General features: G+C 36.5%; 11 protein-coding genes, 1 long non-coding RNA gene and 3 pseudogenes across 16 annotated transcripts; 4 read left to right on the top strand and 11 right to left on the bottom strand.

Moving 5' to 3' along the window:
• Positions 1 to 749: 749 nt before the first annotated feature.
• LOC121792825 (subtilisin-like protease SBT3) lies at positions 750 to 3,170 on the bottom strand. Of its 2 annotated transcripts, XM_042190937.1 has the most exons (2): positions 2,427 to 3,170; positions 750 to 2,276 (listed from the first exon to the last, which is right to left on the bottom strand). In XM_042190937.1, exons 1-2 carry the CDS (start codon positions 3,127 to 3,129, stop codon positions 799 to 801), a joined length of 2,181 nt encoding a protein of 726 aa, XP_042046871.1. In that variant the 5' UTR covers positions 3,130 to 3,170; the 3' UTR covers positions 750 to 798. The 2 variants fall into 2 exon arrangements, with proteins under 2 accessions (XP_042046871.1, XP_042046870.1); XM_042190936.1 differs by having other exon boundaries at positions 750 to 3,169.
• Positions 3,171 to 4,112: 942 nt separating this feature from the next.
• On the bottom strand, positions 4,113 to 6,961 carry LOC121792826 (annotated as a pseudogene).
• Positions 6,949 to 9,488, bottom strand: LOC121779890 (subtilisin-like protease SBT3). Its single transcript, XM_042177347.1, has one exon. It carries the CDS (start codon positions 9,241 to 9,243, stop codon positions 6,949 to 6,951), a length of 2,295 nt encoding a protein of 764 aa, XP_042033281.1. The 5' UTR covers positions 9,244 to 9,488.
• Positions 9,489 to 10,936: 1,448 nt separating this feature from the next.
• Positions 10,937 to 13,522, bottom strand: LOC121792823 (probable serine/threonine-protein kinase At1g01540). The gene is made up of 7 exons (XM_042190934.1): positions 12,851 to 13,522; positions 12,647 to 12,751; positions 12,293 to 12,415; positions 12,034 to 12,204; positions 11,823 to 11,952; positions 11,505 to 11,714; positions 10,937 to 11,406 (listed from the first exon to the last, which is right to left on the bottom strand). Exons 1-7 carry the CDS (start codon positions 13,345 to 13,347, stop codon positions 11,245 to 11,247), a joined length of 1,398 nt encoding a protein of 465 aa, XP_042046868.1. The 5' UTR covers positions 13,348 to 13,522; the 3' UTR covers positions 10,937 to 11,244.
• Positions 13,523 to 21,803: 8,281 nt separating this feature from the next.
• LOC121792824 (transcription factor SPATULA-like) lies at positions 21,804 to 24,105 on the bottom strand. The gene is made up of 6 exons (XM_042190935.1): positions 23,505 to 24,105; positions 23,161 to 23,253; positions 23,022 to 23,087; positions 22,859 to 22,924; positions 22,118 to 22,423; positions 21,804 to 22,052 (listed from the first exon to the last, which is right to left on the bottom strand). Exons 1-6 carry the CDS (start codon positions 23,718 to 23,720, stop codon positions 21,963 to 21,965), a joined length of 837 nt encoding a protein of 278 aa, XP_042046869.1. The 5' UTR covers positions 23,721 to 24,105; the 3' UTR covers positions 21,804 to 21,962.
• A 3,642-nt stretch (positions 24,106 to 27,747) lies between these two features.
• On the bottom strand, positions 27,748 to 32,599 carry LOC121792822 (probable E3 ubiquitin-protein ligase RHG1A). Of its 3 annotated transcripts, XM_042190933.1 has the most exons (7): positions 32,163 to 32,599; positions 32,009 to 32,053; positions 29,634 to 31,485; positions 28,794 to 28,847; positions 28,528 to 28,626; positions 28,285 to 28,428; positions 27,748 to 28,196 (listed from the first exon to the last, which is right to left on the bottom strand). In XM_042190933.1, the coding sequence occupies exons 3-7, from the start codon at positions 31,398 to 31,400 to the stop codon at positions 28,065 to 28,067; spliced, it is 2,196 nt and encodes a 731-aa protein (XP_042046867.1). In that variant the 5' UTR covers positions 31,401 to 31,485; positions 32,009 to 32,053; positions 32,163 to 32,599; the 3' UTR covers positions 27,748 to 28,064. The 3 variants fall into 3 exon arrangements, with proteins under 3 accessions (XP_042046867.1, XP_042046865.1, XP_042046866.1); XM_042190931.1 differs by lacking the exons at positions 32,009 to 32,053; positions 32,163 to 32,599 and having other exon boundaries at positions 29,634 to 31,999; XM_042190932.1 differs by lacking the exons at positions 32,009 to 32,053; positions 32,163 to 32,599 and having other exon boundaries at positions 28,794 to 28,844; positions 29,634 to 31,999.
• A 9,295-nt stretch (positions 32,600 to 41,894) lies between these two features.
• Positions 41,895 to 46,309, bottom strand: LOC121766549 (50S ribosomal protein L4-like). Of its 2 annotated transcripts, none has more exons than XM_042162819.1 (9): positions 46,178 to 46,309; positions 45,881 to 46,013; positions 45,526 to 45,587; positions 45,251 to 45,377; positions 44,555 to 44,703; positions 44,067 to 44,174; positions 43,865 to 43,984; positions 42,712 to 42,885; positions 41,895 to 42,349 (listed from the first exon to the last, which is right to left on the bottom strand). In XM_042162819.1, the coding sequence occupies exons 2-9, from the start codon at positions 45,960 to 45,962 to the stop codon at positions 42,248 to 42,250; spliced, it is 924 nt and encodes a 307-aa protein (XP_042018753.1). In that variant the 5' UTR covers positions 45,963 to 46,013; positions 46,178 to 46,309; the 3' UTR covers positions 41,895 to 42,247. The 2 variants fall into 2 exon arrangements, with proteins under 2 accessions (XP_042018753.1, XP_042018745.1); XM_042162811.1 differs by having other exon boundaries at positions 46,107 to 46,279.
• Positions 46,310 to 48,500: 2,191 nt separating this feature from the next.
• On the top strand, positions 48,501 to 52,315 carry LOC121779882 (annotated as a pseudogene).
• A 1,253-nt stretch (positions 52,316 to 53,568) lies between these two features.
• Positions 53,569 to 54,947, bottom strand: LOC121768353 (WUSCHEL-related homeobox 4-like). The gene is made up of 3 exons (XM_042164831.1): positions 54,624 to 54,947; positions 53,929 to 54,237; positions 53,569 to 53,856 (listed from the first exon to the last, which is right to left on the bottom strand). The coding sequence occupies exons 1-3, from the start codon at positions 54,858 to 54,860 to the stop codon at positions 53,716 to 53,718; spliced, it is 687 nt and encodes a 228-aa protein (XP_042020765.1). The 5' UTR covers positions 54,861 to 54,947; the 3' UTR covers positions 53,569 to 53,715.
• Positions 54,948 to 65,520: 10,573 nt separating this feature from the next.
• Positions 65,521 to 69,402, bottom strand: LOC121770270. Its single transcript, XR_006043754.1, has 3 exons — positions 69,293 to 69,402; positions 68,130 to 69,188; positions 65,521 to 67,617 (listed from the first exon to the last, which is right to left on the bottom strand). It is a non-coding gene; the product is annotated as an uncharacterized LOC121770270 (long non-coding RNA).
• Positions 69,403 to 72,192: 2,790 nt separating this feature from the next.
• LOC121770184 (ethylene-responsive transcription factor ERF011-like) lies at positions 72,193 to 72,808 on the bottom strand. Its single transcript, XM_042166968.1, has one exon. It carries the CDS (start codon positions 72,720 to 72,722, stop codon positions 72,309 to 72,311), a length of 414 nt encoding a protein of 137 aa, XP_042022902.1. The 5' UTR covers positions 72,723 to 72,808; the 3' UTR covers positions 72,193 to 72,308.
• An 8,692-nt stretch (positions 72,809 to 81,500) lies between these two features.
• Positions 81,501 to 84,276, bottom strand: LOC121766523. The gene is made up of 2 exons (XM_042162783.1): positions 82,967 to 84,276; positions 81,501 to 82,172 (listed from the first exon to the last, which is right to left on the bottom strand). Exons 1-2 carry the CDS (start codon positions 83,841 to 83,843, stop codon positions 81,688 to 81,690), a joined length of 1,362 nt encoding a protein of 453 aa, XP_042018717.1. The 5' UTR covers positions 83,844 to 84,276; the 3' UTR covers positions 81,501 to 81,687.
• A 441-nt stretch (positions 84,277 to 84,717) lies between these two features.
• Positions 84,718 to 86,184, top strand: LOC121766515 (30S ribosomal protein S20, chloroplastic-like). Its single transcript, XM_042162773.1, has 3 exons — positions 84,718 to 84,915; positions 85,010 to 85,176; positions 85,818 to 86,184. The coding sequence occupies exons 1-3, from the start codon at positions 84,768 to 84,770 to the stop codon at positions 86,052 to 86,054; spliced, it is 552 nt and encodes a 183-aa protein (XP_042018707.1). The 5' UTR covers positions 84,718 to 84,767; the 3' UTR covers positions 86,055 to 86,184.
• A 13,222-nt stretch (positions 86,185 to 99,406) lies between these two features.
• On the top strand, positions 99,407 to 106,442 carry LOC121792821 (kinesin-like protein KIN-4A). The gene is made up of 26 exons (XM_042190929.1): positions 99,407 to 99,815; positions 100,377 to 100,523; positions 100,646 to 100,795; positions 100,891 to 101,144; positions 101,343 to 101,530; positions 101,608 to 101,732; positions 101,841 to 101,877; positions 101,962 to 102,053; positions 102,176 to 102,286; positions 102,402 to 102,515; positions 102,610 to 102,697; positions 102,803 to 102,915; positions 102,989 to 103,087; positions 103,182 to 103,295; positions 103,413 to 103,529; positions 103,611 to 103,691; positions 103,826 to 103,897; positions 104,123 to 104,216; positions 104,307 to 104,338; positions 104,425 to 104,522; positions 104,644 to 104,742; positions 104,817 to 105,038; positions 105,127 to 105,289; positions 105,367 to 105,513; positions 105,594 to 105,904; positions 105,989 to 106,442. The coding sequence occupies exons 1-25, from the start codon at positions 99,690 to 99,692 to the stop codon at positions 105,819 to 105,821; spliced, it is 3,111 nt and encodes a 1,036-aa protein (XP_042046863.1). The 5' UTR covers positions 99,407 to 99,689; the 3' UTR covers positions 105,822 to 105,904; positions 105,989 to 106,442.
• A 6,079-nt stretch (positions 106,443 to 112,521) lies between these two features.
• Positions 112,522 to 113,709, top strand: LOC121779873 (annotated as a pseudogene).
• Positions 113,710 to 119,383: the final 5,674 nt, after the last annotated feature.

Here is a 119,383-nt window from a genome sequence, read left to right as displayed (position 1 = left end):
CATACTCTTCGTCAAGGCAATGGATGATCGATGCAACATGTATGTATTTTTAATTTAAAATCTAATTTAAATGATATGTTAAAATCGTAAGCTTTTCCAACATGTCTGATAGTGAGTAGAAAATGAGTTGTGTTCTATCAATCTCCAACATGTCTAATTTACATAGTTTGACTATTTTAAATTTTATGAAAGTTCATTTATTTTGTATTTTTAAAATTGAAGCCCAAAAGGCCCAAAACCATTACTAGCGAGAAGCCCAATCCGAAAATTGAAAAGTTTAATTAACCTCATCCGGTTAATTGATTAGAGTGAATTGATTGAAATAAATGGTGAGTTGTAGCAGCATATGCAAAATTAGGCCATGAACATTGAAAATCTCTAATTTTGGAATCACAACCTCAGCTAGCTCGTATGAATGGTGAATGAATGAGAGTGAAGGCGCCATGCGATGCTTAATCGAACGCTCCGCCATCAGAACTTCTAGAATCTAGAGTAAGAAACTATGTTCTGTTGTGTCTGTCAGCTGCTTGAAGAAATGCCTGAATGACTGAATTGGATAATTTGTGTACAATTGTTTGCAGAGTATTTCAACTCCATGGACGAACATATTTTTTCCATATACTCAAATTGCAACTGCTCTTCAAATTAATATACAGTATGTACATTAGTTTTTTCTGAATGAGTTGATTTTTTTTTTGAAACTGTCAATCTGATTATTCAAAGTGTTAAATTATTCGAATAGTGCACAATGAACAAAAGCATGGAATGCATTTTTCAATTAAAACATGATTGCAGAAACTAATCATCATTGTCGAGCCTAGGATAGACCACAATGGGGCTTCTGACTGTGTGCTTGCCATTCACTTCAATCCAAGTGAGTGAGCCATCTGCTGTCTCGAGCTCGATCTCGCTGATACTCGTGTAACGAATAGTCATGGAATAGCTTCGCTTGTCATATTTCTTCCTGAAAACTAATGTCTCTGGTGATATTATGACTGTGGCATTCTTTGGTTCTTCTACCTTGACTTTGTATGTAGCTGCTCTGTTCCCTACGTTTGTGAGCGTTCTCTTGAACTGAGCTGTGGTTGTTCTGTTTTCTTCAGTTTCGTACTGAAACATAAAAGACGGGTAGTTCAAGTCCGAGGATGGGTTTGAGCAGTTGTAACTTGATCTGATGATGGTGCGTGTTTGTTCGGAGGTGAAATTCATGGAACAGACAAGATTGACGTGATCTTGCACTGTTGCATCATAAACGAGACCTGGGTCAAGTGCACGGTTTGGATCAACTTGCCCTGCTCCCATGCCTAAAGGGGTAGCAAGACGATAGTTGAATGCCATGTCCTTGATCGGTTGGTTGGTGTTATCCCGTGGATTTGCCGTGGTCATCATTGCAGACTGGATAGCTGCAGGGCTCCACTCGGGATGTGCTGCTTTGAGGAGTGCAGCAATGCCAGATATATGAGGGCAAGCCATTGAAGTTCCAGACAGAAGGGTGTAGTCGCTTGCAAGAAATATGTTTCTTCCAATACTAGCTTCAGACGAATAAGGATTATATGCTGCTAAGATGAGGACTCCCGGAGCCATTATATCGGGCTTCAAGATTGGTCGATAGTTTCGGCCAGGGCCTCTCGACGAGGAAGCTGAAAGGGCCGGAGCAGCTCTCGGCTCGGTTCCAAGAATGGTCTGTTGGAAATCAATACTCGCAGTGGGCGTATTATCTGATGATGCATAACTGACCACAGCCTCTGCTTCCGAGGGCGTGATCACAACTCCAAGAAAAGGAAAATCTGTGGATCTTAGTATGCTTGTATCTTCTGAAATGATGATTGCTGCTCGAACATTCGACTGGGACAGATAACTCATCACAGAAGAAAAATCAATGCTTTCGAAAGTGATATTGCATATGATGATGCTCTGCTCAGGAGCCTCCGCTAGTAACTCACTCGAGCTGCAGGCAGACAGAGTCTCGTTATATACCACAGGCAAGTTTCTGACCACGGCTCTCGCCGGAAACATAGTCCACCCGGTGATGGTTATGCCATTTCCGAGAGTCAGTGTTCCGGCGAACCATCGGTCAACTGTCCCTGACGCAACTATCACTGCCCATGGGATACCTTCGAGAAGCGTTGCAGCATTCGGTCCTCGGTTTCCTGCTGAGACAGAGACAAGGATGCCCTTCTCCCTTGCACCAAATCCTGCTATTGCAATCGGATTCTCATACAGATTCGTACGGCGATAGCTCAGAGAAATCGACAGTATGTCAACTCCATCAGCCACTGCTTGATCAATGCCGGCAAGCACGTCAGATTCGACACTCCCCGTCTCCCAACCAGTTACCTTATATGCAGCCAGACGAGCGCGGGGAGCTACTCCTCGCGCTCTTCCACCTGCATAACCGAAAAAGGAAACGTTATCGACGTAGTTACCTGCTGCCGTGGATGCCACATGAGTGCCATGACCAGACTCATCCCTCGCCGAGTTCATAGTGATGTTGACATCAGGATTGCTAGCTCGAGATCCTTCGTTGAAGTATCTTGCTCCAATGAGTTTCTTGTTGCAGTGCGACGAATTGAATTGGTCGCCTGCCTGGCATATCCCCTTCCACCTCGCCGGGATCTCAGTCATCCCGTCATCGTTGAAACTCGGGCTCTCCGGCCAAATCCCCGTGTCCACGACCCCAATGATCACGTCCTTTCCATACTGGGACCCTGGCCACAGCCCCGTTGCAGTGTTCAGAGACAAGAACTTGTACGTATGAGTAGTGTCAAGCGTCACAACATCATCGGGATAAGCTGAGAGGAAGCCCGGCGACTTCTTCAGAGCTGAAACTTCAGATTCCGACATTACTGCCGAGAAACCGTGGAAGGCATTGTCGTAAGTGTGGACGAGCCTTGGCTCGGATCCATCGCCGTGGAGCCGAGCTGCGGATTTAAGAAGGTAAGAATACCAGTAATGGTGAGTGGAGAATGCCTTAGGCATGAAAGATTTATCCATGTGTACAATGTATGTTGATCTCTCTGCTGAAACAAGCAAAGACCAACATACCAGAATCAATAAAACTGCCTGAAACAGCTCCATTTTCTTGTTTGGAGCTTGAGAAATGCAGTTCAGATTTCTTGATTCTAACATAAAAGGCCTTTCTTGTTATTTATTTAAAAATCTGCTGAATTATTGCACCTTATCTAATTAAGTTCGTGCTGAGTCATTGGCCATTAAAGAATTCCTTAAGCAGTACTCGAGATTGGTGATGTGGCTTTGTTAAGTCAAAGTCTGCTGTTTTGCATTAAGTGCAAGAAACAACAATTGGAAAATATTGCTGTTTTTCAAACTTTTTATTTAATATTACCACCACGCATTATAAGATTCTTCTTTTTGCTGATCATAATTGGATTACATTTTAGATTTTGCTAGAGATAGATACGTTTGGGTGAGTATTCTATTTGTTTCCCACGCAGATGTGAAACGTATCCAAAATGACTTTCCAAAATGTTCTTTTTGTAAATGACAACTTACGAAATAAAAATTGGGGTATGTGTAATGGACAAATGTTATGATAGTATATAGAAAAAACTTTTGTACTCTGACTATTCTCCTCTATATTGATCAATGATAAATGGGGTAGCATGTCATAGTCACTGAATTAATGCATGGTCTCTACTTCAAAAGTGGAGGTCAGTGTTCGATCTTTATAAATCTGTCAAAGACTTTACAAAAATTAAGAAGGCAAACACGAACTTAGGCAATAAATATGAAATTACTCTCAAGCTTGTTTGGTTGATTGAAATGTAAACTAATATTCCCCACGCAAAAACTGTCTCATTTGTGTATAGTATCTTGTGTTATCTTGCGTATAATCTTTTCTCCATTTCTTCAATTTATGAATGATTTGGCCACAATCTTTAGGAGTTGAAAAGGAGAAAACAGGAATGAGGTTCCTAACCTAGCGTACTCAATACATGCTTTTTGAAAATATTTATTCATAGCAAGGACTGAACACATAAAATGCTCCAGCATTTGTTGAAAACTTCATTTTACATTCTCAAAACTCTGAGTTGAGGTGTGAATGAGACTGCAACAATACGACTGATTTCACCTCGGTTGTCCTTGCAGCTTTCTCTTCAACCCGATGGCTCTGCTGGCATCACCACAACAGGGCTCCTCACAGTGTGGTTGCCATTTTGCTCGATCCAAGTGATTGATCCATGGTTGATGACAAACTCCTCATAAGTCTGGTATCGAATAGTCAAAGAGTAGCTACGCTTCTCATTTTTCTTGTGAAAGACTAATCGCTCCGGAGATACAGTAATCACTGAGTCCTTTGGCCTTTTCACCTTAACTTTGTATGTAGCTCCGCCTTCTCCTACATTTGTGACAGTCCTCCGGAACCTATGAGTTTTAATTGTCCTCGTTTCCTGTGGGTCGTACAGCGCCACAAAGGCGGGATAGTTAAGATCAGTGGACGGGGATGAGCAGTTGTAGCTCGACCTTAGGATGGTCTGAGTTTGCTCACGCGTGTAATTCAAGGCGCAGACAAGGTTCACGTAGTCTTGTGGAGTGGCGTCATATATGAGGCCTGGATCAAGTGCACGGTTCGGATCAACTTGGCCTGCTCCCATGCCTAGAGGTGTGGCAGCATCGTAGTCATTACCCATATCTTTAATGGGCTTCCCAGTGTTGTCGAGTGGGTTTGCAGTTGTCATCATGGCTGATCTGATAGCTGCTGGGCTCCATTTCGGATGTATGCTTTTCAAAAGGGCAGCGACTCCAGAAATGTGTGGACATTCCATTGATGTACCCGACTCCAAATTGTTATCACTCGACAATGCTATGTTGGTGCCAATGCTAGCCGAGGGTGTGTTAGGATTGTAGGCTGCTAATATCAACACCCCTGGTGCCATTATGTTAGGCTTCAGAATCCCTGGATAGCTTCGTGCTGGACCTCTCGCTGAAGATGTGGACACGGCCTGAGCAGGCCGTGGCTTAGGTCCCAGAATCGTGTGCTGGAATTGGATGGTGGCAGTAGCTTGTGAGCCTCTTGAGGCGTATCTGATCACATCTTTTCCTTCTTTTGGTGTAATGACTACACCGGGGAGAGGAAAAGACGTGGATCGGAGCACACCGGTATCATCAGAAACGAAAATAACGGCATGGGTGTTCGATTCTGTCACATATGTAATCTGATCTGCGAGCTCTGGAGTTTCAAAAGATTCAACACAGATGATGATGCTATCAGATGATGATGTTTGATAAGGTTTCATTGTAGACGAGAGGCGAGTTTCTAACCGTTGCACGTGCAGGAAACATCGTCCACCCTGTTATGCTCACTCCATTCCCTAATGTCAGCTCCCCGGAAAACCAACGATCAACGGTTCCTGATGCCACGATGACAGCCCAAGGGATCCCTTCGAGCACAGTTCCAAAGCCTGGACCTCGATTCCCTGCTGAAACAGAAACGAGGATGCCCTTCTCCATCGCTCCAAAGGTAGCGATGGCGATTGGATTCTCGTAGAGATCAATGGTAATGTAACTCAAGGAGATGGACAGGACATCGACACCATCTGCAACAGCCTGGTCGATACCTGCAAGAGCATCAGACTCGTAGGCCCCTTCATCCCAAAGGACCTTGTATTTCTCCAGTCTAGCCCGGGGTGCCACCCCTCTTGCTATCCCAGGAGCATAGCCGAAGAACGAAGCTCCCTCTACATGACTCCCAGCTGCTATGGACATGCGTGCCATGGCTGAAAATATCCCTCGTGGAGTTCATGCTCATCGTGACATCAGGTCTGGATGCCAAAACCCCTAGATTAAAAAATCTTGCTCCAATGATCTTTTTATTACAATGTGATGAGTTAAAATCCTGACCGGCCTCACAGGTTCCCTTCCACCGTGCAGGGATTTGAGGGAGGCCCTCGTCTCTGAAACTCGGGCTCTCTGGCCAGATTCCAGTGTCTACCACACCAATGATCACGTCCTCCCCATACTTGGATTCCGGCCATATGCCGGAGCCGGAGGCAGTGTTCAATCCAAGAAACTTGTGCGTGTGTGTCGTGTCAGGTACAATAGGCTTATCCTAGTGAGCTGAAATGAAGCCAGGTGAGTTCCTTAAGGACTCTAGCTCATTCTCAGACAACACTGCTGTGAATCCATGGAACGCGTTGTCGTATGTGTGGACAAGCTTCGCCTCTCGATGGTGGTGGATTTCTGATGCTTCGACATTCATTGCTCTCATGGAGTTTATGGTAGTGGAGTACCAATGGTGGCAACTAGAGTAGGCCTTGGGCATGGAGGATTTGTCCATGTGGATAATGTAAGTGGATCTTTGTGATGAGGCATGATGGATCAAGAAAAGCCATGAGAGGAAAACTAGAGGTAATTTCTGAATTTGAAACCTCATTTTTTGTCTGAATATTTTCTTGTGTTGTTTGCTGGTTTTGTAGATTAGGATTTGTAGTGGAACTGGTTGTTACACAGAGTGTTTAGATTTTTTTAGTATTACCTAGTCATCTTCATGTGTGTTTCTCATTATTCAAATAATATTTTGATTGTGGAGAATTAAGTCACATGACCTTTGCCAAAAGAGGATAAAAAAGAAGCATCTTCACAGACAGAAGAATTAAACAAATCATTGGCTGAAATAGAATCATAAATCTAATGCTTAATGGGATGCAAGTGGTACTTTGTTAATGAAAAGATTTTATAAATGTACAAGTGGTCGTTTAAGTTTAGATTTTCAAGAAATAAATATATTGTGCTTATGTGGAATTAAAAAAATATAATCTTATAATTTGTGCTGTGCCACATCAACTTCCCAACAATCTACTTTGCTCTTAAGTTTTAGCATCAATTTTTTTTAACTTTTTCAAATACTGCTTTTTATTTCCTTATTATAAGGTTTACATTATTCAAAATTTCCCATAAATTATAGCATGAAATGCATTTCCTCTACAATCATTCATCGTCACTGTCAGATTTAGGATGGACCACAATGGGACTTCTGACTGTATGCTTGCCATTCACTTCAATCCAAGTGAGCGAACCATCTATGCTCTCGAGCTCGCCTCTACTCGTATATTGAATAGTCACACTATAGCTTATCTTATCATAATTCTTTCTGAAAAATAATGCATCTGGTGATACTTTGACTATGGAATTCTTTGGTGCTTTTACCTTGACTGCATATGTGGCTGCTGCACGAGCCCCTACGTTTGTGAGCGTCCTCTTGAACCGTGTTACAGTAGTTCTATTTCTTTCAGCTTCATACAGGGCGATAAAGGACGGGTAGTTCAAGTCCGAGGATGGATTCGAGCAATTGTAACTTGATCTAATGATGGTGCGTGTGTGTTCCGGGGTTAAGTTCATGGAACAAACAAGATTGGCGTAATCTTGCAGTGTTGCATCGTAGATGAGGCCTGGATCGAGGGCCCGGTTTGGATTGACATGCCCTGCCCCCATGCCTAAAGGGGTGGCCACTGGCTTGTTGAAGCCCGTCTCCTTGATTGGTTGGTTGGTATTATCAGTTGAGATTGCAGTGGTCATCATGGCAGACTGGATAGCTGCAGGGCTCCACTCGGGATGTGCAGCTTTGAGAAGCGCAGCAATGCCAGAAATATGAGGGCAAGCCATTGAAGTTGCAGATGGAAGAGTGTAGTCGCTTGGGAGGAATATGTTGTTCCCAATACTTGCTTCAGAGCCATAAGGATTGTTTGCTGCTAGGATTAGAACTCCGGGAGCCATTATGTCGGGCTTCAAGATCTTCCGGTAGTTCCTGCCAGGGCCTCTCGACGAGGAAGCTGACAGGGCCGGAGCAGCTTCCGCCTCCGTTCCAACGAGGGTCTTTTGGAAATCGATACTTGCTGTTGGGGTGCAACATTTGGATAACGCGTAGCTGATCACGTCCTCTGCTTCCGAGGGTGTGATCACGACTCCGGGGAAAGGGAACGAAGGGGATCTTCGTATGCCCGTTTCTTTGGAAACGATGATGGCTGCCCGGACATTCGACCGGGAGAGATCTTTCATCAAGGTAGAAAAACTTGTGCTTTTATCAATGTTATTGCATATGATGATGCTGTGCTCAGGAGCCTCTGCTAGTAAACTCGAGCTGCAGGGAGATAATGTCTTGTTGTAAATAAGAGGCAAGTCTCTGACTATGGCTCTGGCTGGAAACATAGTCCATCCGGTGATGGTTTTTCCGTTGCCGAGAGCCAATGTGCCACCAAACCACCGATCAATCGTCCCCGATGCCACGGTCACCCCCCACGGGATCCCTCCGAGCAGCGTTTCAGCACCTGGGCCTCGGTTTCCTGCTGAGACAGAGACAAAGATGCCCTTCTCCCTCGCGCCGAATCCTGCTATTGCGATCGGATGCTCATACAGATGAGTCCGGCGAGAGCTTAGCGAAATCGACAGTATGTCGACTCCATCCGCCACTGCTTGATCAATGCCAGCAAGCGCATCAGACTCGTAGCTCCCACCTTCCCAACCAGCCACCTTGTATACAGCCAGTCGGGCGTGAGGGGCAACTCCTCTCGCCTGTCCACCCGCGTAACCGAAAAAGGAAACGCCGTCAACATAGTTCCCTGCTGCCGTGGACGCCACGTGAGTGCCGTGACCGGACTCATCCCTCGCGGAGTTCATCGTAATCCGGACATCAGGATTGGCAGCTCGAGCCCCCTGATTGAAATATCTTGCTCCGATGAGTTTCTTGTTGCAATGCGACGAATTGAATCTGTCGCCTGCCTGGCATATCCCCTTCCACCCCACCGGAACCTTGGTCATCCCGTGATCGTTGAAACTCGGGCTCTCCGGCCAAATCCCCGAGTCCACGACCCCTATGACAACGTCCTTTCCGAACTGAGATGCCGGCCATATCCCCGTTGCAGTGTTGAGAGACAAGAACTTGTAGGAGTGGGTCGTGTCGAGCGTCACCACGTCATCGGGATAAGCCGAGAGGAAGCCTGGTGACTTCTTCAGGGCCGCAACTTCGGATTCCGACACCAATGCGGAGAAGCCGTGGAATGCGTTGTCGTATGTGTGAACGAGCTTCGGGTTGGATTTGTCATCGTTGAGCGATGTCCGATCCTCGGATTTTGTGGATCGGAGAAGGGAAGAATACCAATGGTGGTGAGTAGAGAATGCCTTAGGCATGAAAGATTTGTCCATGTGTACAATGTAGGTCGATCTGTCTGCTGAAACAAGCAGAAACAAAGAAGACAGAATCAAAGAAACTGTCTGAAACAGATTCATTTTGTTGTCTGAAGATTCACAGAATGATTAGAGAAACTGTCTGAAACACCTCTATAAGATGATCTCTTTGCTTCAAACAGAATCTGCCTTCTTCTCATTTTTCCTTTTCAAACTTGATCAAAATTGAAGCTTATCTTCTTCAGTCGTTATCAAAATTAATGAATCATATTTGTAGCTTTAACTGAGATTGGTGATAATTTTGTTTAATCAAGTTTAAGTTGTTTCATTTGGTGCAACAAATAACAATTGATGCGAACAACTGGAATTTTTTGATGGTTTCTTTTGTTTTGGTTTGTTTTCTTTGGTTACTAAAACTACGTTTATCTCTCATTGAAATAGTTTAAAATCAGTATTGGTAGAATTACTCAGAGTTTCGTAGATCAAGAAAATTTTCAGGATAGGGACACAATGGTTTTGATAATTGTCTTCCGGAATTATTTAGCTTTTATCTTATACTCCCCTTTGTCCCGCCATAAGCAGCGAGACACTTCATTTTTGCATTCGTTTGGAAAAATTGATAAGTACTTAAAGTTGAGAGAATATAAAGTAAAAGAGAATAATAATGGGAAGACTCTTCTCTACATTATTCTCACTTAATTTATATTCTCTCTATTTTAACTATTTTATATTATTTTTTCAAAATGAGTATAAACATAAGCGCTTCGATTATGGTGGAATAGAAGTAGTAGTAGTAGTAGTAGTATTTTTCAGTTACATAGCATTGCTTAATAAATTTAAATGCCGTGTTGATGGATTTCAAAAGCAAGTTCTCGATCTATTTAAATTTCAACATTGGTTGTTAGTCTAAATCTGAGCTATCAATTTATAAAAGTTATGTTTTCTTCACAAACATACTAAAAGGTCATATTTAAATGCAATAATTCTATTATGCGTGTATTGCAATACCGTTTTTTTTGTCAATGGTTTTTTGAGCTTTACTTGTGTCCATTTGTTGCAAGAAATAACCATAGATTCTGAAAATTAGACAAATATTTTGGTTGTTTTTGTAAAAAGGAAATATCGTTGGTTATTCTATTTTATGTTTCTTTTCTTTGGTTGCTAAAAGTACATTTTTCTTTCATTGAATTAGTTAAAGTGAGTATTGGTAAATTTACAAATGTTTTCATGAAACAGGAAAATTTGCAAGATTATATTCTGAAGAGCCAATGTTACTTTTAGACACAATCATGTTTGTCACTATTGACTCATTTTCTCATGTTATCACTCTTGACTCTAGTCAGGACTTTCAATTAAAGTATCAATATTATCAGTCCAAACATTCACTCTATAAATCTCACATTACTTACTACTATACATTATCGATATGGTACATTAGAGTCCTTATATATTTGGACAATAGTAGACAAAACAGAAGGATGTCAAATATTGTAATACTAAAACAAATTGTGTTATTCCGAAAATGATACTGAAATTAAGTAGATGGGCCATAATTACCAATATTAAATAAAGGGCCCCAGAAAAAAATGATTTTCTTTAACAAATTAGCTGTCTTCACCAATTGTCAGTTTCCTTAATTTCATATGTTGGATTCTTTATGAGTGATGGGCCCAACCCAACCCAACCCAAACTGTCCCCACTTAACAAAATTCATTAATCAGTAGATATCAACAATTATGAAAAATACCAACTAAATTGCGTTTCTTCGTCATATATTGAATATATAAAGTACATGTGAACAAATTAGATTGTCATCATATATTGAATAATAAAGTACATGCAATGTGAACAAATTTGATTGCTTTGTGTGGAAGCATATCCTCATAAACAGAGAGATTGGGCTATAACTAAATTCAATCAAACATCACAAATGAATCATATTGAAGCACTAGTATATCTTTATTAACACTATAAATCAATTGCTATATAACATGCAATGAGCTATGATCACCATTCATATCAAAAGCTGAGGCCAAAATCACAGAATTTACATAGAGGCTGGCTAGCAGTGTACCGGTAGTTGGAGACGAGACGTCGGTCTTTCTATTGCCCGTCGTCTCTTTCCTCCTTTCTCAACAATGTCCTATCCGTTTGAACACTGCTCTCGTACCCACTGCTGTCACCCGGTTCACCCAACCGCCTCTCCATTGACATACCTCTATCGCGATTTGATCTCCCGTGCTCCTTCCCTCCACTTCTCCGTTCCTGTGGTTTTGAACATGATGCAAAAGTGAGACACAGCAGCCACATTATGGTGTATCAATATGCAATACACCAAGAAAATGAGATTTATCTAAACATACTTCACGAAAAGGGAAATCATCCGCTTCGAGCATGTGAACCACATGCCCCATCTTCGGCCTTTTTTGGGAGTTCGGGTCGACACATCTCAACGCAACCAAAAGGGTGCGCTTCAATTCTCGTGAAGATGGCTTATCGGGTAGTTTTGGATCCAACACGCCCTCAGAGTTGCGGTTCGAAACCATTGTTTTAAGCCATTCGACCAAGTTTACCTGAGGAAACGAGAATTGGTTATCAGTTCTTCTCTACAACATAAACACCCTTAATATCAAAGTTGAGGCTATAAGTTGATGATAACTCGAAAACATAAAGTCGTATACCTCCCCCTCAGGGCGACTGTAGTCCACCGGGTTCCTCCCCGTGATGATCTCCATTATGAGGATGCCAAAGCTGTAGACGTCGCTCCTCTCATTCAACATCCCGGTGCTGGCATACTCAGGGGCGACATAGCTGGAGACAAAGACGAGCGAACATGAATGCCATTGCCACAAAGCAAAACAAGGTGATGACCAAAGAGCGAACAAGACTCACCCGAACGTCCCCATAACCCGCGTGGTGATGTAGCTCTTCTCCGAGCCTATGAGCTTCGCAAGGCCGAAATCAGACACCTTGGCGTGCCAGTCCCGGTCCAACAAGATGTTGCTCGACTTTATGTCACGGTGGACCACCTTAGGTTCGAGACACTCGTGCAGATACGTCAATCTGGTAGAAACCAAACAAGAGATTCAACAATCTTGATGGAATTTGGAATCTTGAAGTTGGTTTTTGTAGAACAAAATAAATTAGTTACCCTTTTGCAGTTCCAAGAATGATGTTCATTCGAATCTCCCATGTTAGAGGGCTGCAAGGCCCTACATCTCCATGAAGCCATTGCTCTAAATTCCCATTGTTCACATACTCATAAACAAGCATCCTAATGTACAAACAACATTTCCCAAATTTCAATGCAAGTCAATCATTATAAAGTCTCACCAACTAAGTTGCATTTCATGGTCCTAACTCAACTCAAGCTTAACATCACAAGTCACAACAGAACCAAACCACCATAAGTGTACAAGCCATCACAACTCAACTCAAGCTTGGCATCAAAAGTCACAACATAATCAAGCCACCATAGGTGTACATTGTGCAAGAAATGAAGTACCTGTGAGTTCCTTCTGCGCAATATCCAAGCAACCTCACTAAATTCTTGTGTCTCACGCGCCCAATTGCTTCCACTTCAACCTTAAACTCTCTCTCTGCTTGCCCCCTTCGAACAACACATCACAAATCTTGAAAATCAGCAAAACAGAGTAAAAATTCAATCTTTATCAAATTGGGAGAAGTGAGAAAAAGGAAGAAAAAAAACCTGTTGTTGAGCAGATTCTTGACAGCAACCTTATGATTACCCTCCAAAACACCCTTGTAAACAATCCCATATCCACCTTCACCAATCACATTCTCATCAGCAAATTCATTGGTGGATGCCTCAAGCTCTCTGAGAGTGTACCAGTGGCCCCACCCGAGATGAGAAACCTCGGGCCCACCGCCGTCGCAATTGGGGTTCTTGATATCGGTATCGGGAGCCGGGTCGGGCTTGGGATCGGAGTGGGGCTTGCGGGGCGGGTCGATCCGGATTTCTTGGATTTCTCTGGAGACGGTGGGGGAATTCTTCTTGTTGTTGTTGATGTAAAGGTGGGAGCTTTTTCTGGATTTTCGGGAGGTGAACCAGAGGGAGATGAGGAAGAGGAGGAGGACGACGGCGGCGCCGACGCAGATTCCGAGGACCACCCAGAGGCGGAGGCCGAAAATTGGGGTTCGTTTGGAGAGCTCTTGGTTGAGGAAGGCGGGCTTCCCATTCGACATTTGAGAATTGAGATTTGTGAGAGTATTATTGGTCAAATTTGAGACATTGGAGTTTGGTGGGAGAAGAAGAAGAAGAAGAGAAGAGGAGAGTGGCAAAGCTGTAATGATGGGAACAACTACGGAAGGGGAAAGGGCCCATTGTCCATTGATGATGTGTGTGTGAATCCATGAATATTACACTTCTTAATAGTGGGGTTAATTAAGTTTTAAGAGTAAAATTTGGATAGTGGTGCGTGATTAGTGAAAGATGTGGAATTAGATTTGCTGCTTTTTCTATTCGATTTGGTGTTTGACTTTGTGGTTTAAGAGCATCCACCACCGTGCTCTTGTCAGAGGTACGGTTGTGGGCCCGCCTCACTTTTTCTGCCTGCTCTCTGGCAAGAGCACAACACCCACAGTTGTGCTCTTCCGCAAAGACGGGCACAATTAATTTAAAATTCAATTAAACAAAAATATTTCCATAATACTAAAATTCATTAAAAAACCACAATAAATATTACAAATTACAAATAAAATAAAAAAGACATAATTAAAATCCTGAAAATTAAAAATTACATAATTAAAATACTAAAAATTAAAAATTACATAATTAAACTCCTAAAAATTAAAAATTACATAATTATTGGCTAATATTATTACCCGAGGAAGACTACTCATCCGGCGGCACTAACCCCAATTGTTTTTGGAGACCCAATATCATGGTCTCGTGCGTTTGAAGTTGCGTGGGGGTCATAGTTGACCTATCGGTCTTATTGAGTTGGTGTAAGAGCATCCACAGCGAGTTATCCGGGGGTGGAGGTGGCACATAGGGAGCGGTTTCGGGAGCGGAGGCAGATGGAGTCGCGACGCGACGGCGGTCGGCCGCCGCCTTCTTCCTTCCTTGTGGTCGGCGTCGGGAACCGCTTGGTTCGACGTCGGGGCTACCCAAGTTAGCTCCGGCGAGTTGGCTAGCCACTTCTTCGGAGCCGGCGTCGGATAGGGATACCGACCTTGACCGTTTGGAGGAGCCGCTAGAGGAGGATGTTACGCCTCCCATATAATTCGGGTGGAACCGCGTTTCTTGCCAAACGTTGAGATACTTGAACGACTTGTCGTTCATGGATTGGTAGGTGCTCAGCGCGGCAGTGATGATGTCGACCTCGCTCCGGCCGCTCCCGGCATTCCGCGTCTCCTGGAGGAAATAGCCATTGAACTTGTCAATTTCTTCGTTGGCTCGGCCGATGCAGTTGCGCACCATACTCTCGTTGCGCTCGATCGTTCCCGGTGGCCGGTTTGCATTGTACCAGCGAGAGACGCGCCACCAAAAGTGATCGCCGGATTGGTTCGTGCCAACCGCCGCATCTTCGGAGATTTCGAAGTACGCCTTGAACAATTTATCCATCTCCGCCGGAGAGTGTATGGTGTCCGGACACCGCTACGAGTAGGAGCCGGCGGAGTTTGGGAGGGGGCAGTCGGCCTAGGCTCCGGTGTCCACCCGTATCGCCCTTGGGAGACACCTTGGTCGTCGATATGGTATGGCCGGTAGCCACCCGGAACGGCCGAATCTTGGGTTTGAGGAGGGGCCGAATATTCCGTTTCCGGACTAGGAAACGGTTGTCCACCAAACCATTCGGGGTTCCAACCGTGAGAGGGAGGGTGGTCATCGCCTTGACCGGACATTTTTATGTTGTAGGGTATGAGAGAATGAAGATGAAAATGGATATGGGAGAATGAAGATGAGAATGGATATTGGAGAATGAAGATGAGAATTGTGTAGTTTGATGTGAATTTTTTGGTGTGAAAGTGGAGGTATTTATAGATGAAAGTGTGTATTTTTGGGGGAAAAAAACTAAAAAAAAATTTAAAAAGGTGTAAAAAACGGGAATAAACGGATATATTTTTTTGAGGAAGTGAATTTTTTTTAAATTTTTATCGGTTTTTTAATTAAAAACCGATTTTAAATAAAAAAACATTTAAGCCAACGGCTATGCCGTTGCCCAATCGCCCAAAGCCACGTGTCCTGCTCGCTGGCGCGGCGCGAGCGCAGCGGCGGCGAGACACCACCGTGCCAGCGGCGCGGACGGACGCCGGCTTTTCCGCCACCGTTGTGGATGCTCTAAGTCCAATCGGAGTGTACTTAGCTGTTATGTCATTATAAGATGTGTGTAGGCATGCAAATTTAATCTGCGGGTTTCGGGTATACCCGACCCCGGCCCAATATCCGACGGGTTTTGGGTACCCAAAACCCGAAATTATGGGTTCGGTACGGGTTTGGGTAGTTAATGTTAGAATTTTTCGGGTTTAGGGTATCCGAAACCCGTATTAGGGTACCCGATTAATTATGTATTTGAGATAAATATTTTTATTTAGTATAGGGCCATATGCCCGTAGGTAAGTATAGGTTAAATTTATTTAATCTCTTTTATGTTTCAATTTATGCCAAAAATTTCTTTATTTTAAAATTAAGTAGTGTCTATTTGACTACTTGTCTAATGTCTATTTTATATATATTAGAAATTTAGAGAAAGCTAAAACATTAGAAATTTAGAATTGAAGTTTAGACTTTTAATAATAGTCAATAAATAGTTATTGTGTTATTTTTAATAATTTATATTCTCAGCACAATATAATTTAGAGTAAATGTCAATTTTGGTCCTAAACATATGACCAAAATACGAATTTGGTCCAAAACATTCACTTTTTGAAAAACAGGTCCATAACAGATGAAATCGTTGTCGGAGTGGTCCTTTTTTAATGGATCCGTAAAAAAACTAACGGCCATACCATTGTGCAATTAGTGTTGACCGTTAGTTTTTTTACGGAACTGTAAAAAAAGGACTACTTCGTCGATATTTTTATTTGTTATGGACCTGTTTTTCAAAAGGTGAATGTTTTGGATCAAATTCGTATTTTTGTCGTATGTTTAGGACTTAAAATGATATTTACTCTATAATTTATATAAAATAATAAATTTAAAATATAATAATTTCGGGTTTATGGGTACCCGATTAGTTGGGTTTGGGTACCCGCATCGGGTATTAGGGTACCCGAATTCACATACGGGTTGGTTATTGGGTATGATATTTTTTAGATTTCGGGTTCGGGTACTCGAATTTTTGGGTTTGGGTAGCCACGGGTACCCGAAATTACAGGCCTAGATGTGTGGGAATGTACAGATCAAAATACGTTTCTTTTATACACGAAAAAAGTGATATCTAAAATTAAGGGAAAATGTTTCAAATCACTAATTTTTAGTTAATCACAATACTTTCAAGAGAAGTAGGAGTAAATCTTTAAATTATTATCCAAAATAATTTAATGAAATTTGTATAATTTTTGTACAATTTGTAGAGCCATATCAAAAATTAACTAGAAGTCAATCAAAAAGTTATAGTACTGTAATAATTTATTTGAGAGATTTAATCCAAATTTTAATTATATGAGACAATCGTGAAAGGTAAGCGAGATTAAAAAGATTAATTTTGGTGAACAGATAAAATGCACCCCTCTATATTAGTAATATTAATTATTAATGTTAGATATTTCTTTTAGGCACATAAATTAATAAAGATAGGCACTATATTATAAAAAGTAATACGACTCAACATTAATGGGACATATAGGTATCATATACAACTTCATTTTTGTTACCCATAAAATTAGTCTACTTTCAGTGAAAATTCATAGCATTTAAAAATATCTATTTTTAAAGGATAATGATAGATTGATAATATTTAAAGTGGGTTAATAAGAAACGTGGATCACTTATCTTTTAGAACAAATTATGGAGTACCTTATGTTAGGAAAATTTACTGAAACGTGAACAAATGGATATCCTGAAAGACGTGAACAACACTTTTAGATCAAATCAATTTGGTGGTTCTACCAATATTTGATCGGATATAATTCAGGCTTTAGAAGTTTCGTATGTTAATTCTCGATGAGTCCTTGAACCGAAAAGAAAAAAAATCAATAAGAAGAGGCCTGAAACGAAGCATTGCGTCTCTTCGTTTTTCTCATTTTTCTTAACTAATTTTAACAGTTTTTAAGGAGTTTCAAAAATTGCAAATCAGTCCTTCGACTATCAGAAATTATATTTCCTGGTGAATTTTCTACACAACAACTTTAATCAGCTCGACCCCAGCCAAGGGCTCTACCCCTTGGAACCTACTACTCGGGGTCGCTGCCCCCGAACCCCCGTTTAATCATAATGAATTCAAACAAACGTACACTCCGCACTTCCAAATTTATATGATGTCTCATTATGATAATATTGATCAATCAAGTTAATCCAATTACACTAAAATAATCAAACCTTATTGTGAATTTTTTTCAAAAAAAATTGTGTACATATAGTTTTTTATAAATTTGTGTCCATATTTTTCAGCTAATGTGCTGACTAAGGACAACTACTAACCAAACCTTATTGTGAATTTAAAAAAAAAATTGTGTACATATAGTTTTTTTATAAATTTGTGTCCATATTTTATCAGCTAATGTGCTGACTAAGGGCATCAGCAGTGGGGCGCCCTAAGGCGCGCCCTATGGCGCGCCACGTCATCAGTTTTATCCTCCTTCCCCCCACCTGCAGTGGGGCGCCCTATGGCGCGCCACATCATCATTTTATTGTTTTGTTTAATTAATTTAAATTTTTTCAAATAACAAGTAACGAGTAAATAAAAAACGTCTAAATAACAAATGACGACGCATTAATAAAAAAAAGTTACACCATTCAACTTACAAAAAACAACTAAGTCGGTGCAATTCCCAACTTCCGACGCAGCTCATCGATTAACGCCCGGAGATATTCGGCTTCGTCGGGGTCGGTACACTTCTTGAGGGCCTTGTGCGTCTGCAATAACGTCCTCGCCATCGACGCTGTTGCCAACGACTCAAACGCGGTGGCCGTCTGGGTCGGGAGCGTTTCCGGGAACGGAGATGGGTTTGCAGCGGTCGAGGATGAGGTCGCGGCCGCCTACCCCTTGGCCTTCGCAGCCTTGACGCTGCGAGGACACCGGTGTGCCGGAACTCCCTTGATCCACGTACGTCCGGTTGAGGTCAACTGGGTGATTGCCGCTGCCGCTGCTCGTGTAATCACCAGCTTCGGTGGTCTTCGTCCTCTTCGGCGCACCAGTGTGCAGAATTCCACCTTGGAACTTCTGCTTGTCCCTCAAGAGCGCCCAGATGGCCTCGTGCTTGAAGTCGCCGTACATCGACCGGTATGACAACAGCGCTTTAGCGCGCACGTCGCTCAAGCTCTCGCCACTTCCATGTGCCCGCGTGAACTTCTCGAACTCCGCCGCGTACAAGTTCACTTGCTTCTTCACTTGATCCCAGTGCTTGCGGAGTTGCTCACGTTTGCGCTTGTACGCGGTCGGCGGCTTGGCCTCATTGTAGAGGCCGGCGATGCGCTCCCAGTACGCGACCTGCCTCTGGTTGTTCGCGAAAATCGGGTTTTCCGATATATCTACCCAACACCGGGCCAAAATGAGGGTTTCGTCGTCGGTGTAGTTCGTACGGTCGGGGACGTACTCATCGCAATTTTCGGGAGGCGGCAACTTCTGCACCCGCTGCCGGTTCCGCTTCTTTTTGGCTGGGGCGGAAGCGGTCGCGGCGGGTTCGGGATCAGCCGCTGCGGCGTCTCGGTGGGAGGGAGCGCTTCGTCGGTTTGGAGACGGCTCCATGTCAGACAACCCGTACGATTCCGTACTGAAATCGGGATCGTACTGGGTGTCGGCGTCGAACGAACGATATTCGCAGGGGTTCTGTACCCGGCCAACGCGCCTCTCCGCTAAACATAGGACTATTGGGACTTGAATCCATTTCGTAGTAATTATGTAAATGTAATAAGTTTCGAAAGTGAAATCATGAAATGAAATTACAAATGAACTCTATTTATAAAAAAACGAAACCGCTTGCCATCGTCCGCGTCGATCGTCCGCGTAGCCCACAGTGGGCCGGACGATGGCGTGGACGATGGTCTATCGTCCTCGGCCATCGTCCGCGTAGGCCGCAATGGGGTGGACGATGGCGCGGACGATGGGCATCGTCCACGCTATACTCCGCGCCCTTAGTATAGGGCGCGACGATCGTCCGCAGCCTATGTCACGTACCCGCAATGGGGCGGACGATGGCGGGCGCGGACAATGCGCGCCATCGTCCGCCCCATTGTGGATGGCCTAAGGACAACTACTAAAATCGGACACTTAAAATATCAGTATGATTAGTACTAATATAGTTCGAGGGAGAAAAAGTATAAATCTATAAGAAACATGTAGTACTCCTAGTATTTCATTATTTAATTAGATTATGGGGTGAAAGATTCTCTTCTTTTGTATGCTAACCTAATTATTGGATTTGTTTGTACAGATATGGAGTGGTAATGATGATTGCATATGATGATTGGTGTGGGTTCTTTTTATTTTATTTTATTTTATTTTATTTTATTTTATTTTATTTTATTTTATTTTATTTTATTTTATTTTATTTAAAATTATATTGGGATAATTTAATTAAAAGTTGGTAATTGGAAGATTTATGTGGGGATACAGATACTACTATTTCTATAGATAGTGACTATTGCAATAGAACAGGACAAACTTGTGTGATCTAGGCTCTAGGGTAGTTGAATAGCTTAATATGCTCTGTCCACTACTCGAATTTTTTGTTTACAGCTATTTTATGTACCTTTTTTTTCGATGAGAAATGCATTGCCCCACTATCAAAGTTATATTTTTCAATAACATTAAAGAGAATTAGTTTATTTTAGACTAAAGTCTCATTTTGATCCTTAACATATAACGTTTTTTTTATTTTGGTCTAAAACATTATTTTTTGAATTATTCGGTCCCTTACAAATAAAAACGGGTCACATTTGGTCCATTTTGGACGATTCCGTCAAATTTATGACGGTTTAATTATTGGGTCACAAATCCGTAACTAACACAAACCAAGCTCAACACCATCCCTTTATGCCATTTCAAGCAACAAGCAACGAAGAAATCCATCTCTTCATCGTCGCTGTCGCCGTCTCTCCTCTCCCAAACCAGAATCACTCTGCCGCCGCCGCCGGAGGCCAACCCCGCCCCATCCGGCGTCAGCGCGAGAGCATTCACGCTCGAATCGTGCTTCGATAGCGTCGTCTTCAAGCTCCGTTTTCTCCTGTCGCCGTCGGTGGAGGCTCTCAACACATTAATCTTCCCGTCGGCGGAGCCGGTGTAGACGGTTCTGCCGGAGGAGGCGACGGCGTTCACGGTGTCGGAATGCGCTGAACCGACGGAGTCGATGCAAGCCATATCAGAAGATGTTTTCCACGTTTTGAAGCTCTTATCCCATGAGATTGTGTAGAGCTCGCCGCGATCGCCGTCGACGGCTAGTCCGGAGACGGCGTCGTTGTGCTGGATCCATAAATTCTGCTTGTGGCGGCGGATTTTGACGTAGTTTTTGACGGATGGGCAATTGAAATCAATTGGTGATTTTTCAATTTGGGGGAAATTGGAGCTGTCCAAACCCTAATTTTGCAATTCTGGTGCGCAGTGAAGATTTTTTCCGCCGGTGAAGGCGATTGATTTGGCCCAGCCCGAGCCCGACCCGAACGGTGTTCAGCTCGTCGTTGATTTGGCAGCGATGGTGTTCAGCTCGTCGGCGGACATGCGGCCGGTGGAGGAGGCGTTGAGGGCGGCGTTAGTGACGGATTAATGACGGATTTGTGACCCGATAATTAAAACCGTCAAAAATTTGACGGAACCGTCCAAAATAGACCTAATGTGACCCGTTTTTATTTGTGAGGGACCGAATAATTCAAAAGATAATGTTTTGGACCAAAATAAAAAAATCGCTATATATTAAGGATCAAAATGAGACTTTAGTCTCGTTCCTTGAGTTCAAGAATTCGATATAAATAAAGTAAATTATTTGGTCAATTTATACAAACTGTGAAGAGAAATAATTTTTTTTACATAATTAACATAAAATCTAAATCATTATGAATTTGGAAAATGACATCAGATACAAACAATCCTAAAATTAATTAACACAAAAACATATCCACTAGCAATCCAAATTGATTTCTTAATACATCATTTTCAAAATCTGTTATACACAATTTCGTCCCACTAGCTTAGTCAATCACTCCTATTTCTGTTTGGAATTACCCAATATAGTCCACTTTTTTTAATTAGTAATTATATTAACAAAATATCAAAAGGCCCTTGCTCATAATTTATGAAAATGATGCCTATAATAGTATATAAGGGCAATTCCTATAAAAATTCAATGTATTTTCCGAATCTATAGGGGGACATATTCCGACACAATAATACACCATATCTCAATTATACAATAAATCTACTCCCTACAATATTAATTTTTAACCCAATAAATACCATGTCAAACACATTACATGGGACCATAATTAGCATATTTAGCTCTTAAAACATCACATCATCCTATTTTTTCTAAAGCAATCTAGACATCAATAATATTAACCCAAAAACTTCAATTATGTGTAAAAAAGAGAGGTTTAAATAATAAGAAGAAACACAACAATGATCTTTAACTTGACATCATTTCACTAGACACAACATCACCTCTCTCAAATTGGTATTCTTATTTCCTGTGTTCATTATAACTTACAACTACTGTGATGACACCTTGGCCGACGAATTGTTGCCCGAGCAGCTTATATCGAGCTGCAACCGGGACAGCGTGTCGTCCCTGCAGATATCCTGCAGCGGAGGATAAGAACCGTTAGTCATGCCACTGGCTGAATCAAGAAATCGAGCAGTAGTACCTTTGTGGAGGCCACCAGTCCATAGCGGCTCTGCTGCAACGGGGGTGCATAGCTCGGGAGCATTGCAGAGTTAGCAGCGTTTGTTGTGGAGGGCACGAGCGTTGGCAGGGCTGAGGGACCGTGGTTCGTGAGTGTCTGCATAAAGACGTCGTTTTGGTCCCTAGAGAACTCCAATCCTCTGTTTGTGTGTAGCAATGGAATGCCTTCGTCTATGTCAAGACCGACTGAGGGTGGTGCTAGCATCGACTGCAGTGACCCTAGGGAGTATCCGGGGTGTAGACTCAACCCGTTTCTCATTGTCAACATCTGCAAACGAGAAGCGCGTCTCAGCTACTACAACTTCAACATACATTATTCTACAAGATTGTGAAGTTGAAGTTCAAATCTGCCACTCCTTTTAACATGAGAAATCTTGAAAGGGTCTTAACATATATTGATGCTTATATGAATGCTGCATAAGAAATTTTACACAGAAATGCATACCTAAATTCAATAATTATTATGCTACATAGAAACTGAACACGAAAGGAATTGACAGTACGCGAATCATTAAGGTGACTTCTCTATAATAAGAAACAAACTCAACAACGAAAAAGGTTGCATACGAAGCTAAAGAACTGGATTTCAGGGACAGGGAATGGAATAGCAACTGAAAGAAAGGCCACAGTTGGATCAGACAAGTATGAAATGACTTTGAAACCGAGCAAGCATATGTATACAGAGAGAGGAGAAGGCGAAAACCTGAACTTGCAGTTGAAGCTGTTTGAGATATTCAATGGCTTCATCCAACATCGATGCCTTGTCAGTCTAGCATTAGGAAAACACACACAAAATCTTCACATTTTGGATCCAAAACTCAATGCAGAACATTCTAGATAAAGAGAACCAAGTAGTGCTAAAAGACCTTGTTAGAATTTGGAATCAGATTCTGAAGTGCTTTCAGCTTCTCGTTGATCCGGCTTCGCCTCCTCTGTCCCAAAACAGCTAATGGTTTGAGACAAATTTGCAAAATCTTGACAAACTAAACTAAGATCATCACACACCTTTTCTGATAAATTGTGGACTTCAGCAGCTCTACTTCTCTTCGAAGAACGAGGTGCCACCGGATTCACCATTGTATCATAAGCTTCACCACCCTATCATTCATCAATTCCCAAAGCCAAGAACCAATTTTTTTTCAAAGGGATCATTGATCACAACAAAGATCATAGCCAAAGTTGAAATTGCAATCACAACTCTCAAGTGAGATTTAGGTGCAACATTATAACTACTACACAAGCTTAATAAGCTACCAAAAAAATGTAATAAATGAGCAAGAAAATTCACATAAATTTGTATTTAATCTATCAAGATTTTGGGGAAAAGTGAGAAGGAATTCGTTGTTTACCTCAAAAGTGGAAGAGAGATTCTTGCATCTGGGCCCACCAGCGAAGAAGCAGCTGGGATCAGAGAAACTTATGCTGGTGGAGGACTCCGCCACCGCTCCTCCGCCGCCGCCGAACAAGCCTCCGGCCGCCGCAGCGGAAGAAGAAGAGTTTTGTAGAAGAATTTGAAGGAAAGACGACATGTCTTCAGATTCATTGCTTCCGTAAATTTCCGACATATTTCACACACCAAAATGCATAAAATTAATCAGATATCAAGATTCAAACTTTCTATTTCTATCTCTCTCTGTGTGACTTGAAGATTTTGAAAATGAGAAAAGAACAAGTATTGAAGCTAGATAAAGTTTTACTTCTATATTCATTCTTCCATTGACGAAAAAAAGTGGGAGAGGTTTTGACAAATTTGAAGCGATTCAGACGGAAATAAGCAGACATTGAAGTCAATAAACCAAAGGAGTTTCGATTATTGGGTTATTTTCGCTGCATAGTAGAAAAGCCATTTCAAAGATTGCAGCTTTTTCATATTCCAATCAACTAATATTGCTGAAATCGATAGTTTTAAATTTCTAAATTCGGAAAGAGAACGGTTTCCTCACTTTCCTGTATTTCTCCTCTTCTGGAAAATGATTTATGGCTGGCTCGAGTTTTTTAGAGACATATAAAAATTTGATTTATTTAATTATAGTACTCTTTTAAATTATAAATATTTAAGTATTTCTGTTATGAATGATAATCTCTGTAGAGTGTAGTGTATCTGTTTCATCCCGCCTTAATTCTCCTAATCATTTGTTTATTAAAAGAGAGGGGTCTCATCTTTTCTAGATTTTCCAAGAGATCCTTCAGTTAACAAGGTATTATCACTTTGATTAGAAGGCTAAAAGCTACACAACAAATTTTGTTTTTACATACAAAACCAATAAAAATAGTACTCCTCAATCCGTCCCTAAAAATTTGTCACATAATTATATTTCGTTTATCCTACAAATTTGTCATATTTTATTTCTTACTATTTTCGGTAGTGGACTCTAAAATCCACTTACGCATGATCACTTATATTTTATTATAAAACTAATATTTAAAATAGCATCCACATTCCACTAATTTTTTCAACTCATTTTTTATTACATTTCTTAAAATTTGTACCCGATCAAAATATGACTAAATTAAGGGGACTGGGGTAGTGTTGCCCACGGTTCGAAAACCGGCGGTTCCGAACTTCCGGTTTTGGCGGAGGCGGAACCGGAACCGGACCGTGAGGCTATTTCACGGTTCCGGTTCCGGTTCCGGTTCGGAACCGCCGGTTTTCCGGCGGTTTTGGTGGTTCCGGTTTTGGAACCGGCGGTTTCGCGGTTCAATTATTATTATTTTTTTTTAATTTGAAATTTGGCTTTATACAACAAATCGGAACAAGACAATGCATAATTCAAGCACAAATAAGACGAATAAGGAGAAAATGAAATAAATTTTATTGATTTTGAGTTGTAACGGACAACGATACATTAAATATAAAGCGTATAACAATGCTTAATAAGAGTATCACTTGAGTAATTAAATGGAAGCACAATAGCACAAATGAGAAATTGGAGACAAAGAGAGAGAATTGGGAGATTGAAGAGAGAAACTCTTATTAACACAAGAGTGGGGTAAATGTAAATGAGGATAGAGGGGGGTATTTATAGATAAAAATGAGGGGGAAAATGGAAGAATTCGAATTTGAAATTTGAAAAAAAAAAAATTGAAATTTCACAAAACCGGCGGTTTTGGCGGAAAACCGCCGGAACCGCCGGTTTCCGGGACAAAACCGCCGGTTTTCGGGATAAAACCGCCGGTTCGGTCAACGAACCGTCTGCAAAAGCTGCGCCATTGTCGCCTCGTGTTCCGCGCCGCCTCGAAAGCCACTGAACCGACGGTTAACCGGCGGTTCCGGTCGGTTTTGCTGCTGAAAAGCTGCCGCCGCCGGCCCCATCCCCCATGCCTCGATATACGCACCCGAACCGGCGGTTCCGCGGTTAACCGCCGGTTCCGAACCGTCCCGAACCGCCGGTTCGGTGACGGTTCTGGTTCAAAATATCTAGAACCTGAACCGGATCGCGACCCGAATTGCGACGGTTCCGGTTCGGGAATATTGCCACGGTTCCGGTTCGGAACCGGAACCGGCGGTTCCGGTTCGACGGTTAACCTCCGGAACCGGAACCGGTGGGCATCTCTAGACTGGGGGAGTAGGGCAGTACTAGTAAATGTTTTGCATTTCAATCTTAGTAACACGAATTTAGGCTTTTTAATTATACAAATTTATCATATTTTTATGGAGTACTATAGATGATGAAAATATTGAAATTAAATTTTTTTTTCTAAATGCAAAGAAAGAAATCCACACTTAATTGTCTCCAATGAGTTTCAACTTAAAAAATAAAACCAATAAAAACAGTAACACATTTTCAATTTTTATTTTGTGTTGACGGGTTTATCATCATCACATAGCTAAAAAAATCATGATATTTGAAATCATTACATACCCGAAAATATATCAATAATACTGCAGCTGCAGTGTCATACATATAAATATTATAATATGAGACTAAAATAAAGTTTTTATTATTGCATGACATTGTCATATAAATGATAAATTTGTTGATAACTTAGTTGTCATCTGTTATTTTCATTCTATTTTCTATCTTCTGACCAAACTGTCCAAATTTAGTTTCACTTAAAGACAAATATTTATAGAAATATTTAATAAAATGAAGAAGTTGGCACAAATATTTATTACTGGAAATATTAAAATAATAAATGTTAGAAATTATAGAAATAATGTGATTGGTTACCTCATCCAACTGGAGCCATCATACCCTAAAACAGAGCTTGAGATTAGATTATAGTGTACATTTTTCAAGGCACCATTCCCTATATTACTCATTCCAATTTTTCAAGTTGCGTGTGAGAAATTTGAAACCATCCTATTTTATTTATATGTAAGACTATGAGTATTACTATATAAAATTGATAAAGTAAAAAAGAGAATTATTTATATGTAAGACTACGAGTATTAGTATATAAAATTAATAAAGTAAAAAAGAGAAAAAGAAAGAGAAAGAGAAAGAGAAAGAGAGAAAAAGAGAAAGAGAAAGACTACGAGTATTCCTATATAAAATTAATAAAGTAAAAGAGAAAGAATACTGAAGGTATTGTTATAGCATACATATCATTAGCGGCATAATGTTGGTAAAAAAATTCAAAATCATAAATGATTTAATTTTGATTGACTGATCAAAATGATAACAAAAAACAAAAAAAAACTGTTTTTTAATAAATGAAGTATTTTATCTGATTTTTATTTTTCTCTAAAAGTATCTTTTTTTACAACAATGAAATAATATCGAATAGATCATGCTATTAAGAATGTAATGACATAGACAAAATAATTAGGATGAATGGTGACACATTTTGTGAGAACCTCTTAATTTTCTTTGGTTGAATCTGTTTATAACTAATACTCCCTCCGTTCACGAAAAATAGGGCTATTATATTTTTATCCTTCGTTTTGGAAAAATGATAATAAATAGTTAAAGTGGAGAGAAAGAAAAGTAAGAGAGAATAATATATAGGTAAGAGAGAGAATAATATAGAGAAGAATTATTCTCTCTCTTACTTTTCTTTCTATCCACTTTAACTATTTATTATCATTTTTTCAAAACGACGGATAAAAATGGAATAACCTTGTGGGCGGATGGAGTTTAAACTCCATTCAGTTTGCGATGAGCTTAGTATAACTAATTAATAGGAGTATATAGGTACTACTATGTCAATCCACAGCTTTTGTGTGTTTAAAATGTCTATTAGTAGCCTAGTAAGTGCAATTTGCATGGCAACGAAATTAAACTAAATAGGTAGTGTAGTACCTAAAATTAATATTTAATGCAATTAAAAATGGTTCATTTAGTTTTAAGTGGCCTCCCCTATAATTTTCAGGTACTAGGCATCAAATTGGGTCAAACATCAAAGGGCCAATGATGATTATGATTACCCACCTTATGCTAAGGAAATCGAAAAAAATGGACCACTTTTTATTACTTATAGTATACATAAAATGGTTCATACTTCATACTCATATAGATGTATCATGTATTGTCGAATGAGAAATAATGGATTATTTAAAATACATTGAGCATATATTTCATCAAAACTAGTATCATTGAGCATATGTACAGGCATGAAACATTAAAAATAAGGATGAAAATATGGGCATACTCAAATAAAAGCCAATAAAATATCATAAAACTATTGTCAAATGTAACAAGGTAGATGAATGTAAATAGTTGAATATTCAAAAATCCTGTCAATTGCTGACTAAAATATGTAGTTGAACAAGGTTCTCTAATTTCATTTTCTTTTCAAGAATCAGTGTATTTTCCACAGAAGAGCAAAGATAATTTAGGGTGGCCGGAGGCGAAAATACGAATGGGAAGACGGCGAGCTTCTTAGCAACGATGCCTTTAAGGACTCACGTTGCCAACACAAGTCTCCGCTAGAACGACGAGCCAAGAACTGCTGGCCCCCGTCTCTCATGTGGTCAGCCCCGTCGTTTTACAAATGGGGCACAAGTTCTTATGCATCAGCCATTCCTTGATGCAGTCGGCATGGAAATTATGCCCGCATTCCAACGCTCCGAGCTCTTCACCTTTGTTATACTCCTCCTGCAATGCAACGACGACATGAATACCTAAAACAAACTTGAAAAGATCGGTTTTGCATAATCCGTGTGGAAGAATGTTGTGGCCTTACCCGACATATACTGCAAGGCTCCATCTCAGCCGCATTCTTGGCTTTACCGCTTAGGTATTTCCGTCGCTTCAAACGGCTCGTCACGCTTTCTTCACTCAGCCCGGTGCACACATTTCCGATGCGCTCCTCTAGGGCCAATAGTTCCTGGAAACGAATAAAACAGTGGAAATATCAAGCTGCTGCATATCAATTATCATAAAGCATTGATGAGTTGTGAAAATACAAACGGTGCTGCATCCTCACCTCGTACGACATGTTATCAACGTCTAGTCGCATATCCCGGTGCCGATCATGGGTGTCAGCCATCCCAAAGAGGACCGAGTGATCGAGGATCATCACATCCTACCATACAAGAAAACAATAGCAAGATAATTAGTTCAAATACATATCGACTTTACAACAAGTGCATTTCCACTACAGCACAACTGCATATTGTCAAGAAGTTGGGACGGTTTTAAGCCAAGTGAGTCATGGTAGGTAAAAAACCGAAAAAGGAAAAGAACACAGACCTCAAATCTCAGGCCTTCCCCTCTCCTCATGAGGTCCAGGACGTGGCGAATCTGCTAAAAACGGAAACAAACTTTAATCAGTCGCAAGTTATACAAGGATCAACAAATAGAATGGGTGAAAAATCTTCGGTTTAACTAGACATCATGTTTGAACAAACAGACACTGTGAATGAGTATAATCCAGCAATATTTTTTAATACAAGTGCTTCAAAACATCGTTAGAGAGAAAACAAGACATGATATTGATCATCACTAAACTTTAAGGTACTTATTACATTTACGGTCCAGTTCTAGTTCTTTCAATTTGTAACACTTCTGAACAGTGAAATCTCAAGGCAAGTCTCGTAGTGCCATGGTTGGCTCGATTTCATTCATACAAATAACAAAAGTTTATTTCTTTTACTAAACATTGATTTCTTTTAGAGAAGTGGTATGTTTGGTCTTGCTTAAAGGGCCAAAATCAATAAGGTTGTATCATATATGTCAAGTCAATTTCATCAGCGTCGCTGATACATACCAAACTAGTGCCTAATTATAAAACCAGAAAAATTATTAATCTATATGCAGTTTAATCTCAATGTTAATTAGCCAATTCCATTTTTTTGATACAATGCTGATTTCTAAGCAATAAAACAAACTTTTTTTAACGCAGGAAAACATAACCTATAGACCTTATATACACATGAACAAGTGATCAACAGCCAACGATTCATGTTTAAGTCACAACATAACTTACAAAACATTCACTAACCCGAGTTATAAATACAAACAAAAAGCATACAACATCAGCAAAGATAGAAGCTAATGGATCGATTGAAATGAAAGAAGGATGTGGAATACCTCGGACATTACACCGCCTCTTCCTTCACCTGCAGCGGCCAAAGCCCTCATCGAATGCGGTACCCCAAAAGCACCATCGATGTGCCTTTCCAGATATGCTGATCTCGAGCTCAGCCCACGATGACCATGACCATCAGATACCGATGGAAGCACCATCTCCTGAGGTAGTGTGGCGGAACCCAATCTTGCAGCATGATTGCTGCTCTGACCTGCAGCCTCGGCTCTTGCACTTGACAACAGAGATCTCCTCACAATCTCTGATAATCTCTGAGGATACTGGGGATGGCTCCGATGGGACCAACTCGGAGCAGCAGCATTGAGGCCAGTGCTGGACCCGGCCAGAGAACCAGACGCGGAATTTCCAGCCACACTGTTGCTCCCGCCAGAAAAGTTCCAGTTCGTAGGATTTTGAGATGAGTTTCCCATCTCACTGGCTGGAACGAACATAGGATGCTCGGAAATATTTTGTGGAATATGCCTTGTAGAAGGCTCTCCGAAAGGCATCCTCCTGTCTTCAGAAGCTGCTGATGCTGCAGCAATAGCAGCAGCCCACCTGCTAGTTCTCGACTGCCACCTAGGATGATTATTACGGCGCACAAGAGGATCAGACAGAACTGGCCTGCTGCTTAGGTTTGCATTTTCCACCGAGTTAGCCGGGGCCATATCAAATAAATGGTTTCGGAGTAATCTAGAAGAGTGCCTAGAAGATGAAAGGCCTGCATTTCCAACATCAGTCTCAGTCAAAAGAGAGTTGTTGGGAAATGTATCCTGTTGGTGTAGGCCATTCATTCGCAAACGGAAATTTCTACGGGAACTTTCTGCATTCCCTGAAGAGGTCAGCAAGAAAGGAGTCGCAGAACGAGCTGCTGCTGTTGCACCTAGCCTGAGCCTCGGATTTGCTGGCTCCAAACCATTATTAACGATGGCATCATTGTGTGTTGAAACCGGTACACTAGAGTTGCTGATAGGAACATGAGCGGTTGGCGTGGTATGCAACTGGTTTCTTTCATCATGTTGAAAACTTGAGCTACCTACTCCCGAAGACTGTCCTGTTTGCACTTCAAGTGCTTTTCGCTTGCATGACATATGTCGGCCATCGATTGAAAGACCCGGCCTGTCTTCCCTCTCGTCCATCACATAGCCACCGCGCCTTGGAGGCATGGAAAACAGATCAGAGGAGGTGCGGGGAGCTTGCATCTGTTCATTAGTCACTCCAATAGATATGTAGGAGCTGGGACGCTCGACTACCTGGCAGTCATCATCATCACCGTCATCATCATCCGAATCAACAAACCCCGAGATCATATTAAGATCCTGAGGAAGGGCACTGGAGCTAGAAGTGCGCAAACCAAAGGCTGCGTGTGCGGCCTGACTGCCTTGTGAGTTCACATTGATGTTATCCGATGAAAGAATATCAGATTGTTCGTATTGCCTCTCTTCTAAGGCGAGGTTAGTTCTCAGGCCAAAGGTCCAACTATTCTCCATTTTCCTCTCATTTTGATCGCTTATGCGCTGCGACGAACTGGAACTAGTTTCACCTACACTCCACTCCACATTCGGCCCCTCACGCCTCACATGTTGCAAGTACTGATTATTGGCCTCACTTGGCAGCATTCTGTAATCTGGTAGCCGGTTTTGCACGGTGGCCTGCATACTAGTCCATGGAAGTTGGGAATGGGGCTCTATGGCGGCGTCACCCGACCCAGAGCCATGATCAAATCCTATATTCTCAGGTAAAGTACTCACAGAGCTACTTGGCCCTTGCATTAAGGCTAAGCCGAATTTTATTCCAATAATTACGAAACAAAACAAATTAATGGTAGAAAAATAGCAAGACTGTTCTTCAGGAAATCTGCAACCATAGAATTCATCAGTAAATTCCATGTGCCCATTACTTACCAAAAGCAGATTCAAGAACACTATGAAAAACAAGAGGAAAACTAAAATTCAAAGGCATCATTCATCACTACAACATTAAAGATCACTTTTTTAGCATATGTTCAAGAAAATGCTGTAGTCACCAAGTACTATAATTTTTGCCAAAGTTGATTTTTTTTTTTTTGTGAAAAAGAAACAGCAATTTAATCTGCAAATCACATACAAAAATATGAAACCATCAGAAAAAGCGTAACAGATTTAAACCCAACCAAATTGTTCTTCCAAAAACCAAATAAACAAAAGTGAAATCCTAAACCAACACCTTAAAATGCATGAGTTTCAAAGCATAATCGAAGGGTGAAACATAAGGTGACAAATGATAGCTCGTAATCCAAAAAGGAAAAAAGCAAGAAAACATCAAATTCCCAAACAGAACCCAAAAAAAAGGGGAATCAAAAATCAAACACAGAAACATGTAAGAATCTGAGAAAATTTACCAGCCCAAAGAGCAGCAGATACAGCAATAGATCCAAAGTCAAGACCTGAAAATTGAAAACAAAAATCAGATAAAAATCGAATCTTTGAAGGAAAAAAATCGGTTGTAAGCTACATAAAGCTTTGAAACCCAATCAGAAACTCCTCCACACCCACCTCTGCTTTCCCCCTTTCAGAGAAGCGTAAATCAGAGAGATGCGAAACCCAAACCTTCCCAGACAGCAAGGAAAATTTAGAGAGAGAAAACAGAGTCTTCAAAAATGGGGTGGGAGAAAGAGAGAAAGAAAGAAAGAAAGAAAGAAAGAAGGATGATGGAAATGAAATTGGTGGGTGGTGAGGTATGAAATATTAGAGAAAGGGTGGGGTGATTAATGAGGACAGTATTCTTTAACTTACTCAAAACACCTCACTAGCATACACATAATGCCACCACATTCATACCCTCTCTCACATTTCAAACCAATACACAAAAATGAAAAGTAACAAATCTCATTCAATTCCCACAACTACACCTACCAAAAGTCAATCAAATAGGCATCTCTGGCCAGAGTAATTTTTCTTTCTTTTGGTAGTTGAAAAAGAAATGCACCGAAAAAAAGAAAGAAATTGGGATAATCTTGGCTCACCAAATTATCTCCTTTTCTTATCAGATTTCCCAGATTTAACTCTGTCTCCAAGAATTGAGAATCTTATAAGAAAACCAATAGATGAGAAAATGAATATGAAAATTAAAGAATCCCTTTTTATGATTTTCTTTTAGGTATTTTCCTCTTATGGATTTCAAAAACCCCAGACCAACCACCTGTCCTTGCTTGTGTGTATATGCAAACATGCAGTGCATCAAATGGATTATTATATATCGTACTTTTATTTAGTCTAAAATAATTTTATCAATATCTTTACCCTTTTTGTGTGAGGCTGGGGACATTCATGTTATTCTTTGCCTATTTGGCCTTGATTTTATTCAATGTTGTGGTACATATACTTAGCATAATCCGATTGACACTTTTGCATTTCAAACATTGGAAGGAGAATCAGATTTTGAATTCACATATTGAGGATTAGGGTAGTCGTTATTTGGAAGGAGAATCAGATTTTGAATTCACATATTGAGGATTAGGGTAGTCGTTATTAAGTTACGAAAGAATGTCGGTGTCTGGGTTGTCATTACTATGTTATGAAATAATGTCGGTAGGGTTGTCGTTATTAAGTTACGAAAGAATGTCGGTGTCTGGGTTGTCGTTACTATGTTATGAAATAATGTCGGTAAAGCACGTGACAATTACAATTTGATTGTCAAGTAGTTCTCTTTAAATGAGAGAAAATGGATAATATTTAAAAATTGATAATGTGGGATAAAATTATATCCGTTGTTATTGATTTTCTAAAAACAAAAAAAAAGGAAATTGACATTAATTTTATGAGTATGAATATTATATATAATCCAAATATTTAACGGTCTTTCACTGAAATTCAAATTAACTTACTCTTCGTCCAGTGTGCAATCATTATTGCATTTGAGTTATGAATAAAAACACGTGACAATTATAATTTTATTTAATGTGAATATGGTGTATGGGGCGGGTGTAGTTATATATGATTGTCAGTTGATTCTCCTTGGTTGAGAAAGAATGAAGAATATCTAAAAATTATTTATCAATGACAAAATTTTCGTCGTAAGTGATTCCCTAAAAACTAAAAGAAAATTGATATATTAATTGTATAAGCATACACATTATATACAATCCAATATTTAACGGTGAAATTTAGATTAACCTACTTTGTCATTCAATGTGCATCCAACGTGCAATCATTATTACATTTAAGTTAGAATGAAAGCACGCGAGGATTATAATTTTAGTTAACAAGAATATGGTGTGTGACATGTATAGTTATAAATGACTGATGGGTAAATCTCGTTGTTGGAGAAAGAATGAAGAATGTTTAAATTATTTACGAGCAACAAAATTATATTCGCCGTTAGTAATTCCCAAAAATGAAAAAAGGAAATGGATACATTAAATATGACATTATATACAATCCAAATAATTAATTGTCTTTCACTAAAATCAGATTGACCTAATTTGTCATCCAACGTGCGGCCAACGTGCAATCATTATTACATTTAAGTTACGAATTAAAGCACATGACAATTATAATTTTAGTTAACAAGTATACGGTGTTTATGACACACATAGTTATATGTGTGATTTTTGAGTATTCTCGTTGTTGAGAAAAAAATAAAGAGTATTTGAAAATTACGTATTAGTGACAAAATTATACTGTCGTTAGTGACTTTTTAATAACAAAAAAGGAAATGGATACTATATCTGTATGAACATCCATATTACAATCCAAATATAATGATGATTAGGGTTGTCGTTATTAAGTTATGAAAGAATGTCGATGCATGGGTTGTCGTTTTTAAGTTACAAAAGAATGTCAGTACTTGGTTGTCGTTATTATGTTACAAAAGAATGTCAGTGCTTGGGTTGTCGTTATTATGTTACAAAAGAATTTCGGTAAAGCACACGACAATTACAATTTTAGTTTGACGAGAATATGGTGTTTGTGACACATGTACCTATTTGATTGTCGGATAATTCTCGTTGATTGAGAAAAAATGGAGAATATTTTAAAACCACTTATCAGCGACAAAAATATATCTGATATTCTAAAATCAAAAAAGGAAATGGATACATTAATTGTATGAGTGTGAAGTAAGTATTATATATAATCTATATATTTAACGGTTTTTCACTGAAATTCAAATTAACTTACTATGTCGTCGTCCAGATCAATCATTATTACATTTAAGTTACCAATGAAAGCACGCAGCAATTATAATTTTAGTTAACATGAATGTGGTGTATGTGACCCGTGTAGTTATATATGATTGTCGGGTGATTCTCATAGGTTGAGAAAGAATGAAGAATACTTAAAAATTATTTATCAACGACAAAATTATTTCGTCATTAAGGATTCCCTAAAAACAAAAAAGGAAATTGATACGTTAATTTTATGAGAATGCACATTATACACAATCCAAATATTTAACTTCACTAAGATTTAGATTAACCTACAACGTGCGTCCAACGTGCAATCATTATTACATTTAAGTTACGAATGAAAGTGCGATGATTATAATTTTAGTCTACAAGAATATGGTGTGTGTGACGCGAATAGTTATATATGATTGATGGGTAGTTTTTGTTCTTTGAGAAATAATGAAGAATATATATATATATATATAGAGGAATATATATATATATATATATATATATATATATATATATATATAGGATTGTGATCAAGATAGAACCATTCTTAAACGTAGAACCATTCTTAAACGTAGAACAAATGCCAAACGGAGGTCGTTAGATCTTTTAATCCAATGGTGTTGATTTGCACAACAACTTCCCATTACAACCAAAACTATTATTAATGGGTGAATGCAGATAAGTAAAAAAATAAAGCATGCATGGACTCTTCTTCGTTTCATTCATTCTTCCATCAACATGTGAGTTTTTTCACATGTTGAGTCCGGAATGTCGTGAAAACATAGTCTAATATGTATGATTTTTAATCTTGACCGTCATTTTTTCCTCATCCAATGAATAAAATATGTAGAGTTCTTTATATTCATAGTAAGTGATTTCCAAAAAATAAAATAAAAAAGTAAATGGATACATTAATTGTATGAGTGTGCACATTATATATAATCCAAATATTTAATTGTCTTTTCAATAAAATTTAGAGGAACTAATTTTTCATCCAACATGAGCCCAACGCGCAATAATTATTACATTTAAGTTACGAATAAAAGAACGCAACGATAGTTAACAAGATTATGGTGTTGTGACATGTGTATTTATATATGATTGTTGACAATTCTCGTTGTTGAGAAAGAATAAAGAGTTTTTGAAAATTACTTATTAGTAACAAAATTATATGTGTCGTTGGTGATTTATTTAAAAACAAAAAAGGAAAATCGATACAATATATGTATAAATATGCATGCTATATACAATCCAAAGATTTAACAGTCTTTCACCAAAAATTAAATTAACTTACTTTGTCGTCCAAAATGCAATCACTATTACATTTAAATTACGAATGAAAGTGTATAAAACACGTGGAATTTTACTAAAATTTAGAAACTTACTTCTTAAATCGATATATAATTTTATTTTTTTTAGCTAATGTACGAAAACGAAAATTGGTTCCCTAACAAAATTCATTTGAATTGTTGAATACTTGAATAATGTTATTAACTAATCCATTGTGCATTGGAAAATATTTTTAATTCAATTGAATTACAAATCTGATATAAGAAACTGACAAAATAAAGTGTAAAATCCCTTTCTATCTCAAAATTAAATAGATATTGACTTCTCATGTAGCTTTGGCAAACAATAGTTATTGCCATTAAGGATAACAATTGAATATTTTATTTTTTTCTGAAATGTGCGATTCAAATTCAAAATCCAAGAGTTGATAATTGAGTCACTAATTTTAGTGTCAAGAAGATTATGCCAAGTACTACCAGTATACCTCAACAAAGAATCAAATCATTTTTGTTTCTATCTCTGTCTCATGCATATATATACTCTAACATTAGTGACTTATTATCAACTCTTGAATTATGAATTTGCGAAGACAAAATAGTCGAGAAAAAATTTACTATTACTAGTCAAAGAAAAATACGTCATCGAAATTAAAAAACAAATGAGGAGCCAAAAGTCTATTTTTTAAGAAGTAAGTTAATCTCAATTTTAGTAAAATTCGTTAATATAACGTCACAATTTTTTCACGAAAAATGTATCATATTCTCGTCATAATGTATACATTTCTTAAACATACATAGAATTTTAGAAGGTGCATAGATGCACGAATTACGGTACATGTATTCAGGATTTTTATATTTTCGTGAGATTTCATTAAATGTTACACCAAAATAATCTTATGTAGCCAATCATTATTCAACATTAAATTCTTTCAATTATATACCAACAATAAGATTTCTTCACAATAATATCTGGTTTGTACAATTTTGACCATCTTTCAACTGACTCACTCACGCTTGTTTCGCAATTTGTAAAATAAATAATTTCACTTTCTATTTAAGGAAACAAATGTAGTTAGTTTGGTCTCATAAAACGTGCTTAACTCGAAACTACGACTTACGACCAAGTTTTTATTGAGTATTAGACCAAGTATGTGTATTCGGACCTAACCTATATTTGTATAATTTATATAAAATGTCTTTAGAGTGTCCACAATGGTGGCCCTTGCGGGCCACCAAAGTTGGCCCGGCCACCAAATGTGGCTCTCCATGGCCCTCCACAATGGTTAAAACCCAAAAATAACTAGGGCCACGAAATGTGGCCCTCTTCAAAATAAAAATTAATTTGTTTGCTTTTTTTAATGATATTTTTTAATTTAACTACATAAATTTTATTAGATTATAATTTATGATATTTATAATTTTAATTAAAATAAAATAATTTAGATTGTAAATAAAAAAAATTCACAACCTAACCAAAAAAAAGTTTAACAAGAACTTCGTTGTATTATATTAAAATGGGAAAATTATACAACGAAATTTTTCTAGTTTAAAAACAACAACCCGAAAACTCATATCACTCTCTGGCGAATAACGGACGTTCTCGCTGAAGTAGTCTCCATCAACCGGCGGTCAGCCCTGTCACGGTCGATATACCGCCGATGATAGAATGGCCGAGGGACTGCCACCGCCGCCTCCGCCTCATCAGCTTCATGTTGCACCACTGCAACAAGGTTTTGGAACTCCAGATCTACCGCTTCTTGGTACCGTTCATCGTCGGAATCCATATTTCAGAAGTTGAATTAAAATAGATTGGAAAGAGTGGTGTTTGAATTGGGGTAGAAAAATGGAGGAAAAATGGTGTGTATTTATAAAAAAAAAGAAGCAAAAAAAAAAATCGGTGGCTGGGCCACAAAATGCGGCCCGCTGCAGTGGTGGGCCGCGGAATACACGGCTCAGCCGCGTGAAGGCCGCGGCCGCGGCTTCCTCTCGGGTCTCGGCTCCCAGCCACCGTTCGTGGCTCTCTACAGTGGGGGCCGCGCACCAGAGCCACGGGCCGCGGCTCTCCCACTGTGGACACTCTTATCGGTTGATAGAGATTGAAATAAGGATAACTTCTTAAAGAGTTGAGCCAATTGTATAGGCTAAGAGTGTCCACTATAAGGCGGACACGCCCAATAGCTCCGCCCCAGTTTTTGTCCATAGCCCCAGTTTTGTTGTCCATAGCCCCAAAATTTTGTGTCCGCCACTATAGTGAACACCTCCAATAGCCCCCAAATTTTATAATCAACTTTCATTTTATAATGTTTCAAGTAATTATGAACAAATTTATCGGGCTATACGTAATTAGAAGAACACGACTATACGAAGTAGAATTAAAATTACACACTAAATTAAAATTAAAACTAGTAAATTTTTATAGATGTAGAGTTGGAATGGTGTGAAAATAATGAATGGAGTGGGGTGTATTTATAGGTGAATTGAAATGTAAAAAAAAATTTAAAAATCGGCTATAGCCGCGGCTGTCGGTGCCGCCACTATAGGCGCCGCGCCTATAGCCGCGTCCTCGCCCCGGAGTCGGTTGAAGCCCGTCCGTCCCCCTACCGCCCCCATTTCGGTGTCCGCCCTCGCTCTCCACTATAGCCGCCCGCCCTCCGCCCCAACCCGCGGCTATAGGCTCTCCATAGTGGATACCCTAAAGCGATGGGAAAGTGGTGTGAAAAAATAGTACTCTACTATAAAAACACGTAGGCCGAATTAGAAGAATAAAAAAAATGAGGTTTATATTCTATAAATTTTTTCTATCACATTTTTTTAACGAGTGCCAAGGAAGAGGACTCATAATCGTGAATGGATGGAGTGTTATATTTCAGTTCAAGTCATATTCTAGAGAAAAGAGAAGAAGGATAAAATAATAAATATAAATAATGTAAGTGTTTAAGATTAAGTCCTATTACATACATATGAGTTTGGATAGTGGAGATAAGTACTTAAATTGTATAAGTGTTTAATATTTAAGTATTAATTTTATGCATTTGGAATGTCATTGTTCTTACATAACATGTGGATGTGGATGTGGATGTGGATGTGGATGTGATGATCCGGGAAAAGAATGATAAGGTGGACTAGGAAGGGATGTAAGCAAAGCAAACTATTGTTATTATAAATTTTGTGACAAAAATTCCAAACTTTATGAATCAAAATTGGGCAGCAAATTGAAGAGATGATATATACTTGGCGTGACGTTGACATGATTTTCATATGCCGACACCACAAACAATGCACCTGTGTTATTAGATATAGAGTATTAGTGTTACCGCCTAACTAATTTATTAGTATTATTTCACCCCATATATAGTGGAATCTACTCGGCATCATTTGTTTGTTTTTAGATATAAAAGTAATGTTAAAACAAAAATTGCTGATCATCAGAGTACCTGTAAAAATAATAAAATCCAGAGATATTGGCACCTAATATTATGAAATTTTTCATAAATTTATTTTTTCTCATGAACTTTAAACTTGACATATAATATCACGAATTTAAATAGTTGTTGAATTTTTCACACCAGTAATGAAATCTGACTACTTTTTAAATTAGATGAATAATTGTATTTGTCTTCTAGAGGCTCTGAATTCACATAACTACTCGTTTTTCAGTGGTAACCATATCTAATGTGATGTGATGGTAAATAAGAAGCAATCGGATTATTTCGTTTATTAAAAAAAAAGTAAGATGCAACCGGATTTCGTGGCAAAAATTAACTACTACAACTTAAGTTCGTGATATTATATACCAAGTTTAAAGTTCGTGAGAAAAATAAATTTTTAAAAAGTTTCGTGATATTATACGCTAATATCCCAAAATCTATATATAACTTACTATCTAAAATTATTATAAAAAATACGAATATAAGAAACTAGAACAAATAAGCGACACAATCTAACATTATTCGCCAGCACAATCCACTATAAAATATTGTAAACTTCAAATAATTATAATAATTAAAGGGGTAATTGCATGTAATACACAACTTTAATTAGCTTACTGGTTTCTTGCACAATTATGTGATATATACAATATTGGCCTATTTTGGCAAAATTACAGATGTCATGGTTGTCGGAAAAATAAACGTTAGAATGAGTTTAAAATGTGCTATAATAATTCAAAACAACACTATTCTTTTAACAAACAAATTATCTAATTTCAAAGGGTATCATAACTACAAATAGCAAAGGACTATGCTAAATTAACATTCCTCCCGGTCCATAGTAATTGAGACATTTCTTTTCGGCACGGAGATTAAGAAAAATTGTGTTAGGTGAGTTAAGTAAATGGAGAATGAAGTGGAAAACGAAAAGGGTAGAGAAATGAAAAGAGAAAAAAATAAAAGATAGTAAAGTAGGTGTGGAAAAATGTGTTGACTTTTACTAAAAAAAGAAATGACTCTATTACTATGGAACGTACCAAAATGGCAAAATGACTCTATTACTATGGAACGGAGAGAGCAGTAGATATTAATGTTTCTCTACATGTAACTTTAGAAGCTGGGCAAAAATTGTTTGGTGGAATCTTTATTTCTTGTTAGATGCCACTAGCATGCTCTAATTCATGTAGGGGGAATAAGGCTGATATCTTTACTTCCAAGACACTCATCAGGGTTTAAAAAGGTATAATACTCCCTCCGTCTCGGACTACTCGCACATTTCCTTTTCGGCACGGAGATTAAGGAATGAGTATATAACAAAGTCAACAATTACAACTGCAGGTGATAATTTTTACTAAAAATGGAAAGAGTGCAACTAACTTGGGACGCCCAGAAAGGAAATAAGTGCAAGTAGTCCGGGACGGAGGGAGTAGTATTTTGTTTTATCATCGAGACAGATCCAGGCAGAGTTGGGTCAGATTGACTGACTCGATGCCTGCCCATGAGAACCCCACAAGCATAATAAGAGCATCTGCAATAGCGGACGTCCCGGAGAACGAGAGGTCGTCCGTCGTATTTGGCGGACGTCCGTCCCCTTGTCCGTCCTCTCGTCCGCTATTGTGGTCAGACGACGGACAAGAGCACTAACGTCCCGATATTTTTATTTATACTCAATATTTACAACTCATTGCACTTTTGTATATTGATAAACACCAACAATTAAAATGAATTAATCGTAATTTTCAATTTGTTTTATTGGCTAGGGCGTCGGCTAGTCCTAGTGCTAGGCTATTATTGTGCAGTAGGATGTCCTTATGACGTGGCAGTGCAGTGGAATGTCCTTATGACGTGACATGAGGTGTTTTTTGGATGTCTATGTGCTAGGGTATTGGAACATCCGCCCTACTGTGGATGCTCTAAGATAGTATATTATATACTCTACATGCGTCAATGAAACGAAACATGATATCAGAATAGTACAATTGATGTGGTGAATTTTCGGTTAATTCAATCACAAATTTTGGAATTCCTTACCACTTGTTTGTTGTTTGCTTTGATAAGTAAGACTCAAATATTCTAAGAAATATGCATATGTTATGCAACAATGACATCCAAACTTTAATATTACCCTACATTGAAGAATTTCAATGTTTTGGTTCATAGATTATAAGTTGTCAACTATGACTAATTTTTGTTAGGTTTAAAAAAATAAATTGACACAGTAGTATGTTTACTTCTTCTAACTTTTTCGAGGATCGTTTCAGACACTAAAATTTACTGGTCATATAAAAAACTTGTGTTGGTAAAGATAATTTACTGCTAAAACTCACCCTAAAATTCAAAAATAAATCGTCTTTCTTTTATTTGATACTAATAAATAAAAACTAGAACACATAAAAAACATGGTTTAAGCTAAATTTAATTCCAATTTGACAACGCCAACCAAAAGTATTCAAAGCTAAATTATGATATGATCCCTCTTTTTCATGTAAAGGATTAGCAGCAGAAAGGAAAATTAGATCAGAGTAGCCAAAACTTAGCTACAATCTAGTGAAAAATCTAAGCTCTAAAAATGCGAGTTCTCTCCCAAGCAATAAACAGAGTGAAATCCCAGTTCAAAAACAAGTCGACTGAAGGTGCTTTCCTGGGATGAGAAATACCTTAAGACGACATGTTCAATATAGACTTCAGTCGAGGTAGACAAAAACTCCCATTATCCGTTCTGATGTCAGCAAGCACGATCTCTATCAGCGATTGATTGGAGTTCTCATCCTTTCAACTATTCGGTTCACAGCATCACGTGACATTACTAGTGTATCGTGCAGAAGGATGCTGTAAACATTCAGACCCTGAAATTGTTGGCACAGTAAGAGCAACATATAGTTGGCAATTATCATTATAATAATAATAATAATAATAATAATAATCTGCTATTAAGCAACTAAGAACCTTTATGCTTCAATGAACGAGGGTCGCTAGTAGTATTGAACTTCTGAGTTAAGAGAAATTAAAATATTTGATGCAGGTGATTTTGACACAGAAAACACACAAAATTTGTTTGGACACCAAAAACAGGGGTCGCATATTTTTGGAAATTGAGTGATCACTTGAAGATTTTTTTTTATATTCTGAGTTGTACATATAGTTGTTACACAGATGCTGAAGCATTCATTTTCATACTAGGAAATGACAACCAAAATTCAAAACTTACGATGGATGGCAATACGTTGACATAATGTAAATTCTGAGTGGCCAACTTCAGCTTCTCGTTAATAGGACCACCATCAACCACCAGAATTTTCTTAGCATTCTCCATTTGACTCACAAAGTGCACAATGTTCTTTGTCTTGTGTGAAGGAACTTCTAAATCCTCAAAAACCATAAGCTGTAGAAGGAATTAACATATACAGAATAACATAAGGAATAGAATAGTTATACAAATCGAGAGCCACAACTTTCATTGTGAGAGGATGTAAAGATGACCAGAAAGGTATACGAAAAGATATATTAAGAGGAAGACCCAAGGAATTATGCTTGCTCAATAGGCAGAAAACATGAAAATTATTGCACTGGCACAAAAAGATCGATAGAGAATGGAGACGATGTAAAAAAACACAAATTAAAAGTAAGCAAGCAGCTTATCTCAAAACTCGCATTGCAAGTTATTCAATGTGTTTATTTAACTCCCTTGCCAAAAATTTCAGCAAAACCTAACAAAATAGGCATTACACTCCTGAGCTTACAAACAAATTATAGCAATCCTTAATAATAAGCGATCAAAGGCGGAAACCTTAGAACCTACCCTTCCCTCCCTCCCCACCCCATCCACACACATTGTGTCACATACAGGAGTTTCAGCAAGAAAATCAAACAGAAGAAAGAAAGAAAGAGAATAATTTGGTTTGAAGTTAGCAATAAAGGAAACAATCCAAATTGTGTCAAGGACAAGGCATGGCAGGTTAGTAGGAGTATCTAAGGGGAAGTGTTGACATGAATGTCAACAGATGGTTGTGGTTATTGTCTTCCAAGGCTTGAGAAAAGCTAAAGCAAAAACATGATCTGGATCTAAAGAAATGATAGCAGTATACCTTGACAAGGATGTGGGACCTTCTAATGGGCAAACTACACTGTTTTGAGAACAACTAACCATTTTAAAGTAAGGTAAAAATAATATACTAATTGCCAGTACATATAAAAGCTCTACATCACCAATGTCAGGTTTGTAAATTCGTATAAGCCATTGAAGCTTCAAAAGCTTGCATTAGGTGAATCTAAAGATTCTAAACTATAGATCTGGACACCTAGTCAAAAGCAAGCTAGAGTAATATTCTTGCAAATTATTTCTCTCAACTAACTACACTTGCCTTCCCTTCAGCAGCACGAGCTGAAAGTGCAATCTTCAGTCCTAGTCGCCGAACCTTCTTATTCAGCTTGATAGCATGACTTCGTGGCTTTGGACCATGCATGGTAGCACCACCTCTGAACTGTAGAGCATATAATATGTCAGGTATAACCTTTTTAAGACCTTGATTAGAGAAAATCCATTGGGCAAGATAAAATATTCACCTGTGCACCGCGCAGTGTTCCATGCCTTGCTCGACCAGTACCCTTCTGAGGCCAAGGCTTTCTTCCAGTCCCACTAACCTCACTTATGGTTTTAGTTGAATGTGTCCCCTAATAACACAGCAACAAAGAACTAAATCCACCAAGAGTGCGTTTATGAAAAAAAATATTACAAATGAGGAATGGAGGAAAGAAAAAAAATGTGCCCTGACACATCTTTAGTTATTTACCAACAAATAAGAAGAAATCACAAACTCAAAGAAAGCATGTTTAGGAGGCTCCGAGGCAAGACATTGAATTTCTCTGTTTAATGGGAATAAGTAAGAAGATAACTGAAATAAAAATAGAAGGTTGCTGCACCAATCAACAAAAGCAACAAGGATTTATATTTTGCTTCCATTTTGTTGTTCCCCACACCAAGAGAATTGTTGGCATCATTTTCTTTAAGACTTTAAATATTAAATTCATAAACAAGGATGAATAAGACGCACCTGCCGCCGCTTGGCTAGTTGCCACCTTACGACACGATGAATAATATCCTTTCTAATTGGGACATCAAAAACATCACCACCCAACGTCATAAAGCCTTTATCTTCATTCAGAAAATTCGTAACAGGTATAACCAGATCCTGAAAGAGACCTACAGAATCAATAATCAACAAACAAAATTAACAACACAGATCCATTGTTTTTACAGCTAACATCTGAAAATGATTAGCAATAACAAATGGAATTACTTTCAATTATATTTTTTTTCACACTCCCCAATTGTTAGACAAGGAGCTACAAGTTAAAAATAAATAACTATGGTATCAACCAGAAGAAAAAAATAAACATATTATTTGATGTAAACATGATTTTTATTAAATTTTATTCCTCTGTGAATAAGTATTTGATCATACCAGCCTGCTTCTCTGTGGGGAAGCAAGAGAGTATAGCTTCACATTTTTGCCTCACCTAAAAATTCCCATGCTACTAGACTACCAGTGATAAATAAAGATCACCCATTACTATCATTTTACTTTCCCACTAGAGCATAAGTAGTGAGACATCAGAAATAAAGGATATCCAGTATTCTCTAAGATCCTACCAATTATCACATAGAAAAATAAGCACAAGCAGATGGTAACATGAAACATAAAACTTAAGACTAGGGTAATTCATAAGCATAAAATGAGCAACTGTACCTATTTCCCGATCCGGAATGGCCAAACTTTTACTTTTAGAGGACAGCAAATGCAAGGGAAATGCACCCTCACTTGAATTCGGAGTCAAAATGGTAGTAGAGTACCTCCGGCAAACATCCAACAATGTCTAGCACAAATCAGGTGTTAGCTATGGGCCTATGGCTTTGGATCCCATTTGAGCATATGAATATAAAATCATAGCAAGAAGCACTCAAAAGAACTTAGACTATCATAAATTAATGCAACCGATATAAAACAATTTCATTAAGGCGCACCTTTCCGACGACAGAAGATCTCATTATTGACGAGCTATCACCACAATCATAACCACGAAATGCTGCATCAAATTTCATGGCAAGCAAAAAAAAGCTTAGAAACCAAAACAAAAGTTTCAAAATTCAAAATTTTTTAGGTGAAAGCAGCAATGGAGAAAATGAAGAGAGAAAAAACAGGGAGAACAGCAGCGAAATGGTCAAGACAACTGAATATTGATTATAACCTAAGAACTACGGACGAAATCAACAATGCCGTAACCTTTTTCTTCATGTAACAAACAAGAGAACTGAAAACAAACACATAATTAAACTACGTATTCGCAAGAAAAATGGAAAATTTGCGAGAAGGGGCTACCATTGTATAATGAAAATGGCAGAGAAGAAACATCGCTGGGAGCGAAGGCACGCAATACTCTTCTAGAAATCGAGAAAGCCATCTCCAAATCCAGGCAATAAAGGGCCTCGATAAGCTAGAAATATTATTTCAGCTGCAGCAAAAAATTAGGGTTACATTACACGATTTATTTCTCAAATTGAAACTAAACTGAAAAGTGATGAGGAAAATCAGATAGGAAATCGACCATATTCAATGAAGCACATTTACTCATTGAACTTATGAATTGCTATGGAGAGCAAGTACGAAGACGATTACCGGCATAGATAGCAGGCAATTGAAATGGAAGCACCGTCTTCGCGAGAGAGAGAGAGAGGAATTTACCCTTCGAAATCCATAAACCCTTCTTTCTGGGGTTTGACGAGTGCGGGCCGGGCTCGGATAACTTCGAGAGCCGGGCTATATAATTTTAAGGAGTTTTATTTCTTTGTAAATTATAAACATTAAGTTAGTTATCATTCATTCCAAAAATATTAAAAATTCTAAGCTAGTATATCAATTTATTTAATAAGTAGTATCTAACGATTCAAGTATTAATATAAAAAATCGCATTATAGTTTAGAACTTAGAAATATGATTCAATTGTATAATAATTCAAAGTTAAAAAAAAGTTTAAAGTTGTGCAACCTCCATGCAATGGATGACAAAAAATTTTAATACTACAAAATTAGTAAATCAAAAGGGAAACAGAGAAAGTGAATGGATATTGTGAATTGAGAATGAGACTTGCTCATCAAAGAGGCATTTATCAAAATTAGAAAATGATTACTACTACTTTTTATTGACAACCAAAATTAAAAAAAGAAAACTATTGATTATGAATAGAAACAATATAAAGGAATATCATGTAATCAAACTTCTACAAATAGTGCCACAAACCTTTATTCCGCACGAATGTAACGTCACAAAACAGAGCTTTTAGTTTTATCAGCTTGGTCAATTACTAGTCGCTCACGAGGCAAATGTAGAGATCAATATGGCGACACGATACTAAGAGGTGCACGAATCCTCGCAGATGTGTGGAGCATCGGACGAGACTCAAGGCATATGTTTAGACATGGAGTCGTTGAGTTTGATTGGTTTGTAAGTGCACAAATTACTGTATATGTTAATTTTCTCATAATGTCACAAGATAAACCAACAATATATCATATCATAAAACTATACTCCATTGTATTGAGTTCTACCTATAAAATATAGTATTAATATATAAATTGAAGATCATATAAATATTAAAATATTCTTTCTGTCTTCGAATAATAAGTCTCCTTATGTTCGTCCCACAAAATTAGGCCATTTTTATTTTTCAATAATATAGAGATCATTATTCTATTAATAATATTTTAATTATAAAGTACTACTCCCTCCGTCCCCCAAAATTCGTCACCATTTGACCCGGCACGGGTTTTAAGAAATACAATAGAAAGTGGGTTGAAAAAGTTTGTGTCATGTGGGTCCTACTTTTATATATTAGTTTTATAATAAAATGTGAGTGTGAATGAGTTAGTGGAATGTAGGGTCCACTACCAAATATGGTAAAAAGTGAAAGGTGACAAATTTTTAGGGACGGAAGAAAAAGGAAATAAGTGACAAATTTTCAGGGACGGAGAGAGTACTTTTTTTCTCTTTCTTCTTCATCAATTTTATAGTATTAAAACTTATACTCATTCTAAAATCCCTTTTTTAATGATGTTGCAATAAACCTATAATTTTGAAATCTTAGCTCTTACGATCGTGTGATACAGCTTTAACTAGAATGAAAGTCCAACTTGTCAGCAGATGATATAGCTACACTGGCCTATTTAATCTGATCAACAAAAAGAAAAAATTCTCGTACTCTAGACACACCAAATGGCACCTAATGGCATAATTAATTGATATGCCTTACAAATACTTATTTGATAAATAGAATTCTAAAAAAGTCATATTCCAACTCTACATAACTATTAATGGAAACTAATGTAAATCCTAAGCTTATTCATTATTGTAAAATATACAAAAATCATGTACCAAAACTGACAATGAAAGTGTAAAAATTATTGTATGCTACTATCGTTTAATCCTACGGAGTATTCCCTCTATCCCATTCAAGATGATCATATTTTTAGTGACACGGAGTTTTAGGTGAAATAGTTGTTTATGATAAAGTAGAGTGGAAAATATGATTGAATATTTTAATAAGGAGATATTATTTAATTTCAATTATAGAAAATTTAAATTATTGAGATAAATTAAAAAGAGAAAGTGGATATTTTGAATGGGATAAAAAAAGTAGTTATAATATTCTAGCATTATAGACAGAAAGATAAGTTCGGCCTGCTACCTAGAGGCCTATGTACCAAACTTCCTTGTCTATTGGGCTAAAGATACTTTTAATTATCTTCATTTAAATATATTTTTAAAAGTATTTAAATGTAGTATAAATTATTATGAAAAAATTCATAGAATTAATAATCTAAATCATCTATTACTAAAATTTAGAAAACATAGCTCGTACTAATATTATTTTGTAATATTTCCACCCCTGGAATCGCATTCCATAAATAGAAATACTCATCAAAGATAATAAATCGTCAAGTTGATGGAGTTGACATATTTTCTTCCTCTCATATTACTATGCATCACATTTTCATGCTTCAATCTCCTACGCCGGAGCCGTCGATCACCCGCGCCGGCCCGTAATCCTTTCCGATAATCGGAAACATCCACCAACTGGGCCCGAAACCCCACCAATCCCTGACCAAGCTCTCCAAAATTCACGGCCCCTTGATGCATCTCAAGCTCGGCACCATCCACGCCGTCATCATCTCCTCCCCGGAACTCACCCGAGAAATCCTCCAGCGCCACGACCAATCCTTCCCGGGGAGAATGGCCACCGCCGCCACCAAAGAACTCGACCACCACCTCTCCTCCGTCAATGCCTCCCCGCCGGCAGCCAGTGGTGCCACCTCCTCAGACTATGCCGGGAGGAGATGTTCTCGCAGCCGCCCCTCGACGCCGGCCGGCAGCTGCGGCGGCGCAGCCTGCAGAAGCTCCTCGGATACGTCGAGAAATGATGCTATTAGAAATGGGCCACTCACCCCTTAAAAGGGGTCATAAGGGGGAGGGTTATCCACACTTATATAGATTAGATGTGATCTTCACCAAGTCGATGTGGGATAGAATTTAGAGAATTTAACACGCCCCCTCACGTGTGGGCCGGAAAGGACATCGGGAATTTAGAGAATTTAACACGCCCCCTCACGTGTGGGCCGGAAAGGACATCGGTCTTCCATCACGTGGGTAGGCAATGCAAGAGAAACCATCATCGATGTGGGCCGGAAAGGACATCGGTCTTCCACTAGTGAGGTAGATAAGAGATAAAGAGAAAACCATCATCAACTTGGGCCCGCTCTGATACCATATTAGAAATGGGCCACTCACCCCTTAAAAGGCCTCATAAGGGGGAGGGTTATCCACACTTATATAGATTAGATGGGATCTTCACCAAGTCGATGTGGGATAGAATTTAGAGAATTTAACAGCTGCGCGGATCGGAAATCGGTGGATGTCAACGAGGCCGGGTTTGTGACGTCGCTTAATTTGATATCCAACACACCTTTCTCGGTCGATTTTTCGGATTACGGCGAGGGGTCGTCGCAGGAGTTGAAGGGGATTGTTCATGGGTTGATACGGGTTTTTGGGGAGTTTAAATGTGGCGGATTATTTTCCGATCGTTGGAGTGTTTGATCCGCAGGGGATTGAGAGGAATGCGGGGAGGTATATGGGGAGATTGATGGAGGTTTTTGATGGAATCATTGATGGGAGGAAGGAGTCGCCGGAGAAGAAGGATGATTTGCTGGAAGCGCTGTTGAGCCGAGAAAAGGAGTCGGAGCTGTCGCGCGACGATATAAAGCATTTGCTTCTGGTGAGTCAAATTGTCGAACACTTGGTGTGTTGTTATTTATTTATATTCTACTACTCCTATCTTACTTTGGTTTTATTTTTATTTGAAAAATAACTACTAGTAAGTAATATAATCTTGAACTTTTGGTAATTCTGGTTGTTTTGAACAACCAAATATTAATCTCAACTAGAGCTGGGTAAATATCCCGAAAAAAGGTATATCAATCGTATCGTACCGAAAAATATCAAAAAATATCGAATTTTCGGTATACTGAAATTTTCGGTACGATACAATATCGTATCGAAGTTTTTGATACGATACTGATATGAATTTTCTTATACCGCGGTATACCGTTTCATATCGAATATACGATATATATCGATATTATCGGTATACCGAAATATATCGAAAATCAATACATATCGAATTATCGGTACGTACCGTTTATACCGATTATAACAATAATATAACTTATTTTTTTAAGTATTTTGTTCGAACTTGACTTGATTATGGTATTTTTGGTGTTTTGTTGTGTTGGATTTTGATTATGGAGATGTGAACAATGTTTATTTCATTGGGTTGAAATTATATTAATTTTGGTTTTATTTTTCAGTTTTGCAATTATATTTTTTGGTATTCGAAATTGTATAAAATTTAAGTATATCGTACGAAATTTTGATATACCGTTCAAAACGGTATACCTAAGTTCGATACGATATATTAAAATTTCGATACTGTAACGATATAGTTTTTTTCCATATCGAAATTTCGGTATACCGAAATACGGTATACCGAAACTTTCGATACGATAACGCTATGAAATTCTTTCATATCGATATTTTTGATATGATAACGATACAAAGTTTTCGATACGGTATATCGTATCGACCCACCCCTAATCTCAAAATTTCAATTTACTATCTCAATTACAAAAAAATAAAGTTGTTTGATTAAAAAATTAGAAATGAAAGAAATATAAAATAAAATGAAATACATATTTAATCGATTATGACGAGCCTGTTCAGTAATTATTGGATTTAAAAAAAACTGCATACCTTAAGAATAGAATAATAAGCTCTAATAAATCATTACTATTAATTTCCAAATTCAAAAATCAGATTATAAAATTATGCAATATAATGAGATGTAATAAGAACAATGAAATTAAATGAAGTAATATTGATTTAAATTTATTATTATTATTATTATTATTACTACTATAATGGATTAATGGGATCGGAAGAAACAATTATTATAAATTAAATTTTGAAATCATTTTCAACTCTTATTAATATTATCATCTAGTATAATGTAAATTGTGTAACTTTCATGAAAATAGTTTTGTTTTCTATTTTGATCCATCTATTAAAATTAATCTAATCTATTTATGGTAAGTTTTTTTAATGTAATGAGATATGTCTATTTTTTTCCTAATAATATTTTAATAATTTTTTCTCTTTGTCCATTTCTTATGTTATTAATTTTAAATTAAAAACTATGTAATCCATTCTCATAATTATTTATTTAGATTATGAATTTACAGTAATTTTTCTCTTTAGTAGATTTCCAATTTCCCGGATAAAGTCATGGTGGTCCAAACCATCCTCGGACAAAATAAAGCACTACTCGAAGAATCTGACATCTCCAAGCTCCCATATCTACAAGCCGTCGTCAAAGAGACCTTCCGCTACCATCCTCCCGGCCCCTTCATTTCACGGATGAAGCCGAGATAGGAGGCCATGCGGTTCCTGGGAACGCTGTTGTTTTGGTCAATATATGGACAATAGGTACGGATTCGAGAATATGGGAGAATCCCGATGAGTTCGTGCCTCAGAGATTCTTGAATGGGAATATTATTATGGATGTGAAGGGGCAAGATTTCGAGCTAATTCCGTTTGGAGCGGGTGGGAGAATCTGCCCGGGGCAGGCGTTGGCGCATAGAATGGTGCATGTGATGGTGGGGATTTTGGTTCACAACTTTGAATGGAAAGTTGAGAATGATGGGATGAATGGTGAAGAAGTGGATGTGAGTGAGAAATTTGGTCTTTCATTGCAAAAGGCTTTGCCTCTCAAGGTGTTAGCCCATGTATAGAAAGCACTCAAGCTATGCACTGTGATGCAAGCTCAACTTCTCTGAATCAAGATGCGATGTATGGGAACACTATCACCACGGCTGTAACAGAAGATCAGCCAAGTCATAATGCTAGCTGGAAGGAAGTTCTCCTTGGCAATTGCCGTGCTCACACACACAAAGCGTGATCAAATCACAACAACATTCACTAGAGGATTTTGTGTGTGGCATCATTTCTAGATCCTTCTCTTGTTAGCTATATATATCAGATTAATCATGATGTAATCATCGAAAAATAAATCATAAACAGAATAGTTCATTCTCTATCATGCTTTACAATATTGCTCTGCAATCTTTCCTCTTATGGCTTTTGCTGTATTTCCTTTACAAGGCTATGCCTATCAAACTATATGATAGGGGTAGTAATTTGCTCAAATGAATTATGATGTCAAAGATTTGAATAGTTAAGTTCTTAAATTCGATATATGTTGTGTGGATTGCTAAATGTTTGACTCGGATGGTAGGATGGATGAGTAGTGTTATAAAAACTGAACTGACTGGTTAGATCGTAAATCAATGTGTTGTTATGTCTGATTTGAACATAAAAACTTTTTGGAGTAATTAGATTGGTCTTAGCATTGCCGATTCATTTATTAGTAAGATTTTTAAAAGAGTGGGACGAAGTGTAAATGAATGCACATGCGGTTAAGATTTAGTTGTATAACCAATTTTGGGTCTTAATTTAATTTAATTTGGTAGTTATAATCTAGGATTTGTTGCACTAAAAAATCTTTTCGATTTAGTTATCATTTAAGTATACTTGTATTAGTTAATCCTACTCTAAAATCTTTACTGAAAAAATCAAAATTCTTATTGTGGATAATATTTACTACAAAAAAAATAATACTCCTATCACATAACCCTTATTTTATAAATAGTCAACCTATTTATCACTTTTACCAAAAGAATGCAAACAAATTATAAATAGTATAGTAGTACTATAATAAACTCTAACCGTATCTGTGAACGTCCCTAGTTAATCGTTTCACAATTATACTAAACCAAAATATTGAAATTTAAGAGAGAAAAAGTTAAAAATTGATAATGGATTCTGAATTTGGGAATAGGGAATATCAGGCCCATTAATTTATGGGCCTTTACCACCGAAAACATATTTATAATTGTTTCTTTCCACAATATACTTTCCCATAAATTAATTTATGCATTATAAGACATCATCATTTCTTGGATAATCAAAGATAATAGAAGTGAGCATATTGGCTTTTATTACTATGTTTTGATTATTAAATAAAAATTTATATTAATGTATTTTGGAAATTATATATAAAATACTCTAGATATACTATCACGGAAGATAATTTGTATTGTATGGTTACACTTACATCTGAAGCAATTTTCAAGTGCGTATTATTTTAGACTCATTTTCTGACATATATATACAAAATGCATAGTGTGAAAATGATGATCGACTAAAAGTTCCCACAATATTATTAGTGAAAATACAAAAATCGTGCTCAATTTATAGTTAGCATAATTTAATCATGTATATGTGTTAGTAAAACGAGGTCCATTTTTTTTTATTGGGTTTAAATGTTAAAATGCTACTCCAACAACTATAGATAGACATGACAAGTACGTTGTAGGCAGATGGAAAGAAATGTGACAAATTGCTGATGGAGGAATGGAGTAATTATTCATAATTGATCAACACAAAGAGAAGATTTCCTTCATATTCAAAGAAAATCAGAGATAAAGAAGCTACAAAGATGATACCATCACCAATCGAAAGCAAAAGAAGATAAAAAAATTTAAGACTAATTAATCCGTGAATGAAGATCTCCCTTCGGGGTGCAAAGGGAAAAGCTTCAATGTCCTATCTCCTCCCTCTTCCTCTTCTCTACAATATTTGCTCACTTCATCGAAAACGCACTTCCTCTTATAACGATTATTCTCCTCTTCCTGCATTAATAATAGTATTTTCATTTAATCAGCACACGTCACTTCTAAAATAACTTTAATACTGCTTCATACCTTATTGGGCAACGAAAGGAAGAGGGAAGAAGCGTGATCGGGGAAGGGAGGCGGGGGCGGTGTTCGTGTAGAGGGAGAGAAGCCCAGGCTAGAGCGCTTTTGCTTCTGCCGCTCGCGCGCTTTATGGTTTTGAAACCAGTAAAACACGTTTTTGCCTTCGATTTTGCCGTATTTGCCGAGTTGCGCCGTGATCTGCTCGATTTGCTGGGCGTTAGGAGTTCGCATGCCTCTCCGGTATAGCATCTCGAGTATTCCGATCTGCTCCTGCGTCGGATTCCACCGCGTTCCGCCTGGCTGCGCCGCCTCTACCTATACATACACAATTTTGTAAACATATACTTATATGCCTTACTCTTCAACATGCTTTTCAAATATTATTGCTTTTTCACAATATTTTACTAAAGCAAATATTTCGTTATAGTATATTGTAATTATTTCGTCCAAGTTGGTAAATGGCAAATATAGTTTTTTTTTGGGGGGGGGGGGGGGGGGGGGGGAAGAACTATTTTAATATAGTACTCCATATTATTGAAAATCACAAAAGTTATTTGGATTTAATAATTGAATTCTTAGTTTATTTAAAGTGTTAGATACCAATCATGAGAGATTTGCCATGCACATAATTAAGTACACAATTTGATTTAATTAAGTACTCATATTTGATTTTGAAAATGCAATTTATTAGCAATTATTACCTGAGATGATTCTTTCTTGTGAATGTCTACGTTTCTTGGACTACATTGATCGGGTTTTATGAAGCTTTTGAGATCGAAGGAGGAGGAGGTGGCGGAGGAGAGCGTGTCGGCGGCGGCGGTGGAGAGTTTGGGGGCGAGGGAGCGGAAGCGTTTGCAGCCGAGGGAGAGGGAAGGGGGGTCGTGATCCCAGATGAGTCCACGTGGCAGTTGATGAACCTTCATGGCTTGAATTCCCATGGAATATTGAATTTTGAGGTATGAATTTTGATGCCAAATTGTGTTGTGGTTATATAGAAGAAGGTGATGTGAGAGAATGAGAGGGGGAGAGAAAAAAGCAAAAAAAAAACAAAGGCTAAGAAGAGAAAAGTTCAAAAGAGAAAGTGGAGTGATGGCACTAGATAGATAATTAACCAAGACCAAATGATGAGGTGAGGTTGACTTATGATTTCCATGTTTAAAAAGAGAGATAGAAAAGTTGGGCTCTAGAGATAAAAAGGGGTTGATGGAAATTAATCCTTTTTCTAAAAAGTAGACTAATTTACCACTACTATAATACTATAAAAATATAAAGATTTAATATATTTATCATAAGGACTCATGTGGTTTGGATGTACCACAGAAAAGTGCCCATTAAGTTAAAGAAAATTAACAAATTCAGATATATTTTCACCTAGCAAACCTTTATGTATGTACAATTCAAGATATATGCACATAAACATATTGATTATACTAATGAAGATTGATAATATCAGATATGTCGTACCTAGCGAATGACCTCACAATAATTGACAGACTAGACGACCATTTATGTACAACCCGAGATATAATAAACATGGGGAAAACGCCGATTATAATAAAAAAGATTAACAATATTAAATAAGTTGTACCTAGCGACATCCTCATACAAATCCACCTCCGATCAGGCTAGACGATTATGTATAACAACTCGAGATATAAACATAGAAAAGTGTTGATTATACTAAAGAATATTGGCAATATCAATGTATTAATATGATTGCATCTAGCTAGCGAACATCCGATCATACTAAACTAATGCATAGGGGTGTCGAAACGGGTACCCGCGGGTACCCGTACCCGTTTGTAGTCAAAATCTTTGTCCCGTTACCCGACCCGCACAGTGACGGGTACCCGCCTTGTCGGGTACGGGATACCCGTACCCGACAGGCGGGTACACGTACCCGACCCGTTTAAAATATATTCATCACCTTGGCTTTATATCTGAATATGGTCACATAGGTAACGTGTTATAATTCTAAAACTCATCCCCAAATACTTACCACCTAAATCTATATTTTAATGCATAAAGAGGTTGCATGAAAGAGTATGCAATATTTTGTAAACACAGAACAAAATCTTGTTTCAGTTTTAATAATTTCCAACGCAGTTTCTTAGGAATTGGGGCAGCAATCTGGAAGTTATTGACTTGAGCCATTACCTTCTTCACGGCAGGGGTCGGCGGCTGATGTGGGTGGTGGCGGGCGGTGGGTGCGGGTGGCGGCGCGGGTGTGAAGAGCAGACAATTTAGGGTAATGGACAAAAGACTTCAGAGTTAATCCTAAAACGTGTATTAATTGAAATTATGGTAATGGACAAAAGACTTAAACGGATATTAATTAAAAATTTTAATACAATATTTATATTTAAACGGGTATATAAGCGGGTATCGGGTATACCCGATACCCGCAAAAACCTGAAACTCAATACCCGTACCCGAACCCGTTCCCGCTTATGTCAGGTAGCGGGTACCCGAAACCCGATGGGTAACGGGTCGGGTGTGCGGGTACCCAATACCCGCTACCCGTTTCGACACCCCTACTAATGCATGTACAACTCAAGATATACACATTAAAAACACTATTTTCTCACACGTCTAAACTATTGATTGGTGATGGGGTTGGGTTCATTATTGAAAAGGCGTGCGTGTGGTGAATGAAAGGGGTGTATGTAATGTGCGTGTGGTTGGATAGTCCAATCCAAGTTTAATTTTCTTGCTTTCATGATGAGGTGCCTCTCCCTCTCCCCCTCTCTCTCTCCTTTTCCTTTCTCTTTTTTTTTTCAAACTTTTATCAGTGTAAAGTTGGAGGGAATGTGCAAAAGTTAATCCCACAATCCCAATAACTTGAAAATGCAAACGCCTTTGTTTTATTTCTAGTTGCCTTTTCGAGATACCAATGTGTGTGTGTTTCAACAGTTAAATGCCGTCTTTCTAGTGTTGAATTTTAAAAATTATTTAATTCAATTTTATCTCGGCTCTACAAACAAATTTTATAGGACCCAATCAATTATTATTACTCTATGAATGGTGAAGTACTTATATACTTCTACTAGTATTATTGTGTATCTACAATTATATACCTATAATTATAAATACTTATTCCAAGTGTGAACCTGCAAAGTCTATCAATCCATTAATATTTCTATTCACGTTGATCAAGAAATATATTTAATATTCCTAAAGAATATATGGGCGTTATAATTTTTTTTAATTATTCAGATTTCAAATACCAATAGCTAGGCAATATATAAGTAGAGATACGTGTTTAAAAAATATAAATTTGATAACAAAAAAAGAAGAAGAGTGGTTTGAGACACACAAATGTGACATGATTATACGATTGTTGGACAATTACTTGATTAAATAAATAAAATGTGGAAAAAAGGGACTATATAGTAGTAATATAATACTCCATGCACAAAAAACCATATAAATCCAAAAGTTGTGTATTATTTGTATCTTTCATCAGTCGGGTATTTATTGGGAACTGTTAGTTCCCCAAATAGTTTAAATCCACCAACTCACTTTCACAAGAAAAATACTAAAAAATGTTTTTCTTTTTAGTACTCTATATTAGAGAACAAGATCTTGCATGATTTCGGACACCTGGGTTCAACATTCATGTACTACAGAGTCAAAACATAAATTGTTTGGTAAAGTATTGTTAGTATAGTGGATGATAGCAAGACGCAAGTATCAAGTATATAATCTATCAACAAAGTGGTGATTATTAATTTATTATACACTATAATTAAAAAAACTGTTAGGGATATTTTTAATGTAATTAAGCATATTAATTTGTATCTCTAAATATACTTTCACACTCCAACGCTTTAAAAAACGTCTTTAATATTGATGTTCCAACTAAAATTAAAGGATAAAAATAAAAGCGTCCTAAAAAGTAGTAAAAGATTAAATTAATTTGTCCTTAATATAAAAATAATTTCTTTTACATCTTAAATTATTGTTATTATTAAAAAAAATTCAACATAAATAATTGTATCTCAACTTTTTTTTATCTTTATATCATATTAATTAGAAAGGTATTTTATCTAATAATGTGATGATAATGGTCCAGATAGTATGGTAGTTTGCATCATACATATTTTAATATACTATGTCTTAAATCATAAAATAAACCTCTACGACTTTTTATTCGTCCAATTCAAGAATAACTATAAATGCGCAAACGAACTTTTTATTTTTGGAGGTGAATGCGGAAATGAGCCTTACTCTCTTAATCATACACCTATAATGCAATTACGCTATAGCTTTTTGCCGACTACCCAAATTGTGGTGTGCATTTGTTATTTCCTTTTCATATCAATAATAAGTTTCCAACCAAAAAAAAAGGGTGATGCTAAATGGCCATAATATGGCCAGCCATAAACTTAAAATATTAATAAATATTTGTGTCATTAATGCTAATTCAACAAAATCCATACACCTCAAAAAGAGTAAACATGTTGAGACTATTGTGCCCTTTACTTGAAATATACAACTCCTAATATCTTTTATGCAAATATAAGTATAACCCATGTAGTTGAATATTTTTTTTAATTTTTTAATTTTTTAATTTATTATACTCCGTAGTTTGTAAATGCATATTAATCACAATAATTAACTATGGTTGACAACCGTCATTTATACCAATACAAATTCGACAATTCACTTCTTATAACATTTGCACCGCATGATACACAAATTATTGGAGTCAGTATTTTCAGAAAATTATCATTTGCACAATTACAAATTCATTAAATTTGCTTTATTATATATATTGAATTTAAGTAATTATAACATTGCAATAAAGAGAAAAAAGATAATTATGTAAACACAACTATATCATAGTATATAAAAATAATTAGTATGTTTATTTTTAAAATTATATTATAATGCACCCTACATTTTTAGTATAATTGAAAATTTTAAACTATAACATGATTAAATATTATAGACTATCTGATTGTGTTACAACTTAGTTATTATTGATTTCAATTTAATATGATCAATAGAAAAACATTTAGGGAACATAAAAACTTAATCTTAGACTAAAAAATTGTTTAAAAATAAATTACTGAAAATAGAAAATTAAAAAAATAAATAAATTAAAAAAGAAATGTAAATATCGGATTAAGGAAATGAAATTGGAAAACAATTACAATTAAATAAAAAGGGTAATAGTGTAAAGGTTTTGGAACATTAAATGACCTATTTGAGCTATAACATCTAAATTTTACTAAAATGTCATTTTATGGCCGGCCATAATGTGGCCACGTAGCATTTCCCAAAAAAATACACTACAGTACTAAAATTTTATAAACGAATCTAGTTTCTCTTGATCATGTGTCTTTCCAAAAGGTTACTCATCAATAAAATCATGATATTTATTTGACGTTTTCCCCTCAACAAATTAAATATCATTTGTTTTATTAAATATATATTCAAATACGGAGTATGAGTTTGTCGCATTGAAAATCTGAAATAAAAAAAATTAAAATTAAAGACTTCTGGTTGTAGTATTCCATTATTTTCTAGTACTGTATAAGTTTGATATATTCATGCCATATTTAGACTCGTAAGGGCCCTACATCCCGGTCCGATAATATTGTGAGAGGTGTTAAATGAGGGTACGCAGTGACCCCCTAAGGGGGAGAGCCTAACCCACTGTCTGCGAGAAGCCCACCTCCCAAGGCCTCACACTTGTGCCTGAGAGAGGTGTCGCAACTACACGACAATAGTGGGATTTGATCCTTGGCCATTCTTACAAATCTGCCCATTCGAAACCAACTGTACTGCCCCTGCGGACACGTGTTTCCCCTTCATATACTAAGAATCGAGGTGAAAGCAGTTAATAACCTAACTAAAGTTTATTGGTAAACAAGATAATAAAGATCGATGGAGGTTTATGAATCTTATATAGTGGTTTCAGCTTTCTCTTTACATCAACGTGGAATATTATTATATTTATTTTTTAAAAAAAATTGTCAACACCTTTCTCCAAATCCTTCGTGATTAACCTTAGAAGGGTTGTACCTTTTTTGATCGGGTAGGACCAATTCTCTGTCAAATTGGCCTAAATTTAAAACTCAAACGTCAGTAAGGTGATTCCTCTAAGGATGAAAACTCTAAAATACATAAAAGGAAGAAGATAGAAAAAAGAGGGAGAAGATTACTATTCAAAAATTAGGCATGGAAAGCCCTCAATTACTTTAGAACTTTTAAGCTCGATTGACATCTAAATTTTCCAATCTCGTACAAATTGAATATGCCTCAATAGCAAATAATGTTAAAATGTGTTTGTATTGCTGAATTGCAAAGATACCCAAAGATTCGATATTAAAAAACAATAATTTCTTTAATTATAATAAGAATTTGAAGAATGAAGCTTGATATGTAGCTACTAGTTAGTGTGAGATATGAAATAAGACACTCTAAAAACTAGGAGTGTGATTTAGAGGAATAATAATGAGTCAAAGATAAAAGTGGGGCTGTAAGTTGGATGGCATGATAAATTGCCCCACTCAGTGGAACAAACGGTGGGATTCCATCATTACAAAAACAAACACATTTTGCCATCATTTCTATCTCTCCATTTTGCTCTATTTCTATTTCTTTTTTCGTGATATTTTACATATTGAAGTTAAAGAAAAGCAGTTGAAAATATAAAGAATGATAAAAAAAAGTAATAAAATCAACATAACTTAATAAAACACATGTTCTATAAAAAATTAAAAAAATATAAAAAATAATAGCACACATCAAGATGTTATCTGTTAGTTGTAATCCATCATATAGTATTAAATACACAACAACTAAAAGTTTTACACTAAAATATTGGAGTTAAACTAGGAGTTTTTACCAATGAAGAATACTCCTGTAATAAATAAAAATATTTTTTTATAATTTTTAACTATGTTCCTTAAATGTTGTAATTATTCTTTTTTCTCAATTTGAGCATCGTTAATGAGAACAAAAGGGATTTTTGATAAAAAAAAAACAATTCAAATCATGATGTCATGATAATTAATTAAAAAATACTAGTATATTGTTATTAGGTCATATATATACAATTATTAGAAAACACAATCCATTCTTAATTTTAATAAGAAAGAGATTTTTACTTAGAAGATAATTAGTGGATGAGGATATGGAAAATCTGGTTATAAGTAGTCCTCGTGGGCACAGGGCACTTAATTATCTCCTTTTTTGAACCTAAAATTACTATTATTAGTAATCACTAATGACATTGATTCATTAACTAATTATAGGGGTGTTTTACTCCAATTGAGTGATAACCTGATCAGTTTGAATTAGGGCTGGCAATTTTCGACACGACACGATAATCTGACACGAATCCGCACGAAATTATTGGGTTGGGGTCAAGTCTTATTGGATCCATGTCCTTATCGGGTTGACCCATTAAGAACCCGATAATTCCGGGTTGGGTTCGGGTCGGATGCAGGTCGGATACGGGTAACCCATTAAGAAATAATATTATTATTTTTATTATTATTTAAATATATATATTACTTTAATTTTTTAATTTCTTATAAATTAGGTTTAAATAGTATAAAACGAATTTTAATTGTGTAAATTAGGTTAAAAATTAAGGTTTAATCGTGTAATATTAGGTTTTAATCGTGTAATATCAGGTTCGGGTTGTTATCGTGTCGTGTCAACCCATATTATATCGTGTCGATAACGGGTTCGTGTCGGGTGCGGGTCGTGTTCGGATTTGAAGGTAGCAGGTCGGGTTCGTGTTCGGATTTACAGTTTCCTTAACAGGTCGGGTTCAGGTTAGGCCTTATTGGGTTGGGTCATTATCAGGTTGACCCGATAACGACCCAATCCGCACGATTTGCCAGCCCTAGTTTGAATTGTAGAGTTTGGTTACTATATTCATGAATATAATATAACTTTCTCCGTTCCATGGTAAGTAAGAGATCTCTTTTATAAGTTTTAGGAAAATGATAATTAAATTATTAACATAGAAAGAGAGTAAAGTAAAAAAAATAAAAAATAAAGAAGACACTTCTATATTTTTATTAAATACTCCTAGTATTAGAAAATATAAATGAGACTCTCTTCACGTGTTCAATGTAAATATATAAAGAGTATATATTTAGACTTCTTCTATTAAAATTGATTTAATAAATCAAGCATAATTGTATATGCATGTATTAATAATAAAATATTATTACTACATTTGTATCACAAAGGTATACCCTTTTATTTAAACACAGGTTTTAATGCATAACTAATAAAGTAAGAGAGAAGTAGATAAAAAAGTACTTCGTAATTAAAGTATTGTTAGTGCAGACTTAAGAATAAGTTCCACCTTATTATGAGAAAATTTTCAAAATTAGATAATAGTCCCTCGGTCCCTAAAGAGTATGCACTATTTCTTTTTTTCGTCCGTCCCCAAAGAGTATGAACATTTCAGTTTTGGAAACTCATTTCTTCTCTCTAATGAGGTGAGACTTATTCTCCACTAACAATACTTAAAAATTTTTTTTCTCTCTCTCTCTCTCTCTCTCTCTTAATTTATTAATAATGCATTGAAATCCGTGCCGAACCCAATGTTCATACTCTTTGAGGATGGATGGGGTATATACTCTTGAGAAAGATTAAAAATAAAAAAGTACATACTTTTATAGAACGAAGTGAGTATATTACTGACTTAGCAAAACAAAGTGACTTAGTACTTAAAGCACTCTAACATGAAAACAAATGTCAAAACCATACCTTCTTGAATCTAGACCTAGTTTTTTCCTAGTGTTGGGGATCATTTTTAACCTTGGAAGTTGATGGCTATTTTATTTCCATTGACCCATTTCAATTATGATCAAAATAAAGTGAATCCTCTAAACAATCATTACCTTGATTGAAATTTATTCCCAATTAGATTTTTACGTACCCTTTTATTTCTCCAAACAATGTAAAGAGCCTCCTTTTTCTCTCACTCCATCTCTTGTTTTTATTTAACAGCTAAAGAAATGGAATGTTTGGTAAGAAAAAAAGAGGATAGCATGTTGCAACAAATTTGTCATGTCGTGTAAGGAAAAGTGGGTGCAAAAACTTGTTGCAGTGAAAAAAGGTGTTATGTTTTGGGTGGTGTATTTGCAAATGCATGACAGTCCAAACAAAAGGAATTTCATGAATTGATGGCACTCAAATAATTTCTAATTCTCTTTTGAATTCAATTTTGTTCTTACATTCATATTTATTTTTTTGGCTTTGCTTATTTTTGTTTGTTAATTTTTGGCGGGGATGTGAATCATGTGATGATGTATTTTGAGGTAGCTCAGTTTAGTTGGCTAGAAGTATTTAATTAGAATGATTAAGTTTATGATTATTTGATAGTATATAATGTTTGTATATATACAAAAACAAAACTTATGAGATCGAAATTGTAGAAAATGTCAGTGACGGCACAATGATCCATCGCTGGAAATGGACAGAGGCAAAGAACGGAAATGAACCCTGACCATAAACAACTGAAGCAGAGATGACACAGCAAATGCGCAATTCAATAGAATTTGCAGGTCCTCATGAGCCGACCCTGGGTTGGTTAGCCCCCAACCCACCGAGACTAGCCATAGAGTAATAGGAGTAGTATAAGTTAAAAATGAATTTTTATTGAAATTTTAATTGATCTTTTTACAAAATTCATTGTATGTAAACTTTCATCTTAAAATTGCATTTTAATTGACTTTAATAAAATTCGAAAAACCATTTGATGAGGGGATACTTCTAGGGATTTCAACCCCTTTTGTGGTGTTATGTTTCACTCACTGAAAGAGTTAAATCTTGACCTCACCAAAGTCCAAATTGTTGCTTCTTTTCTCAACCCTTTTTCCTTTCACTTCCACTAACGACATTTAGTTTTAGCATTCCAATGCCCAGCTCTCCTTCTACATTTTCTAAGTGATCGCATGTTTTCTTAATAAATTATACTACTACTATCTATTATTTGTATATACTATTTAATATCGCAATACGTACGTACGTATTAGTACATTAAAGAGGGTGAAAATAACAAAACTGAGAATATATACAGTTTGCGTGATTAAAATAGAGAGGAATAACAAAGATCGAGAAATGAATTATAGCCATAGAATTAAATCATGAGTAGTATTTTAAAATACTTCTTCCAAATTTAAATAATGTTTAGGCGCACATATGCACTATTTTTTTAACCACGAAACAACTTAGAAACCCCTTGTTTTTAATGCATAAAAAATATGTTATTCAATAAAAAGTAGTAGTAGTAGTATAAAAATACACATAATCATGTCAAAATATTTGTTATAAGGTTAAATAATTATTGAGCTAATAATTGCATGAGATGTAAACGTGAGCCATCGTATGTCATATTCATGTAATTATGTAAATTACGATAAAATATTTGTATGCATATGGAAACTAGAGAGAGAGAGAGAAAAAGAGAGGCAAATAATTGAGGTTCCTTACCGCCATGCACGGAATCACGTGCTTGATGCCAGCTTGTAGCCACGTGCACCTGTAGCTCATCATTGCCACGTCCACTAATGGTCGAATTCTATGATTGCTAAACTTTGAAAATAAATTCCAATCACTTAATTCAATAGTACTATTACTCAAAAACATCATCATTACATAATTGCATACGTCCCCCAAAATCTTTATTTTAAAAAGAATAATATAACTGGGCACAAAAACTGAATACTCAGTTATGTCGACCCAATAATTAGAATGTAACGAACTTATGAGTCTATATACTCCCTCCGTCCCGAGCTACTCGCTCATTTTCTTTTCGGCACGGAGATTAAGGAATGAGGGTATAGGAAAGTCAAAAATGACGGCTATAGGTGAAATTTTTTACTAAAAATGGAAAGAGTGCAAGTAACTTGGGACGCCCAAAAAGGAAATACGTGCGAGTTGTGCGGGACGGAGGGAGTACTAAAATACGAAGAATAATAAATATAAAAATGCAAATCAAACCCGACCCGAATCTAGCATTGTCCCGGCTACTGAGAAGGATAACATGGGTATGATTGGGAAAGTAAATACTAATGATTAGAACAAAATTATTATTTGAAATCACATTAATTAATAGTAAAAAAATTTGAGTTTGATTTATATGGTTGAAAATTATGTTATTAGGATTTGAGGTGAAATTAAAGTCTAATATCTATTCCATGAACAATTAATCAAATAAAAAAGTGAGGTTAATTTATTCAACAATTTTTCCAGTAATAATAGTTAATTTTACTTTTGATGTAGGATGCATGGAATTATCCGAGTTAGATGTTCCTAGTTCATCTTGAATCATGATTATTTACAGATTGTTGATTTAGTATAAGATCATTTTTACTTTTGATGTAGGATGCATGGAATTTCCTCATTGCTTTACATAATTCTTGAAGCTAAATGTTCATAGTTCATCTTGAATCAAGATTACTCACAAATTGTCAATTCAATACTATAAGTAACGATTGTATGTATTAATAATGCAAATGGACAACGAGATTAAAGAAAGCTGAGAAGAGACAACAAATCAATAATTAGTTCTCCATGTATTAAGGCTAAAAACTTTGGTAAAACGTCTAGTTAAAACGTGACTAGCAACAAATTTTTTGAAAAATTCCTTTTGAAGATCTAACCACTCTCATATTACCCTGTGTAGTAAACTCATTATGATTGAATTCCAATCCATGCAAAATGTATACTTGAAGAGAACAATGGTGTGGTGAAATCAATGGAAACTCATTTCAACAATAGAATGCGCAATTGTGTAATATCGAACTCCATTAGATTAAAATCATGGTATCTCGAACTCTTTCTTCAAAACCTTAAGTAATCTCACATCTTCAGTAGACAGTTCATCCTGCACGTCAGTGGAAAGGAGTGAGGAAATCAGTGTTGATGGGGCGTCGTAAAAAATTGATACGGATCACTCGAGAATGCAAGACGAGGAACCAGCTGTAGAAGTACCGGCGATAGCCACGAAGACCAGGAAGCGAATGCAGCAGAAGAGGACCGAGGGGAATGTGGAGACAAGATCGTTGAGGCCAAGGGATCGAATTAAACCCCCGCAGAAGCTGGCGAATTACGTCGCCAAGTAGCGACGTAATTAAGTAGAAGATGCTCTGTTTTGTTAGTTCTTATTCTGTTTTGTTATTTCTTATTTTAGTTTGTTTCCTTTTTCATAGCTAGTTAGTTAAGCTTTATTAATTGAATTATTGTAATCGCGTCGGGCGTGCTATAAGCCCCGTTCGGGTTTTCTTCGTTGATTCTTTCCCGGACGTCTAGGTTAGGTCGAATCAACCCTAGGGTCTTAGTATAAATAGGGCCATGTTTTCGAATATTCATTAATCAATATATCATATTCTTTCGGCCCAAGGCTTGAGCAACAAGAAACGCAAACCCTACCGCTGACGACGAGCCTCTCGCCGGAAATCGCCGACGACCCAGACCTCCTGGGCGCCAGATAATTCCCGGCCGTGTTCCTTGATCGCGTGTTAATCAACGTTAGGAGCAGCGCTCTTAACAAAAATCTAGTAAGGAGTAATATCAGATGTACAAACCTTGTAGTAAGCTTTAAGTACATCATGTGAATGTCTTGAGATCTTGCTTTTAAGCAAGTGTTCCTCCTCAAAATGTCTCCCTAACATTTTCTGGTTGCTGCCAATTATCTGCAAACACCATTCTTAACACACTACAAGAGCACCACAAAATGACACTACAATTTCAATATCTCATACCTTAATGGCCACCTTTTGCCCTTTCCTGGCATAATCAACAGGATTATCATTACTTTTAATAGATGCTACCCGACCAATTTCGAGAAATCCTCTTTTAGAGGTTAACCGACTAACCGATGACCGAACTGAATATCACATTTCTTGGTTAACCGATTACCGACAAAATAAAGGCGTCTACTCGGTTATCGGTTCGGAACCGAATTACTCATTTAATTGCAGATGGATAAGAGGGATGTTGTTTCTTGGAATTCCATGATTTCAAGCTATGCAGTTCACGGGCTTGCATTGTGGATCTTCTTGGCAGAGCTAATAGACTAAAGGAAGCGGCTCGGATCATAGCCGATATGCGAGATGAGCCAGGGGCGATGGTGTGGGGCGCTCTCCTCGGATCGTGCATGATTCATTGCAACGTGGAGCTTGCAGAGAGGGCGAGCAGGATGCTGTTGAGCTCGAGCCCACGAATGCAGGGAACTACGCGCTTCTTGCTGAGATATACGCGGAGGCGAAGATGTGGGACGAGGTGAAGAGAGTGAAGAAGGTGTTGGAAGAGAAGGGGCTGCAGAAGGTACCGGGATGCTGCTGGATTGAAGCGAAGAAAAGGGTGTACTCGATTAGGTGTGTGGACGAGGTGAATCCTCAAATCGAGCTGGTCCATGCTTTGGTGGTGAAGGTGTCGGAGGAGATGGAGCAGGGCTACGTGCCGGAGACGAAATCGGTGCTGTACGAGCTTGATACGGAGGAGAAGCGGAGGGTGCTGTTGGGGCACAGTGAGAAATAGGCTATGAACTGCATAATTTTTTTTAAAATTCGGTTCTGGTTCGGTTAACCGGAACCGAACCAAACCAGGCCAATTCGGTTTCGATTCTGGTGTTTCAATCTCGGTTACTTTTATGCTCGGTTAACCGTGTTGTCGGTTCGGTTTACCTGCCCTACATATAGGTGTTCCAATCTGTATGAGTTTGGAAAAATATTGTGTATTAGTAATAAGCAAAATTTACTTGAATGCTATGTAAATTATACTCCCTCTGTTCCATAGTAGTAGAGTCATTTTATTTTTTGCACTCGTTTTGAAAAAAAAAATGATAATAAATAGTTAAAGTAGAGAGAAAGTAAAATAAGAGTGAGAATAAGGTAGAGAAAAGTCTTATCTACATTTTTCTTTCTCTTACTTTACTTTTTCTTCACTTTAACTATTTATTACTCCCCCGTCCCATAGTAGATGTCACACTTTACTTTTTAGTTTGTCCTACAAAAGATGTCACATTTTCTCTTTTGGAAAAAAGTTTCTTCTTACATTAATTATAAAATTATATTTTCTCCCACCACTTAACACACAAAATAACATCTCCTAAAATGTCGTGCAATCTCCCAAGTGTGACATCTACTATGAGACGGAGGGGTATCATTTGCACAAAAAGAAATGACTTTACTACTGTGAATGAAGGGAGTAGTAAGTACTACCTTAACAATGCCTTCAACAACATCAACTCCCAAGATAACCCACCCGCCGCCTCGCCTTCTTGGACGTGTGTACCTCAAATACAATCAAGCAACTTCGTCTTTCCAGCATCGACATGGCCCATAATGCAACATATAGGAGACCGAAGGTTTTGTCCATTTCGAACAGGCTGATCATCAACAACTTCTGTTTTCTTCTTCTCTGCCACTGAGTTGTTTTGAACATCCGCATTCTCCAATTTTGGTAGCATCACTTTCTCATCGGTATATCCTTCTTAGGCAAGGGCTCAGATTCTGAATCAACTTCTTCATCAGCAAATACACTTTTTCCTCCTCCTCCTCCATTGTCATCGACAACATCAGTTACCTCAACATTCTCTGCTACAACAGAAGCCAACTCCAACACAACATCTTCTTGGATCTCTTTTGCATCTGTGTTATCCCCATTAGAGTGTTTTTGGAGCTTGGATTTTTTCTTCTGGTAAAGAGGCCTCCGCGCAGGCTTCCCAGTAAGAAGCCGAATGATGGTGCATTGCTTTCTTCTTCAACAATATCCTTACAATCACCACCACATTCAACAATATCAGATGGTGCATTGCTTTCTTCTTCGAGCAATGTGGAACCGAATGATGTCTTCTTCGACCCCTTTGACGACTTCTTCTTTTTAACCAGTAAAACTAATACCAACATCATCTTCATCATTATCGCCGGCCGCGCATCAAGCAATCCAAATGCAGAATCCTCATCATCTTTATCCTTACTTTCAACATCAACATCATCTTCTCCTAGCAACCCAAAAGCTGAAGCAACAAAACCACTGTTATATCCACTCTTTTTTTTTCCCATCAAATTTAATTGCAGGAGCATCATCCTCTCCCTCCTCTGCAAAGACATTATCCCCTTCTTCTCCAGCAACATCATTAAACGCCACATCATCATCCATCGCAAACCCCTCCTTATTATATGATTCAACTGCAGAGGCGCTCTTCCTCCCCATCGGATTACTTCAAATTGGTAGTTTAAATTCATGAATCGAGCCACACAGGCAGATCAACACAAATCCTGCATGCAAAAACACTATCAATTTCTGTTTTCAAACCAAAACAATTCAAAATATCAAACACAACAATTTCACAAACAATTATGAATAATCGCATACAACTCACCTCGGTTAATGATCGAGACAGAGATGAAGCCAAATACTCAAATTAAACTAGGGTTTCTTACTTACGGTGGTGGATCGGATGGGTGTTTATAGGCAGTAAATTAAGCCGCCTTTATTTGGGTACGAAATTGCTAAAAATATCAGTAAAATTTGGATTTATTCTCAATTAATTATGATTAACAGATTTTTATTAAATGTCCAAAATTGTTAATTTATTAACCACAAGAAACGTAAGATTCACTTAACATGAATTTTAAAACCTTAAGAAAAGAAGGAAGGTGAAACTGCATCTTTTATGAATTGGTGCAATTTGAACTTACCATTTTACGAAAGTTGCACTTGCACGGTAAGTATAACAGAATTTTTATGAAATTTAAAAAATTTCATAATATATATGGCAAACGCATTGATTGTAATATATCCATAGAATCCCTCTTTTAAGACCCTTTTTTATGTGCATTGAATATATTTCCAAATATGCTAAATCTACTTTTTAGCATCTTATTTTATATACTTAGAATTGTTACACGCATAATAATTATTCTTATGGTTGAATTATTATTCATATGAAATATTTAATCAACATTGATATATAATTATAATAATTTTTATGAATGAATTATTAGTCATATAAAATATTTCATTCAAAATTGATATTGTATATAAGCAAAACAAAAAATATACTCCAACACACAAGTGTAAAAGTAAAACTCATAAAGCCCAAAATTTGTTGGGAACAAGAACACTAACAGATTAGAGCTTTTTTTTAACCTCAAAATTATAATAACCCTAGTGATACCAAGTGATTTTGATTATAATAAACCATTTAATAACAAGTGATACCAAGTGATGTAGATTAACTATAATTATTTTTATCATGTAATTATACTTTTGTTAGTTATAATCCATTGTAAAATTAAAATTAGATTAGTTAATTTCTTAGCTTTAAAATTCGTTCATAATATTAACAAATTCGTGATTCGTACCCCCCCCCCCCCCCCCCCCACCCCCCTAATATTGTCGTTGAAAATTTTCCGAATTCAGATTTTCTGTTTATAAAAAGCTTTGTATGTATCCAAATATAGGTGTATCCACGTCAATTAAATCTAATTAGGATTCATCAATTTTGAACTATAATTTCAAATACGTTTTGCCTAAACTTCTTGAAACGCAATAAACCTAAAGAACTTATTTGATGATCATGTATTCATGTGATCAATATTTTGACACTGTAAATAATTTTATTTACGTTATGTAACATAAAGTGCATAAATGATTCAAGAAACCGAAAGAAGTGTTGTATTTCTTCCATATTTAATTTTACAATTTTGAAGAATAAGAGAATCTCCCAAATAAAACTTAAAGAATTTAAAGTGAAGACTGAAGAACATGATTGGAAAAATTGGAATACAATTTCGTACGTATTTTTGTAGTTGCATAAAGGAAAGCGCCGTCCAAATTTAATTACGAATAAATGGCCAACCTAATCGGTCCCCCAAAACTAATATCAACGCACAGTTTCACACATGTATTAATTTATTCATTCGGATTTATCATTATACATGACATATTGTATGTTACATTCATTACGTTATGTATAATAATAAAATAAACGGTATTCAATAATGGTAGTATTATATCTTAAGAAGATTAGTAGAAGTAACTCTTTGCTATAAACTGATTTTCAGTTCCAAGTTGCTTCAATGATGAATGTTTGACCCACTTATATTTATTTCATATATTGATGTTGAATTAATGATCATAGTGATGATTATAATGTTCCTCATAAATAAAAATAGGATAGTGATAAATTTATAAAGTACTAAGTATAATTTTAGTTAATTTAATCAAGAATATTTACTTTCCGATTTTGAAAAGTCTTTTCTCTCTGATGAGGTGTGATCCATTTTCCACTAGCAATACTTTAATTATTTTTTTTCTCTACCTCTTTCTTACTTTACTAATTTTATATTAAAACTCGTATCGAATATAAAGTGTATATTCTTTGGGGACGAGGGGAGTAGTACAGTACTCCCTCCGTTTTTTAAAAATAACAACTATTTTCATTTTGGGTCGTTGCTTAAAAATATAAATTTTAAAATCTTCCTATTTTAAGATATGAACCCCACGATCCACTAACTATATTTTCATTATTTTTTCTCTTCATCTCTCTTACTTTACTCATTTTTCTTTTCATCTCTCTTACTTTACCAATTTTTTCTCACTTACTTTATTAATTGTGTATTAAAATTCGTGTCGTTTCAAATGTTTCCTTCCAAATTGGCATAGGTTGAGTGATGTCTAATGTAACATTATTACCAAAAAAACTAATGTTATAGATTATTAATTTCCTTCCAAATTGGCATGCTCTTAAATTTGTTTTCTTCTATCTAAAATTGATGTTTCATTTACGATAAATAACATTTCCTTGATTACAATCACTCATCTCTACTCTCACCACATACCGAATTCTAAAATATTCCAAATTCTACAAAATTAATTTAAATAAAACAAACCACCGCCCACCTGCCTATCCACTCACCACCAAAACCTGGACCACTAATCTTTATTTATATCCCATTAATTTTTTTACACACTCTTTTGCATGATTTGATATATGATGTGACTAAATAAATTTATTATAGCTATGTGTATATAACTTGAAAACATGTAGTAGTAGTAGTAGTACATTATGTAGTGGAGTACATTTTAACCAAAAACAGTAAACTTAAAAATTAAAATCAACTAAATTGATTGGACCAATTTCTGCCTACCTATCTACTATCATTCTATTTATTCAATGTAACAGTTAAATCAAATGAGCCAAAAATAGTTACCAAAATCACGAGTCACTAAATTAATTTCATCAAGAAACTAAACTAAAAACTACTACTACTACTATCAAGAAAGATTTTTGTCTATAATTATTTCCATTTCCCCCACCAGATTTACATCTTTTTAATTAAATCTTCAAACTAAAAAAAAAAATCAAAACCAGATGAGTAATAGTAGTAAAATCAATCCTCCTCCGATGATTCAGGAGTCGGAAACTGATTCAAATCGGGGCGGGGCAAGGCCTGCATCGCGTCGACTCTAGCGCCGACCTCGGTGGCCTTCTTCCTGATGGCGGCGGCGGAGAGGTCCTGGTGGGCGTAGTCGGGGACGCAGTCGGGGAAGTTGAGGCGGGCGGTGGGGCCACGGAGGAGGAAGACGGCGGTGTCGTAGGCGCGGGCGGCGGCGACGGGGGAGGAGTAGGAGCCGAGCCAGATTCTGGAGCGCTTGTTGGGCTCCCTGATCTCCGCCACCCATTTCCCCCACTTGCGCATCCGAATCCCGCGGTAGGGCTTCTTCTCCGCTGTCTGCTTCCGCTTGCTCGGATTCTCAGAGCTCGACGGCGACGCGGGCGACGTCGCGCAGCATACCCCTTCCATGGATTCGGGGAATTTGGGGGAGAATTCTGATTTTTGGGGGGAAAATTGATTTAGGTTAGGGTTAGATTGTTAGTGAGAGATTTGTGTGAGAATCAGAAAATGGGTGGGGATTAATATGCTGGAGTCGTATTTATATGGAGGTGGAGAAGTTGGATTCGTGGATTACTATGTTTGATTTTTATTATACTAATATTATTAGTTAAATTTTATGCTTTTTTATTTTGTTTTATGTCAATTTACTATACATGCATGTTGTCCTTAATTATAACTTATATACAATAGATTTGATGATTATATATATACTATCCTCGAATGAGATTCAGAATTATTTCTGAATATATCAATTAAATGAAATTGGATGCCTAAGTTTTAAAAAGATACTGTATAGAACAATTAAATTATAACTATACGTACGGTTATTCTAGAAATGGTAAAGTATACTCTCTTCGTTTTCCAAATATTGTCCTACTTTGATCCAACACAGATTTTAAAAAATATAATGAAAAGTGAGTTGTAAAAATTAGTAGAATTTGGATCCTACTTTTATATATTAGTTTTATAATAAAATGTAACGATGAATGAATTAGTAGAATATGTGATAACTACTAAAAATGTTAAAAAATGAAATGAGATAAATTTGCTAGAATAAATAAAAATAGAAAAATATGACAAACTTTCTATAACAGATGAAGTATAATATTACTCCATGAGAAAGGGATAACTTAGGAGTAATTACGGCGAATGAAATGAGAGCATGTATGAAATTATAAATTGAAGGTGAGAGTAGGCGGCGCAAGATGGTGGCTGACTAGCGGCGCTGCCGCCGCCACACTATTCATTTCATTATCAAAGTTTAACGCCGACATATTCCTATCCTATCTCGCTTCTATTTAAAACTTCCGTTTTTTTATTCTTTTTAAATTTTATATAAAAATTACTACTCTTGAAAATACATAAATTAGTAAGTAGGAGTACTAATGTAAATATTTTATTTGAATTTATAATATGGTGCGTATTTTAAATAAAACAGAAACTACTTGGTTTTCACTTTTCAATACCATAACGTGGCTTTTACTTGTTTAGCCGACATGTTACATCCTCATTTGCCGCAGTCTCTCTCTGTCACAAGCAAGAAAACTAATATTGTTCTCATCAACAATAATTTATCCTTCACTCAAATGATAATTGTGGAATGATTAGATTTTCATGTAAAATTTATGTAATATAGTAAAAATTATGATAGACAGATTATCAGTTGAAAATAAATAAAAAAATAAATAGATAGATGGAGAGAGTGGAAAATACGAACATAGGACTGATATTGGTAGATAAATCGAAAATGCAAAAATATGGCTATTTGGTGAACGGAGTAGTAATTTTTTTATTGATTTATTATGAGTTCTCTATAAAATTAGTAAGATTTTACTTTTTCTCTTTGTAATGAGGTCTTTGTAATGAGGTGAATCACATTATATAGAAAAGGTATATTATGTACTCTCTCCTTCCCATGTTACTTGCACTTTTACTTTTCGGCTCGTCACAAACTCCTTACACTATTTATAGTTTAAGTTAGAATTAATACATTTAATTAATATGTTAGATTAAGTTAAGAGCTCCTTTATGAAGTGATGTCTCATTACACTTAAAATTCTAATTTAATTACACTAAAAAATCAATCCCAAATTTACGGTCTAAAATGAAAAGTGCGAGTAACATGAGACAGATGGAGTATATACCTTCTTAAAAAGTGAAAAATACCCTTTTAAAAAGTAACACATTCCAAGGGAAAATGTATATAGAAAGGTAAATTATTTTTTAAAAATAAAATAATAGTACAAAATGCATTAAAAACATAAAGTGTAATATCTTCTCAAATACCCTTCCCCTTGGAGAAGGGTTTTTCGTGAAAAGAAGACAAATATGGTAGTTATAAGATTTTATCTCTCCATTGATGGGAGGTAAAGATACATCTTCAAAATGGGAAAATGTATAATACCTTCTTAAATACCTCTCCACTTGGAGAATGATTTCTCATGAAATAAAGGTAAATATGGTAGTTATGTTAGTTTATCTCTCCATTTACCTCTCCCCTTGGAGATGCTGTAACGTATGGTTTCTTATGTTTTTCACAATTATTTTTTGAAAAAAAACATTTGCTTACTCTGTCCTGTATTAAGTGAAATGCTTTTTTTGGACATGAGAATTATGGAAATGATTTTTAGTGAGTTAGATGATAAAGAATAAAATAAGTTAACTCATTTAGGTAAAAGAATATGAATTGATTATCTTGAAACAAAAGAGTATTTTCAAAATTATTTTAAAGCATCAATAAGGCAATAAACAATAGAGATAAGAGAGAAGACTAACATATTAGTTGAAAAGATTTAAGCATGATTTAATATGCAATAAGATTGAACGTTCAAAAGAACATCAATACAGTTTTTGTGCAATTATTAGTTCCAATCATGATTAATAGAGGGTGAGATTCAGAAAATAAGGCATACTATATTTTTATACTATATTTTTGAAAGAATTAACATTGGATATTAATATATGGTTTAGAATAAAACCTCGCAAACATAGTAGAGTACATTCCTCAAATTTTAATTTAGATACACATACGTCCGATTAAACTAAAAAAATATATATTTTTAAGCAATAAGTATTTAAATATATAAAAAAGTGAAAGTTGAGAACTTTGCATGCATTGAAGCAAGTAAATGAAGATTAAACCATTTCACATCACATTGAGGAAATCGATTTTGATTTGATTTTAAACAAATCTCTACCGGCTCTCGGATTGTGTTATTGTTTTTAAAAATATATTGCCTTGTCTCGTCTAAAATCAGTTTTGTGAAGTAGGTGGATTCCCTCATAATTTCAATTACACGTCATGTTTAATTAAAATTAATAACAATAGCCATCATAAAATTTGAAATAAAATTAGAGGGTGGTCGTGTTGGAAAGAGATCTGGAATATTCTACAAGGCAGGGAAGATTGCACAAAATTAGGAGAAGATTACATAGTATCTTTATCGTGTAATTAGGGAGATTTGATTGTGATAAAGCCTTACCTTGTATAGATATCTTCTAGCCTATATATGATGTACATTATCATTGTGAATAAAATAACACATAGATTTACCCCAATTCTACATGGCATCCGAGCAGGTTAGGCTCAGAAAATTATCATCATAGTCCCCAAAATATACAATTCTCGACCGAGACGACGAGAAACCAACAAACAAAATGACCGACGACAATAAGGAAGAAATCGAACAAATTGCCAAGAAGATCATATCGAGCAAAAGCGTTACCGTAGCGTTCAAGTTGAACGGCTCAAACTACTCACTATGGGCACACCTAATGAAAGTGGCCATCGGCGGTAGAGGAGTCTACCGCCACATCACGAGAATCCCGACTCCACCGCGACTGGGAGAGAAGGGATACACCGAGTGGAAGGAGATAGACTTGATAGTCTTCTCATGGATCATCGACAACATGGAAACACACATTATAGCCGATTTCGCACATCACCAAACGGCGAAATCTCTATGGGATACACTTGCCGTGACCTTTGCTAGTTCGGCAGATTCGTATCTCATCTATGACCCGCGAGAGAAAGCAAGCAGAATCACCCAAGGGGAAACAAGTTTGGAGGCCAATTGGAGTAGGCTCCACAGATTATGGATGGATGAAGGTGCAGGTTCACGGTGTTGTGTTAAGCAATGATGTATCCTACTGATCAAGATAGAAACCCCGGCTCTGCCTGAACCTGGCATCAAAGAAATTCCTCAACCCATTTCTACTGGTTAGTATAGTGGAGGTAAGGGTCGAATCCCACAGATATGGATGCGCTTTGGGTAATTGTGGTGATAGTATGAAGGGGGGTTGGTTAGCTACCACGCTTGGGTTGAGATTCTACCTAGACAGGAATTAAAGGTGGTACTCTACTGACTGGGTGGTGTGAAAGTGAACGACATGTGGCTGTGTACGTGAGAGTGGGGGACAAGGTGTTTCAGGGACATGTGGAAAGTAGGTAGTTACTATAAAAGGCTAAACAGAATATCAGAGAAAAAAGTGGTGGTTGGGTGGCTACACTGTCAGGTCTGTAGGGTACCAACATGAAAAGCAAAGGACAAAAGCAAAAAGCAACTAAAAAGCAAAAGTGGTCACAAACTTGGATGTGGATGTTGTCTTCTTCAACAAGCACGAACAAAATCAAACAAACTCAGATTCCATAGATGAAATTACAGATTAACAACTCCACAATTCGGATCCAAAAACTAACTCACTAAAATTCGAAGATTAAACGAGCGAAATCAAGAACTATTCATACTGGACGACATGCAAGGTGGCAGAATAACGTAAACTCAGATTTCGCACTTAATCACTTCGAAAACTAAATATAAGCAACAAGTTTAACTAACAATCTCAGATCGAGCAACTCCAAATGAAATCATGCTTTCAACACTTAGAAATTACTGTAACAACTAGATCTAAGCTACCTAGGCAGAATGAAACAGATTCGCACCGAAAGAGATGCATAAAAAAACAACTTCATTGCATAAAACGTTTGGATCTAAATGAAACACTTCAAAAGATAACAAGTACTGAAAATGCAACAGATCCAACGAAAAGATAACAAGTAAGATTAACTAGGAAAGCGAGTAAAGATTGTTTTGCCACTTCGGGCGATGAAGATCTTGGATTATGCTGAAGGAACTGATCTACCGAGAGAGAATACTCTAACTAAGTGTGAATGTCGAATTTCTATCCTCCTTGTTCTCTCCAAGTGGCTTCCTTTTATAGGGAAGCCTGCCCTTGCCTTTTAGGGTAAAAGAGGAGAACTCTAGTTATATTTCTAAAATTTCTTCAAAATTATGACAGATTTTCCAGCTATAATATTTTGGTGGGAATTCCTTAAATTAAGTTTAAAAAATGTATAGTACTAGGTAATACTACTATCTACACGATGTATTCTCCTATGTAGGAGTATAATAGTATAATTTATGCATACACAATATGGACTTTGATACACATTTTTTCGGAACGTTTCTTTTCTTATAAATTATACTCTACTAATAATGCTTTGTTAAACGTAAATATATTGTTTTCGTATTTTCTTGTGAGAAGGCAAATATGTTGTTTACGTATTTGTGAGAAGAAACTAGAGAAATGTTTTATAATTGGATAGAGTAGTTATCGGGAGTATTATTTGCACAATAGTAAATACTCATGTCGGCAAAAATAAAAAAATGAGAAAGTTCACTTACTTTTCTTAATATTAAATGAGAAGCACCAATTGATCCCCACTCATGAAAAATGAAATGAAATTAAAAAAAATACTAAATGATAGCAGTAAAACAATGACATTGATGGCCCAATAATAATACAGAAGAAGCTAAGTTGCCAATTTCCTGCTCTATTTTGTGTACCATAGTCCATACATACATATTAATATGCCAAAGTGTGTATAGTAACAAATCTACTTCTAATTTCAAGTTCATGAATGTGAATTTAAGTCATATATAGGGGTATCTAAAATTAACATAACTTTTAGGATAAATTCATCACCTTATTGCATGTATAAATTTGCTGGAAATTATAATCATTTTTTGGAAACCGAATCTAGGACCAGGAATTCATTCAAAAAGGTAATGAACTAATGAATCCACCGAATATCATTAGTAGTAATTTTGTATGAAAATGGTTTAAAGTTTATCATAAGAGGAGTATAATTTTTGGTACCTGAAAAAATAATGTCGTAGGAACATTTTTGTGTAAATCTATTTTTAAAAAGGTGTAAAACATACTACTACTACTACTACTACTCTTAGTTGTGTTCGGTTTCCTAGATGTTGAATAATCAATGCAATATGAACAAACAAGAATTGGGGTTTGTAGCATAGAAGATGAACTAGAATGAATCTTGAAAGAGTAAGATCTTATTGAAGGATTCTTGAAGTGTTTACAACTATCTCAATTCTTAATAAAGTAACAAAACACTACACTATTTATGCTAGAGTTTAAGTGAAAGAGTCTTCACAAAAACCGTTACAACCGCAAGAGGAAACCGCCTTCCAACGGCTATCTTCCACAACTAACTTTCAAACTTTCTTGATCAGCTACAAGACTTCCCTCGACCTCTCCCATGCATCCTCACGTTGCTATGCTCAGTCACCATGCTATCTTAACACTAGATAAAATAGTACTACCAAAATATAATTTAGGATTGAGTTGTTAGATTATTTTAGTCAGGTGAGAATAACTATGACTAATTATCCCATGATTATCCATCTAGAATTGAGTTGTGTGGTTAAATTTCATTAATAAAACACACTACATATTTAATCTCATGATACAATCTTGCAAACCGAATACCCCTTAATATTTAAAAATGATGCTAAAAAGTCATGTCACATTCGCCCAAATAATTATAATTTCCTCACGAAAAAGATGAGTTAGAAAGTCTTTATAAAGAAAAAAGATATTGAAACGAACTAACAGATTAAATGAATCTGGTTCGTCGACAAGTTGTACAAATCCTAAATTCTAATAATTTATTTGATGACCTGAATATTATTACCAAACACATTTCAAAATTTTATATTTCAAAATTAAATACACTAAACAGATTGTTGCTGCATTTCAAAAAGGCCACAATCGTGCGAATATATCTCTTTCATTTCACGCATTTCTAAGCTAAGTGTGACCATATTTACTTATAAATGAAAACGACCATTAATTTTATCTTTTGTTTAAAATCAACAAAATGAAATATATTAAGGAGAGTGGGTTTAATGTCAACAAAATGAGATATTGTTAATCAAATCAAATGTATTTAACAATAATATAGGATCAAACTCAATAAATTTTGAACATTTGAATTTTGAAGACATGGATTTGAAGTTAAAGACAAACTCAAACGCTTAAATTTTGAAGACATATTCTCTTTTTAATTTGACTATTTCTTCAATTATTTATTTATTTTTTTTCATATTTAATTTTCTCTCTATTAAGCTCAAAAAAACTTATTTTTTAATCTTTATGCGTATATGGGATAAAATAAAATATTGGGTGGCTAAAAATAAAATTTGAAGATGACAAAAGACAAAAAAGGAGAGGACAAAAAAGAGAAGGCACCAAGGGAAGTTATGCAACTGCCGACTTGTTAAATTGAGTCAACTTGCCAACTTAAATATGATGAGTGTGCAATAATTTTTAGTCAACTCTACTATTTATTGCCATTTTTCTTCTTTTGAATGATTTCTTTATGAAATATTGGTATTGTTTTTTTTTTTTCATTTTGAATTTGGGAATGGATAGTGGATATATTATTGTTTTTTTATTAATTTTGAATTGGGGAAAGGGTAGTGGATATATTTAGACTTCCCACATTATATAATTATGCAGGTCTAATCAATAAAAAGAATGAGAAGAATAAATCGGTATCCTGATAATGTCTTATCTTGCAAAAAGGTGAATCGTAGTCCATAACATATTTTTCACTATAAAAGCATGAGATGAAAATGGAGGATCATTAAAATGGAGTCCTATGATTTTTGAAAATTTTTATCTTAGATTTTTTTAATGATAAATTTACAACCTAAAAGAACACATATTAATATAATGGAATGATAATGTCTCAAGGTATGTGCTATATTACCTATATATCCCAATCCCCACCTCTATGGTGGGGTTCAAAATACACAAAAGAATTATAGCATATATAGAAACATAGTTATCACAATATTAATTTAAGGTGTGTTAGCATAGTCAATTTTGAAAATTGAAAGTTAACTGGGATAGTTGTACACTAGTGTGGCCCACTACTGACAATTCAAAGCAGTTGTTTTAGCATGTAAGATTTGGGCCGTATTTCGGTGAAGTTGATATTTGCACTTTCAGGTTAATATTAAGAAAAGTACGTGAAAAAAAAGTAGTGGAATATTAGTCCTAATTGTATATACAGAGTATTAGTTTTAAATGATGTATGGGTGGAATGAGTTAGTGTAATGTGAAACTTTTTACCATTTATGATAATTATGAACCGAAACTCTCATTTGCGGACGGTCGTAAAAAAACGAGACTCCTATTTGCGAATAGGGGAGTAAAAGCCTTGCCAAATCTTGGTCATCATTTAAATGCATATTTGAAAACCACGCCTATTATTTAGGGCCAACATGTTTTGAATCTGGGACAGTGAACAACATAAATAGCCGAGAATCAGGTCCAAATCAAGGTATATCATGGAAGGAGTACACATCCTTAAATTAAACATATCATGGATAAATTAATCCATCCATGTTATATTGAACGCTACTATTGGCCATGGCAAACAAACAAGTCCTTAATAATTTTACTGTCGATTTAGAAATACTTGCTCACATTGTAAAATTAATCAGTCCTGACTAAAAATCATATAGGTTACTTATAAACGTAGTCACAAATGAAAAACAGAATTGCAATTGAAGACATCCTAATAATTCATCTAGCTCAACACAACAATGTGGAATTCAATCAGAAAATTCAACAAATAACTGTCAGGTGTCTTTGTAATTTACAAGATCCAAACTAGATTTACAATGACTGTATTTAAATCTACAAAAATATCAACCCAACCTTAAGCCCCCTATCAAATTTTCTCTCATTTTTTTTAAATTTTTTAAAATATGTCAAAAATTATCTCTACACCTCACCAAACTAATGGCTAACATTTTCTTGATGAGGTGAAGTTTGTGACACTGAAAAATGGCTAGTGAGTATTTGTAGAAGTATAGGGACAGGGGCGGAGCCAGGATTTTATTGGAGAAGGGGCAAAAATATAATACATAGAAAAATTTTATGTATTTGAGAAGGGGTATTTAGTGTGGTTAAAGTACATAATTAAAAATTTATGTATAAATATATAAGAGAATGAGTGGATGAGGAGGGGCAATTGCCCCATGTCCTCATAAGGTGGCTACGCCCCTGTATAGGGAGATCTTCCAGAACTTTCCAAGACAATCTCAAACAGATCACCCTCAGATTCTTGATCGTATTCTTGCAAAGATTTGATGCTACTGACTGTGTTGTTGTTGCTTCTGGCTGCACTCCTCTGCATCCACAGTGAATCAATCCTCCCCATTGAGAAAAGCTCCTTGCTATCTTCATACCCTAGTGCAGGGGATGTCCCCATGAAGCAGGGGTTGGGACTCCGTTGCAGATTCGCAGGCTCGAATCTAAAAGGGCTCTGCCCAAGGTTCACCAGAACTACAGTGTCCCCATTGGCTGCCAGGGTCGGGTAGAGGGGGGCACAGTAGTCCTCGGTCTTGCAGTGGACCTCGTGGACTACTTTTGAGTCGACCGTGAAGAAAACCTTCCTATGCCCCGGATTGTAGCCACATCCGACCACCCTGTCCTTCCTCCCCCAGTTGCCGGCCTCAGACTCTGCCACGAGTTTCGTTCCTGGATCGAGCCGAACATACATTTGAGATGACAGGTGATATTCATAATTGATCATGGTGAACTACAAATGAAAGTTTTGCATCTTCATGTTTGATTGTTACATTGGTTGGAACTCAAATTGGAGAAATATAGTCGATCGATAGCCTAAGCCAGATCCTTAGCCTATTCACAATAACCTATAATCTCAAATTGAGATATTTATCCTTGAAATCTCATTTTGTTTCACTTAGAATCGAATAAAAAAGTAAAAACCATGAAATTCGGTCAAAATTTTTCTCGCAACTTTACAAATCAATCGGACTACCATAAATTTTGGATTTGTTCGCCATCATTTCACGATGAGAAAAATCCAGTCACCTATGTGCAATAGATTGCTAATTTTTTTTCAACTAAACGACGTCGTTGTTGTCTTCGTGAATAGACGACATTGTTAAAATCATCAACAATAACGCCAATGTTTAATTTCAGTCTAGTATATCATATCATATGATATCAAATAGAGCAGTACTATAATTTCACCAAAAGAATTGGTTATAGTATAATTACAAACAAATCTAAACTTCATAATTTTATCAATTATACTTTAAGTTTGATTAAACTCAATGACTTTTGTTGCCATTATAAAAGTATAATCATTTCCCTAACGAAGTGCATGAGAGAAAGACAAAATATGATACGAATAACATGTCTCTTTCCTTTTTCTCATTTTCAGAGTCACGCATCATAGTGTTAGAAAAAAAGCACTGATTCTATGCTAAATGCTTTGAAAAAGGTAATCTAGAGAGAGATGTTACCATCTAGAGAGAGAGAGCCGGTCGAATTGAAGCCAATGGAAGTCGGAAAAGTGCCGGGAAATCTAAATGGAAGAGGATTGACCCTTGTGAGCCCCACACACAGCAAAACACCATCAATTTTCGCATCGTTTTTTCCAATTATACCCTCTTCGCCCTTCCTCCTTCTCTGGCTATGGCTGCTCGCGCTACAATTCAACGAATCCGGACTGTTTTTCGCATTGAAATCCTCATCGATCAGCTTAACCTTATCATCCCCTTCCGATCCCCCTCTCCTCTCCCTCCCAGCCTGCTGTTCCCCCGCAAGTTCGCCGCCGCACGCCACCACCGTCACCTCGAAATACGCCTCCTGCGGGAACGACGAATTCCCCAAATTCGGCCCCGGCAGCGGCAGCGCCGCCCTCACCACCGCAATCGACGATCCCGCCGGATTCAGCCGAATTTTCTGCACAAAATCAGCCGATCCCTCGCAGACCTCCCACCCGACCTCGATGCCGCGATTATCGCCGCCGTTACCGCACGCGCCGAGCAGCGACCGCGCCGATTTCACCGACGGAGACGATTTCACCACGGCGGCGAAGGCGAATCGCGACCAGCCGTTCTCGACTGCGTCGGTGACGAGAGAGGGGTGTTCCGACCAGCTGAACGCACCGCCGCGCCGGAAGAGGTAATTGTTGGCTTTCCCCGCCACGTCTAGGTGGTGGTGGTGAGGGCTGACTTGGTGAAGCCTAGCTATGCCGTTTTGCAGATTTTGACCTCTCTCAGCTTGATCGTTACGACGCTTTCTGAATCGACTCCATCGTTGAATTATTAAGAATAACACGAGCGCTACGAATGCTGTAGAGACTGCTATGAGAGCTATGTGTAGCCATCCGATCATCTCGAATTTCTTCACAGAAAATGAACTTAATTGAATTGATTCGATTCTTCTGTTGCAGATGAGTTTGTTTTGGTTTCGATTGAACGCTAGAGCGCGGACTAGGAACCGTTCAACTCAATTCAACAATGGCAGCAGATGAGTCTAGAGAGGGAAAGGAGAAGTAGGAGTAATAAATTATGGAAATATGCAAAGGTGGAAATCTCTGTTGTTATGGTGGAAATGCATTTTAGATTTAAGGCTATGTTTGTTTGCCTCTCAGAAATTAAATTAATTCTAATAATATTTTTGATGTTTGGTTAAAAATAAGAAAATAAAAAGAGTAATCTTATTCTTAAAAAGAGATAAATCGGCAATATTCGATGCTTAAATCACCTTATTTTCGTAATATTGAATAAAATACATCAATTTTCATATCTGTGTCAGTCAGACACGACCTAGAGATTTCTTTATTGACCATCCTACTTAATTAATGTCATAATCTGCGTACAACACATGTACCACAGACATTTATTATATACTTAATTAAAAGATAAGTTAAATTTGAAAGTTAAATTTTATTTTTCAAATATTAAAAATGGAATATAATGTGAGAATGTGAATACTAGGAGGAGTACTACTATTTGCTTTGCTGATATGTATGTGGCTGATTATGGTTGGATAATTTTGTACAGTTGGAAGGTATTGATTTTGTCAACCGAGTCCATTATTTGTAACCAGCACATCTTTAACAATTTATTTATTTATTTATTAATTATTACTGTAATATAAGTATAAGCCCAACATCAATAATTAAGCGAATTGGTTGGGCCGAGCCCAATAGCCTTAGAATCAGATCAGAAACCTCATCTTCTTCTTCACGAAATTTATCTTCTTCTCTTTTTATCTAATCCACAAACATCTTCACACGCACAGTCTCACCTTGGAATGGCTGCAGCGATGGCGCATTGCGTCGTTTCCTGTTACGGACTAACCGCCAAGCTGAATACGCTCTCCCTCTGCACCTCCCCAAATGCTGCATTCAAGCCGCTCAGCTTCTCGTCCAACACTTCTACCCTCAGTCTTTTCTCAAGAGGTGAGAAGTGAAATACAACAATGTTCGAATTCCTGTTTCCTCTCAATATTTAATCGAGTTGTCTTTAATTTCATTTTTCCTTTCATTAAATTAGGTTTGGTGTCGGTCTGCCCGGTGCAATTGAGCCCTAACCGGCGCTCGATTGTGTGCGAAGTGGGGACGAAGAAGGCGGATTCTGCGGCAAAGAGGGCTCGCCAAGCGGAGAAGAGGCGAATTTACCACAAGGCCAAGAAATCCGAAGTTAGGACCAGGATGAAGAAGGTTAGGTTACTTACACTATCTCAATTCACCCCATCAATATCTGCTAATTGCTGTCTTACCATATCTATGATGTGATTCTATTTGTATGGTGGATTTTATGGAACTGCTGAGTTTTTCAACTCATTTCGACTAAATTAGGATACACTCCTCATTTAGCATTGAGGGGGAAATTTTGTGATACCATGTTAATTTTTATGTTCATAATAACCTTGAGATGGCTGAAAATTTCTATATTAGCTCAATTAGAATGCAATGTAGAGCACAGCCACATCTATGCTTCAGAACTATTTATTGAAATTGAAACTGAAAGTGGAGGGATTGGTTTTGGGGAATATGTTTGGATGTGGTATCATGAGTATTGGTGGGTTGATTATAAGAACTCGTAAGCCTACGCATTCAAACTGGTTTCTGAATTTGTTATGTGACTCTCGACCACTCTAACCGTCATTCAGCTGAAGAACCTTTTCAGGGTATTGTTTTCGCAGTTTTGATGGTTATTATCATATCACTTAGATATAAAGAACTATCCCTAAATGTTTGCTGATTTCATGCCCCCCTTATTTCTGCAATAAATTGCATTAGTTAAGTCAACTTAAATGAGGTTGTGATGTTGCTGATGCAAATCCTATTACTTGGTGTAGGTTCTTGAAGCACTTGAAGTTCTGGTGAAGAAGCAAGGGGTTGAGGCCGAGGAAATTCTCCCAATCGAGAAGATGATCGCTGAAGCATACTCCGCAATTGATAAAGCTGTGAAAGCAGGAACCCTCCACCGGAATACTGGGGCAAGGAGAAAGTCCCGGCTTGCTAGAAGGAAGAAGGCTGTTGAGATCCACCATGGCTGGTACAAGCCTTCTCCTTCTGAAGCCACGACGGTGTAATGTCCATTCCTGTTTAGTTATTTGTTGTATATCTCCAGCACGAAACAGTAGGTGAACTTTTCTCTGTTCTGCACTGCCTGTGTCTGATATGTGATTTAATATTAATTCCACCATTGTCACTCACGAGAAATGAAAGGTTTGTACTAATAATCTTTCCAAGGATAAAAAAGATCAGCTAAATTTAACCATGTCTGTGTTAATTATTATACATGAATAAAATGAAATATAGTACTAGTACTATATCATTAATAAAACTTAGGCAGGCTTTTTGGCTCGTAAACCCCATACTTTTGAGCTCCAGTGCCCGGTCAGCCTGACCGGAGGGCCTTTAGCCCGTTGTTTATGTTCTTGGCCTATTGTTTTAAGCTGAACCCAGTCCTAACTTGGGTAGGCTGACCTGCCCATTGGATCATGCTCTATTTTAAATTTTTACTTGCTCTATTTTATATGTAGGCAAATTTGATAGCTCAAACTAATGTTCATAAATATAACAAGAATCATTCGATCTTCAATTTAATGTTAATAATTTTAAGGCTTGGCCCGATAACCGGCTACAATTTATCGACGGATTTACTGACAGATATTTGTTCGTTACAGATTACCGATGGAATTTAGAAGGATTTATATTAACCAAAGAACCTCTGCTTGAAACATATACAACTAATTTATTTATCGATGGACTTGTCCGCCCCAAAACAATTGGGCTTGTATAAATATGGAAACTCAATATTATTGAGAAAGATAAGGAAAGAATATTGCAAAAGCAATGGATTCTTTTCTTGATTAAAACTCAATAAGAAAGGAGTGGTGAGGTGAATAACTGGAAAAGGAGAACTGGGCAGAAGTCAAAGAAAATACACATATTTTAATAAATTAATTGCGACCGACCAAGAATATCCTAGTTGCCTACCCACATGATAGATGAGTTGTAAAATATTCCTCGGATTATTTTTCATTAATTAGCACTCTTTGCAGATAATCTTGTTTTAATTCTTCGCATTTGGATCTATATAGTGGAGTATTTGTTTTCTATGTTATTTTTTTGAAGTTTGTTTTAGTATGAAGTCAAACTCATAAAGATAAATTTAAATATTAATAAAAAAAGGAAAAACCATAGTTGAGTGACGTTTGATTGATTTAATTTAAGTTGTTGAGTTATTCTTTTGTACTACTACTAGCTAGCCTTTTGACACGTTCAACCGAAAGCACAATTCACATTTACATAGTATAATAAAATAAAAGAAAAATTGGAAAATGCTGCATATGCAAAAAAGAATATACATTGCAATATTGAATGAAGCAAGCATGCAAGAAAATCTCGTCATATAATGTTGTACATGCATATATATTTGTTCGTGAACATGTGCTTGACGAATAGAATTGAAGTGAGATGCTAAGGCATGCCTAAAACAGAAATCTTTAGATATGCACATGATATGTCCACAGTGTGTGTGTGACTGTGTGTGTGTGAGAGAGAGAAAAATTAAATTAATTAAAGTACCAAAATCAGATTTTCGCATAAGTGGAGGACCACGTGGACATCATTGCAAGATCTTAATTCCTAAATTCTTTTTATTTGGGCACATTAGCTTTGAGATTGAGGGTCCAAGATTTCTTATTTAGATAATAGTAATAATAATAACAATAATAATAATAATTCACACAATTTAATGATTTATATACTAACTTATATACTAGTGGTTAATTATCTTAAAAATAAAGAAACGAGTTATCTTTTAATAATACACTAAAATAATCGAACTGGAATATGAAAATATAAAACAAAATAATACTAATATTCACCACAACATTTCCAAGTAAAATATGTAAGAGCACTCCACAATCCAAGAATTGCATGATGCACTGATTAGCGTAACTACGGTATTGATCGATGCAAACAAAAAGTATAATTAACTAAGAATAGATCGATCTCATAATCCCAGCTAATTATGATAGTAAGAATGATTTAATTTAGTTTAGTACTATAAGATAATGGATGTGGGGTTGATAGAGTAAAAGTAGACAGAAAGAGAGATAAGAATAATGTTAGTAGAGAAAGAAATGTGGGAGCATGTGATCCAAAGGAAATAAGGAAAAAGATGGATTTAGGAACAAAGTAGTGACCAAATACAAACTTAGATGATGAAAGAAAAAAATATAAAGCAAATTGCATTGGATAGTGAAGAATTTTTAGTCCCACAACCATGTGATTTTGTCCTCATCATTCTCTAGTTTCATGGATATTAATTATACTCCCTCTGTAGCATTCAAGATAACCACCTTTCATTTTTTGTTTGTTCCAATCAAGATGACCACTTTCCAATTTTGGAAATAATCTCCTCTCTCCTCTCTTCTCATTAAAATATTCAACTACATTTTTTCCTATCTACTTTGTTCCACCTAACAACACTTCCTAAAATCTCATACCACTCAAGAATGTGGTCATCTTGAGTGGGACGAGGGAGTATTTCTTACTTAACAATTCGATTTAATCATACAAGGTTATTAATTGACATGCATATATAGCTTTTGGTTTCCTAATAAGTTGTTTTCCTTAGACTAAGTGTCTTAGAGTATGAATTTTAGTTGTCTTCAGTTTGCATCTTTTCGTTATAAAAAAATTACGTGTTAATTTTCTTATAACAATTAAAGTAGCACATGTAAAATTAATAATGATATTATGCAAATTAATAACAACATATGGGGAGCTAAGTTCATTGTCCAATAATATAAGAAAAGTATCCAAGTAAGGAGTCAACATCAAATGAGATGAAATGAAAATGAGATCAACTCCAGAAACTCGGCTTTCACACAAAACCTTAAGCTTTACGCATTTAATGAATAAGATATAAAACTTAGAGAAATTAAATCACCAACTTTCAACAGCAATTAAATTCTTAAATGGCATTCATCATCTAACTAAATTCAGTCATATCCCATCTAATTCTAACCAACAAAATCAGACTTTTGCCCAACCTCTCAAAAAAAGCCAAGTAATGATACTATTATAATTCATTGATTCTTGATAGGCATAAACCACCAAAAATTATTTGTCTTTCTAACCACAATTTAGATAGCTAAGTTGTAACCTGCAAATTAATTTCGAGAAAGCTAATACTCATGGATTTGGGGTTAATTCTTGATTGGGTTCATTTTTTTGCTTTTCCAAATATGGTGCTTATATTGATGAGGGACCAATAATAATCTAAAATAATTAATTAGCTAGGGTTGGAGTAGGCAATGGAGTTGTCATTTTTTGGCTATTGTCTATTATGTTTAGAGTGTTCCCCAATTACCCTAATATCTATAGACTAAAAGTTATAATTGCATAGTACTTAGCCCTAGTCATACAATTGACATTACACACCTTCTTTTATGCAATGCCCTTCTAATTTTCGAATATAAAAATGGAGACTATTAAATAAAAAAATCTTCCTCTATAAGAACTATGAATGAATCTAGATATTTACTTATATATTTGATACTAAGTCTTTTTGGTCACTTGGACTAGACCTCATTAATCTAAACAATTGATCTTGTATGAACTGTATTGTCATAAATAGATGCATTACCGTACTATATAAAATGCATTATTAAGCGTAAAAATCAATCTCGACCGTCCATTTAGTTTTGATCTATACACCGGATTGGTATAATTCGTACATGAAGAGTGGGACATACATGAATTCGATCATTCATATATGTATATGTTGTATAAGAAACATTTATGTGAAGCAAACTAAAAGTATAACTTAACTACCAATGATTGACAAACTATGATCTTGAAGACATGTAACTAATCAACGAAGTGAAGTGGGGACTCATGAAGTTTGTGGTGAGATTTTATTTACCACACCAAATTAAACTAATTAACAATGGGATTAATGGAAACTACAAAGGATTATAAGTTAGGTCAAGAAATGTGAATTTGAGAAAACTGTGTGAGCTTTCTCACAATTCTATTCCTTATGAGTGAAGTAGTTCAAGAATTAGTGCAAAAGAATTCTGGTGTGGGTTGTAACAGTTTTCTTAACTTGTAGTCCAATGTTGCAATCGTAAAAACAATAAAATATTGATTCATAAATTGACATTTATGGAAGATTTCTTTTTGATTTGGGTTCAAGTCATGAATTTCATCTTCTTTTTTTGAGTTCAAAGCAATGTCATTGATTTAGTGGTTCTAGTTTCAGTTCACACTAGTATCTAGCTCCATTATGTTGCTTCCATGACTGTCTATGTTTCTTTGGTTCTTTGACACTAAATAAATAATGAAATCTCGAAGGTACATGCAATTTTAATCTGGAAAAAGATATAGCTAGCTCCTTGGGTATAATTTAGATTTTCCTTTTTTAGGGAATAGTTGAACAGAATCAAAGAAGTATAGGAAGATGAAAATTATTACTATTAGAAAACAAATAACACTGTGATTAAGTTGAACAAAATCAAAGAAGTATATAATTCGTAAAATTCATACTATTAGAATTAAAACAAATGTATAAAACAAACACAAATAATGCTAGCATGGAGTAAACAAGAACATTGTTTATGAGTGATGCTTGGCATAGGTATATAATAACATTTTCATATGATGAGAAATGATACCCTTTGTCCACAAAAAATAACCTCATTTGTGGTTGACATGAGTTTTAAGAAAAAAATTATAAAGTAAGAGAGAGAACGGGGAAAAAGTGTGTAAAGTAATAGAAGTAGGGAGAAAAAATTGGGTAAAGTATGAGATGGAGGAGAAAAGTGGGGAAAGTATGAGAGATAAATTTTCCATTTTTAGAAATGAGACTAATTTTCATGAACGGAGGGAGCATGTTACATACCTTATGTAAGCACCACTCGTTCGATGTTTAACGCTGATTCTAAATATATAAAACGAACGGCGCTAAAAGTGCATCGAAAGATAGTGTTGCTCACATTAGATATGTAGGCTACATCATATAATTTCCTTCTATAGGATAAATCCATAAATAAAAACAAAAACAATTATAATTAATTGTTACCTTTAGTACCAGGACTCCACGAGTTTTTTAGAATATTGCTCCCAAACACTAGGTCGGTCAAGACTGGATATAAATGGAGACAATTTATAGGAAGAAAATCGCAATAAATTATTGTTTGATTTCAATTAAAATGTAGGAAGAACGAAAATAAAATAGTATTAGTATGAATTATGAGCAATATATTTATATCATAATTACGCAATGGACCAGTGTTTCTAATCGTTTAACATAAAATAGAACAAATTCAGTGGACCACTCTATTATTGCAAATTTGCAATACTCTTCATATTCACTTATTTGTAGCTAATCGATTTTTATTGAATTTTGCACTTTATGAAATAGACATTATACATGTAAGGCTGAAAATGGATCTGAATCATGAATTAGTTACCTGTTCTTTCTTTCTTTTTGATTAGTTTTGGCTCTCATCGATCCAGTGTGAGTGTGATAAATTGATAATTCAATAAGTTCAAATTTGTAAGTTCATATACAAACGATGACCGAAGTCTGAAAACATCAAGGTCGCGGGGTAGCAAGACAATAAGACTTCCCACTTAGAGCATCCACATTGGGACGCCCTAAAACCCGCCCTATGCACCGCCACGTCAACATTTTATCCTCCTGCCCTTCCACATGCAGTGGGGCGCCCTAAGCATTTTCTTCTATTTGAATATTTAAATAACTACAAAAATTGGGTCTTGCACGGCTCCTCGCGTTGCATTATGGCTAAGCATTCCGCCATTGCGTCTTGCACGACTGCATTTAAGGCTCGAGTCAAGGTCGGACTACCGTCCTCCGAGGAACTCCGGTCGTCGTCGTGGTTCATTTTGGTTTGTGAGAGATGGAGAAATGTGAGAGATGAGAGAAATGTGAGAGATGAGAGAAATGTTCGTATGAAAAATAGAATGACAATCGAGGTTTAAATAGACAAATTTTGAAAAAAAAAACAAAAACGCGTTGCATCGTCCGCGTCGCCCACAGTGGGCGGACGATGCATCGTCCGTCGTCCCCGCACCCACAGTGGCGGACGATGACGCGCCCGAGGCATCGGGCGGCCTATCGTCCGCTCCACTATGGATGCCCTTAGGGGAATATATTCATAAGACCAACCGGGCAAGAATCTTAAGCTAATACTCCCCCCGTCCCCGATTAATTGTCACTCTTTTCCATTTCGATCTGTCCCTCAATAATTGTCACACTTCATTTTTACCATAAATGGTAAGTAGGTCACACATTCCACTAACTCACTCCAGTCACATTTTATTATAAAACCAAGAGTAAAGGCCAAAATTGGTCCTGAACATATAGCCATTTTACGATTTTGGTCATAAACATTATCTTTTAGATTTTTTGGTCCTGCACATATGGACATTTGATCATTTTGGTCCTGCACATATGGAAATTTGATCATTTTGGTCCCCCGTCAACATTTTCGTTAAAAACTAACGGTCAACATTATCTTTTGGATTTTTTGGTCCTGCACATATGGATATTTGATCATTTTGGTCCTACACATATGGAATTTTGATCATTTTGGTCCTCCGTCAACATTTTCGTTAAAAACTAACGGTCAACGGCCGATTTTTGACTAAAACAATGGGTTGGGGCGGGTCGTGTTTGGGTCGGGTTTGGGTTACACGTTAAGAAAAAAAATAATTATTTTTTATTAATTAAAAAATTATAAAACTTTAATTTTTAGTTATTTTTGTTGATTAAAAATATTATAACGACTAAAACATGATGTTATTATACGATTTAAACATGATATTACACAATAAAATAAAAAATTACCAAATTAAAATAATCATTTTTTAATCAAAATAATAAAATTAAAGTATATTAATATTAAATCTATATAATAAAATTAAATAATTAAAAAATTATTTTTAATAAAATCTAAGCATAATATTTTCTACAAATTCATGAAAAAATTAATTAAAAAATACTATACTTTAATTTTATTAATTAAAAAATATTAATTAATTTTTTAAGAATATTATGCTTAGATTTTAACGAAAATATTATGCTTAGATTTTAAGAAAATATTATTTTTTTCTTAACGTATAACCCAAACCCGACCCAAACACGACCCGACCCAATCCATTGTTTTAGTCAAAAATCGGCCGTTGACCGTTAGTTTTTAACGAAAATGTTGACGGAGGACCAAAATGATCAAAATTCCATATGTGCAGGACCAAAATGATCAAATGTCTATATGTGCAGGACCAAAAAATCCAAAAGATAATGTTGACCGTTAGTTTTTAACGGAAATATTGACGGAGGACCAAAATGATCAAATGTCCATATGTGCAGGACCAAAAAATCCAAAAGATAATGTTTAGGACCAAAATCGTAAAATGGCTATATGTTCAGGACCAATTTTGGCCTTTACTCTAAAACCAATATAAAAAAGTGCGTCTCACATTTCACTAACTTTTTCAACCAACTTTTCTTTACATTTCTTAAAACTGTGCCTGGTAAAAGAGTGACAATTAATCGAGGACGAGGGAGTAACAATCAACAACCATATAAAAAAGAATATCATCAGACCTATTTTAACTAGCGCAGCCAACCCACACTTCGACAACTTAGGAGATTATGAGTGATATTTTGGTTGTTATCGATTATGTATGATTTGTTATATTAATCAAATCAAATCAAACATGTCGCAAGAGATAATATCGTTGGATTGCTATTGGCATTATGAAAGTGTTTGATGTGGTGGATTGAAATAAAGTTAGGCAATCATGTTGTAATAATACTGTATTGGATTTGAAATGCAATTTTCCAAAAATATATGGAGACTTTTTTTAAAAAAATTATAGTATTTCACAATACAGCTGATCAAATTTATATTGTATTATGTATATATCCACAAACGCTGCACCGACCAACGACTAGCCGTTGATATTTGATTAATTAAATCCAAGTTATATTCTATATATAAAAAAACATGCTTCAATCCAATAATCTCAAATATGGAGTTTAGATAGATAAATAATCATATAGTCACTAGCTAGTGAATTCCAATAATAGAATGAAAATAATATAATTATGTGGCATACAAAATGTTCCTTATGAATATTATTATTAATTATACTCCATCCGTTCTATAATAATTGTCACTCTTTTCCATTTCTATCCGTCCCATAATAATTGTCACACTTCATTTTTACCATAAATGGTAAGTAGGTCATACATTCCACTAACTCACTTTACTCACATTTTACTATAAAACCAATATAAAAAGTGGGTCCCACATTGTTCCACATTCCACTAATTTTTTCAATCAACTTTTCTTTAAATTTTTTAAAACTCGTGCTCACAATAAGAGTGATAATTATTGTGGGATGGAGGGAGTACTGTATTTCAAACAAATCTTGAAGACAATACTTGTACGGATATAGGAGATATAACCAAAAAATATAGCGTGTGACATAATTTGGAGGTGAGCTAGCATTTTGCCAATTATTTGTGTCATTATCTATTTTATTTTCTGATTTATCTTGAAAAAGAAGACGAGCATATTCACACATACATGAAAAAGAATCATCAGACTTTTAGGGTGGAAGCCACACATTTTGATAAGCCAACAAGAAGTTGGGCAAGACTTTGTAATGTACTTTCTCATACAAAATTAAACTCAGAATTTATATTTCAAATAATCAATATTTGAAAATAACATTATTTATTCGAAATTAATACAAATGATATCAAAACTAAAGTCATGGTAGATTGTCTATCTTTAGAAATTGGATGCTCTGTATGGCATTTGTACATGTACTAAAAAAATGCTACTCCTATATCCAAAACTAATGTACAAGGGAAAACAAAGTAAATATAATTAACAGATTCTAACATTAAATGCATTTCTCATCCACGAGAGGGATCCGATAACCATGAATAAAAATTTAATAGAAAATTCACGAAGATAAAGATGATTTTAAAAGTAAAGATGATATAACCAATTTACCATATCGATACCTACACTGTAGTACCAAAGGCGATCAACAACTAGCACATATCCATGACAAGAAACGGCAAACACAGACTAAAGGGAATCAAAAAAGAAAATATCATACATGCAACCAATGTTTTAAAAACCGGACCGGACCGGCCGGTTTGACCGGTCGGACCGCGAACCGGTAGGTAGTCCGGTCCGGTTCACCCCTTTAAACCACCACTACATTGAATCGCTGTGAACCGGTGGAACCGGCCGGTCGGACCATGAACCGGAAACCGGTTTTCTATTTTTTTTCAAAATTTTTAAAAATTTGTTGTTGGTAGGGATTGAACTCATGACCTCTCTTCTAGTTAAGAAGACCTCTACCACTCCACTACATGGGCTCATTGAACAATTTAAACATTAAATATTTTTATACATTAACCATTAATTTTATCTACAAAAACTAATAATTCATTTTAATTTTATTAATCTTTAATATAGTTATTAATTATAATATATGTAATTATCATCCTTTATATTTTAATGATGCTCTACTTACCACCTATATTATTATTAGTACCATATAAGATTCATTATTTACTATAAATAAATTTTTTATATTACATACTTAATTTATATACCCTAGCTATTGACATTAATGAATAATCTTATCAAAACTAATTAATAAGTACTTAATTCATATTTAATTATATATTATTTTATGAAATAAATTTTCTTAAATTAATATAAACATTATCTATTTTAATACATGAAATATTTAATTTTTTATCTAGACTAACTAATATTAAATATAAATATCTGAATATATTTACTAAATTTTAATATTATTTATATTTATACATCACTAATTATCTATAAGGTTTAATGTTTTGTGATATATTATTAATTGTAAATCATTTACTAAATATAATATATTTTTATATATATTTGTAACAGTAAAACGGTTAGACCGGTGGTTCGACCGGTTGAATCGTGAACCAGTAACGTTGCCGGTTCGCTTGCCGGTCCGGTTTTTAAAACATTGCATGCAACACACACACAAACAAGCAATAGGAAGTACACAAACAATCGGATAAGTGCTTGTAACAAGAAGTAAAAACCCACTAATGAAATGAGTTACTACTACATTTTTATGTTGAATGTTCAAAGTAAAGTGCCACGTAACTTTTTTGGGGGTGGTGGTGGGTGGGGTGGGTTAGGTGGGTCCATAGGAGGAAGCCATGTGAGGTAGGAGACCACCAAGGCTGGCTATGTGGGTCTCTGCCCCTTTACTGCACTCCAACCACTATCCCTTTCTTTCTCTCTATTTTTCTTCTTTTCTTCAGCCTTTTTGCTAAACTCCAAATGGATAAATTCTGACTCACACTAACACATATACCCATCTTTTCTCCTTTCTTACCTTGTTGAGAAAATAATTTTTTATTCAAGTGATGATTACAAATACAAGCTTTCTCATCAGAATACTTATCCCAATACTATTTTGATTAGAAAATGCCATACACATGACACTAATCACCAGAATTTAGTTAAATCAATAATTTTGACTGTTTAAGTACACATTTTGGTATACAAATAGGAGTATAATGAGCATTAACTCATGTAATTTTCTCAAAAGAAATAAATGGGTTTGTTAATGAGAGAATATTTTTACAGCAGGAACATAAAAAGCGGTGGTAAAGTGAAGGTATATATACTCCAACTCCAAGGTTATAATGATGTACGAACTAATATTACAAAACCATGTGCAATAAATTGCCAAGAAATAATGACAATCACCATAATAAAACACCAAAATAAATGTACTGCGCTTGGCATAATTATAGTTACCAAAACTTTATGTGGCCACAAAATAAGAAATAGTTAAATACTACCCTACTACTACTACTACTACTACTACTCGTGCAATTGAATTGAATCAGCATCTATTGATTTAGCTATTTAGGTGTGTGTATAAGAACCCAGATTTAACAAATGGGTCCACTAATCCATTATAAAAGTCAAATGTATATATAGAAAAAATACAAAATCATCTATTTGTTGTATTTGGCATACTATGGTTTGCAAATGATGTATAAGAATTGTTCCGATTTACATATTTGTCTTTTTTATTTTTATCGGACAAATATGCCATTTATTGGATTATTTATAATTTTTTTTTTGCATGTATTCAATTTTAAGAATAAAGTTTGTCTCTTGAAATCTTGTAATCTTGCTGCTAAAGCATTACAATAATATTGCTAGATTTCTTGGTTGATATGTAGGGGTGAGCAAAAAAACTAGAAACCGAATATCCTAACCGAAATTTTGAAATTCGGTTCGGTTCAGTTTTGAAAATACAAAAATTTCGATTTTTTGGTTCGGTTCGGGAAATTAAAAAAAACCGAAAAAATGAATTATATATATAATCTATTAATTTAATATATTATATTGTATATAATATATATATTCTACTACATAATATATATTATATGTATTATTAATTTTATATTATATATATATATTCTATTAGTATATATAAAATAAAATAAATTACACACATATATATTAATATTATATATTTTTTTCGGTTTTTCGGATTTTTCGGTTTTGTTCGGGTTTTTTTATTTTTTAAGTTCGATTTTCGGTTTTGATTTTTCGGGTTCGATTTGGTTTGGATTTTGAACTAAATTTGGTTTTTCGATTTTGGTAAAAAAAGCGAACCAAAACTCGAATGCACACCCCTATTGATACGTAGCTAAAGTGACTCATAATTTAGCTTATGTTGATAAAATTTTTATCTATAAATGACTTGGTTTTAGTTTCACAAAAATGAAAAAATCGTATAGTAACATTTATTTTCACTATGTAAAGTTAGATTAATACTCCCTTCGTCCCGCACTACTCGCACATTTCCTTTTGGGCACGGAGATTAAGGAATGAGTGATAGACAAAGTCAACAATTACGGCTGTATGTATAAATTGTTACTAAAAATGGAAAGAGTGCAAATAACTTGAGACGCCCAGAAAGGAAATAAGTGCAAGTAATGCGGGACGGAGAGAGTATTTGTCTTGGTTGTCATGTGTTGTCAGTGATTGATGCCGCACCAGGGACGACCTTCTTCATTTTGTTCTATTTCACGGGTTTCGTTTCCCGACTAAATTGTTACACTAATAGCCAAACGTACCCTCTCTAGCTCTAGTCTCTACAAGGGCACACTTGTAATTTTGTCGAGACAGCAACGGGCCAAACACAACTGTTTTGGGTGCAAAATAAAATAAAAACCGTTGGAAAACGCGCTACCTATTTTGGGAAACACACAGAGGCCCACGCACACTTACATTTTTTATGTCTTTTTTTTTTATTCAGAAAATATTTTCTCGTTTTTTGATGTGTAGGTACTATTATAATTTGCAAAATAAATTGAGAGCATATTTGTGAAACCGAAAAATAACCATATTTATTTACCCTTTTTTTCAAGTTTCGTCTATTCCATCAATATGATTAATTGGCTATGAATACAAACGTAAAAGCTTTTAAATATGTGAGTGACTTCCACCCTTCTTGATGCTAATACTTTAAGCTTTTTTGTTTGGTTAAACTAAACTTAAAATTAAGGAAAACATAATTACCCTATGAGAAAGAAAATAACGTAATATGAGAGCATTATCCTAATTATAAATAAATTTAAAAAGAGTTGTAAGATAAGATATTTAAAAATTAGTACTTATTTACAAATTAATGATTTTTTTTATCGATGTATCCTATTACTCACTCAAGTACTTATTTACATTTTTTTTCCTTTAGAACAATATTCCTAATTTTTTTGAGTTAATGAGAATAAAGAAAAGAAGTCCACCAAAACAATCAAATTTTGCATCTATTCATAAAGATTAAAGAATCTAAAAATACTAAAAAATTAGGAAGAATATGGAGTATTCAAAAGAAGGATGATTTTTTTTTCTCTTATACTAACTGAATTGTATGGTCAGCGAATAGGGATTTTTTCTGCAAGTCAGAGATAATGAAGCATTAAATTACAATAAATTATTCGGATACTGAACTCTACGTATTAAATTAAATTCACCTACAATTTAGTCTATATAGCATAGAAACATGACAAAAAATACCAATAATTTAACAGCAGCAATAAATAAATTTAGTTTGGAGTGTAATTGAAGTCCAAACTGTAGCTGTATAGCAGCAGTCAGTAATGCTACTGACCGTTATAATTAAAATAGGAAAATACTATAAATACTGAAAAAGTAAAAATAAAAACAGAAAAAGCAATTAAATGAATTAAACAAATAAACAATAATAAAAATAGAAAAAGTGAAAGTGGTTGTCATTGCAGCAGTTACACACACCACACACACACTAATTTACAGATACACACAGCTTCTCCTTCTGTTCCCTCAACTACCCTTTACTCTTTACTTCCCTCTTTCTCTCTCTCTCTCTCTCCATTGCATATAGTAACAATCTAGATGCATATTGGCTGCTCCCTAACTTCTCTCTCTAGTTGCAGCATCATTTTCTGCTGCAAGAAATTCTCTTGCTGTCTTTCACCCTTCACTTCTGTGAAAAATAATCAGCTAACTGTTTGTCAAAAATAACACATTTGGCTTTTATTTCCATTTGGGAGGGTGAGTTTAAGCTAAAAATCCAATCTTGCTGACAAAATGGAAACCAATTCATCTGGTGAAGATTGCTGTGTGAAAGTGGCGGTTCATATCAGGCCACTCATAGGAGATGAGAGGATTCAGGGATGCAAAGATTGCGTCACTGTACAACCTGGGAAGCCCCAGGTACTACCAGAAAGAACAATGTGACTGAGATGGGGAGAATGTGTTTTGGGCTTCTTGAGACGCTTTTGGATTGGTGTAGTTCTCTGATGGGATTGTTGGTTTGGGAGAAAGATCTGATCTTTGAGTCAGTTTGATTTCATACCACTGAAATTTTGGGGATTTTTGGAGGCCATGCATGTTGAAGTTTGTGTTCTTGATCTGGAGTTTGAGAAATAGAGAGTTCTGTTATTGACTTTTGGTTGGATTTTACCTTTTTTATTTTTCATTTATTTGGATTTCTGATTTTCAAGAATAAGTAAAAAGGACAAAAAATGGGCTTGATTCTAACAATCTGGATTCTTCAAATTACTAATCTGTGAGTATGAGGAAACTTTTTTTGGGTGGTAAAGTTCACTGTTTGATTTTAAAAATTACCCTCTGAATTGGTTTGTGTGAAAATTTCTTTCCTGGCTATGCTGTTGCTTTGTTCACATAGATGAATTGTGTGTTGAATATGCTGTTTTATGCATATGTATAACTTTTGTAGTATCTTGTTTAGTAATGGTTATGGCTGTGATTCAGGTGCAAATTGGGACCCATTCGTTTACCTTCGATCATGTTTATGGCAGCAGCGGCTCCCCCTCAACTGCCATGTACGAAGAGTGCGTTGCGCCTCTGGTTGATGGCTTATTCCAAGGATACAATGCCACTGTTCTCGCCTACGGGCAGGTATAGCTGAAAATAAATGTGGAAAGATAGTTGCAGAAAACAACTGTTTTGTTAGAACAATGGTAGCAAAAATTGATGTGTTAGTTACTAGCTGAATGATACGAGTTTTCAATGTGGTGCAGACGGGGTCAGGGAAAACGTACACCATGGGTACGAGTCTCAAAGATGGAGCACACACCGGGCTCATTCCCAAAGCCATGAATGCTTTGTTCAGCAAGATTGAGATGCTGAAGCATGAAATCGAGTTCCAGTTGAATGTTTCGTTCATTGAGGTTTGTTCTCGCCCCTTAGCTTGTTGGCTGTCAGGTGATACAATTTCTTACATTAGATGCAGTTATATGATGTTTTTGTATTTGAACAATTGAAGATTCATAAAGAAGAAGTGAGAGACCTGCTTGATCCAAATTCCACTCACAAACAAGATATAGCAAATGGGAACACTGCGAAAGTGACCAGCCCCGGTAAACCTCCAATACAGATTCGTGAGACATCGAATGGTGTGATCACACTTGCAGGATCTACAGAGCGCAGTGTGAAGACGATGAAAGAAATGGCCGATTGCCTTGAGCAAGGATCGCTGAGCAGGGCAACAGGGAGTACGAACATGAACAATCAGTCGAGGTTGGTGATGCAATTGCATTTAAGCTTCCTCTTTTTTTCATTTCCAAAAATGATCAACACTTGACAATACAATATGCAGTTCAAATTTTCTGACTTTACTGGAGAAACCTAGTTTTCATAATACAACCCGATGCAGAAATCATCCTCCTAAATGTGTTTCAGTTATTGATGAATATGATATTCCTTTTGTTCTTTCAGCCGCTCTCATGCCATCTTCACCATCACGGTGGAGCAGATGCGTAAACTTCACCCTGGTAATCCTAACGATAGCAATTATAACGACTGTATGACCGAAGAGTATCTTTGTGCAAAGCTGCATTTGGTGGATCTTGCTGGATCAGAGCGCGCGAAGAGGACAGGATCTGATGGTCTACGTTTTAAAGAAGGTATTACATAAGTGTTCTTGCTGTTGATTCTCCAATCCGCTTCTCGTTCCAAAGTTTTGTAACGCCTTTTTGCACAGGAGTTCACATTAATAAGGGGCTTCTTGCTCTTGGGAATGTTATAAGTGCACTTGGTGATGATAAGAAGCGGAAAGAAGGCGTTCATGTTCCATATCGTGATAGTAAACTTACTCGACTACTGCAGGTTCGACATTGACTCTTTGATGGTGACTTTGGCTTCATAATAATGCAGTAAAGTTTTACAACCACACTCGTTATATTTTCGAAGCTTAACGTTTTCGGGTGTTGACAGGATTCTCTTGGTGGAAACAGCAGAACAGCGATGATAGGTATTGTCATTAACTGGCTTCAAACATCGTTTTATGCGTATAAGATTTCAGCGTTTGTCTTATATTTGAACTCCTTTTCTCCAGCGTGCATTAGTCCGGCTGACATAAATGCTGAAGAGACTCTGAACACTCTAAAATATGCGAATCGCGCTCGGAATATCCAGAACAAGCCTGTTGTAAGTTATTCAAGTGTTTGCTCGATTTCCCTTCTGGTTCAGCATGGCATTCCCCTGTGATAAAAAGGTACTTTTGTCGTAAAATCCTTTCATTGAGATCATTTTCCTTACTTGATGACCAGGTTAATAGAGACCCCATATCGAATGAAATGCTGAAGATGCGCCAGCAATTGGAATTTCTGCAAGCTGAACTTTGCGCCCGTGGTGGAGGCGTTTCATTTGATGAAATACAGGTAAACTCGATGTTTTGTGTTGTGGACCACATTAGGGTAGTACGAAGTCTTTCCCAAATACTTTACTCCACACTCTACTTTAATAGATCCTAATTCAAAAATAATTACGATGCAGGTTCTCAAGGACAGAATTGCTTGGTTGGAGGCTACTAATGAGGATCTGTGTCGGGAACTAAATGAGTTTCGCACAAGAGGCGGTTCAGCTGAGCAATTCACGGACAACATTAAGGTAATTAACTATATGTAACAGGCCATATAATTCTCAAAGAGAAAATGTATCTGTAGTATCACATTCTAACATTAAGGGAACTACAATTTCATAGGTTGGAGCCAATGGTGCCATAAAGAGTGAAGGTCTTAAGAGGGGATTGCAAAGTATCGAATTATGCGACTACCAGATGAGTGAAAGCAGTATGTTTCTGTGCTCATACTGAAAGTGTCTCAAATCCCAAATCTTTTTGATTCACTCAAACTTACAAGTTATGACTTCATATATCCAATTATCATATTTTGTAGGTGATTCAGGAGATCTTGATGAAGATACGGCAAAGGAGTTGGAACATACATATTTGCAGAATACTATGGATAAAGAGTTGAGTGAATTAAATCGACAATTGGAAAAGAAAGAGGTACCATTTAAGTTCTCAAATGCAATCCTTATTGTTGTCAATCTTTTAGCTTAACATGAAATAAATCTTACAGTCAGAGATGAAACTATTCGGAGGATACGACACCACTGCTCTTAAGCAACATTTTGGAAAGAAATTAATGGAGCTTGAAGAGGAAAAAAGGACTGTGCAGGTGTGATACTCTAATACTATAACAATTGGATATATATATGAATATTGAATGATTCAATAGTAAAGTTCTTATCTTCATCTGTTTGTTGCTGCAGCTCGAGAGGGATCGGCTGCTGGCAGAAGTTGAAAACCTTTCTGCTAACACCGACGGGCATACACAAAAAATGCAAGATGTCCATGCACAGAAACTAAAATTTCTTGAATCTCAGGTTCCTTATTTTCCTTTTTTTCGTAGAAAGAAAAACATACTTTCAGATTAGTATTTCTTTCAATCAATCTGCTAAGATATATAGTCTTAATTTATTTTTTCATTTCTCCAACACCAGATACAAGATCTTAAGAAGAAACAAGAAAATCAGGTGCAGCTTTTAAAACAGAAACAGAAGAGTGACGAAGCAGCGAAAAAGTTGCAAGATGAAATACAATGCATGAAGGCACAGAAGGTCAGTTTTACTTTCTCTTTGTCGACGTATTTTTCACTTCACTTTCTGCACGTAGCTTCTGATGTTTCTTTGTTCTTGTAGGTTCAACTGCAAAACAAGATAAAGCAAGAAAGTGAACAGTTTCGACAATGGAAGGCGTCCCGGGAGAAAGAACTACTACAGGTGACTTTTGTTGATAATGAATCCCATAGGAAAAGCATTTCTAATCACATTAGATCACAGTTAAGTTTATTTGGGAGATGTTTATCAGGTTGCATCTAATTTACTGAGTTTTTATGTTGACTATATGTGTGCAGTTGAGGAAGGAGGGTAGAAGAAACGAGTACGAAAGACATAAACTGCAAGCACTGAACCAGCGACAAAAAATGGTGTGCTACTTTCCTATGCGCATTTATGGTTCTCACCTCCAGTTTCAAGTTTTTAAAGAAATGAGAACATTTCGAGGAAATTGTTACAAATTTATGTTGGTTGCAACCATGTCTTCGTCTTGTTGTACTCTCTCCCCTAAGCATGATTTTTGCAATAAACGGAGATATTCTCGTAAATTTTATGAGAAACTAAAATGATGTGTCCAAACAAATATTTTAATTCAGGTTCTTCAGAGGAAGACTGAGGAAGCTGCAATGGCTACTAAGAGGTTGAAAGAATTGCTAGAAGCACGCAAATCTTCAGCTCGTGAAAACTCTGGTAGGTGTTATTTGTTGGTTAACATAGTATATCACTGTCGTTTCATTTCCATAATTTTATTTGATTCTCATGTTACATCTTTTTTTCCAGTGACAAGCAATGGGAATGGAGTTCATGCGCAGGTAACGCCTTTCTCATCCTTGTAGATTGGATGTCAATCTTTTCCACCTATTTGATCAAACTAAGTAAAGCTGATTTTAATTTACAGAGCAACGAAAAGTCCTTGCAGCGATGGCTTGAGCATGAGCTTGAAGTTATGGTCAATGTTCATGAAGTTCGTTATGAGTACGAGAAGCAAAGTGAAGTGTAAGTAGCATTTAGTTTGTTTTTTATTTATCGACCTCTCATGCAGGCGAGTGCGTATCTATGTTCTCTCTCATCTAATGCTAACCTAGATCTATGTATATTCTTGTTGGATCCTGTGCAGACGAGCTGCGTTGGCAGAAGAGTTGGCAGTTTTGAGACAAGTTGATGAATTTGCTTCGAAGGGAGTAAGCCCTCCTCGAGGAAAAAATGGCCTTTCTAGGTAAGCTTATTTCAAGGACCTCTGTTCTACTTACAAATTCATCTTACTTAATTTGTTGTTTGTTCAATGTTTAGGGCATCTTCAATGTCACCAAACGCAAGAATGTCGAGAATTGCTTCCCTTGAGAGCATGTTGAGTATCACATCAAATTCACTTGTCTCAATGGCTTCACAGCTTTCAGAAGCAGAAGAACGAGAGCGTGGTGTCATTAGCCGTGGACGCTGGAATCAGCTACGTTCTATGGGAGAGGCAAAAGGCCTGCTTCAGCTTATGTTCAACCATCTTGGCAACGCAAGGTAGGCGAGATGGAACCTTTTTTAACGTATAGTTCATTGAGGCTTCAATAAACAAGCCATTAGTAAATTGACTCGATGCCATCAACAGGTGTGAACTGTGGGAAAAGGAAATGGAAATCAAAGAGATGAAAGAGCAAATGAAGGAACTTGTGGGATTACTGCGACAAAGTGAAGTCAGAAGGAAGGAGATTGAGAAAGAGTTCAAAGTGAGAGAGCAGTCTCTTGCTACTGCATTGTCGACACCACCATCTGTAAGATTTGTTTTTTTAATTCGAAACGTTCTTCGTTCTTTACATGTTCGAGTGTCTTGACTTTTCTGTCACTACAGGGAAACTCTCTCAAGCACATTGCAGACGACATGTGTGGTCCATTGTCTCCGATTCCAGTACCAGCACCGAAGCAACTTAAATATACAGCGGGGATTGCTAATGGCTCGTGTGTAGAGTCAGCAGCATTCGCAGACCAGACGAGGAAGGTTTGTTTTATCTTCCCTAGGCTTACTGATTCTGCATACTGATTTCTCGTTGCCTTATGCCGAGTTTCTGTTACGTCCAGATGGTGCCTATTGGCCAATTATCGATGAAAAAACTAGCCCTCGTTGGACATGGTGGGAAACTCTGGAGATGGAAGAGGAGTCATCATCAATGGTCTTTACAGTTCAAATGGAAGTGGCAAAAACCGTGGAAACTCTCAGAATTGATTAGACACAGCGATGAAACGATCATGAGAGCCAGGCCCCGTCCACAGCCTATTTCTGATGCTATGTACAGAAATGGTCACTAGCTTTATACATCGCTGTAATGTATATCCTTTACTCACTCCAGCTCCCAAGAGATGATCCAGGGAAATACGTCGAATAAGTGCAGGTGAGTCCGTTAAACGCACTATTTCTTTGATAGATCGAGGCCATGATATAACATACACTTATCACAAAGTATAAATGAACGCAGGTCGCGGTATAAGTGGCAGTTGGAGAAAACATTGTCTGTAGTGTAGCGAATTGGTAGAGATATATATGGTTGTTTAGGAGTGGAGTTTTGTAGCTACAACTCTCAGCAATCGCGTCTTGTTGGATCGTTCGTCTCTGTGATACTTGGAGGAGAATGCGTTTTCATCGAGGATGGGTTTATTTTAGGTCTACATTTATGTTGTATATATTTGTCCAAAGTTGATTTTAGTGCTTGTGATTTCTTCTTTGGGTTTGTTTTTGTGTTTTTGCACTCTTTTTCTTTTTAGTTTCTACTATTGCTTTGGCTAATTGACCTATTTTGTACATTGTGTGTAAGCACAATATTTGTTTTGTTTTGTTTAGGAAAGAGTCAGTGATACTTAGGCAAAGATGTATATATATCTACTAATGATTTGTTGTGGATTTTTCATTAAGATAACTCAGTGATTCTGATACACTCTTAACTATATATCCTTTTCAACATTACATGAGCATAGGCATAGCATCTCAGTGATTTTCCACATCGATGCATCGTGGCCACATACAAGTGTAGAACAAATCAATACCAACTTAGGCAATTGAAAATTTCGTATATATGATATCATTAAAGGTAGACGAAAATAGTTGCGCATTGATTCAATGGCACTTAACCATTCATGTATGCTGATGGAGTACGGACTAAACAAGCCCAATAGCAGTGACAGCCCATCAGCCCAAAGCCCAAGGAAGAGTATCAGTTCGGCATTACCAAAGAGTTCGGCCCCAGCCTACAGCTCGGTAAAAGCCGACCAATCAAGCTCTACTCTCAGATCGGCAAAAGCTGCTCGGCAATAGTTCAGCAGTTCGGTCTCAGTATTCGACCGAACTGGGAGATAGTGGACTCATGCAGGATTTCCACCTCCACTACACCCACGATCTATTTAGTGGTGTCAAGCAGTCTTTAACTCATGCAGGATAGTGGACCCATGCAAGATCGCCACGATCTCCACGACATCCACTACCTAGTAAATGGTGCTGCATGCCACGATCTTGGTTCAATGTATAAATAAGAACCTAGATCAGATAGATAAAGTTAAGCTCTAAAGAAGTTCTCGAGAGATCAAAGATCATATAGCAAGTCTGTATTGTAAGCTGTAGAAAACAGATCAAGCAATACAACTCTGCCCTCTTTTCTTCCCGTGGACGTAGATTTACCTCAGTAAATCGAACCACGTAAATCTCTGTGTCGTGATCTGTATTTTCCAGCATTCTTCACCATCAAAAATTCGCACAACCATCACTGGCGCCGTCTGTGGGAACCAGAGAACCAAATTTGTGATAAAGCGAATTTTTGACCCTTTTTCCACCCCAAAAAAATGCATACCAGATCACATAACACCCATAATACCGTTCGTGATAACCGTGAGGAAGCTAGTCCAGCTCGCAGGTCTGAAAAACGGCCTCGGGAGACATCTACCTCCGGTTCTCACGAAGAAGGAACAAGCCACTCCAGGAGAGATCGCACCGAGTCTTCCCAGCAGCCTGATTTGAATGAGGCTGTCAAGCTGTTCTTGGCTGAGAAGCAGGATGAGTTCTTAGCCTTCCTGCAAAAGAGCCAAGAGCCGAAGACGAAAAGGGTGGATTCTCCTTCCTCATCCAGACATGAAAGTCACTACCGCAGTAGTGCCGTGTCTTCCAGGAAGAAGAATCCTCAACCCCGACATGTTCCTGTTCCTCCTCGGTACCGGAATCACGGGAGAACTCCTTCTCCTCCATACCGAAGAGATGTCGGGTTCGCCATGTACGGAGCATTGAAGACTCCGTTCTCGGACGATATCACCCGAACTCCCTTGCCACAGAACTACCGAACTCCGTCAATGACTTATGACGGGAGGTTCTTTCAGAAAGCGGAAGCCCGAATCACTTCGGCTCAGCTGCTTTCTACACGTCAAGGTCGCGACGAAAAGATCAGCGACTTTATGACAAGGTTCCACAAGGAATGCCTACAAGTAGATTATCTCAATGATCTACTTGTCATTTCGGCATTCCAAAATGGAATCCTGCCCGGAGCTCTCTACAGAAAGCTCGTGGAATGCAGTCCGCAAACAGCTCAAGAGATGTGGGACATTGCGGACCAGTTTTCTCGTGCCGATGAGGCAGACCGTCGAAAACGGTCTTTAGACAGCTCATCTAGAGAAGACAAAAAGAAGCCCGGTCATAGCGATCAGAGGCATCCTCGCCGAACACCTTCCCCACTAAAGGAGGGATAGCGGTCATCCGAGGTGATCAAAAAAGAGCAAGACTGCAGATTGCGCTTAAAAGTGCCGAGCAATCAGATCGGCACCATCAAACATAGCAATCAAAACAGCCGGAGTCAGAGGCAGGCGAAATGACCGAAGTCACACCGGAGCCGAACTCGATGGTGTACGGCACTGAAGCCGTGATTCCGGTTGAGATCGGCATACCCAGTCCCCGAACTCTTAATTTCTCAGCAGAACTGAATGAGGATGGACTGAGAGCCGAACTAGATCTGGCCGAAGAAAGAAGAGAATTGGCCTGCATAAAAGCAGCCAAGTACAAGGAGCAAGTAGCCCGGTATTATAACCAAAGGGTGAAAAAGCTGCAATTTCAAGTGGGAGATCTCGTCTTGAGAAACAACGAAGTAAGCCGAGCAGAAAAGCTGGGCGAACTCGAACCCACATGGGAAGGTCCATATCGGGTGTCAGAAGTCCTCGGCAAAGGGTCTTACAAATTGACTCACGTGTCAGGAGCACAAGTACCCCGAACATGGTACGTTTCCAACCTCAAAAAGTTCCATTTGTAAGAGACAGTCCGGTCTGTCAGTCTTGTGTCTAGTTCGGTCCTAAGGCTATGTGCGTTTTTGTCTCTATGTGCTTTTTATTTGTCTATATGCGTTTTGTCTGTCTATGTGCGTGTCGTCTCTTACAAATGTTACTGAGGTATCTTGTTCTTCGAAGGCTGATCCCCTTCTTAGAACATATACAAGCCAACGATTGTGAGTCAAAGCTTCTAAAGAAGATACAAGACCACAATTCAGCTTAAACAAGCAGTTCGTCTGAAACGAGCTGCAATAAGCCAACGATTGTGAAGTCCAAGCTTCTAAAGAGGATACAAGACCACAATTCAGCTTAAACAAGCAGTTCGTCTGAAACGAACTGCAATAAGCCAACGATTGTGAAGTCAAAGCTTCTAAAGAGGATACAAGACCACAATTCAGCTTAAACAAGCAGTTCGTCTGAAACGAACTGCAATAAGCCAACGATTGTGAAGTCAAAGCTTCTAAAGAGGATACAAGACCACAATTCAGCTTAAACAAGCAGTTCGTCTGAAACGAACTGCAATAAGCCAACGATTGTGAAGTCCAAGCTTCTAAAGAGGATACAAGACCACAATTCAGCTTAAGAATCAAGCACTTCGTCTGAAACGAACTGCAACAAAAGTCTGATTCACGCGATAAAACTTGCCTGAATTAGGACAAGGGAAAGTCCGATCCACGCGATAAAACTCGCCGAATTAGGACAAGGGAAAGTCCGATCCCCAAATTAGGACAACGGAAAGTCCGATCCGAGCGATAAAACTCGCCAAATTAGGACACAAACCAAGTCCGGTCAAAGATGTTTATTTCATCAGACCAAAGACGAGTCCGGTCAAAGATGTTTATTTCATCAGACCAAAGACGAGTCCGGTCAAAGATGTTTATTTCATCAGACCAAAGACGAGTCCGGTCAAAGATGTTTATTTCATCAGACCAAAGACGAGTCCGGTCAAAGATGTTTATTTCATCAGACCAAAGACGAGTCCGGTCAAAGATGTTTATTTCATCAGACCAAAGACGAGTCCGGTCAAAGATGTTTATTTCATCAAACCAAAGACGAGTCCGGTCAAAGATGTTTATTTCATCAGACCAAAGACGAGTCCGGTCAAAGATGTTTATTTCATCAGACCAAGGACCAAGTCCGGTCAAAGAAGTTTACTTCATAAGACCAAGGACCAAGTCCGGTCAAAGAAGTTTACTTCATAAGACCGAGGACAAGTACGATGAAATTTTTTCGCTAAGCTGTAAATACACAGTGTTAGAAGCGAAAACAAAATTTCATTTTTCAAATCTTGTTCGGCATACAACTCCGCTACCCTACAAAATGGCGTTACGCTATTACAAAGGACTATTCTACTGTCCGGGGTTGCTAAAGTTGAGCCACCTATTCACAAAATCCTTGTGAAGCCGAGTTCGGGCGTTCTCGGCAGCTGAAGAATAAGCAGGTCGACGAGATGCTCTAATCGACCTACCACCTCTTCCCTGAGCCCGGGAAGCCCTAGCACCTCGGCGGCGAAGAGTCTCTTCACGAAGCATTTGCCGATCTTGCTCACTCATAACCACAGCTCCTCTGCGAACTTCAGTCCGTCCTCGACTTGACGTCTCTGGTTGTCCCTGAGTTCGTTGCTGACTTGGAGTAGGGTTTTGAGCAAGTGAATCAGAGGTTTGAGCTGGAGTACTAGCATCTGGTGGCGGGAAATGCCTGAGGAATCTCTCAATTGAGGGACGCCGGGAAAGAACTATGTCGTACCGAGAAGCCCAGCGCCGCAATGATTTCACGACTTGTTGGCAAGCCGAGCTCTCCAGCGCATTGTTCCTCCGGAGTACATGATATTCCTCCCACAGTTCGTCAACTCGTTCCTGAACTTCAGAGATGGTCATTCCCCCACGCCTGCAGATGAAATCCTCATACGCAGTCCTCTCAGCGACGGCAGTGTTCAGCTCGGCCTCCAGATCCTTCTTTTCGGACTCTAAGTCCTTATTATCGGCCTCCAGCTTCATTGAACGAACCAAGAGTTCGTCATTCTTCATCTGGTCAGCTATAGCTCTTTTCTCAGCTTCGTCTAAAGCCGAAGAGTACAGCCGCTTCCAGTGAAGTACCTCCAGCTCCTTGAGAGTTAAGAATACAAAGCAGCTACGTCAGTTCGGCATTTCAGCTTACCGAGCAGGTAGTAAACCACAACAGGAGTAAGAGAGTACGAAAAGCTATACGAAGACACAAGAGCAGAAAGAAGAATTTTTTCATTCATAAGAAAAAATTTTTTTCTACACAAGGGCTTCAAGGCCGTTTTACAAGAAGGAAGAAACTAAACTAAGAGAAGGGAGACGAAATCATACTCCGCTAGCTTCGTCTCCGCCTTCTCGGTGAGGTTCAGCTTCCTTCTCCTTGTCTGCTTCAGCTTCAGCCTCGGCCTCCCTGCTCTCCCCAGCCTGCTCGGCGCCACCGTAGCCGATCCGCTGCGCCTCCTGCTCGGCCTGCTCATCGCCGGTCTGCCGCTCATGCTGCTCGGTCTCACCCTCTCCATGGAAAATTGGAGCGGGTGAAACTGACCCTATGGAGGCAAAGATAGCCTCCATGTTCTCATCGCGGTCAGCTCGGCCACTACGAACTTGGTCTGCAGAAAGCAGGACCGAGGACGAAGCAAGCTCCTCAAGCACCGGCAGACTCTGAAGCCAAGCTTCTTGAAAGCGGAAGGAAATTTTTACGCAAAAGAGACAGAGTGCAGAAGAAGCAATAGCAAAAGTATTCAAAGGATGAAGAAATGGCGTATTTATCAGATTCGGAGAAGATTTCAAAATCATCGCACCGTTTCGAATCCCACCTTTTCAGGATTCAACGGCCGGATTTTACTGTCGCATTTAATGCAGTCACGCGCAAGGCACGTCCTCTAACGTCAGCCTCCCCCGTACCTTTCCAGAATGCCGAAGTGACTCGCTTCGCCGAAGTGATTCACTTCGCTTTTCGGGGGGGGTAGTGATGGAGTACGGACTAAACAAGCCCAATAGCAGTGACGGCCCATCAGCCCAAAGCCCAAGGAAGAGTATCAGTTCGGCATTACCAAAGAGTTCGGCCCCAGCCTACAGCTCGGTAAAAGCCGACCAATCAAGCTCTACTCTCAGATCGGCAAAAGCTGCTCGGCAATAGTTCAGCAGTTCGGTCTCAGTATTCGACCGAACTGGGAGATAGTGGACTCATGCAGGATTTCCACCTCCACTACACCCACGATCTATTTAGTGGTGTCAAGCAGTCTTTAACTCATGCAGGATAGTGGACCCATGCAAGATCGCCACGATCTCCACGACATCCACTGCCTAGTAAATAGTGCTGCATGCCACGATCTTGGTTCAATGTATAAATAAGAACCTAGATCAGATAGATAAAGTTAAGCTCTAAAGAAGTTCTCTAGAGATCAAAGATCATATAGCAAGTCTGTATTGTAAGCTGTAGAAAACAGATCAAGCAATACAACTCTGCCCTCTTTTCTTCCCGTGGACGTAGATTTACCTCAGTAAATCGAACCACGTAAATCTCTGTGTCGTGATCTGTATTTTTCAGCATTCTTCACCATCAAAAATTCGCACAACCATCATATGCGTATTCTATTTACTTTGATAGCATTTATATTAGATGTGACGAGCATTTAATGGCACTTCACCATTTATGTGGAGTATATATTTACTACATCATGTCCACATTATTCCAAGCTGATTAAGTCAAAATGCACAACACAAAAACTTCCATCAAAATTCAAATTCTCATAGCCACAATCCTACTAACTCTAGGCCACAGCAGTGGAATAGACATTCCGCTACTGGGCCCCACTCCGTTAGTGACCGATATAATAATCTTCGCCGACCAGAGGCTAGCTGTCGTATTGCCAATCATTCAAAATTTCAAGAGCATCATAACCTCGGACCCCTTCAATGTCACCGCCACGTGGACAGGCAGGGACGTGTGCGCCTACCGAGGTTTCTACTGCGAGAGCCCGCCCGACAACCAGTCCGCCACCGCAGTCGCCTCAATCGACTTCAACGGGTTCCGCCTCGCAGCCCCGACGCTCGACGGCTTCCTCGACCGGCTCCCGGACCTCGCCCTCTTCCACGCCAACTCCAACGACTTCGGCGGCGCGATCTCCGCGGGGGCCGCGTCGCTCCCATATCTCTACGAGCTCGACGTCAGCAACAACCGCCTCTCGGGTCCGTTCCCCGAGGCCGTCCTCGGCATGTCGGGCCTCGTATTCCTCGACCTCCGGTTCAACGCCCTCTCGGGGGCCGTCCCGCCTCAGCTCTTCGGCCGCGGCCTCGACGCCCTCTTCATCAACAACTACCTACTTGCCACGCGCCTCCCCGACAACCCGGGTCCCACCAGCATCGTGTACCTCACGCTCTCAAATAACCGAATCTTTGGCCCGATCCCGAGGAGCATTTCTAGAACCTTCTCGAATGTCTCCGAGATTCTTCTTCTCAACAACCTCTTGAGCGGCTGCCTCCCTTATGAGATCGGGTTTCTCACGGAGGCGGCTGTCATCGACCTCGGTGGCAACCGGCTCACGGGGCCGATGGGGTGGTCGGTGGGATGCCTGCGGAGCCTGGAGGTGCTGAACCTCGCCGGAAACCAGCTGTACGGGCAGGTGCCGGAGGTGATGTGCTGGTTGGGGAAGGAGGCGAACCTGTCGCTGTCGGACAAATAATTCACGCGCGTGGGGCCTGCGTGCTGGCGCCTGGTGATCAGCGGGGTTTTGGACGTGAGGAGGAATTGCATTCCGGGATTCCCGGAGCAGCGCTCGGTCGCGGAGTGCGTGGCGTTTTTCGGGTGGCAAAGGTTTTGCCCGTACATGTGGATGTACGGGCATATCCCGTGCCGCCTGCCGCCGCGCTATGTGGCCTCCGCCTCTGATTGGCAGTAGCGGATCCAATGTTTAACAAGGGGTACAACTGTACCCCAAATATTTTCTATTTAATTATATATGTAGACATTTTTCATACTAACATTGAATTGGTGTAGTGGTATTTGACCTCTAATGTTAGGTGAGCCATCTGGAATCAATTCTCAGAAGCTGCGATTCTATATCAATATTTTTTTATACACTTATTTTGCTCTTTTTAATTATTTTTAGATCTTTTCCTATTTATTGTATAATTGTTACTATATAGCAAAATATTAAACTAATTCATACATAACAAATAATTTATGGTAGTTATTATATTTCTCTCTGCTCAAATATTTTCTGTTCTTTCAAAGAAATTCATTTATTTTATGTAATTTTTACATTTATATTTATATACGACATTCACAACTAATAAATATATAAGACATTTACAACTCACAAACTATTGGTATAAAATATTTAAAATTAGTAGTAGAAGAAAGCTTATCTATTTTAAACTTTAAAGCCCTATGTCTCTATTGTTAAATATCGTACCCCCGAATCAAAATTTCTGGATCCGCCACTGCTGATTGGCCTCAACTTGCACAGTCGTCGTCATGATCTTCATTTGTACAAATAGTTTCTTGTTTGTAAAAAATTGTGGATATTTATCATATATGGAGTACTTAATTTGCTCGATTTCAGTTTTATATATTTATATTGTTAATATTGTGATAGCTCAATGATCAGCTAGAATAGGATTGAATTTAGTGAAGAAATCAAGCATCAAGCTCAACTCGAGCTGACAAGTTTCAGTAGCCGTTCGATCTAGAAGAGTTGGTAGCTTTAAATCTGGGCCGTCAGATTAATGTAGCCGTTGGAATAGTTAGGGGTTGTTAAGTTTGTTTTTCACTTTCCCAATTTCATTCTCTTCTTCAAGCGTGTAATGCGATTACGCAATTCTCTCCGTTAATAAGATTTCTTCCGATTCTCATATACAATTCTTTAATCCTTCAATTCGTAGCTAGTTCTTGTTAATCTTGCTTTCGCAAAAGGATTCAATTCTTTACATATATTAATGAAATTTCTTGAAATTTTTTTTATAGATTTTAGGAATATTGAACCAACTAGATTGCACTTATTTTAGAGATTTATAATTATAAATGATCGAAATGTAAAATTTGAAAATATATAAAATTGAAACATTGCTTTGTTATGATTGTTTCTTACAATATCATGAAAAACAAGTTAGCAACTTATTTTTGGGATTACAAGTTATTAAAACTTATTTTAATTTTTAATTATTATTCTCCAACTGTCATTAAATGTACTGCTACTGTTTCACTGACACATTACACACAAATTTTATTATAAAATTGATAATAGATAAAATAGGATTTACAATTAATAAAAATTCCTGACTTACCATTTCTTCACATTTTTTTGTAAAATTCATGTGAAGGAAGGAAATGTATGTAACTTAGTCCCGTCAAATCATGGCACATGAAAATCAAGGATTATATTACAAGTAATTACTACTACTCCATTTGTGACTAGTTTATGGTGCTCGTTCCAGTGGTTAAGTGACACAAGTTTCCATTTAAAGTAATGGCACGAAAAAATGTCTGGAAAGTTGATGAATTCATCCAATCCATCGAATTTATATGAAATTAATCTAAAATATCGAGACAAGTGTATTTTTTTCTTTAATTTTTTAAAGCTCGCAACTTTGTCACTGTGCTTACAGCTTAGTTTAGTGAAAAATGTGAAATTAGTGGATAGTAGTTGAGGTGGCAGGGACTAAGATTACGTTATATATTGCAGATTATTGAACTTTTTCAGTGGTAGTGGAAGCCCTTTTTGGCTTTAGATTGTGGCAAAGCCTGATTTTCTTTGGTTAATTGCACAGGGAAATTATAATAATTTTATGTTAGAGCTACTTTTATTGGCTGTGTTAGATTTGTGGTTTTAATAGAATATGGAGTAGTATTTATTATTGGCCGATTCAGAAAAAAGGTTTCGATAATTGGTTGGTTGAATTGAACGGTGATGCCCCTTAATTAAGGGCCACATTTAGCTTTGATCATTAATATATTTTGATTTCAAAAACAAGGTTTGATATCTCTTCATTTTATTTATTCTTGTGCCACATTTACATCATAGTATGTGGTCGTACATTATCTAATTTAAAGAGTAATTTACAACTAAACATATTCTTGATCGTGAATAGAAGGCTAAAATAGTCGAAATGGCGGTTCCTTTTAAATATTTTTACTGATTAGTTTATCTTTACTACCTTAATCTAATCACTTTATAAGTGCGTTTTATCTTATTGTACCACATAATATATTATAGAAAACTGTTAATTAATTTTAATACCGTTGTGAGTAATAATCAATCGCCAAATACGGAAAAGGTGGGATGATCGATTATTGCCAGTTCAGGATTCAGGCCTACCAACGTTGGGCCTACCAAGGCCCAAAACAAAAGACTTGTAAGAATATTAATTTTGTAATTACTATCCAACGTTGCAAGAGCTCACCAAATTCAGAAGGCCACAATTATACGAGGCTTTCATTTTTCAATATCTATCATACAGTATCTAACTCTCTTTTATACTCCATAAAATATAAATTTTAACTCTTTTATCTTATCATAAATAAGCTCGAAGCACAGTCCTCCATAAATTTGAGTCATACCTCCATGGAAAATAGTCTCATTTTGACATTTTTTGGATATTCAATAAAATTATTTTTAGAGGGTAACAAATATTAGTAGTAGTATTGTTCAACAACTCACTAGTATAAACGAAATATTTTATATCGGGATGTAATCAAATGTAACTCTAAATATTGTACAAACTTTAAACTTTGATCTTGACGGTTAGATAATATTAATAGATAATAAAATAATAGCAACAAATAATGTCAATTAGTGTCAACGGTTATTGCTGTGTTGACATGTGTTGAAACTGTGTTGACATTATATTGACATTAAAATCCTGAAATTTTAAACTTGTTGACATTGTGATAAAACTGTGTTGATACTGCGTTGAAGAGTTTAAAGTTTGTACAATATATATAGAGCTTGCATTTTATCACTACCCATTTTATATCTCACTATTTATTTGTTTTTTTCATAATTGTACTCCAACACAGGTGAAATTAGAAACTACTTATATTATCATATTCAACTTTCATTTCTATATACACAAAACCCTTTTTTGGACGTCATTCGTGAGGTAAGTATTTAGATATAGTACAATAGCAACATCTAAATATAATGCTACTATAGTAATTAGGTCAAGGCGCCGACTGCAATTTACATAAATAAATTAGTACTAATGTTTAATAAATGAGTAAATTAATGTTAAAAATGGTCCAATCTTTAAAATATTGCGCCCTTGATAATTGAATAGAGGAATGCTTAGTAATATTGCATTGTGATGCAAAACAATAAGGGTAGTGATTTAGAGACATAATATCTCTATGCCATAATACCCCTATGTTTTTTTGCCATAAGTATAATTTATAACTTGACTAATATATCCTTAACAATGCAATTATAGATAATTCTAATTTAGAGGATTTTAATGTAAAGAAAATTTTAATTAATATGATAAATTAAAGTGATACTTAATTAATGTAACTATATACTTTTTTCATTTTTGGTATATTCTACAAGTTGTACAATATTTCTCCTTATTTAAATATTAAGAATTAAAAAAATCACAATTAAAAAATTAAATCAAAGTAATGAAATTGTTATAATTAAAAACGTGAACTCAATTATTATAAATATAATATTTCTATATCAAATTTTAATTTATTGCATGGTAAATTAACTATGAAGCTTTAAAACATTTAATAAATGAGTTAAAAATATATGTGGTAATTGACGTAATGTTCCAAAATTAAGAATTTAATATTGAAAAATAAAAAGGTTAATATTAAATAATAAAATTGTTAAACTTGAAACCGTAAATTTAACTAGTATTAATAAATCATATATCAGTTTTTAATTTGATGTATGTTATAGCGCATTGAGCCAATAACTCCATTTTAAATAAAAGAAATTTTTTTAACTAAATATCTTTAAGATATTAAATAAACGAGTTAAGATCATGTACTATTATTTTCTGATTGAATTAAAATATCTACTATTCTATTAAAAAATATTAATTATATATCTTTAAAATATTAAATAGATGAGTTACGAGCATGTGAGTTTCTTTTTTTATCTTGGTTCGACTATAATGTTCCAAAAGTAAAGAATTTATAGAAAATTAAATAATTAAAATCATAATTATAAAATTCTTAAATCAAAACTCTCAACTAAATTTGTATTAACACATCACATATTAAATTTAAGAGTAGTGCTAAATGGTCATATTATGGTCAGCCATAAAAATAAAAAATTAATAAAAGATAGTGTATTTAATGTCATTTCGCTGAAATCAATGCTTCTAAAAAGTATCAATTTTATTTGTACAATTGTACCCTTAGTTATGAAATATAAATATGAAGAGACTAGAATTTATTCAATTGGATAATTCAATATTTATTAAGGTTATATGATAATTAATTTAATTCTTTCTTATATTTATAATACCAACGCATCGTGGTAATACTTTTATTTTTCATATTTACTTAAAATACTCTAAATGTTTGTATATTTAAAAATAAGTAAAATTGAGCTTTGATCAATATACTTACTTATATTAATAATCATGGGTTGATATTATAAACGACCACTAAACTACAGAGCATGTATCAAATTAGATCCTAAATCAATTTATTTCTTAAGGAGTACTAAACTTTATATTTCATTCAATTTAATGAAATAATTCAAAAATTAATTATCTTCATTAGTGGGGCTTGAAATAATAGTGTAGGAAATAAATTAATAAAAATATGAATGTTAACATGTTAAGGATAAGGAAAAATAAGTAAGTTCCATTTAATGAAATAATTCAAAAATTAATTATCTTTATTAGTGTGACTTGAAATAATAGTGTAGGAAATAAATTAATAAAAATATGAATGTTAACATGTTAAGGAAAAATAAGTAAGTCATTACTCATTAACGACAAATATGAGTAACTAAAACTAGAATGTAATATCACAGTACAAATACTGTATGATATATAATTTGTTCTAACGTATTGAAGATTGTGCCAAGTTTAAAGATTTATTACTATTAATTTTCTTAGAAAAGATAATACTAGTAATTATTATGGAGAGAGAATGGTGTATATATAAATTGAAAAGTCAAAAACATTCATTATCTTTTGAAATGGTGAGAAAAGGACTGTTAAGTAAAAACATCTTAGCACTAACTATTACTATTAATTTATTGCATTAACTTTTATAATTACTTACGAAAATGCCATTATGTGGCTGGCCACATTATGGCTGCACAACATTACCCTAAATTTAATTGGTTTTTATAATACAATGGATCGAACTAGGAACTTTAATATTTTATAAAGAACATGAGAAATTATGAACTATACAACGTAAAATATTAAATAGATGGGTTAAAAACATGCAATTATTTTTTTTATCAGGTTCAGTTATAAAATTCTAAAAATTAAGAATCAAGAAATTTAAAGTTTTGCAAAAAAATACTTTTTGAAATTTGCTCTAGAAGCTGCAGAGGGGTCCGAATGGATCAAATAGGCATTTTTAATTTACATAAAGAATTTTAATTT

The sequence above is a fragment of the Salvia splendens genome, chromosome 2, assembly GCF_004379255.2.
Source record: "Salvia splendens isolate huo1 chromosome 2, SspV2, whole genome shotgun sequence".
Lineage (NCBI taxonomy): Eukaryota > Viridiplantae > Streptophyta > Magnoliopsida > Lamiales > Lamiaceae > Salvia > Salvia splendens.
This window is presented reverse-complemented; position numbering and strand designations above follow the sequence as displayed.

Bases quoted from the DNA above. Each gene is read 5' to 3' on its own strand.
- LOC121792825 (XM_042190936.1), bottom strand. From the start codon at position 3,129: ATGTTAGAATCAAGAAATCTGAACTGCATTTCTCAAGCTCCAAACAAG.
- LOC121779890 (XM_042177347.1), bottom strand. From the start codon at position 9,243: ATGAATCTGTTTCAGACAGTTTCTTTGATTCTGTCTTCTTTGTTTCTG.
- LOC121792823 (XM_042190934.1), bottom strand. From the start codon at position 13,347: ATGTCGAATGGGAAGCCCGCCTTCCTCAACCAAGAGCTCTCCAAACGA. The intron at 12,752-12,850 runs GTTTTTTTTCTT...TGTTGTTCGAAG, and splicing joins AAGAATCTGCTCAACAACAG to GGGGCAAGCAGAGAGAGAGT. The intron at 11,715-11,822 runs GTATACGACTTT...TCGTTTCCTCAG, and splicing joins ACAGTCGCCCTGAGGGGGAG to GTAAACTTGGTCGAATGGCT.
- LOC121792824 (XM_042190935.1), bottom strand. From the start codon at position 23,720: ATGTCGGAAATTTACGGAAGCAATGAATCTGAAGACATGTCGTCTTTC. The intron at 22,925-23,021 runs GTCTTTTAGCAC...TCCTAATGCTAG, and splicing joins TGATTCCAAATTCTAACAAG to ACTGACAAGGCATCGATGTT. The intron at 22,053-22,117 runs GTACTACTGCTC...CCTCCGCTGCAG, and splicing joins GACTGGTGGCCTCCACAAAG to GATATCTGCAGGGACGACAC.
- LOC121792822 (XM_042190931.1), bottom strand. From the start codon at position 31,517: ATGGAATTTACTGATGAATTCTATGGTTGCAGATTTCCTGAAGAACAG. The intron at 28,627-28,793 runs GTCTGTGTTCTT...CTTGTATGGTAG, and splicing joins GGGAAGGCCTGAGATTTGAG to GATGTGATGATCCTCGATCA. The intron at 28,197-28,284 runs GTAAGGCCACAA...GTTGCATTGCAG, and splicing joins AGCCTTGCAGTATATGTCGG to GAGGAGTATAACAAAGGTGA.
- LOC121766549 (XM_042162819.1), bottom strand. From the start codon at position 45,962: ATGGCTTTCTCGATTTCTAGAAGAGTATTGCGTGCCTTCGCTCCCAGC. The intron at 44,704-45,250 runs GTACAGTTGCTC...TTGATTCTGTAG, and splicing joins CATTCCGGATCGGGAAATAG to GTCTCTTTCAGGATCTGGTT. The intron at 42,350-42,711 runs GTAAGTTTTGAA...CAACAATTTCAG, and splicing joins TCAACGTATTGCCATCCATC to GGTCTGAATGTTTACAGCAT.
- LOC121768353 (XM_042164831.1), bottom strand. From the start codon at position 54,860: ATGGGAATTCAAGCCATGAAGGTTCATCAACTGCCACGTGGACTCATC. The intron at 54,238-54,623 runs GTAATAATTGCT...GTGTATGTATAG, and splicing joins ACAAGAAAGAATCATCTCAG to GTAGAGGCGGCGCAGCCAGG. The intron at 53,857-53,928 runs GTATGAAGCAGT...TTATTAATGCAG, and splicing joins TCCTTTCGTTGCCCAATAAG to GAAGAGGAGAATAATCGTTA.
- LOC121770184 (XM_042166968.1), bottom strand. From the start codon at position 72,722: ATGGAAGGGGTATGCTGCGCGACGTCGCCCGCGTCGCCGTCGAGCTCT.
- LOC121766523 (XM_042162783.1), bottom strand. From the start codon at position 83,843: ATGATCGGATGGCTACACATAGCTCTCATAGCAGTCTCTACAGCATTC. The intron at 82,173-82,966 runs GTAACATCTCTC...GGCTCGATCCAG, and splicing joins CGGCTCTCTCTCTCTAGATG to GAACGAAACTCGTGGCAGAG.
- LOC121766515 (XM_042162773.1), top strand. From the start codon at position 84,768: ATGGCTGCAGCGATGGCGCATTGCGTCGTTTCCTGTTACGGACTAACC. The intron at 84,916-85,009 runs GTGAGAAGTGAA...TCATTAAATTAG, and splicing joins CCTCAGTCTTTTCTCAAGAG to GTTTGGTGTCGGTCTGCCCG. The intron at 85,177-85,817 runs GTTAGGTTACTT...TACTTGGTGTAG, and splicing joins TTAGGACCAGGATGAAGAAG to GTTCTTGAAGCACTTGAAGT.
- LOC121792821 (XM_042190929.1), top strand. From the start codon at position 99,690: ATGGAAACCAATTCATCTGGTGAAGATTGCTGTGTGAAAGTGGCGGTT. The intron at 102,054-102,175 runs GTAAGTTATTCA...CTTGATGACCAG, and splicing joins ATATCCAGAACAAGCCTGTT to GTTAATAGAGACCCCATATC. The intron at 102,916-102,988 runs GTACCATTTAAG...TAAATCTTACAG, and splicing joins GACAATTGGAAAAGAAAGAG to TCAGAGATGAAACTATTCGG.